The 144,179-nt window shown below is 38.5% G+C and overlaps 1 protein-coding gene across 1 annotated transcript; it reads left to right on the forward strand.

Moving 5' to 3' along the window:
* Nucleotides 1–5,995: 5,995 nt before the first annotated feature.
* Nucleotides 5,996–105,703, forward strand: LOC120093129 (vomeronasal type-2 receptor 116-like). The gene is made up of 6 exons (XM_039089912.1): nt 5,996–6,192; nt 47,514–47,805; nt 48,476–49,282; nt 66,490–66,717; nt 96,469–96,592; nt 104,784–105,703. Exons 1-6 carry the CDS (start codon nt 6,011–6,013, stop codon nt 105,701–105,703), a joined length of 2,553 nt encoding a protein of 850 aa, XP_038945840.1. The 5' UTR covers nt 5,996–6,010.
* The last annotated feature ends 38,476 nt before the right edge of the window (nt 105,704–144,179 follow it).

Consider the following 144,179-nt stretch of genomic DNA (forward strand, 5'->3'; position numbering starts at 1 on the left):
TATACTATCATATCATCTTCAAATAGTGATATTTTCACTTCTTCCTTTCCAATCTGTATCCCCTTGATCTCCTTTTGTTGTCTGATTGCTCTGGTTAGAGCTTCAAGAACTATATTGAATAAATAGGGTGAGAGTGGGCAGCCTTGTATGGTCCCTGATTTTAGTTCAATAGTTTCAAGTGTCTCTCCATTAAGTTTAATGTTAGCTACTGGTTTGCTGTATGTGGCTTTTAATACGTTTAGGTATGGACCCTGAATTCCTATTCTTTCCAGGACTTTTATCATGAAGGGGTGTTGAATTTTGTCAAATGCTTTCTCAACATCTAATGAAATGATTGTGTGGTTCTTATCTTTCAGTTTGTTTATATAATGGATTATGTTGATAGTTTTCCATATATTAAACCATCCCTGCATGCCTGAGATCAAGTCTACTTGATCATGGTGGATGATTGTTTTGATGTGCTCTTGGATTGTGTTTGCTAGAATTTTATTGCATATTTTTGTGACGATATTCATAAGGAAAATTGGTCTGAAGTTCTTATTCTTTGTTGGGTCTTTGGGTGGTTAAGGTATAAGAGTAATTGTGACTTCAGAGAAGGAATTCGGTAATGCTCCATCTGTTTCAATTCTGTGGAATAGTTTGGATAGTATTGGTATGAGGTCTTCTATGAAGGTCTGATAGAATTCTGCACTGAACCCATCTGAACCTGTGCTCTTTTTGGTTGGGAGACCTTTAATGACTGCTTTCATTGCTTTAGGAGTTATAGGGTTGTTTAAATGGTTTCTTTGTTCCTGATTTAACTTTGGTACATGGTATCTGTCTAGGAAATTGTCCATTTCCTCCAGATTTTTAAGTTTTGTTGAATATAGGCTTTTGTAGTACGATCTGATGATTTTTTTTAATTTCTTCTGGCTCTGTTTTCTGTCTCCCTTTTCATTTCTGATTTTGTTAATTTGGACACAGTCTCTGTGTCCTCTGGTTAGTCTGGCTAAGGGTTTATCTATCTTGTTGATTTTCTCAAAGAACCAGCCTTTGGTTCTGTTGATTCTTTGTATAGTCCTTTTTGTTTCTACATTGTTGATTTCAGCTGTGAGTTTGATTATTTCCTGCCTTCTACTCCTCCTGGGTGTATTTTCTTCTTTTTGTTCTAGAGCTTTTAGGTGTACTGTCAAGCTGCTGATATATGCTCTCTCCTGTTTCTTTCTGTAGGCACTCACAGCTATGAGTTTTCCTCTTAGTACAGTTTTCATCATGTCCCGTATGTTTGGGTATGTTGTACCTTCATTTTCATTAAATTCTAAGAAGTCTTTAGTTTCTTTCTTTATTTCTTCCTTGATGAGGTTATCATTGAGTAGAGCATTGTTCAACTTCCATGTATATGTGGGCGTTCTTCCATTATTGTTGTTGAAGACCAGCTTTAGCCTGTGGGGGTCTATCTTTCTGTATCTACTGAGGCCTGTTTTATGACCAAGTATATGGTCAATTTTGGAGAAAGTACCATGTGGTGGTGAGACGAAGGTATATCCTTTCCTTTTAGGATAGAATGTTCTATAAATATCTGTCAAGGCCATTTGGTTCATGACTTTTCTTAGTCAATGACTCTGTTTAATTTCTGTTTCCATGATCTGTTGGTGAGAATGAGGTGTTGAAATCTCCTACAATTATTGTGTGAGATGCAATATGTGCTTTGAGCTTTAGTAAGGTTTCTTTTATGTATGTAGGTTCCCTTCTATTTGGAGCATAGATATTTAGGATTGAGAGGTCAGCTTCGTGGATTTTTTCCTTTGATATGACATTTCCTTCCTTATCTATTTTTGTGACTTCTAGTTGAAAATCGATTTTATTCGATATTAGAATAGCTTGCTTCTTCAGACCTTTTGCTTGGAAAGTTGTTTTCTAGACTTTCACTCTGAGGTAGTGTCGGTCTTTGTCTCTGAGCTGTGTTCCCTGTTCTCAGCAGAATGCAGGGTCCTCATTGCGTATCCAGTTTGTTAATCTATGTCTTTTTATTGGGGAGTTGAGACCATTGATGTTGAGAGATATTAAGGAATAGTGATTATTCCTTCCTGTTATATTCATATTTGGATGTGAGATTATGTTTGTGTTCTTGTCTTCTCTTCGTTTTGTTGCCAAGACGATTATTTTCTTGATTTTTGTAGGGTATAGCTTGCCTCCTTAAGTTGGGCTTTACCTTTTGTTCCTTTGTAGGACTGGATTTGTAGAAAGATATTGTGCAAATTTGGTTTTGTCATAGAATATCTTGGTTTCTCCACCTATGTTAATTGAGGGTTTTGCTGCATACAGTCACCTGGGATAGCGTTGGTGTTCTCTTATGGTCTGTATGACATCTGTCCAGGATCTTCTGGCTTTCATAGACTCTGGTGAGAAGTCTGGTGTGATTCTGATAGGTCTGCCTTTATATGTTACTTGACCTTTTTCCCTTACTGCTTTTAATATTCTTTCTTTGTATTGTGCATTTGGTGTTTTGACTATCATGTGACAGGAGGAGTTTCTTTTCTGGTCCAATCTATTTGGAGTTCTGTAGGCTTCTTGTATGTTTAAGGGCATCTCTTTCTTTAGGTTAGGGAAGATTTCTTCTATGATTTTGTTGAAGATATTTACTGGTCCTTTGAGCTGGGAGTCTTCACTCTCTTCTATACTTATTATCCTTAGGTTCGATTTTCTCATAGAGTCCTGGATTTCCTGTGTGTTTTGGACTAGTAGCTTTTTCCATTTTACATTATGTTTGACCATTGTGTCAATGATTACTATGGAATCTTCTGCTCCTGAGATTCTCTCTTCTATTTCTTGTATTTGGTTGGTGATGCTTGTATCCTTGGTTCCTTGTTTCTTCCTTTGGTTTTGTATATCCAGGATTGTCTCCCTTTGTGCTTTTTTATTGCTTCTATTTCCATTTTTAATTCCTTCACCTGTTTGATTGTGTTTTCCTGGAATTCTTTCAGGGATTTTTGTAATTCCTCTCTATTGTCTTCTAATTGTTTATTTATGTTTTCCTCCATTTCTCTAAGGGAGTTCTTTGTGTCTTTCTTGAAGTCCTCCATCATCATGATCAAATATGATTTTAAATCTAGATCTTGTTTTCTGGTGTGTTTGGATATTCAGTGTTTGCTTTGGTGGGAGAATTGGGTTCAGATGATCCCATGTAGTCTTGGTTTCTGTTGCCTGGGTTCCGGTGCTTGCCTCTGGCCATCAGTCTGTCTGTCTGTTACCTTGTTCTGCTATTTCTGACAGTGGCTACACCGTCCTATAGGGCTGTGTGTCAGGAGTGCTGCAGACCTGTTTTCCTGGTTTCTTTCATCCAGTTATGGGAACAGAATGTTCTGCTTTCAGGCATGTAGTGTTTCCTATCTACTGGTCTTCAGCTCTTCATGTGGACCTGTGTCCTGAACCACCAGGCAGCTTGGAGCAGAAAATTTGGTCTTACCTGTGGTCCCATGGCTGAAGTTGCTCATGGGGGGCCTACTTTTGAACTCTCCATGACGGCAGCAACCAGGAGGGCCTTTGCCACCTTTTCCTGGGGCACACATGCACCAGGGTCCCAGATGGCGTTAGGTGTTTTCCTCTGCAGTCAGAAATGTGGGCAGAGTGCATTTTCTTCTGGCTTCCCAGGCATGTCTGCCCTCCGAAGGTTTAGCTCTCCCTCCCACAGAATTTGGATGTAGGGAGCTTTTGATCAGGTCCCTCCAGATCCAGGTGGTGTCTGGACCGCAGGGGACCTGCCGCTTGAGTGCCCCTATCTGCTGGTTCCCAGACACCATATACAGTTTCCTCTTGGGCCAGGAATGTGCGCAGGGGTGGGCAGTAATTGTGGTCTCTCCCGCTCTGCAGTCTCAGGAGTTCCCACCTCTCTGGGCAGTGAGCTCTCTCTCCCAAGGGGTTTGGGTGCAGGGGAATGTGGACCGGGATCATTGAGGTTGGGACTCCAGCTAAAAACTGGAATTGTTCAGTACCAGTGCAATTTTGCCTCTGTGTGTCCTGAGTCCACCAGGCAGGTCGCTTGGAGCAGAAAAGTTGGTGTTACCTGTGGTCCTGCGGCTGACGTTTCTCATGGGTGGCTGCTTTTGAGCTCTCTGTGAGGGCAGCAACCAGGAGGGCATGTGCCACCTTTTCCTGGGACCCCCATGCACCAGGGTCCCAGGTTTTCCTCTGGAGTCAGAAATGTGGGCAGAGTGTAGTCTCCTCTGGCTTCCCAGGCGTGTCTCCCCAATTTTTCTTTTATGTAACATTCCAATTACTCTCTATTGCCTCCTTGTGTTCTCTCTTCTATCTTTCTTTTCTGCTTTCAGGTCAAGCACACAAACAGAAGATAACAGAAGAACCTTTGGTATTTGTATTATTGAGCCTGACTTAACTTGCTAAACATAATCATTTCTGGTACCATCATTGTCCTGTTAATCTTATGATTTTAATCTTTAAGATGAAAAAAATCCCAGTTTAGATGTGTTTTACATCTCCAGCTTAGCATGTAGGAGGCACTGTATTCAATACCAAGTGCAGCAAAAGTTATAAAGTGTTAAAATAAACATTTGCACAAAAAACTTTGAAATTCATTATTCTGTACTTAAAATTCTTCTGTATTTAGGCTAGGTATTCTGTATTTATGATATGTCTCCACTTGAGAGCTGATTAAAAGTTGTTTTTATCTGAAAAGTTGTAGACTTTAGGGGCAAGGGTAATGGTTCAGTTGACCATAAAATAATGACAACTGTGTTCAGATCCCCAGTTCCCATAAAATATATGGGCATATCACATACATTTATAGTTCTAGTTCTTCCTTGGAGAGGCAGAAACTGGTTGCTCGATTACTTTAGGTAAACCAAAAAGTTCTGGTTTACTTCGAAACTTGTTTCAAAAAAGTAAGATATTGAAGAGTAAAGGAAGACATTTGATTTCAACCTGTGTCCTCCACATGATATACACACACAAACACAGATACCTATATAGAAACAAAAAAAAAACTAGTAGTCTCCATTTCAAAGCATTATTAGGATTGAAAAAATTTAAAAACAAAGGACAGTTAAGTCACATTTCTTACTCTATTCTTACTGTATCCTAGTCCTATGATTTTCTGAATTATTAATGTCTTACATGAAGTAGACTGTGGCACAGTTGATAAACTAAATTCAATGTGTAATTACTTAGTAAATGCATATATACATCACTATATGTACAGGTATATGTATATGTATATGTATACATATATACATATATATATACATATATATACATATATATAATTTGTAGTTCATTTGTATCTGTTTCAGTAGGAAAGGGGACAGATACCTCACATACTCTAAGAAAATCATGTTAAATGAGCAAAAATTAATCATGAGGATATACAAATGGATTTTAACAACATTTTTTGAGACAGTCTTTAGTACAGGTTGACTTCAAGCATTTTGTGTCTACAAAGATTATCTTGACCTCCTGATTCTTCTGTGTCTTGATCCCCAGTGCTGGGATTACAGATGTTTAAAACAATGCCCAGTTTATGTGTTTCTGGTGATTACACCCAAGACTTTGTGCATGATAGAAAAGCATACTAGTAATTGAGATACATCCCCATCCCTTATGACAATATTTTTATCTACAGCAGAAGGTAAGTTTTTTGACATCAGCTTGATCAAGTCTTCCCAAGAGGACTTCAGCTCAGGAGCCCTGTTGTCACTGAAACTGGATGAAATCATAGCACCTGGGATTGGAGATGATGAGCCCCAAACATATTTTCCATAATTTTCTTTCTGGCAAGTGAGACCTAAACTTTGGAGTTCCACGAAAGAAAATTTTTCAGACTCGCCGGGGGATATTAAAAAACTGAGTTGAAGAAGCCATGGGAATAAGAGTACCCATCATAGTCAACAGCAACATTGGAATTTATATGAACTAACACAGATTTATTGGATAGGTATACACCTCCTGCCTTTGCAAATTCAAACTGTACATGGACTTAAACATTGCAGTTACTCCTGTGATGCTTCTTCTGATTTTTATGTTACTGCTTCTGCAATATTCCAGTGATGCCTACTCCATTGACCGCTCTTACTGTGCTGCAAAGACAAAAACTAGTGTATACAAGGATGGAGATATGGTGGTTGCTGCATTTTTACCTCTTTTTACTATTACCATTGATTCTGCATCTGATAATCGAAGCAATAATAATTTCTATATTCAGTAAGTTAATAATTTTCTGTTTATTTTCTGTTAGACTTTAAAGATATGCAATGCCTAGAAATATTATGTGTGCATTCAACCCTGCTATCTACATCCAACATACTGCTATTGTATCCCAAGGACTGTCTCTAATTCATGTTTATTATTTCTGTTTACTAATTTTCCCCCAATAAGAACAAAAGTATTCTAGTTTCTTTCTGTTCTGAGACTCAATTCTCCCCTTATTACACCACTGTTCCTGCCCTCTTCTAGCCTGTTGTCAAGAATTAGTGTTGTCATGAATTATATTCAATAATATAACTAATATCACAAAGCAAGCCACTGGCATGTATTCTGTACAGTGAACATATGGAAAATTCAATTCCAAGATAGTAAAGAATTGTCATTTTTCTATGTTGTGGATATTAAACCTCAGAAAGTGTTGGCAAAGCTCTTGTTTCTCTCTGGGCTGTTTGTACAACTTGTTGACTGCTATGCAGAAGATGTTTAGTTTTATGAAGTCCCAATACTGTTCTGAGCTTTAATTCTTTGGCAAACAGAATCTTTTCCTACAACTGTATTATGGAGGGTACCATGTGTTTTTTCTAATAGTCTCAGATTTTCAGGCTTCACACTTATGATTTTGATTCATTTGCAATTAGGTTTTGTGCAAGGTGACAGATACAAGGTTAATTTTAAAGTTTTGTATGCATTTCTTGAAGATGCCTCTTTTCTTCAGCATGTGGATTTTTATCTTTTTTCTTTCTTTTTTTGGCGTCTCAGTCAAATATTAACAGGTTGAAGTAACATGTATTTATGTTTGGGATTTGATTTTTGTTCCATTAGTCTGTATGTCTGTTTGTAACAGTACCAATGTTGTTTTGTTATTATGGCTCTCTAATATATCTTAAAATATATAACTGTAATCCTTCAAGCATCATTTCCTTACTTCAGGATCCTTTGTGGTTTCATTTGAAATTGTACATGTTATTTCCTGTGAAAAGACAGATATCATTTTCACTGGGATTGCATTGAGACTTTAAATAGTGTTTGGTAGGATGCTCATTTTCACCACACTACTCCTACCAGTCTATGAACATAGAATATCATTTTATTTCCTAGTGTCTCACTCTCCCCGTTTCTTCAGAAGCTTAAAGATTTCATTGAAAAAATTATTCATTTCCTTGGTTACATTTATTCTCATACATTTTCCCTTAGGCTATTGTGAATGTGTATGTGTCTATGTTTTCTTGTTCTGTATATGGTTGTTTTTGGTGTATCAAAAAAGTTATTGATTGTGCAAGATGATTTAGAATGCTGCCACATTGCTGAATTTGGTGATCATTTCTGTTCTGGAAGAATTTCTTAATCTCCAATATATAGCATTATGTTACCTACAAATAATGATAGTTTAATTTTCATTTCCTTAATTGTGTCTTGTTAATTTCCTTGTATTGCCTTCTTGCACTAGGTAGTACTTCAAACACAATATTAAGAAGAAATGGGAGTTTTGGGTATCCCTGACTAATATACATCTCCATTTAGGTTGATGTTGCCTATAGTTGTGTGTATGCGTGTATGTGTATTGTTGTGTTGGGGTATATTGTCTTTAGCTCTACATTCTTTAAGACCTTTACCATGAAAATATGAAGAATTTTGTCAAAACCTTTTCTGCACCAATTGAAATAATCAAGTGATTTTTGTCTTAAGCCCATTTATGTTTTTTATTTCATTTATTGCCCTGAGAAATATGCTGAAACATCTATACATTTGAAAGATAAAACCAACTTGGTCATGGTTGATGGTCTTCTTTCTGTGTTTCTAAGTTATATTTACTGTTGTTTTCTTAAATTTCTTTTAGTCTATATTCATCAGGAATTTTGGCCTACAGTATCTCTACCTGGTTTCAGTAGTAGAGTGACACTGGCTTTGTAGAAGGTTGTAAGTGTTCATTCTGTTTCTTTTCTCTTTTTAATGGTTTAAAAGGAATGTTTTAAGAAGAATCTGAAGAATTAAAAATCCAGGCGAACTATGGGGTGATAATTCTGGCCCTGGACATTTTTAATTGAAGACTTTTGATTACTTATTTTAATCTCCTCATTGGTTATGGTTCTGTTTAGATTGTTAACTTCTTGGATTAAATTTTGTGAATGTGTTACACACATTCACCCAGAAGGAAAACCCATAAAAATTATATATATATATATATATATATATATATATATATATATATATATGGAAGAAATGTCCAGAAAAAGCATTGCAAAATAAACATGACAAATCATATCTTCAAACTATCTTTGGATATATTGTGTTGGCCACCTATTGCTGGGCATGAGACAGCGCTTAAGTGTCATTTGTATACCCAATGGTACTTCATTAGAAAAAACTGATTTTTTTGCAATTGGTTATCAACTTGAGATACGTTCTGGATTAAAGAGTAGGTTTTGTGTCTACTTCTCATTTCAGAACTGGGACCTCAACAGACTTAGTCAGGTGAATGCCCTATTCACGTTCCAACCATCTCATTATGACACCAAGACCCCCAAGGAAGCTGTTGACTTTGTTTTCTGCTAGCCAATGAGGGTGAGACATGGAGTAAATTCATGAAGTAGTTTATTCCTCCAGTGAGACTCCCTTAGGAAAAAAAAACCCTTTTTCATTTTCACATGCCCGTAATGTGTGTCTATACACACACTCTGCCCATGGGTTTCTGTATTTATTCCCATTTGCTACAGGAGGACGCTTCTCTCTTGATGGCTGAGTAAGGAATAAACGTTCCTAAAAGATATGACAGGAGTCATTTCATTGCTATATTCTATTAGTATTTGGTTTTCTTCAAGATTACTGGACTATCTGACCTCAGGTTCTTAGATCCACAAGCAGCGTTTCATGCCATCTCATAGTGTGGGTCTTCACTTAAATCAGATATTACTTGGTTAGTCCCACAAACGTGTCATTATTGCAGCAGCATATCTTGGACATAGGTCACAATTGTATATGAAAAGTTTGTAGCTGGGTTGATATTTAGTTTCTCCTCTAGTAACATGCAGAATATCTTCTAGTCCTATTAGTAAGTGTCCATAGATGTGAAAGCTCTAGGTAGTCACAAGATTGACTTCTACATCTTCAGTGAGTTCTGTAGGTGTTGTCTTTATCAATAGAGCCTTACTATCTGTTTGTGGAAAGAAGACTTGGCAATACCTTAAATTATTTAGGGTTTGTGATGGGAACACTTTGGCCAATAATTCAATTAGATACAACTCATCTTCATACTGAAAGTTGCTTTTGGTGACAAGAGGAACTTTTCTGTATCGTGTTATTGAGGAATTTCATTTGGAACACCTTTATATAAGTATATGTTATAGGAAGCTTCTACTGTATTAGGTTGTCTTATGACCTTTCAAATGTTCCTTAGGCCTAGCCATTCCTCCTTATATTTCTTTCTTCATCCCCTCATTCCTCTCCTGTCACTGTTTGATCCTCTAGTCTCAATTCATTCTTCTATAACAATCTATTCTATGTCTTCTTCCTAAGGAGATCTATCCCTCCTTCAATCTAATCACTTACTCTCTTGCTAATTCCTGTGATTACATTGATTGTAGCTTGCTGATGGATGAGTTAAGAGACAACATTCATATATATGGTATATACACATACCAAATTTGACTTTCTGGGATTGAATTACCTTATCTGGGATGATGTTTCTCCAGTTCAATTCATTTACATGAAAACTTCATAATTTCATTTTTAGTGGATAATGAATATTTCATTTTATAAATGTACCAGATATTTTTTAGCCATCTCTATATGCTAGGTTTTTCCAAGTTCTGTCTATTGTGACTAGAGCAGCAATGAACGTCTTTAAGCAAATGTGTCTGTTGTAGGATGAAGCTCATTTTGAGTATGTCCAAAGGTCGTATTGCTAGATACTGAAGTACACCCCAGCTTTCTGAGGATCTTGCCACACTGAAGACCAGCAATGAATGAGCTTTCTCTTTTTTCCACATTTTTTTGTCAGCATGTGTTGTCATTGTTTTGTTGATATGGGTTATTCTGAATGATATAAGATGAAATCTCAAAGTAGTTTTTACTTACATTTCCTTAATGACTAATGATGTTGAACACTTATTTGTTTCTTTTCCACTTGAGTTTCCTTTTCTTCATAATTTTTTGTTGGGTTTGAACTCCATTACTTAATTGGGTTACTTGTTTCTTTAAGCCTGGTTTGTTATTGGTATTGTTTTTTGTTTTCTTTAATTTTAGTACTTTTATATTTTAGATAGTAACCTATTAGATATGTGCGTGGTAAAAAAATCTTTTCCCATTCTGTAGGCTGCAACATTGTCCAATTATAGTGTCCTGTGATGCGCAGATGCTTCTCAGGTTAGTGAGGTCTGATTAATTAATTGTTGATCTTTACTGCCTGTGCTATCAGTGTTCTGGTGATCAAAAATATTTTTCTCATATTTATGAATCCCTGACTATTCCCTACTCTTTCTTCTGTCAGGTTCAGTGTATGTGTTTTCATGTTGAGGTTTTAAGTCTACTTTGACTTACATTTTGTGGAGGATACATATGGGTGTAATTCCATTTTTCTTCATGTAGCCATGTAATATGAACAGCACTATTTGTTGATGGTGCTGCATTTTATCCACTGTGTATTTCTGACTTCATTTTCAAAATTATCAATAGGTGTATGGACTTGTGTGGGGTCCTTCAAGTCTAGATGATTGACCAGTTTGTCTGTTTTCTTCCATACCATCCTGTTTTCATTATTATTTCTCTGTAGTACAACTTGAAATCAGTTATTGTGGTAACTCTAATAGATGCTTATTGTTCAGAGCTCTTTTAGCAATAGTGGGATTTTTGTTACCACATGAAACTGAAAATTACCCTTTCAATTTCTGTGATGAACTGTGTTATAATTTTAATAAAAATGAAGATTGCTTTTGATCGAATGACCTATTTTACTACATTAATTATTCCAATCCATGAGGATGGGAGATCAATTGATCTTCTTATATATTCTTCAATTTATTTCTTCAAAGTTTTGAAAGTTCTTCAATGTCTTAATATCATAAAAGAATTTGATTTGCTTAGTTAGATTTACCTCAAGATATTTTCATTTTGCATATATTGATTGGTTTGCATCTATTGAGTGAAACTTGTATCTTTTAGATAAAATTAATTTGTATTTTGATAGTGTATCCCTCTTAAAATTTTTAAACACATTTTAACTAAAATATAAATACTCTGATTCCTGAATGTGATTTACAAAGAATTGGTTGAGAATTTCTGCCTATAGGTTAATGAATCAAATTATTTTGTTTTCCTTTTTATATTTGGGACTTTAAAGGAAAACAAAGCTTTTTAAATTGACTTTGGTAATATTGTTTCACTTTATTGTTTGTAGAAGAAATTAAAGAGTGTTACTGTTAGCTATTCTTCTTGGATTTGGTAAAATTCACCAGTAACTATATTTAAACCTTGGAAGTGTTCTTCAAAGGGATGATATTATTACACATTTCATCCTTTTTGTTGCTGCAGTTCTTGCTATTATGGAGTTGTTAGAGCCATTCATATTATGTAACATAGGTTACATGTCTGGGGACTCATCCTTTTTATCTAGATTTGTTTATTAGAAAATAAGTTTGTGAAATATTTCCTAATATTTCTCTGGATTCTTTAGGAATTTTATATACTGTCATGTTTTTCACCTCTAATTTTATTTATTTTGGGCCACTATTTCTCTCCTTTTTTGAAATTTTAAATGTGTTTAGTTTAGTAAACTGGGCTGCATAAGGCCGTTTTCTTGCAAGTCATTAAAGTATTTCTTCATATGCCTCCACTATCAGTAAATCTCTCCATTTTCAGGCCTCTGTCTTCCAGTGTTCCTCTGGGTTCACCTAGATAGTTTTGAGTCTATTTCCATATGATTTCATGTACCTAACTAAACTGTAAAACTTAACAATGAAAGATAACATTTGGTATTTGTCTAAGACTGATGTAGTTCACGCAATATGATTACCTCCAGTTGCATCTATTATCCTAAAAATGACACAAGTTTATTCTTTATAACTGGAAATTAAATTCCACATGTATCACAGTTTTTATTCATATCTCTGGTGGTCAGCACCAAGATTAGTTTTTTTTAATTTATTTAATACTTAATAATAATTCTTTGGTTTCCAGGCAAACATCCCCCTCCCCACTCCCCTTCTTTATGGGTGTTCCCCTCCCAACCCGCCCCCCATTGACGCCCTCCCCCCAACAGTCTAGTTCACTGGGGGTTCAGTCTCAGCAGGACCCAGGGCTTCCCCTTCCACTGGTGCTCTTACTAGGATATTCATTGCTACCTATGAGGTCAGAGTCCAGGGTCAGTCCATGTATAGTCTTTAGGTAGTGGCTTAGTCCCTGGAAGCTCTGGTTGCTTGGCATTGTTGAACATATGGGGTCTCGAGCCCCTTCAAGCTCTTCCAGTTCTTTCTCTGATTCCTTCAACGGGGGTCCTATTCTCAGTTCAGTGGTTTGCTGCTAGCATTCGCCTCTGTGTTTGCTGTATTCTGGCTGTGTCTCTCAGGAGCGATCTACATCCGGCTCCTGTTGGTCTGCACTTCTTTGCTTCATCCATCTTGTCTAATTGGGTGGCTGTATATGTATGGGCCACATGTGGGGCAGGCTCTGAATGGGTGTTCCTTCAGTATCTGTTTTAATCTTTGCCTCTCTCTTCCCTGCCAAGGATATTCTTGTTCCCCTTATAGAGAAGGAGTGAAGCATTCACATTTTGATCATCCGTCTTGAGCTTCATTCGTTCTAGGCTTCTAGGGTAATTCAAGCATTTGGGATAATAGCCACTTATCAGTGAGTGCATACCATGTATGTCTTTCTGTGATTGGGTTAGCTCACTCAGGATGATATTTTCCAGTTCCAACCATTTGCCTACGAATTTCATAAAGCCGTTGTTTTTGATCATTGAGTAATAATCCATTGTGTAGATGTACCACATTTTCTGTATCCATTCCTCTGTTGAAGGGCATCTGGGTTCTTTCCAGCTTCTGAATATTATAAATAAGGCTGCGATGAACATAGTGGAGCACGTGTCTTTTTTATATGTTGGGGCATCTATTGGGTATATGCCCAAGAGAGATATAGCTGGATCCTCAGGCAGTACAATGTCCAATTTTCTGAGGAACCTCCAGACTGATTTCCAGAATGGTTGTACCAGTCTGCAATCCCACCAACAATGAAGGAGTGTTCCTCTTTCTCCGCATCCTCGCCAGCATCTGCTGTCACCTGAGTTTTTGATCTTAGCCATTCTCACTGGTGTGAGGTGAAATCTCAGGGTTGTTTTGATTTGCATTTCCCTTATGACTAAAGATGTTGAACATTTCTTTAGGTGTTTCTCAGCCGTTCGGCATTCCTCAGCTGTGAATTCTTTGTTTAGCTCTGAATCCCATTTTTTAATAGGGTTATTTGTCTCCCTGCGGTCTAACTTCTTGAGTTCTTTGTATATTTTGGATATAAGGCCTCTATCTGTTGTAGGATGGGTAAAGATCTTTTCCCAATCTGTTGGTTGCCGTTTTGTCCTAACCACAGTGTCTTTGCCTTACAGAAGCTTTGCAGTTTTATGAGATCCCATTTGTCGATTCTTGATCTTAGAGCATAAGCTATTGGTGTTTTGTTCAGGAAATTTTTTCCAGTGCCCATGTGTTCCAGATGCTTCCCTAGTTTTTCTTCTATTAGTTTGAGTGTGTCTGGTTTGATGTGGAGGTCCTTGATCCACTTGGACTTAAGGTTTGTACAGGGTGATAAGCATGGATCAATCTGCATTCTTCTACATGTTGCCCTCCAGTTGAACCAGCACCATTTGCTGAAAATGCTATCTTTTTTCCATTGGATGGTTTTGGCTCCTTTGTCAAAAATCAAGTGACCATAGGTCTGTGGGTTCATTTCTGGGTCTTCAATTCTATTCCATTGGTCTATCTGTCTGTCTCTGTACCAATACCATGCAGTTTTTATCACTATTGCTCTGTAATACTGCTTTAGTTCAGGGATAGTGATTCCCCCTGAAGTCCTTTTATTGTTGAGGATAGTTTTAGCTATCCTGAGTTTTTTGTTATTCCAGATGAATTTGCAAATTGTTCTAACTCTTTGAAGAATTGGATTGGTTTTTTGATGGGGATTGCATTGAATCTGTAGATCGCTTTTGGTAAAATGGCCATTTTTACTATATTAATCCTGCCAATCCATGAGCATGGGAGATCTTTCCATCTTCTGAGGTCTTCTTCAATTTCTTTCTTCAGTGTCTTGAAGTTCTTATTGTACAGATTTTTACTTGCTTGGTTAAAGTCACACCGAGGTACTTTATATTATTTGGGACTATTATAAAGGGTGTCATTTCCCTAATTTCTTTCTCGGCTTGTTTCTCTTTTGTGCAGAGGAAGGCTAATGATTTATTTGAGTTAATTTTATACCCAGCCACTTTGCTGAAGTTGTTTCTCAGCTTCAGTAGTTCTCTGGTGGAACTTTTGGGATCACTTAAATAAACTATCATATCATCTGCAAATAGTGATATTTTGACTTCTTCTTTTCCGATCTGTATCCCCTTGACCTCCTTTTGTTGTCTGATTGCTCTGGCTAGATCTTCAAGAACTATATTGAATAAGTAGGGAGAGAGTGGGCAGCCTTGTCTAGTCCCTGATTTTAGTGGGATTGCTTCAAGTTTCTCTCCATTTAGTTTAATGTTAGCAACTGGTTTGCTGTATATGGCTTTTACTATGTTTAGGTATGGGCCTTGAATTCCTATTCTTTCCAGGACTTTTATCATGAAGGGGTGTTGAATTTTGTCAAATGCTTTCTCAGCATCTAATGAAATGATCATGTGGTTTTGTTCTTTCAGTTTGTTTATATAATGGATCAAGTTGATCGTTTTCTGTATATTAAACCATCCCTGCATGCCTGGGATGAAGCCTACTTGATCATGGTGGATGATTGTTTTGATGTGCTCTTGGATTCGGTTTGCCAGAATTTTATTGAGTATTTTTGCGTCGATATTCATAAGGGAAATTGGTCTGAAGTTCTCTTTCTTTGTTGGGTCTTTGTGTGGTTTAGGTATAAGAGTAATTGTGGCTTCATAGAAGGAATTCCGGAGTGATCTATCTGTTTCAATTTTGTGGAATAGTTTGGATAATATTGGTATGAGGTCTTCTATGAAGGTTTGATAGAATTCTGCACTAAACCCATCTGGACCTGGGCTCTGTTTGGTTGGGAGACCTTTAATGACTGCTTCTATTTCCTTAGGAGTTATGGGGTTGTTTAACTGGTTTATCTGTTCCTGATTTAACTTCGGTACCTGGTATCTGTCTAGGAAATTGTCCATTTCCTGTAGATTTTCAAGTTTTGTTGAATATAGGCTTTTATAGTAAGATCTGATGATTTTTTGAATTTCCTCTGAATCTGTAGTTATGTCTCCCTTTTCATTTCTGATTTTGTTAATTTGGACACACTCTCTGGGTCCTCTCGTTAGTCTGGCTAAGGGTTTATTTATCTTGTTGATTTTCTCAAAGAACCAACTTTTGGTTCTGTTGATTATTTCTATGGTCCTTTTTGTTTCTACTTGGTTGATTTCAGCTCTGAGTTTGATTATTTCCTGCCTTCTACTCATCCTGGGTGTATTTGCTTCTTTTTGTTCTAGAGCTTTTAGGTGTGCTGTCAAGCTGCTGACATATGGTCTTTCCTGTTTCTTTCTGCAGGCACTCAGCGCTATGAGTTTTCCTCTTAGCACAGCTTTCATTGTTTCCCATAAGTTTGGGTATGTTCTACCTTCATTTTCATTAAATTCTAAAAAGTTTTTAATTTCTTTCTTTATTTCTTCCTTGACGAGGTTAGCATTGAGTAGAGCATTGTTCAATTTCCAAGTATATGTGGGCATTCTTCCCTTATTGTTATTGAAGATCAGTTTTAGGCCATGGTGGTCTGATAGCACGCATGGGATTATTTCTATCTTTCTGTACCTGTTGAGGCCCATTTTTTGACCAACTATATGGTCAATTTTGGAGAAAGTACCATGAGGAGCTGAGAACATGATATATCCTTTTGCTTTAGGATAGAATGTTCTATAAATATCCGTTAAATCCATTTGGCTCATGACTTCTCTTAGTCTGTCTATGTCTCTGTTTAATTTCTGTTTCCATGATCTGTCCATTGATGAGAGTGGGGTGTTGAAATCTCTCACTATTATTGTGTGAGGTGCAATGTGTGTTTTGAGCTTTAGTAAGGTTTCTTTTACGTATGTAGGTGCCCTTGTATTTGGGGCATAGATATTTAGGATTGAGAGTTCATCTTGGTGGATTTTTCCTTTGATGAATATGAAGTGTCCTTCTTTATCTTTTTTGATGACTTTTAATTGAAAATTGATTTTATTTGATATTAGAATGGCTACTCCAGCTTGCTTCTTCTGACCATTTGCTTGGAAAGTTGCTTTCCAGCCTTTCACTTTGAGGTAGTGTCTGTCTTTGTCTCTGAGGTGTGTTTCCTGTAGGCAGCAGAATGCAGGGTCCTCGTTGCGTATCCAGTTTGTTAATCTATGTCTTTTTATTGGGGAGTTGAGGCCATTGATGTTGAGAGATATTTAGGAATAGTGATTATTGCTTCCTGTTATATTCATATTTGGATGTGAGGTTATGTTTGTGTGCTTTTCTTCTCTTTGTTTTGTTGTCAAGACAATTAGTTTCTTGCTTCTTCTAGGGTATAGCTTGCCTCCTTATGTTGGGCTTTACCATTTATTATCCTTTGTAGTGCTGGATTTGTAGAAAGATATTGTGTAAATTTGGTTTTGTCATGAAATATCTTGGTTTCTCCATCTATGTTAATTGAGAGTTTTGCAGGATACAGTAACCTGGGCTGGCATTTGTGTTCTTTTAGGGTCTGTATGACATCTGTCCAGGATCTTCTGGCCTTCATAGTTTCTGGCGAGAAGTCTGGTGTGATTCTGATAGGTCTGCCTTTATATGTTACTTGACCTTTTTCCCTAACTGCTTTTAATATTCTTTCTTTATTTTGTGCGTTTCGTGTTTTGACAATTATGTGATGGGAGGTGTTTCTTTTCTAGTCCAATCTATTTGGAGTTCTGTAGGCTTCTTGTATGTCTATGGGTATCTCTTTTTTTAGGTTAGGGAAGTTTTCTTCTATGATTTTGTTGAAGATATTTACTGGTCCTTTGAGCTGGGAGTCTTCACTCTCTTCTATACCTATTATGCTTAGGTTTGATCTTCTCATTGAGTCCTGGATTTCCTGTATGTTTTGGACCAGTAGCTTTTTCTGCTTTACATTATCTTTGACAGTTGAGGCAATGATTTCTATGGAATCTTCTGCTCCCGAGATTCTCTCTTCCATCTCTTGTATTCTGTTGGTGAAGCTTGTATCTACAGCTCCTTGTCTTTTCTTTTGGTTTTCTATATCCAGCGTTGTTTCCCTGTGTTCTTTCTTGATTGCTTCTATTTCCAATTTTAATTCATTCAACTGTTTGATTGTGTTTTCCTGGAATTCTTTCAGGGATTTTTGCGATTCCTCTCTGTAGGCTTCTACTTGTTTATTAATGTTTTCCTGTGTTTCTCTAAGGGAGTTCTTCACGTCTTTCTTGAAGTCCTCCAGCATCATGATCAAATATGATTTTGAAACTAGATCTTGCTTTTCTGGTGTGTTTGGATATTCCATGTTTGTTTTGGTGAGAGAATTGGGCTCCGATGATGCCATGTAGTCTTGGTTTCTGTTGCTTGGGTCCTGCACCTGCCTCTCGCCATCAGATTATCTCTAGTGTTACTTTGTTCTGCTATTTCTGACAGTGGCTAGACTGTCCTATAAGCCTGTGTGTCAGGAGTGCTGTAGACCTGTTTTCCTGTTTTCTTTCAGCCAGTTATGGGGACAGAGTGTTCTGCTTTCGGGCGTGTAGTTTTTCCTCTCTACAGGTCTTCAGCTGTTCCTGTGGGCCTGTGTCTTGAGTTCACCAGGCAGGTCACTTGCAGCAGAAAAGTTCGTCTTACCTGTGGTCCCGAGGCTCAAGGTTGCTCGCGGGGTGCTGCCCACGAGCTCTCTGCGGCGGCAGCAACCAGGAAGTTCTGCGCCGCCCTTTCCGGGAGCCTCAGTGCACTAGGGTTCCAGATGGCGTTTGGTGTTTTCCTCTGGCGTCCAAGATGTGTGTGCAGAGTGCAGTCTCTTCTAGTTTCCCAGGCGTGTCTGCCTCTCTGAAGGTTTAGCTCTCCCTCCCACGGGGGTGCAGAGAACTGTTTATCCGGTCTGTTTCCTTCAGGTTCGGGCGGTGTCTCAGGCACAGGGGTCCTGCCACTCCTGGGCCCTCCCCTACGGGAACCCAGAGGCCTTATACAGTTTCCTCTTGGGCCAGGGATGTGGGCAGGGGTGGGCAGTGTTGGTGGTCTCCTCCAATCTGCAGCCTCAGGAGTGCTCACCTGACCAGGCAGTGAGGTCTCTCTCCCACGGGGTTTGGGAGCAGAGAGCTGCTGCAGGCCGGGATCCGCGGGTCCAAGATTAGTTTTATAACTTAACAACTGTGAATAGTGCTGGATAAGGCTCATGACGGGGGTATATCTTTCTGAAGATACTGCTGCCTTCACTTTTACAACTCATTACATGGCTGTTACCTGCATTTTCACTACAAATGGCAAAAGAAAATCCTGGAGCTTGTGTTTGGATTGCTTCTTGGTGCCCTATTTTGCTATTTTCTGCCATTCCTTCACCTTATTGGCATACACAGTGTCAAAAAAAAAAACCACATGTAAGAATAATTAACAATTTCACAATTTACAAATTCAACCCATATCAAAAAACATAAAATGAATATTCCATCACAAATAAACAATAAATTTACAGCATTTAAACATAAAGTAATGAAGAGAGTGTAAATCATTAGTTATTCCTGTGCTTCCTAGGGCATGTGCATATTTTATCTAATTTATATTTTCTCCATGTTTGATATAAACCAGGTTAAAAAAAACACATTCCCAAATAAAAGGCAATTCAGTCACTTTTTTTTCTTTTCATTTTTTCATAGCTGGGGACCAAACCCAGGGCCTTGTGCTTGCTAGACAAGCGCTCTACCACTGAGCTAAATCCCCAACCCAATTCAGTCACTTTCAAACTAAAAGTTGAAATGAAGTCACTGATAGACTTTAAGTCAATTTGAATAAGCTTAAACTTATAAGTCCAGTATGAATTGGGTCTTTACACTGTGAGACCATCCTATATGCAAGGAGTGACATAGGTCAGTACATCAGTCCAGATTCCATTGGTTGGTACCCAGTGCAGAAATTATATTATGAAGGATAAAGCCTTTAGCATCAAAACCTCTGGTGATATATAGGTTGCATCTGAACAAAATATGGCTGTCTCTGTTATGGTATAATCTGAGTTCTGTAGAATACCATGGAGGCACAGAATATCCAATTGTCTGTATGAGTTCTCTTCGTGTGTGGAAGCTTCAGTATCATAAGATGCAAAGGGTTGTGGCAGTAAATCAGTCAAGATCAATGGAAATCTGTAATGTTGTGTCACCAATGCTGCAATTTCTAGCTACTCATTTCTAGAAGGAAATGAATAATTTTTCTGCATTTTGTATCAGGTGTTTATTCCATATGTCTACTTTGCCGTAGTAGGGTAGGATCATAAACTTGGCCATGTACAACATAATCATGTTTTGCCTGTTCAGTTTTAGGTATAGCTCTAAATGATGAAATCCATATGGTCATGGTATTGTATTCCAAGATAGAGAATGCTTCTATGATGTTTTGCTATCAGGATCTGGGTCAAAGATTCAATTCTGCCAAATTATGAGATAGCATGGGTTTATTGTGGTTGATGTTGATGTCTCCTCAGTCTATTGAACTGGCTACTCATTCTTCTCCCAATTTGGATAATCATAAACATTTTCACTTTCAAATCTGGTACTTTTATTGTACTGGTAACCAAACATACATACATACATATATATATATATATATATATATATATATATATATATATGACAAAGAATGCTGAGAAGAATTTTGTGTTTGTTGATAATTCACAGTTAAATATGGAGTCTTCTCTGCCTGGCATCTCAAATATTATTATCCCCTTGTTCTTCATTATAATGTGTAAAGATGATTTAAAAGATACTTCTTTCCAGTATAAGTTGTAGGTGAATGAGGCCGCTGTGATGTTTCTCCAAATTTCTGTTAAATAGCATTTCAGTGGGTTTCTTTCATTACAAATGATGTTTTTTATTTCTTTTTGCTTATTGATGACTGTAGTTCTCATAATTGTTGCAATATGGGCATTAGCACTTCTCAATTTAACACAATATCTGTACCAAACTGTATTGATAAAATTTTCTCAATGAGCATATTTTGAGCATTGAATGCATGCCTGGTATATGTGAAGTTTGGGATATAGTGTTCATGGCTCCTGTATACTGGTAGGAGTCCATTCATGGTGCATTAATGGAAGTCACAAATATCATACTTAACTCTTGGTTTATTTGTCATGATAGCTGTTGGTATGATAGTTAATTTTTTCATTGCTCTGTTTGCTGTTGTTGTTGTTGATGATGATGATGAAGGTGATGGTGTCCTTAATTCTGATGAATTCAAAGGTATTGGTGATGGTAAGGTGAAAAATCATATTGTGAAAGGGCCTATAATTGGCTTATTTGGTAATATTAAATGTATAGAATTCAAAAGAAGAAATGCAAGGACCAATATCCTGGGTGCTTTAGCCCTGATCAATATCTTGGCATTGTTCCATCTCAAGTTCTTTCTTTTTCTGGTAAAAGTTTCTACGAGACATAGTGCATAATTTGTTATGGCTTTACCTTGGCATGTGCTGTTTCTTTGTATCTGAGAAGAAGATATAAAGTTCAATTAGTCACAGTGCTGAATAAATTAATTCTAAAATGATTACAATCCTGGTAAACTGTAGATGAAATATATAGGATTATGTCCTAGACACATTATGCTTGTAGATCATCTAGATTTCTAAGGTTCAGATTTCCCTTCTTACCTGTTTTCCAGATTGTATCACCTGTTCCAGGGAACACATATTGTCTATCTAAAGTTTGAGTATTTCTTTTATAAAGAATTATTCTCTGTTTTCCAGAATTATATGGTGGTTGTTCTAACTTTACGTGTGATTTAATACCTTAAAAAAGAGGATCTCTTTAATCTTTGTCCCATAATTAACTCAAAGAGTAAAATTTCAAAGGAATATTTTTACATTATAATAACTTGGTTATTATAATATTATAGTTCATTCCATCTTTTTATATTACTAGCTGCAGCTGCCTTTCATGCTAGATGAATGTCTCCTTGTATTTAAATAGACTGGGACCACCTCTGGTCTTTAGATCTTGGAAATTGTGTTCCTTGATCTGGCACAACAATTACTGGGCAGACATATCTGGCTATCCAACACCAGGTTGTATATATTGTTCTGCACAGGTCTGTCTAAGACAAACTTTAGCTAATCCAAGACCTGTGGCTACATATAGAAGGATGTAGACATATAGTCCAATGAAATTTTTGTGTAATCTATAACTAAATTTTTAATGAGATCATGTTACAGGTAACACTCAATGTCTTAGTCTAGTTTTAAGGGCTGGAAAAATGTGGCAGTCTCTAAAGGCTGTTTACAAGTCTGCCAAGATACCTTCAGGTTCCTGTTATCAAACCACAAGATAAAAGCATATGGTCTATATTTTCCAATATTTGATGTAACCTTAAGACTTCTTTCTTACTAATTATGCTAACATTCTCTGGTTTCTTAATTTTCCAGTATGGGTTCCTTTTAATACTTATTCTCATAGGATGGTCCTAATTTAAATAGGCACTCCATTTGCCCTCATTTTTAGTGGTATGTGTGAACTTTAAAGTTACCAAGTGTGTGAATCACACTTGTTGATTCATTCTGAATTTGTCCCCTTACAAGTTTTAATATTCTAATCTTAAATGAACATGATGTTAATTTGTTCACTATTTCAATATTTTTATACATTTTTTCTGTATTATATGTTAGGGTATCTTCCTGGGCTACACAAATTTTAAAGAATTCGCTAAGTTTTGAGATTTCCACCTCTACCTTCCTTGACCGAATATCTTTGTCTTTTATTTATTTGGTGGTTTTTCATTATGTTGGAATGATATACCATTGCAAATGCATCATGAACTAGAAAGGATATAGATTTTTCCTTTGCCTTCCTTAGATGTTTGTCTTATAGCCAAGAGTGCTGATGTTAATTCAGTGTTTGTGCTGATTTGGTGGTTCCTTCGTCAGTAATGGCCATTCCATCCCCTAGACTACAAGATAAAGCTTTCCATTTAGTTTTGATTCCATCAGTGGTTGATGAGCGATAATTAAACCATGAATTAGCCAAATGCCGTGACCATTCCATTAGTCCCAATAATCCAATAGGTGCTTCTTTTAAAGGAGGGGTGAGTGGTTTACAGATGGAGATTATAGGCAACTGAACTATTTCCTCAATGTGAGAAAGCCCAAAAGGTCACAAAGGAATTCATATCAGCACCTTTTCCAATGTAAGACTTTTCCTTCCAGACCTAAGCCTGCAAAGCACTCTTCCTTCCAGCAGATCCAATCCATCACTGGAATGGATGCTCTTATGAACATAGAGTGGCAACGGCTGAGTGTAGGACCCAGAATACCTCAAAAATGATCAGATTACATTCTCAAGAGAGAGTACTTACTCTCTGTGAAAGGGAAGTGTTTGAAATAGAACCCAAAGGGCAAATGTTGGTGGACTCCCCTTTGTTTTATGAAGAGTCCCCAATTGCCATACTCGCCAATAAGTATTATATGCACAATTTAGGTATCATAGTTCAATATGGGTCAGGGTTGCATGTTCAAATATGAGCTTACTGTCTTAAAAGCTTCCCTTTGTTCTTGTCTGCATAGTAAATTAAATGCCTTTCTAGTAACATTTTGGAGGGGTTTGATAATAATCTGTAAATATGGCATTTGATTCCTCCAGCATGCAAACATACCAATTAGGTGTGCAACTGAGTTTTTCTGTGGGACTAGCGGATAGTTAAAATATTTAAAATCTATTGCAAGTCCATCACACACCTAAAAACTTTGTTAAGGTGTCTGGGCTTTCCACCTTGTCTTTATCTTGATTAGCTCTCGTGTACCACAGTAACAGTTACTGTCTCCATATAATCATGAACAGGGTCCTTAATTGTATCCTACAATCAAAATATCATGTACATAGCTTAAAAGTATGCAATCTGATTTAGGTAGCTTTTGCAGTGATCATCTTAGTGTCACATGAACAATAATTGGGGCTATTGTTACAGCCTTGAGGTACTCTTTGAATCTGCACTGTTTATTATTCCAGGTTAAATTAGTAAGGACTCAAGAACAAACATGGAGTGGTATGCTAAATAAAATGTCTGATAAATCTATGGTGTCAAGAACATTTTGTTTGTAAATCCCAAACTTACAAATGTATACTCTGTATCTGGTAAATTTCCCGGCAATTGTGGAGAAAGCTGACCAATGTTCCTAAGAGTCTACTGTTCACCTCTATTGACTAAGTTCCTTCTTTAATAGCCAAAGAGGACTATTGAAGTAAAAGGATTGTTAGGGTTTGATAATACTTTCCTTAAATAACTTCCTTACCATATTTGTGACAGTTTCATCACTTCCCTTGATAGGTATTGTTTGCTTCTATAAAAAGAAATTGTACTTGAGTAATATTACGTTCCAAGGATTTAAGGTTTTTAATGTAAGTCCAATCAAAAAATAATTTGGGTATGATATTCACCTGCAGCACACAGTAAGGTGATAGTGTAAATATTGTGGGGGATATTTAGAGATCAATTGTAGAATAATAATTATATACATACTATTCCTGTTTTAAATGATTTTTCTGCTACTTCTTCAGTGTTTACATAATTTGGGAGGTTGGTCAGGATGAGTAGAGGTTGAAAATTGACACCTGGCTTCCTGTATTTATCATCCAGTTTATCTGTTGGACCATTTCCCTGATTTTTGCTGGGATCTGTATGAAGTATCTGCAGTTCTTATCTAATTTTGGAGTTGTCAATACAATGTATTCTTTGGTCTGCCTAGGAATCTGTTCTGGAATCCTCCCCCTGGGACTGTCTTATTGTCATCTGATCTAATCTTCAAAATGGTCTTATATTCCAGATTTTCTGAAAGAATATAGGGTTGGGTCTGGGATTAGAAACTCTTGCCTAAAACAGTCACGTTTTAGGTAAGTTTTTCACTGGTACTAGTTTGCTTTAATTTTATACGTTACACTGGAGGGATTCTAGGTTTTCATCTCTATATTTTAGTCTGATTGAAGAAATTAATAACTTCTCCATGAGTTTGGCATTAGTCAGAGTCCATGTCAATGCCATTCTCAAATGTGAAGGGTGCTCTTAATTGGAATTTTTCTCATGATGGCGAAATGCAATGACACCTGTGCTGTTGGACTGTTAGGTAACTTAAGTATACTCAACTTCCTAGCAAATTTAATTGCTTCTTTATTATTTTTCCATTGTGCCTCTGCCTCAAATTGATTTAGATCAAGTGTAGGAAAATCCTGCTTCTACACAGTTGTTACACAATCCAATAAAGGGTGGGTTTCCCTCTGGTTACATCTAAAAAATTTTCCAGGACTTTAATATGTCGAGATTTTCTAAGAGCCCTTTGACTCCCTCATCACTTCTTGAGTTTCGTGTCTTCTGTGCACCTAAGGTAATTCAAGCATTTGGGCTAATAGCCACTTAACAATGAATGCATACAATGTTTGTTTTTCTGTGATTGGGTTACTTCACTCAGGATGATATTTTCATGTTCCATACATTTGTTTGTGAATTTCATAATGTCACAGTTTTTCATAGCTGAGTAGTATTCCATTGTGTATATGTAGCACATTTTCTGTATCCATTCCTCTTTTAATGGGGCATCTGGGCTCTTTCCAGCTTCTGGATATTATAAATAAGGCTGCAATGAACATAGTGGAGCACGTGTCTTTTTCATATGTTGGGGCATCTTTTGGGTATATGCCCAAGAGAGGTATAGCTGGATCCTCAGGCAGTTCAATGTCCAATTTTCTGAGGACCCTCCAGACTGATTTCCAGAATGGTTGCACCAGTTTGCAATCCCACCAAAAATGGAGGAGTGTTTCTCTCTCCACATCCTCGCCAACATCTGCTGTCACCTGAGTTTTTGATCTTAGGCATTCGGACTGGTGGGAGGTGGAATCTCTGGGTTGTTTTGATTTGCATTTCACTTATGACTAAAGATGTTGAACACATTTTTAGGTGTTTCTCAGCATTTAGCATTCCTCAGCAGTGAATTCTTTGTTTAGTTCTGAACCCCATTTTTTAGGGTTATTTGTCTCCCTGAATTCTAGCTTCATGAGTTCTTTGTATGTTTTGGATATAAGCCCTCTATCAGTTGTAGGATTGGTAAAGATCTTTTCCTAATCTGTTGGTGGCCATTTTGTCCTAACAACAGTGTCCTTTGCCTTACAGAACCTTTGGAGTTTTATGACATCTCATTTGTCGATTCTTGATCTTAGAGCATAAGCCATTGGTGCTTTGTTCAGGAAATTTTCTCCAGTGCCCATGTATTTGAGATTCTTCTCCACTTTTTCTTCTATTGGTTTGATTGTATCTGGTTTGATGTGGAGGTCCTTGATCCACTGAAACTTAAGCTTTGTATAGGGTGATAAGAATGGAATGATCTGCAATCTTCTACTTGCTGACCTCCAGTTGAACCAGCATCATTTACTGAAAATGCTATCTTTTTTCCATTGGATGGTTTTGGCTCCTTTGTCAAAAAGCAAGTGACATTAGGTGTGTGGGTTCATTTCTGGGCCTTCATTTCTATTCCATTGATCTATCTGTCTGTCTCTGTACCAATACCATACAATTTTTATCACTATTGTTCTGTAATACTACTTGAGTTCAGGGATAGTTATTCCCCCCAGAAGTCCTTTTATTGTTGAGGATAGTTTTAGCTATCCTGGGTTTATTGTTATTCCAGACGAATTTACAAATTGTTCTGTCTAACTCTGTGAATAATTGGGGTGGAATTTTGATGGGGATTGCATTGAATCTGTAGATTACTTTTGGTAAAATGGCCATTTTTCCTATATTAATCCTGCCAATCCATGAGCATGGGAGGTCTTTCCATTTTCTGAAATCTTCAATTTCATTCCTCAGAGACTTGAAGTTCTTATCATACAGATCTTTCACTTGCTTGGTTAAAGTCACACCTAGGTTTTTATATTATTTGTGTCTATAATGAAGGATGTCATTTCTCTAATTTCTTTCTCAGCTTGTTTCTCTTTTGTCTAGAGGAAGAATACTGATTTATTTGAGTTAATTTTATACCCTGCCACTTTGCTGAAGGTGTTTATCAGGTTTAGCAGTTCTCTAGTGGAACTTCCTTGATCAGTTAACTATACAATATTATCGTCTGCAAATAGTGATATTTTATCTTCTTCTTTTCCAATATGTATCCCTTTGTTCTCCATTTGTTGTCTGATTGCTCTGGCTAGGACTTCAAGAACTATATTAAATAGTAATGAGACAGTAGGCAGCCTTGTCTAGTTCCTGATTTTAGAGGGATTGCTTCAAGTATCTCTCCATTGAGATTAATATTAGCTACTGATTTGCTGTATATGGCTTCTACTATGTTTAGGTATGGGCCTTGAATTCCTATTCTTGCCAGGACTTTTATCATGAAGGAGTGTTGAATTTTGTCAAATGCTTTCTCACTATCTAATGAAATGATCATGTGTTTTTTATCTTTCAGGTTATTTATATAGTGGATTATGTTGATGGTTTTCCATACAGTAAACCATCCCTCCATCCCTGGAATGAAGCTTACTTGATCGTGACGGATGAGTGTTTTGATGTGCTCTTGGATTCGGTTTGCAAGAATTTTATTGAGTATCTTTTCTTCGATATTCAAAAGGGAAATTGGTCTGAAGTTCTCATTCTTTGTTGGGTCTTTGTGTGGTTTAGGGATAAGAGTAATTGTGGCTTCATAGAAGGAATTTGGTAGCACTCCATCTGTTTCAATTTTGTGGAATAGTTTGGATAGAATTGGTATGAGGTCTTCTATGTAGGTCTGATAGAATTATGTACTGAATCCATCTAGACCTGGGTTCTTTTTGCTTCTGAGACATTTAGTGACTGCTTCTATTCCTTTAGGAGTTATGGGGTTGTTTAAATGGTTTATTTGTTCCTGATTAACTTTGGTACATGGTATCTGTCTAGGATATTGTCCATTTCCTCCAGATTTTCAAGTTTTGTTGAATATAGGCTTTTGTAATATGATCTGATGATTTTTTGAATTTCTTCGGAGTCTGTTGTTCTGTCTCCCTTTTCATTTCTGACTTTGTTAATTTGCACACGCTCTCTGTGTCCTCTGGTTAGTGCGGCTAAGAGTTTATGTATCTTGTTGATTTTCTCAGAGAATCAAACCTTTGGTTCTGTTGATTCTTTGTATAGTCTTTTTTGTTTCTACATTGTTGATTTCAGCTGTGAGTTTGATTATTTCCTGCCTTCTACTCCTCCTGGGTGTATTTTCTTCTTTTTGTTCTAGAGCTTTTAGGTGTGCTGTCAAGCTGCTGATATATGCTCTCTCCTGTTTCTTTCTGTAGGCACTCAGAGCTATGAGTTTTCCTCTTAGTACAGTTTTCATCATGTCTCATACGTTTGGGTATGTTGTACCTTCATTTTCATTAAATTCTAAGAAGTCTAATTTCTTGCGTTATTGCTTCCTTGACTCTGTTATCATTGAGTATAGCATTGTTCAACTTCCATGTATATCTTGGCATTCTTTCCTTATTGATATTGAAGGCGAGCTTCAGGCAGTGATGGTCTGATAGGACACATGTGATTATTTCTAGCTTTATGTGTCTGTTGAGGCCTGCTTTGTGACCAATTATATGGTCAATTTTGGAGAGTACCATATGGTGGGTATAGGTATATCTTTTTGTTTTAGGATAGAATATTATATAAATATCTGCTAATGCCATTTGGTTCATGACATCTCTTAGTGTGTCTATGTCCCTTTTTAATTTCTCTTTCCATGATCTGTCCATTGAAGAGAGTGAGGTGTTGAAATCTCCTACTAGTTTTGTGTGAGGTCCAATATGTGCTTTGAACTTTAGTGAAGTTTCTTTTATGTACATAGGTACCCCTGTATTTGGAGCATAGATATTTAGGATTGAGAGTACATCTTCATGGATTTTTCCTTTGATGAATATGAAATGTGCTTCCTAATCTTTTTTGATGAATTTTAGTTGAAATTCAATTTTATTCGATATTACAATGGCTACGCCAGCTCGCTTCTTCAGACTATTTGCTTGGAAAGTTGTTTTCCAGCCTTTTACTCTGAGGTAGTGTCTGTCTTTGTCTCTGAGGTGTGTTTCCAGTAGGCAGCAACATTTTGGGTCCTCGTTGTGTATCCAGTTGGTTAATCTCTGTCTTTTTATTGGGGAGTCGAGTCCATTAATTTTGACAGATATTAAAGAATAGTGATTGTTGCTTCCTGTTATATTTGTATTTGGATGTCAGATTATGTTTGTGTTCTTGTCTTCTCTTTGTTTTATTTCAAAACAATTAGTTTCTTGCTTTTTCTAGTGTGTAGCTTGCCTCCTTATGTTGGGCTTTACAATTTATTGTCCTTTGTAGGGCTGGATTTGTAAAAAGATATTGTGTAAATTTGGTTTTGTCATGGAATATCTTGGTTTCTCCATCTATGTTAATTGAGAGTTCTTCTGGATACTGTAACCTAGGTTGGCATTTGTATTCTCTTAGGGTCTGTATTACATCTGTCCAGGATCTTCTGGCTTTCATAGTCTCTGATGAGAAGTCTGGTGTGATTCTGATAGGTCTGCCTTTATATGTTACTTGACCTTTTTCCCTTACTGCTTTTAATATTCTTTCTTTATTTTGTGCATTGGTGTGTTGACTATTATGTGACAGGAGGAGTTTCTTTTCTTGTCTAATCTATTTGGAGTTCTGTAGGCTTCTTATATGCTTATGGGCATCACTTTCTTTAGGTTAGGGAAGTTTTCTTCTATGATTTTGTTGAAGATATTTACTGGTCCTTTGAGATGGGGGGTCTTCACTCTCATCTATACCTATTATCCTTAGGTTTGATCTTCTCATTGAGTCCTGGATTTCCTGTATGTTTCTGACCAGTAGCTTTTTCCGTTTTACATTATCTTTGATCATTGTGCCGATGATTTCTATGGAATCTTCTTTTTTTTTTCTTAACTTGAGTATTTCTTGTTTACATTTCGAATATTCTTCCCTTCCCCGGTTTCCGAGCAAACATCCCTCTAACCCCTCCCCCTCCCCCTCCATATGGGTGTTCCCCTCCCCATCCTCTGCCCATTACCGCCCCCTCCAACAACATTACGTTCACTCAGGTTTCAGTCTTGGCAGGACCAAGGGCTTCCCCTTCCACTGGTGCTCTTACTAGGCCAATCATTGCTACCTATGAGGTTAGAGCCCAGGGTCAGTCCATGTATAGTCTTTGGGTAGTGGCATAGTCCCTGGAAGCTCTGGTTGCTTGGCATTGTTGTACATATGGGGTCTTGAACCCCTTCAAGCTCTTTCAGGCCTTTCTCTGATTCCTTCAACGGGGGTCCCATTCTCAGTTCAGTGGTTTGCTGCTGGCATTCGCCTATGTATTTGCTGTATTCTGGCTGTGTCTCTCAGAAGAGATCTACATCCGGCTCCTGTCTGCCTACATTTCTTTGCTTCATCCATCTTGTCTAATTGGATGGCTGTATATGTATGGGCCACATGTGAGACAGGTCCTGAATGTGTGTTCCTTCTGCCTCTGTTTTAATCTTTGCCTCCATATTCCCTGCCAAGGGTATTCTTGTTCCCCTTCTAAAGAAGAAGTGAAGCATGTGCATTTTGATCATCTGTCTTGACTTTCATGTGTTCTGTGCATCTAGGGCAATTCAAGCATTTGGGTTACTAGCCATTTATCAATGAGTGCATACCATGTGTGTTCTTCTGTGATTGGATTACCTCAGGATGATATTTTCCAGATCCATCCATTTGACTATGAATTTCATAAAGTCATTGTTTTGATAGCTGAGTAATAGTCCATTGTGTAGATGTACCACATTTTCTGTATCCATTCCTCTGTTGAAGGGCATCTGGGTTCTTTCCAGCTTCTGAATATTATAAATAAGGTTGCTATGAACATAGTGGAGCACGTGTCTTTTTTATATGTTGAGGCATCTTTTGGGTATATGCCTAAGAGAGGTATAGCTGCGTCCTCAGGTATTTCAATGTAAAATTATCTGAGGAACCTCCAGTCTGATTTCCAGAATGGTTGTACCAGTCTGCAATCCCACCAACAATGGAGGAGTGTTCATCTTTCTCCACATCCTCGCCAGCATTTGCTGTCACCTGAGTTTTTGATCTTAGCCATTCTCACTGGTGTGAGGTGAAATCTCAGGGTTGTTTTGATTTGCATTTCCCTTATGACTAAAGATGTTGAACATTTCTTTAGGTGTTTCTCAGCCATTCGACATTCCTCGGCTGTGAATTCTTTGTTTAGCTCGGAACACCATTTTTTAATAGGGTTATTTGACTCCCTACAGTCTAACTTCTTGAGTTCTTTGTATATTTTGGATATAAGGCCGCTATCTGTTGTAGGATTGGTAAAGATCTTTTCCCAATCTGTTAGTTGCCGTTTTGTCCTAACCACAGTGTTCTTTGCTTTACAGAAGCTTTGCAGTTTTATTAGATCCCATTTGTTGATTCTTGATCTTAGAGCATAAGCCATGGGTGTTTTGTTCAGGAAATTTTCTCCAGTGCTCATGTGTTCTAGTTGCTTCTCGAATTTTTCTTCTATTAGTTTGATGTGGAGATCCTTGATCCACTTGGACTTAAGCTTTGTACAGGGTGATAAGCATGGAACCATCTGCATTCTTCTACATGTTGACCACCAGTTGAACCAGCCCATTTGCTGAAAATGATATCTTTTTTCATTGGATGGTTTGGCTCCTTTGTCAAAAATCATGTGACCATTCATGTGTGGGTTCATTTCTGGGTCTTCAATTCTATTCCATTGGTCTGTCTGTCTGTCTCTGTACCAATACCATGCAGTTTTTATCACTATTTTCTGTAATACTGCTTGAGTTCAGGAATAGTGATTCCCCCTGAAGTCCTTTTATTGTTGAGGATAGTTTTAGCTATCCTGGGTTTTTTGTTATTCCAGATGAATTTGCAAATTGTTCTAACTCTTTGAAGAATTGGATTGGTTTTTTGATGGGGATTGCATTGAATCTGTAGATCGCTTTTGGTAAAATGGCCATTTTTACTATATTATTCCTGCCAATCCATGAGCATGGGAGATCTTTCCATCTCCTGAGGTCTGCTTCAATTTCTTTGTTCAGAGGCTTGAAGTTCTTATTGTAGAGATCATTTACTTGCTTGGTTAAAGTCACACCGAGGTACTTTATATTATTTGGGACTATTATGAAGGGTGTCGTTTCCGTAATTTCTTTCTCGGCTTGTTTCTCTTTTGTGTAGAGGAAGGCAACTGATTTATTTGAGTTAATTTTATACCCAGCCACTTTGCTGAAGTTGTTTCTCAGCTTTAGTAGTTCTCTGGTGGAACTTTTGGGATCACTTAAATAAACTATCATATCATCTGCAAATAGTGATATTTTGACTTCTTCTTTTGCAATTTGTATCCCCTTGATCTCCTTTTGTTGTCTCATTACTCTGGCTAGAACTTCAAGAACTATTTTGAATAAGTAGGGAGAGAGTGGGCAGCCTTGTCTAGTCCCTGATTTTAGTGGGATTGCTTCAAGTTTTTCTCCATTTAGTTTAATGTTAGTGACTGGTTTGTAATATATGGCTTTTATTATGTTTAGGTATGGGCCTTGAATTCCTATTCTTTCCAGGACTTTTATCATGAAGGGGTGTTGAATTTTGTCAAATGCTTTCTCAGCATCTAATGAAATGATCATGTGGTTTTGTTCTTTCAGTTTGTTTATATAATGGATCATGTTGATGGTTTTCCATATATTAAACCATCCCTGCATGCCTGGGATGAAGCCTACTTGGTCATGGTGGATGACTATTTTGATGTGTTCTTGGATTAGGTTTGCCAGAATTTTATTGAGTATTTTTGCGTCGATATTCATAAGGGAAATTGGTCTGAAGTTCTCTTTGTTGGGTCTTTGTGTGGTTTAGGAATAAGAGTAATTGTGGCTTCATAGAAGGAATTCGGTAGTGTTCCATCTGTTTCAATTTTGTGGAATAGTTTGGATAGTATTGGTTTGAGGTCTTCTATGAAGGTCTGATAGAATTCTGCACTAAACCCGTCTGAACCTGGGCTCTTTTGGGTGGGAGTCCTTTAATGACTGCTTCAATTTCGTTAACAGTTATGGGGTTGTTTAAATGGTTTATCTGTTCCTGATTTAGCTTTGGTACCTGGTATCTGTCTAGGAAATTGTCCATTTCCTCCATATTTTCCAGTTTTGTTGAATGTAGGTTTTTGTAGTAGGATCTGATGATTTTTTGAATTTCCTCTGTTTCTGTAGTTATGTCTCCCTTTTCATTTCTGATTTTGTTAACTGGGACACACTCTCTGTGTCCTCACGTTAGTCTGGCTAAGGGTTTATCTATCTTGTTGATTTTCTCAAAGAACCAACTTTTGGTTCTGTTGATTATTTCTATGGTCCTTTTTGTTTCTACTTGGTTGATTTCAGCTCTGAGTTTGATTATATCCTGCCTTCTACTCCTCCTGGGTGTATGTGCTTCTTTTTGTTCTAGAGCTTTTAGGTGTGCTGTCAAGCTGCTGATATATGCTCTTTCCTGTTTCTTTCTGCAGGCACTCAGAGCTATGAGTTTTCCTCTTAGTACAGCTTTCATTGTATCCCATAAGTTTGGGTATGTTGTACCTTCATTTTCATTAAATTCTAAGAAGTCTTTAATTTGTTTCTTTATTTCTTCCTTGACCAGGTTATCGTTGAGTAGAGCATTGTTCAGCTTCCACGTATATGTGGGTGTTCTTCCCTTATTGTTATTGAAGACAAGCTTTAGGCCGTGGTGGTCTGATTGGACATATGGGATTATTTCTATCTTTCTATATTTGTTGAGGCCTGTTTTTTAACCAATTATATGGTCAATTTTGGAGAAAGTACCATGAGGTGCTGAGAAGAATGTGTATCCTTTTGCTTTAGGATAGAATGATCTATACATATCTGTTAGGTCCATTTGGTTCATGATTTCTCTTAGTCTGTCTACATCTCTGTTTAATTTCTGTTTCCATGACCTGTCCATTGATGAGAGTGGGGTGTTGAAATCCCCTGCTATTATTGTGTGAGGAGCAATGTGTGCTTTGAACTTTAGTAAGGTTTCTTTTACGTATGTAGGTGCCCTTGTATTTGGAGCATAGATATTTAGGATTGAGAGTTCATCTTGGTGGATTTTTCCTTTGATCAATATGAAGTGTCCTTCCTTATCTTTTTTGATGACTTTTAGTTGAAAATTGATTTTATTCGATATTAGAATGGCTACTCCAGCTTGCTTCTTCCGACCATTTGCTTGGAAAGTTGTTTTACAGCCTTTTAATCTGAGGTAGTGTCTGTCTTTGTCTCTGAGATGTGTGTCCTGTAGGCAGCAGAATGCAGGGTCCTCATTGCGTATCCAGTTTGTTAATCTATACCTTTTAATTGGGGAGTTGAGACCAGTGATGTTGAGAGATATTAAGGAATAGTGTTTATTGCTTCCTGTTACTTTAATATTTGGATGTGGGGCTATGTTTGTGTGCTTTTCTTCTCTTTGTTTTGTTGCCAAGACGTTTAGTTTCTTGCTTTTTCTAGGGTGTAGCTTGCCTCCTTATGTTAGGCTTTACCATTTATTATCCTTTGTAGCTCTGGATTTGTAGCAAGATATTGTGTAGATTTGGTTTTGTCATGGAATATCTTCATTTCTCCATCTATGTTAATTGAGAATTTTGCAGGATACAGTAACCTGGGCTGGCATTTGTATTCTTTTAGGTTGTGTATGACATCTGTCCAGGATCTTCTGGCTTTCACAGTCTCTGATGAGAAGTCTGGTGTGATTCTGATAGGTCTGCCTTTATATGTTACTTGACCTTTTTTCCTTACTGCTTTTAATATTCTTTCTTTATTTTGTGCATTTGGTGTTTTGACTATTATGTGACAGGAGGATTTTCTTTTCTGGTCCAATCTATTTGGAGTTCTGTAGGCTTCTTGTATGCTTATGGGCATCTCTTTCTTTAGGTTCGGGAAGTTTTCTTCTATGATTTTGTTGAAGATATTTACTGTTCCTTTGAGCTGGGGGTCTTCACTCTCTTCTATACCTATTATCCTTAGGTTTGATCTTCTCATTGAGTCTTGGATTTCATGTATGTTTTGAACCAGTAGCTTTTTCCGTTTTATATTATCTTTGACAGTTGTGTCGATGATTTCTATGGAATCTTCTGCTCCTGAGATTCTCTTTTCTATCTCTTGTATTCTGTTGGTGATGCTTGTATCTATGGCTCCTTGTCTCTTCCTTTGGTTTTCTATATCCAGGGTTGTTTCCCTGTGTTCTTTCTTGATTGCTTCTATTTCCATTTTTAATTCCTTCAATTGTTTGATTGTGTTTTCCTGGAATTCTTTCAGGGATTTTTGTGATTCCTCTCTATAGGCTATTACTTGTTTATTTATGTTTTCCTGAGTTTCTCTAAGGAAGTTCTTCATGTTTTTCTTGAAGTCCTCCAGCATCATGATCAAATATGATTTTAAATCTCGATCTTGGTTTTCTGGTGTGTTTTCATATTCAGTGTTTGCTTTTGTGGGAGAATTGGACTCCGATGATGCCATGTAGTCTTGGTTTCTGTTGCTTGGGTCCCTGAGCTTGCCCCTCGCCATCAGATTATCTCTGGTATTACTTTGTTCTGCTATTTCTGATAGTGGCTAGACTGTCCTATAAGCCTGTGTGACAGGAGTGTTGAAGACCTGTTTTCCTGTTTTCTTTCAGCCAGTTATGGGAACAGAGTGTTCTGCTTTTGGGCGTGTAGATTTTCCTGTCTACAGGTCTTCAGCTGTTCCTGTGGGCCTGCAGAGTTCCTGTGTGTTCCTGTGAGTCAGAAATGTGGGCAGAGTGTAGTCTCTTCTGGCTTCCCAGGCTTGTCTGCCTCTCTGAAGGTTTAGCTCTCCCTCCCACAGGATTTGGGTGCAGAGAGCTGTTAATCCAGTCCCTTTAGGTTCCGGTGGTGTCTCAGGCACAGGGGGTGTTCAGCTCTAGAGCACCTATCTACTGTTGCCCAGAGTCCATATACAGTTTCCGCTTGGGTCAGGGATGTGGGCAGGGGTGGGCATTTTTGGTGGTCTCTCCCACTCTGCATCTCAGGAGTGCCCACCTGTCCAGGCTGTGAGCTCTCTCTCGCATGGGGTTTGGGAGCAGTGAGCTGTGGCCAGGGCACGGGGAAGTTTGGAATCCTGCAAGAAACCAGAAGTGTCCGGTCCTAGAGGAATTTTGCCTTTGTGTGTCCTGAGACCACCAGTCAGGTCGTTTGGAGCAGAAAAGGTGGTCTTACCTGTGGTCCCGAGGCTCAAGTTTGCTCATGGGGTGTTGCTTATGAGCTCTCCACTAGGGCAGCAACCAGGAGGGCCTGCACCGCCCTTTCTGGGAGCCCCATGCACTGAGGTCCCAGATGGCATTTGGTGTTTTCCTCTGGTGTCAGAAATGTGGGCAGAATGTAGTCTCTTCTGGCTTCCCAGGCTTGTCTGCCCCTCTGAAGGTTTAGCTCTCTCCCCCACAGGATTTGGGTGCAGAGAGCTTTTAATCCAGTCTCTTTAGGTTCCAGCAGTGTCTCAGGCACAGGGGGTCTTCAGTTCCAGAGCACCTATCTACCATTTCTCTATGGGATCTTCTGTTCCTGACTTTCTCTCTTCTATCTCTTGTATTCTGTTGGTGATGCTTGTATCTATGGCTCCTTGTCTCTTCCTTTGGTTTTCTATATCCAGGGTTGTTTCCCTGTGTTCTTTCTTGATTGCTTCTATTTCCATTTTTAATTCCTTCAATTGTTTGATTGTGTTTTCCTGGAATTCTTTCAGGGATTTTTGTGATTCCTCTCTATAGGCTTCTACTTTTTTATTTATGTTTTCCTGGAATTCTTTCAGGGATTTTTGCATTTCCTCTCTATTGTCTTCTGCTTGTTTATTTGTGTATTCCTGCATTTCTCTAAGGAAGTTCTTTGTGTCTTTCTTGAAGTCCTCCATCATCATGATCAAATGTGATTTTTAAATCTAGATCTTGCTTTTCTGGTGTGTTTGACTATTCAGTGTTTGCTTTGGTGGGAGAATTGGGCTCTGATGATGCCATGTAGTCTTGGTTTCTGTTGCTTGGGTTCCTGTGCTTGCTTCTTGCCATCACATTGTCTTTGGTGTTACCGTGTTCTTCTATTTCTGACAGTGATTAGACCATCCTATAGGCCTCTGTGTCAGGAGTGTTGTAGAGCTGTTTTCCTGTTCTCTTTCAGCCAGTTATGGGAACAGAGTGTTCTACTTTCAAGCGTAAAGTTGTTCCAGCCTACTGGTCTTCAGGTGTTCCTGTGGGCGTGTATCCTGAGTCCACTAGGCAGGTCACTTGGAACAGAAAAGTTGGTCTTACCTCTTGTCTCAGGTCTGGAGTCGCTTCTCAGAGCAGGGTATCAGCTCTCCGTGAGGCCAGCAACCAGAAGGGCCTGCCCCACCTTCGCTCGGGACCCTGTGCACAGGGGGCTCAGATGGCACTAAGCGTTTTCCTCTAGAGTCAGAAATATGGGCAGAGAGTAGTCTCCTCTGGCTTCCCTGGCAGGTCTGCCACCCTGAACATCTAGCTTTCCCAACCACAGGATTTGGGTGCAGAGAGCTGTTTGACTGATTCCCTTCAGTTCAAGTAGGTATCTGGACTGCAGCATTGAATGCCCTTTTCTTCCTGTTCCCAGAGGCCCTATACAGTTTCTTCTTGGGTCAGGGATGTGGCCAAGGGTAGGCAGTACTGGATGTCTCTCCTGCCCTGCAGTCTCAGGAGTGCCCACCAGTCTGGACAGTGAGCTCTCTGTCCCACGGGGTTTGGGAGCAGGAAGCTGTGGGCCGGGATTGGTGAGGTCAGAAATATTAGTTTTATTTAAGCAGTTTTCACAACTGAATATTTATACTAAAAACTTTACCAAGTGTACAGTTTATACATAGTTCAAGCTGCTGAATAAAAGAATACGTCCTACAGATCCAAAAATACTGTACCCATTCATCCAAGGTAAAGACAGATTTACACACTGTGTAGCATGCCACATGGCAGGGAAGGCTTCAATTCTGAGTATAAACTTCAAAACACTACAAAAATAAGATTTTGATTGTAATTCAATTTTTATACATTCAATATCATTGCAAGCCTAGAACCCTTAGTAGTAATTGGTGTCTGTAGTTATTCTCCATACTACAGGGTACTCATGAATTTCAAACTATACTCAGTATATGGCAGACATAAAAGCAGAGACCATGGATAATAAATGTCAAATATAAGGTAGTTCTTTTCTTTTTGGAAAGAAGTTTATGTATTTAATAGTGTGCCAAGAGAATTTTAAATTAAAAGAAATATTCTAAGTGAGCCAAAAAATTATACTTTATAAACATAAAAATACTTTTAGTATAATACATCAATCATATCTGCAGATAAATAAACAAAACTGTGCGAAGTAGTATTTCTCACACAGCCACAAGAAGTACATATGTAGTTATTTTTCAAAAGCCCCAGAAAAACTATTTAAACCCACTAGTGCTAATTCATGACTCAGCAGGTAATACTCGAACTATGGAGTGACTCACAGACACTGAACCACACATTTTCCCCAAGAGACACTGAGTTCTTCGTGGGGACTGGATAAGAATGTGACATTAAGAAACATAGAGTCAGTGGGCAACTCAGAACAAACCCATGTCCTTGTGGGTATATTCATTTTCTTAAATCTTCTTTTGTTATTGGTCTCTGCATTTTGTCCATTTGTTTGCCACAAATTAGAGTAATTTGACTTTTCTGAAGTACCGATTTAGATTGCAGTTAGAGTAGGCCTGATTTACCAGCTTTTTGCATTTAAGATCTTCTCTTCTTGCTATTCTGCTCCAGTCCCTCCTGTAATTCTCAGTGGCCTGCTCTTGCTACCTGGTCTTATTGTAGGAGCATATGGCTGTATGAGAGTTAGCCCTGTCACAGAGGTTCCTCCTTAAGTTTCTGGTGCCTTTCTTCCTGGGACTATATCTCCATTACTCTGTCTTAAGACAGAAGGTTGTGTCTTCAAGGAGGCAAGTCCTGCAGTAAGGAATCCACCCTACTTTCTGGTCTGAGACTGGGGATGGACTTGGGATAGCAAGAAGCCACCTTAGTTTTAACTTTTGTAAAGGTCTTGCATATCCTGCCAACTACGCCAACTGTCATGAGCATCAAGGTATATACACATAGTTAGGATAATAAAAGTTTTATTTTATTATACTGAGGATCTTCACATAATGTTCATACTCTAAATTCCTAACTAAGATGTTAAACCTATCTATCTCCCAAGGCCTCTCACTTATGCAATGTATCTGCTGAAGATCAGATTCAGTCTCTAATAGAAGTCTCTGAAATGAGGATCAGGATCTTGAATAATACTCTTCAGCCAAACAGCAGAAGAAGGTGGCATCTCTCAGGAAGTGCACAGCAGAGAATTGCTCTTAATGGTGGCTTATAGACTCTCCAGTAGATGTGGGTACAGGGAGCTAAGCATAGATTGGGTCCTCTCTGGAAAGTAGCCACAAGAGAAGAGCACTGGTTTGGGGAAAGGGTCATAACTTGTTTATGCGAGAGTAAAGAGTGCTTTCAACATTTTAACCTTCTTGTCTTTGAGTTCCTCTAAGACTAGAAGAACAAACTGGTTTCAAGCAAATTATTACCCTATTGTAAAACAGTGGGGGTTTAAGTAAAGGTTCCCTATGTTCTTTTCTCTATAGGTCCTCCATGGCCCTGAGCCTTATGGCTGGGAGTTCATTTAATTCCTCCTCAGCTAGACAAAGTCACTCAGAGGGAAAACCAAACACTTTAAAAAGAGATACTAGATTTTCTTTTTTTTTCCTTTCATTTGTAATTATATTTAATGCTTTTTTATAATCCAGTCATTATCGCCCTCCCCATTTGCCATCTAACAGTTCTTCATCCAATTCCTCCTCTCCTGTCTCCACTAGGATGTCCCCATTTCACCCCAACCCACCCAACCAGACCTCCCCACTCCCGGGGGCTTCAAGTCAGTCTCTAGGATTAGGTGCCTTTTCTTTCACTGAAGCTAGAAGAGGCAGTCCTCTGCTGCATATGAGTTGAGGGCTCAGACCAGCTACTGTATGCTGCCTTGTTGGTGGCTCAATGGCTATAACATCTTGGAACTTCAGGATAGTTGAGACTAAAGGTCTTCCTATGGGTTGCCCTCCACCACAACTTCTAGCCTTTCCCTGGGATCCCCGACTTCAGTCTGTCGGTTGGATGTGAATATCTGCATCTGTCTCAGTCAGATGCTTTTTGGGTCTCTTGGAGAGCAGCCATGCAAGGCTATGTGTGTAATTACACCATAGCATCAGTAGTAGTGTCAGGCGTTGCAGCCTCCTCTTCATATTGATCTCAAGTTGGGCCAGTCACTAGAACTCCTTTTCCTCAGTTTCTTCTCCATTTTTGTCTTTGCAGTTCTTTTAGACAAGAACAATTCTGGGTTAGACTTGTTGACTTTGGGATGTTGATCTGCAGAAAATCTGTCCAAAGAGTGGGCCCAGGGATTATTATATCAATTTAATAATGACAGGAAAGCATATAAATAGCAAGAATCAATCCTGAGATGTTATCCTTCATGCCTTACCTCCAAGACCTCATTTATCACAGGTCACAATGAACCATCTAAGAAAAATCACCTGCCAGCCTTTAGCCTCAGATAGATGGCTTCCAACATATGGACTGTATAGGTATCTTGAGTAAGTGATGTCACTGAGTTCTAGTTATGAGGTGAAGCCTTGGGTGTAATGGAGAACCTAACTAAGCTGTTTGTACATGTCTAAAAGCAGTGTTGGTTTTTTTTTACTATGTTCATTGCAGAGGGCTCAGCTGTTAAGAGCATGCACTGCTCTTTCATACAATAAGTTTCATCCCCAGAATCCAGGTCAGGCTGTTCACATCTGTAATTCCAGTACCAAGTATTACAAAGCCCTCTTCTAGCTTCTTCAGATGTCCACACATACAGGGAACGCAGAGAAGGACAGCCATATACATGCACTTACACATACACATACATATACCATATGATATACCTTAAAAAATAAAACTAGATTGAGCTTTTAATTTTAAAAATTTGGAGGCACAGATCTCTGTGCGTTTGAGACCATCCCTTGTATGCTCTAGGACTGGCAGAAACCCTATGTTGAAAAATCACCTTCCCTTTTCCAAAAAAACTAAAACTTAAAAACCAAACATAAAACTATAAAATATTAAATGAAAATGCTTGAAAAAGATCTTTTTATGGTTTTAATTAAAACTGCCAATGAAGCTCTATTTCTTAAAATGCAGACAAATAAATTTTATCAATAAATATTCTTTGAAATATAATGCATTCTGAATACTTTTCCTCTGCCCTTCTACTCTCTGATCTCTTTTGTCTCTACAAGTACCCTGTCTTCCGAGAAAATTACTTTGCCACATTCATGACAATTTATGTCCTGACCCACTGAGTTTAACCTGTGACATCTGTGTGGCCATGGGCTTGGGACTATGCACTGGTAGGCTGACTGGTGGGTACACAATTAAATACACTTCTCCTTTCCCCAAAATCAATTAGTTGCCAATAGTTTAGAGGTATGTGTTAGAGCCTTGTGGTTCTTTCCCCATCTCTAGTGGATTGGCCAGTTTTGTGTACTTCCAATGCCAGTAACTGCAGTTGCTTTGTATTCATGATTCCTATGGTCTCACATGCTTAAAGGATGACACTCCACAGCTCTTCCTTTTTTGGGCATTTACTTCCTTTACATCATGCCTTTCTCAGCAATGTCTACTATTAAGACAGTATTGTAAATGTCTAAGAGTACATTTTAATACTGAAATAAAAAGCCATCCAGCAAGAAAATGAAACTCACTCCACTGATAACATGAAATGGGGTATGTAGATGACCCAGTAAGTAAAGTGCTTGCCATGCAAGCATGAGGACTAGTGTTCAGATAAACGAAACCCCACATAAAGATATGTGTACTAGCATTTGTTTTTAGTCACACCACTACTATGATGAGATGGAAAACAGAGATGAGATAATTCCAAGGTCAAGGGCAATGAACCTGTCACATGCAGTAATACATACAAATACTATTTCTCAGGCAAAATAAAAGGTGAGGAATAACATCCAAGGTTGTCTTCTAACCTCTACATGCATGTACTGGTATGCACACCAAAGGAACTTTATATCCTACTACAAAGATAATTGCATATCCATGTTCTCTACTACTTTATTCACAATATCCAAGAACTGGAATCAACCTAGATGATCATAAATTGATTAATGGGTAATGAAAATATGATACATGTTCACAATAGGATACGTCTTAATTGTAAAGAAAACATAAATCATGAAATTTTTAGGTAAATCAATCAAACAAGAAAAAAATATGCTATGTAGCATCACCTGGATCCAGAAAGACAAATGCCGTTTGTTCTTTTACACATAAAACTTCTATGTATGATGATTTGTGTGATCGATATGGAGTAAATGAGGAAACCAGAAATGGATGGCTGGTCACAGGGCTTGGGGTGCAGTGAGGTGGGAAGATGATAAAATGTCAGTCGGGAATGAGAATTATGGAGGCAGAAGTGTCCAAGTGATGGGGAACACAATGATGGGGAACGAGAGACCAAGGGAAGGCTTATCCAAAACACATGAAGAGTATATGCGGAAATCCTGTGATCATGTGATCCAAGTTCAAAACACAAGATGATCCATGTGTAGTGGTACATGTCTCTAATCCCAGAACACAGGATAGGCAAGTTTAAATAGAAATGAGGACAGGGATACAGAAAAAAGGATTGGTAGAGGTATATTAAAACTAAGGCTGTGTAGTTTCCTTTGAGCCAGAGATGTGTGCAAAGGTGGGCAAAAGAGGCAGTCTGTGCTCTGGTTTCAGGATTGTCCGCATTTCTGAGTGTTCAGCTCCCTCCTCCATAGGATTTGGGAGCAGGGAGCTGTGGGATCGGTACAGTTCAGTTCTGGGAAATCATCAATAGGTTCAGCGCTAGGGCCTATGACTTTCCTAGATTTGGCTTTTGGCTGTGCTTACAGTATCAGGAATGAATTCTCTCCCTCAGAACAGGCCTAAAACAATCAATAGTGGTTGTTTACTCCCACAAGTAGGGTTGTTACTATCTTACCATTGGATATATCTTACCTAGCAGGTTATTGTAGGGTCTATCATTAGACAAGGCCACTGATGGTTTCCAACAACTTCAGCAACAAAGATTCTATTTTTTTAGCACTACAAAAACCATCCATCAGAGAGAGTTTCTTGTTCAGATCAACTATGACAATTTTTTTTTATTTTGTAACTAAAAGTGGTGCCTACAACAAGGGGACTTAATATTTAGTTATGGTGGGCAACCAAAGGTAATGGCACCAGTTTATATTGTTTTAGGTGACTTTGGGCCTTCTCTGACTAATAAATAGTGGGGGTCATCAAAGTTTGACACTGAGATTGTCATTAAATAATCTATGACTTCTTGGAATAGCACTTTTAACTTATGTAGGATACTTCATTTCAAATCATTTTCAAGTAGCTTACACATTAGTTCAGCATGTTAAGGCTTTTTACAGCCTTAGTTTTATTTTAAATATTTATTGAATATTTCTTTATTTACATTTCAAATGTTATTCCCTTTCCTGATTTCCTCTTAATAAGCCCCCTATCTTCTCTCCCTCCCCTTCTTCAAATTCCATGGTGGAGAGGACTGAATACACAGAAATGCGGACAATTCTGAGTCTGCAGGATAGACTGCACTTCTACCCATCTTTGCCCACATTCCTGGCACAAGAGTAAACTCCACAGCCTCACTGGAACCAGTCAGTCACATATACTGATGGAACCACCAGACTGATTTCCAGAGTGGTTGTACCAGCTTGCATTCCCTGCAGCAATGTAGGAGTTTTCCTCTATTTCCACATTCTTTCCAGGATATGCTGTCACGTGAGTTCTTAAACTTAGGTATTCTGACTGGTGTGAGGTGGAATCCGAGAGTTGTTTTGATTTGCATATCCTGGATAACTAATGATGTTGAATATTTTCTTTAGGTGCTTCTCAGGCATTCAATATTCCTCACTTGAGAATTCTGTGTTTAGCTCTGTACCCTGTTGTTTAATAGGGTTATTTGATTCTCTGGAATCTAACTTCTTGTGTTCTTTATATACATTGGATATTAGCCCCCATCAGATGCAGGATTGGTAAAGATCTTTTCCCAATCTGTTGTTTGCTCTTTTGTTTTAATGAGAGTTTTGCAATTTTATGAGGTCTCATTTGTCCATTCTTGATCTTAGAGCATAAGCCTTTGGTGTTCTGATCAGTAAATTTTCCCCTGTGCAGATGTTGGAAAGACTCTTTCCAATTTTTTCTTCTGTTAGTTTGAATGCATCTGGTTTTATGTGGAGGTGCTTGAAAATCATGGACTTGAGCTTGGTACATGGTGAAAAGAATAGATTAATTTGCATTCTTCTACATGCTGACCTCCAGTTGAACCAGCACCATTTGTTGAAAATGCTGTTTTTCCCATTGGATGGTTTTAGCTCCTTTGTCAAAGATCAAGTGACCATAGGTGTGTTGGTTATTTTCTGGTTCTTCAATTCTAGTCCATTGATCTACCTGCCTGTCTCTGTATAAATACCATAGAGTTTTTTATATCACTATCAGTATAAAATACAGCTAGACATTAAGGATGGTGATTCCCGCAGTTCTTTTATTGATCAGGAGAACTTAAGCTATTCTTGGATTTTGGTTTTTCCAAATGAATTTGCAAATTGCTCTTTCTAATTCTGTTAAGGATTAACTTTGGATTTTGATGGGAATTGCATTGAATCTGTACATTGCTTTTGGAAAAATATTCATTTTTCCTATATTAATCCTGACAATCCATGAGGATGGGAGATTTTTCCCTCTTCTGAGATCTTCAATTTCTTTCTTCAGAGACTCAAAGTTCTTGTAATACAGATCTTTCATTTGCTTGCTTAGAGTCATACCAAGGTATTTTGTATTATTTGTGACTATTGTGAAGGGTGTCATCATTTCTCTAATTTATTTCTCAGCCTGTTTTCCTTTGAGTAGAGGAAGGCTACTGATTTGTTTGAGTTAATTGTATATCCAGCCACTTTGCTGAAGTTGTTTATCAGCTGTAGGACTTAACTGGTAGAATTTTGTGGGTCACTTAAGTATACTATTATATGATATGCAAATAGTGATATACTGACTTTTTATTTTCCTGCTTATACCTCTTTGACCCCTTTTATTGCCTAACTACTTTGGCTAGGACTTCAAGTACTATATTGAATAGGCTAGGAGAGAGTGGCAGCCTTGTCTAGTCCCTGATTTTAGTGGGATTACTTCAAGTTTCTCTCCATTTAGTTTGATGTTGACTACTGGTTTGCTGTACATTGCATTTACTGTGTTTAGTTATGGGACTTGAATTCCTCAATTTTCAAGACTTTTACCATGAAGGGGTGTTGAATTTTGTCAAAAGTGTTTGCAGCATCTAATGAGTTTACCATGTGAGTTTTTTCTTTCGGTTTGTTTATATAGAGGATTACATTGATAGATTTCTGTATATTGGATAATGCTGGCATCACTGGAATGAAGCCTAGTATATCATGATGGATGATCATTTTAACTATTGAGTATTTTGACATTGATATTCATAAGGGAAATTGGTCTGAAGTTTTCTTTCTTTGTTGGGTCTTTGTGTGGTTTAGGTATAAGCCTAATTGTGACTTTATAGAATTAATTTGGTAGTATTCTTTCTGTTTTTCTTTTGTGGAATTGCTTGTAGAATATTGGTGTTAGGTCTTCTATGAATGTCTCATAGAATTGAGTACTAAAGGCATCTAGTCCTGAGAATTTTGTTTGTTTGTTTGTTTGGGAGACTTTTAAATATTGCTTCTATTTCTTCAGGAGTTATGGGACAGTTTAGATGGTTTATCTGATGCTGATTTATATTTATTACCTGATATCTGTCTAGAAAATTGTCTATTTTATCCACATTTTCCAGTTTTGTTGAGTATAGGCTTTTGTACTAGGATCTGATTTTTTTAATTTTCACATTTTTTATTATATCTCTCTTATCATTTCTAATTTTGTAAACTGGATACTATCTCTGTGCCTTCTGGTTAGTCTGCCTAACGGTTTGTCTATCTTCTTGGTTTTCTCAAAGAACCAATTTCTGGTTTTGTCGATCCTTGGTATAGTTCTTTTTGTTTCTCCTTGGTTGATTTCTGCCCTGAGTTTGAGTATTTCCTGCTGTCTACTCCTCTTGGGTATATTTGCTTCTCTCTGCCCTAGAGCTTTCAGGAGTGAGATCAAGCTCCAAGTATACGCTTTCTCCAGTTTCTTTTTGAAGCCACTCAGATCTGTGAGCTTTCTTCTTAGCACGGCTTTAATTGTGTCCTTTAAATTTGGGTTATGTTGTGCCTACTTACCATTAAATTCTAAAAAAGACTTTAATTTCTCTTTTCATTTACACCAAGTTATCATTGAGTAGAGCATTGCTCAGCCTTCATGGGTCTGTGGGTCTGTTGTTACGTTGTTATTGAAGGACAGCCTTAGTTCATGGTGATCTGATAGGCGCATGAGATTATGTCTATCATCTTGTAATGTTGATGCTTATTTTGTGATCAATTATATGGTCAATTCTGGAGAAGGCACCATGAGTGCAGAGTAGAAGCTGTATTATTTAGTTTTGGGATGAAATATTCTACAGATCTCTGTCAAATCCATTTGGTTCATAACATCTATTTGTTTCAAAGTATCTATGTTTAAGTTCTGTTTCCATGATTGGTCCATTCATTACAGTGGAGTGTTGAACTCTCCTACTACTATTGTGTGTCATGCACACTGACCACCCCACCAAGACATCGCAGGAACTAAACCACCATTCCAAGGGTACATGAAGATGCATGTGGTTCCAGCCACATATGTAGCAGAGGATGGCCTTTTCAGGCATCAATTGGAGGAGAGGCCTTTGGTCCTTTCAAGGCTCAATGCCCCAGGGTAGGGAAATGTCAGGGTGGAGAGGTGGGACAGAGTGGCTTGGTTGGTAGGGTAGCACCGCCATAAAACCAGGGGGAGATAGCAGGTTTTTGGAGGGGAAATCAGCAAAGGGATAACATTTGAAACAAAAATGAAAAAATATCCAACAAAAAAAAATGTCAAAAAAAGGAGTTTGGTAACACCTACTAAAACTGGGTTAAAAAAATAGAGAGAGCTCAGGGAAAGAGACAAAACTAAAACAAAAATGTATGTACTTTACAGACTGCAGGTACTGTAATTTCTAGAAGCCTGACACCTATGCACTTAAATTTGAAATTTATTCTGAATATTCTCCCAAGGCCATGTTTCCAACCAGTTTTTCCAAGACAGCTAGTGAGTGAGTATTGCCCCTGGAATTTCATAAGAATGCTAACCTCATTCACGAAGCTCCAGTTTCATGACAAGATAACACTACCAACTTAAAAAACAGATGATAATTCCAACACAAAAGGATATAAATTTGAAAATTCTAGTAATATAAAGATATAATCATTTAATCCATGAAAGTAATTATGTTGCATACAAAATAATGGTCCTGGTTGGAATTTTTTCTCTTGCTAATATTTTTATTACTGTGAAAAATACCATAACAAAAGCAAGGTAAGGAAAAGGAGCTTATTTTGGCTTACACTTCCTGAGAGATTTTGGTCATCCTGTTAGATAAGACCACAGCAGACAGGAAAATAAGAATGGTAGGAGCTAGAAGTTGGCTGGTTACTTCATATTTTTACTCTGGAAACAAGAGATTGGATAGTAAGTAAAGTGACAATATAAAGCCCAAATGCCTTTCCCTAATGACCCAATTCCAGGAAGGCTCAACTTCTTGAAAGTTCTATACACTTCATGAATAATGTCATCAACAGAGGGCAGAGTATTAACATATGAAACTATTTGACATTCAAACAAGAGCAGCCCTACATATTCTTGTATCTTCTGCAGGTTAAATTTAAAAAACTACCAGATTGTTCTGGCAATGGTTTATGCCATTGAGGAGATCAACAGAAACCCCCATATTTTACCCAATGTGTCTCTGGGATATGATATATATAATGTCCTGTTCAATGAATGGTTTACATTGGATAGATGCATCACATGGATTTCTGGGCCAAAGAAGTATATGCCAAATTACACGTGTAGGAGAGAGATGAAGTCTATTGCAGCCCTCACAGGCATATCATGGATAATATCTTCCAATATAAGGACACTGCTAGAACTCTACAGATATCCACAGGTGAGAGTGTGTAAAGTGAAGAAAGATAAGGCCACATATAATTCAGTCCTTGTCCAAGGTACTAAAAGAGGATAAAAGAAACATGTGCTTATGCATCTGACAAGGTTTATTATCCCAAAGCGCAAGTATTCTGTGATGTAATCAGGACAAAGAAAAGGATTAGATTAGAACAGACATTGAATGCAGGGAACCCTGAGTGTAAAGGTATGATGTCAGGGTTTCTCTTCCTGCACAATACATAGTTTTGAAAAGCACCTTCGTGCCTAAAGTCATTGAGTCACAAACATGAGAACCAACCTTTGGATATCTAACATTCATATAAAACCAATTGAAGACAGTAAATTCTGTAATGTAAGTTCCGGTTAAGCAGGTCACAGATGAACCAGGGTAACCGAAACAGTGAGCTACAGGTTTACTTAGAATCCTTTGCAAAAAAGAAACAAAGAAACAAAGAAAGAAAAGAAGACTAAAAGAAAAATGAAAAAAATTAAAATAGTGAATAAGACAAAGAATTCCAATATTGACTTTGGCCTCATGTACACACAAATACAATCATGGTGCATGAATTCACATTATTTTACACGATTCTAAAAGCCTGTCATAATAGGACATGTGCTTTATGCTTACTCCTCTTAATTCTTTTATTCTCTTTATCTTCTTAAACTTTTAGCTGACCATTGGGACTTTTGACAGTAACCTGAATAATCATGAGCAGTTTCATGATATTTATCAAATAGCCTACAAGGACATGTATCTCACCCATGGCATTGTCTCCTTGTTGAATTATTTCCACTGGAACTGGGTAGGACTAGTTGTATCTGAAGGACGAAATGGTTTTCAGATAATCTCAGAAGTTAGGGCAGAAATGGACAGAAACAAAATATGTGTAGATTTTGTGGAATTGATCCGAGTTAGTGAAGTATCTTATTTACCAAGCTACCTATTGAATCCTACACATCTTGTGAAATCAACAGCAAATGTGATCATCACCTATGGTGACAGTGATTTTCTGAGGGGCTTTATGCTTTATTCAAGGAAAATTTTTGTTACAAGGAAAGTCTGGATCATGAACTCAGACTGGGATACTATCATCCAGTCACAGCATTTCATTTTACATTCATTCCATGGGAGCTTCATCTTTGCACATCACCACAAAGAAACCTCTGGTTACAGAAATTTTATCCAAACAGTTAATCCTTCCAAATACCCAGAAGATTTTTACCTTGCAAGGTTTTGGTTCTACTCTTTTAACTGCTCATTTGCTGATGATGACTGCAATACACTGGAGAACTGTCTGACTAACGCGTCCTTGCATGAAACTCCGGGGAGCCGTTTTGACATGGTCATGACTGAGTTTGCTCATAATATATACAATGCGGTGTATGCCGTGGCCCACAGCCTTCACAAGATGCTTCTTCATCAAGTAGAAGTAAGACAAGTAAGAAAGGCAGAAGACCTGACATTTTCAGCCTGGCAGGTAATGTGTCTTTAATTGGCTTACTCACAACATCAACAATGGGATTTTCTCTCTCTCTCTCTCTCTCTCTCTCTCTCTCTCTCTCTCTCTGGAGCTGGAGACCAAACCCAGGGCCTTGCCCTCACTAGGCAAGCGCTCTACCGCTGAACTAAATCCCCAACCCCAACAATGGGATTTTCTAAATGTATGCTTTTGACGTCATGCTATTTATTATGGATCTCTAAGGGTATGAAAGAAATGACTTGTAACTGATAAAGGGGTAAGTAAGTCAAAACATATACAGAGGTTTTTAAGAAGGACAAAGTTTCCATGGACGGAAGACAGTGTTCTAAATCCACATCAGTGTTTTGTGTTGCCAGGTCAAAGATTTGTATATGAAAGGTTCAGAAAGTAGCTTCTCTTGTGAGCCCAATAGAAAGCAGAGAAAGACTGTGGAAGTAAGCTGGTAATCCAGAGATGATTGAGGAAGGTAGAGTGCTTAGGCACATTGAATCAAACAACATGGAGAGAGAAGTTACACAGACATGCTGGAGGATAAAAATAACTGAGAGTGATATAGGTATATATTATAGGTAAAATATAGTATTATATTATATTAAATGTATAATTTAATAAAAATGTGAAGTCCTAGCTATGGAGAAGAGGATTAAAAAGAAAGGGAAGGGACTGAGATGATTAAAGATAAAACACTTAGTCAGAAGACTACCACAACATGCAGCAAAGCCTGAGGAGGCCAACTGGGCAATGAAGATGATTGATGATAGGGTACTCTCTTAGTCAGGGTTTCTATTCCTGCACAAAACATCTTGACCAAGAGGCAAGTTGGGGAGGAAAAGGTTTATGCAACTTATACTTCCACATTGCTGTTCATCACCAAAGGAAGACGGAAATGGAACTCAAGAAGGTCAGAAAGCAGTAACTGATGCAGAGTCCATGGAGGGATGTTACTTACTGGCTTGCTTCACCTCCCTTGCTCAGCATGCTCTCTTATAGACCCAGGACCACCAGCCCAGGTTCAGCATCACCCACAATGGGATGGGCCCTCCCCTCTTGATCACTAGTTGAGAAAATGCCTCACAGTTGGTCTCATGGAGGCATTTTCTCAACTGAAGCTGCTTTCTCTATGATAATTCCAGCTGTGTCAAGTTGACACACAAAACCAGCCAGTACAGGTACCTAGCTATATATAATTCTACAACTTGCAGTAAAGACATCAGAAGAAGTCGAGGATGGAAATGCAGGTGCATCAGGCTAGGGTGTTCAAGCAAAGTCTATTAACCTGATTTCACCAAAAGCAAGGAGTTTCCAGAAGTGTGCTGAAATTAAGGAATGCAAATTTAACACAGTCTTCCTTTACACCAGTGATGAACATATCAACAAAAAATGACAAAATAACCCCATTGACAATAGCCATAAAGAAATTAAACATCTAAGAATAAATCTGGGCAGGGCAACCAAACCAAGAAAGAGTTCTACCATGAAAACTTTAAGACAGTGAAGAAAGTAAATGAGTTGAAGAAGACACTAGAAAATAGAAAGACCTCCCAAAATAATGGGTTACAAAAATTGATGTTCTATATTGGTCATAGTTGACAGCGCAATTGACATTTAAAAGTAACTTCAATCAGTATTACACCATCATGAAATGTCAGCATGCAAAATTAAGAGCCAATATTTAGAGGGTCCTATCCCAATTTGAAGAGGACTAGTCAGCCAATGCCTGGTGAGATAAGTAGAGTAAGTTTTCTCCAGGGATGTGGTCCGGATAGGTTATCCAAACCCAAGTGGTCAGCAATAAACACATGCATATACAGACAAATTACAGTAAACAGACTCAGTATGACATGTTGAGGTGGGAGGTGAGTCATGAATTTCCAAGAAAAGTGTGGGCCATGGAAGAGAGGAGAAAAGCAGAAATGATGTGAGTAGTTTGGTTTTTTGGTTTGATTTGGTTTGGTTTGATTTAGTATAGTTTTGTTTAGTTGTGTTTGGTTTCCTCATGTATGAAATTCTCTAGAAAATAATTTTTAAAACATCACTCTCCTTCACAGGCTTATAAAAATCTTAAAATTAATGTGAAAGCACAAGAGAGCAAGAATAGATAAAGCAATCCTAAACAAAATGAATACAACTGGAGGTATCATCATACCTACTTTAAACTCATACAAGAGTCATAATAATACAAATAGTACAGTACTGCCACAAAAACAGACACATATATAACCAGTACAATGAAATATAATGGAATATAATACAAAGAATAGAATACGTGAATAGGATAGGATAGGATAGGATAGGATAGGATAGGATAGGATAATAGAGGGCCCAGACATGAACCCACACATTTACAGTGAACTCAGATTTTAAGTAATCATGCCAAATGCATACATTGAAGAAATGACCGTATTTTCAACAAATGGTACTGTGCAAACAGGATTTTAATATGTAGGGAATGAAAATAGACCCTTATTTCTCAGTGTGAATAAAACTCAACTTCGAATTGACGATGGAACTCAGTATAAGTTGTGATACCCTGTAAATGCTATAGGAAAAGGCCAAAAATGTTCTTCAAATTGTGGACACATAAAAGCATTTTGAGATAACCCTGGAGGACAAGAAACAATAAAACAGGGAAAATGAGATCTCATGAGAGTAAAATATACTGTACAGCAAAGGAAACTCTTAGTAAAATGCCAGTCCACAGAAAGGGAAAATAATTTCCAAGCTTATATCTAATTAAGAATTGGGGGAAAATACACAAAGAGTTCATAAAATTCATACATGAAGGAAACGAACAGTACAGTTTTAAATTTGGCTATAGAACTAAAGAAAAAACTCTCAAAATAAGAAATAAATATAATGGCAACCTGATGGCAAGAGATGGCTAGTAAACACTTTTAAAAGTTTTCAACATCCTTAACCATCAAGGAAATACAGACCGAAACTACATTTAGAGTTCATCTAACCTCAGAATGGTCATCATCAAGCCACCAATGACAACAAATGTTACAGATGTGGAGAGTGACAGACTCTTATACACTGTTTGGTAGAAGTAAAAAGTAGTGCAGCAACTCTGGAATCAGTCTGGAGGTTTCCTTAAAAGATGAACTGGAACATATGAACCCTCACACACACGCACCCCATACCATTTCTGGTCATACACTCATGGACTCTATATTGTAGCACAGAAATGCTTGTACACTCATATTCACTGGTGACCTACGCACAGAAGCCAGGAAATTAAATCAGCCTAAATATCCATGAGCTAATGAATGCATAATGAAAATGTGGTGCCTACAAACAAGGGACTGTTATTTACATGTAAACAAAAATAAAATCACCACATTTTCAGGAAAATGGGTGAAACTTGTCAAAAAAATCATTCCCGATGTAGGGGCAGGCCCTTCTGGATGTTGCCCTCATGGAGAGCTGAATTCCAGGCCTGAGGAGTGACTTCAGGCCTGAGGACAGAGGTAAGACCAACTATCTGCTCCAAGTGACCGTCCTGGTGGACTCAGGATACACACCCACAGGAACAGCTGAAAGGCAGTGGACAGGAGCAACTACATGCCTGAAAGCAAAACTTTGTTCCCATACCTGTATGGGAGAAAACAGGAAAATAGGTCTACAGCACTCCTGACACACAGGCATATAGGACAGTCAAACTACTGTCAGAAATAGCAGAACAAGGTAACACCAGAGACAACCTGATGGCAAGAGGCAGGTGCAGGAACCAAAGTAACAGAAAGCAAGACTACGTAGCATCATCAGAGCCCAATTCTCCCACCAAAGCAAACACTGAATAGCCAATAACACCAGAAAAGCAAGATCTAGATTTAAAATCACATTTGATCGTGATGATGGAGGATGACAATAAAGACATAAAGAACGCCCTTAGAGAAAAAAAGGAAAACACAATTAAACCAGTAGAAGCCATTAAAGAGGAAACACAAAAATACCTGAAAGAATTACAGGAAAACACAATCAAACAGGTGAAGGAAATAAACATGGAAATAGAAGCAATAAAGAAAGCACAAAGGGAGAAAACCCTGGATATAGAAAACCAAAGGAAGAGACAAGGAGCAGTAGATACGGGCATCACCAACAGAATACAAGAGATAGAAGAGAGAATCTGAGGAGCAGATGATTCCATAGAAAGTATTGACACAACTGTCAAAGATAATGTAAAACAAAAAAAAAAATACTGGCCCAAAAATACAGGAAATTAAGGACACAATGAGAAGATCAAATTAAGGATAATAGGTATAGAAGAGAGTAAAGACTCCAAACTAAAAGGACCAGTAAATATCTTCAACAAAATCATAGAAAAACCTTCCCTAACCTAAAGAAAGAGATGCCCATAAATGTACAAGAAGTCTACAGAACTCCATATAGATTGGAATAGAAAAGAAACTCCTCCTGTCACATAACGGTCAAAACATCAAATGCACAAAATATAAAAAGAATATGAAAAGCAGTAAGGGAAAAATGTCAAGTAACATATAAAGGCAGACCTATCAGAATTACTCCTGATTTCTCACCACAGAATAAAAAGCCAGAAGATCCTGGACAGATGTCATGCAGACCCTAAGAGAACACAAATACCAACTGAGGTTACTGTATCCAGCAAAGCTCTCAATTAATATAGATGGAGAAACCAAGATATTCTATGACAAAACCAAATTTACAAAATATCTTTCTACAAATCCAGCCCTACAAAGGATAATAAATGGTAAAGCCCAACTCAAGGAGTCAAGCTAGACACTAAAAAAAGCAAGAAAATAATCGTTTTGTAACAAAACAAAGAGAAGACAAGCACACAAACATAATCTAACCTCCAAATATGAAGATAACAGGAAGCAACAATCACTATTCCTTAATATCTCTCAACATCAATGGATTCAATTCCCTAATAAAAAGACACAGATTAACAAACTGTATTCGTAATGAGGACCCAGCATTTTGCTGCCTACAGGAAACACCCCTCAGAGACAAAAACAGACACTACCTCAGAGTGAAAGGCTGGAAAACAACTTTGCAAGCAAATGGTCTGAAGAAGCAAGCTAGAGTAGCCATTCTAATATCGAATAAAATCGATTTTCAACCAAAAGTCATCAAAATAGATAAGGAGGGACACTTCATATTGATCAAAGGAAAAATCCACCAGATGAACTCTCAATCCTAAATATCTATGCTCGAAATACAAGGGCACCTACATACATAAAAGAAACCTTACTAAAGCTCAAAGCACAAATTGCACCTCACACAATAATAGTAGGAGATTTCAACAACCTGCTCTCATCAATGGACAGATTATGGAAACAGAAATTAAACAGAGACATAGACAGACTAAGACAAGAAATGAACGAAATGGACTGACAAGATAATTACAGAACATCCTATCCTAAAACGAAACGATATAACTTCTTCTCACCCCCTCATGGTACTTTCTCCAATATTAACCATAAAGTCAGTCATAAAACAGGCCTCAACAGATACAGACAGAAAGAAATAATCCCATGCGTGCCATCATACCACCACAGGCAAATGCTTGTCTTCAATATCAATAAGGGAAGAATGCCCACATATACATGGAAGTTGAACAATGCTCTACTCAATGATACCCTGGACAAGGAAGAAATAAAGAAAAAAATTAAAAACTACTTAGAATTTAATGAAAATGAAGGTAAAACGTACCCAAACTTATGGGACACAATGAAAGCTGTGCTAAGAGGAAAACTCATAGCTCTGAGTGCCTGCAGAAAGAAACAGGAGAGAGCATATGTCACCAGCTTGACAGCACACCTAAAATCTCTAGAACAAAAAGAAGCGAATACACCCAGGAGAAGTAGAAGGAGGCTATAATCAAACTCAGAGCTGAAATCAACCAAGTAGAAATAAAAATGACTATACAAAGAATCAAGAGAACCAAAAGTTAGTTCTTTGAGAATATCAACAAGATACATAAACCCTTAGCCAGAATAATGAGAGGACATAGAGCATGTGTTCAAATTAACAAAATCAGAAATGAAAAGGGAGACATAACTACAGAGCCAGAAGAAATTCAAAAAGTCATCAGCTCCTACTACAAAAGCCTATATTCAACAAAATTGAAAGTCTGGAGGAAATGGACAATTTCTAAGACAGATACCAGGTACCAAAGTTTAATCAGGAACAGATAAATGATTTAAACAACCCCATAACTCCTAGATAAATGATTTAAACAACCCCATAACTCCTAAAGAAATAGAAACAGTCATTAAATGTCTCAGAAGCAAAAAGAACCCAGGTCCAGATCGATTCAGTACATAATTCTATCAGACCTACATAGAAGACCTCATACCAATTCTATCCAAACTATTCCACAAAATTGAAACAGATGGAGTGCTACCAAATTCCTTCTATGAAGCCACAATTACTCTTATACCTAAACCATACAATGACCCAACAAAGAAAGAGAACTTCAGACCAATGTCCCTTATGAATATCGACGCAAAAATACTCAATAAAGTTCTTGCAAATCAAATCCACGACCACATCAAAACAATCATCCTTCATGATCAAGTAGGCTTCATCCCAGGCATGCAGGAATGGTTTAATATATGGAAAACCATCAACCTAATCCACTATATAAACAAACTGAAATATAAAAAACGCATAATCATCTCATTAGAGGCAGAGAAAGCATTTGACAAAATTCAACACCTCTTCATGATAAAAGTCCTGGAAAGAGTAGGATTTCAAGGCCCATACCTAAACATAGTAAAAGCCATATACAACAAACCAGTAGCTAATATTAAACCAAATGTAGAGAAATCTGAAGCAATCCCACTAAAATGAGGGACTAGACAAGGTTGCCCACTGTCTCCCTATTTATTCAATATAGTTCTTAAAGTTCTAGCCAGAACAATCAGAAAACAAAAGAAGATTAAAGGGATACAGATCAGAAAATAAGAAGTCAAAGTATCACAATTTGCAGATGATATGATAGTATATTTCAGTGATCCCAAAAGTTGCACTAGAGAACTACTAAACCTGACATACTCCTTCAGCAAAGTGGCTGGGTATAAAATTAACTCAAATAAATCAGTAACCTTCCTCTACACAAAAGAGAAACAAGCTGAGAAAGAAATTAGGGAAAAGATACCCTTCATAAGAGTCCTAAATAATATAAAATGCTTCGGTGTGACTTTAACCAAGCAAGTGAAAGATCTGTATGATAAGAATTCCACGTCTCTGAAGAAAGAAATTGAAGAAGATCTCAGAAGATGGAAAGATCCCCCATGCTCATGGATTGGCAGGATTAATATGGTAAAATAGCCATTTTACCAAAAGCAATCTATAGATTCAAAGCAATCCACATCAAAATACCAAACCAATTCTTTAGAGAGTTATACAGAACAATTATCAAATTCATCTGGAATAACAAAAAACCCAGGATAGCTACAACAATCCTCAACTATAAGAGGACTTCCGGGGGAATCATTATCCCTGAACTCAAGCAGTATTACAGAGCCATAGTGATGAAAACTGAATGGTATTGGTACAGAGACAGACACATAGACCAGTGGAATAGAATTGAAGACCCAGAAATGAACCCACTTGATTTTTGACAAAGAAGCCAAAACCGTCCAATGGAAAAAAAGATAGCATTTTCAGGAAATGGTGCTGGTTCAACTGAAGATCAGCATGTAGAAGAATGCAGATCGATCCATGCTTATCACCCTGTACAAAACTTAAGACCATCTTTATCAAGGACCTCCACATCAAACCAGATATACTCAAACTAATAGAAGATAAAGTGGGGAAGAATATCAAATACAAGGGCACTGGAGAAAATTTCCTGAACAAAAGACAAATGGCTTATGCTCTAAGAAAAAGAATCAACAATTTGGATCTCATAAAACTGCAAAGCTATTTTAAGGCAAAGGACACTGTTGTTAGAACAAAATGGCAACAAACCGATTGGGAAAAGATCTTTACCAATCCTACAAAAGATAGAGGCCTTATATACAAAATATACAAAGAACTCAAGAAGTTAGACTGCAGGGAGACAAATAACCCTATTAAAAATGGGGTTCAGAGCTAAACAAAGAATTCACAGCTGAGGAATTCTGAATGGCTGAGAAACACCTAAAGAAATGTTCAACATCTTTAGTCATAAGGGAAATGCAAATCAAAACAACCCTGAGATTTCACCTCACACCAGTGAGAATGGCTAAGATCAAAAGCTCAGGTGACAGCAAATGACGGCGAGGATGTGGAGAAAGAGGAACACTCCTCCATTGTTGGTGAGATTGCAGACTGGTGCAACCATTCTGGAAATCAGTCTGGAGGGCCTTCAGAAAACTGGACATTGAATATACACAATAGAATATTACTCATCTATTAAAAAACAGTGACTTTGTGAAATTCATAGGCAAATAGATGGAACTGGAAAATATCCTAAGTGAGGTAACCCAATCACAGAAAAACACACATGGTATGCACTCATTAATAATTGGATATTAGCCAAAATGCTCAAATTACCCTAGATGCACAGAAGACATTAAACTCATGGAGGATAACCAAAATGTGAATGATTCACTCCTTCTTTAAAAGGAGGGATTAGGGAGGCAAAGTTTAGAACAGAGACAGAAGGAACACTCATTCAGTGCCTGCCCCACATGTGGCCCATAAATGTACAGCCACCAAACTAGATAAGATGGATGAAGCAAAGAAGTGCAAGCTGACAGGAATGGGATGTAGATATCTCCTTTGAGAAACAGCCATAATAGAGCAAATACATAGGCAAATGCCATCATTAAACCACTGAACTGAGAACGGAACCTCCATTGAAGGAATCAGAGAAAGGACTGAAAGAGCTTGAAGGGGCTTGAGACCCATATGAACAACAATGCCAACCAACCAGAGCTTCCAGGAACTAAGCCACTACCCAAAGACTATACATGGACTGACCCTGGGCTCCAACCTCATAGGTAGCAATGAATAGTCTAATAAGAGCACCAGTGGAAGGGGAACCCTTGATCCTGCCAAGACTGAACCCCCAGTGAACCTGATTGTTGAGGGGATGGTATTAATGGGGGGAGGATGGGGAGGGGAACACCCATAGAGAAGGGGAGGGAGAGGGGCTAGGGGGATGTTGGCCCGGAAACCGGGAAAGGGAATAACAATCAAAATGTAAGTAAGAAATACCCAAGTTAATAAAGATGAAAAGAAAAATATTTAAACTTCAGCAAAAAGAAAAGAAAAGAAAAGTTGAGGGAAGGACTAAAGGTATTCAAGGGGATGGCAACAACATAAGAAGACCAACAGTACCAACTAACCCAGACCCCTCACATCTCCCAGAGACTAAGCCATCAATCAAAGAGCATACATTTTCTGACCCAAGGCTGCAGGCACGTATGTAACAGAGGATTTGTCTAACCTCAGTGGGAGAGGATGGGCCTAATCCTATACAGACTTGATGGCCTGGGGGAAGGGGAATGGAGTGAGCACACACTCAGGGGTTAAGGGATGGTGAGATGGGTGAAGAACTCTTGGATTTGGGACTGGAAAAGGGGACAACTTTTGGAATGTAAATAAAGAAAACAATTCTTTTAAAAAAAGGGAGAACAGGAGAGATAGCTAATCATAATAAAGAATGTATAACAAAACCATTGAAAACGTACTATATGTAATTTAACTTGAAATAATATTCTTTTAAAGATATGAGGATAGAAACACTATATGGCTGGATAATTTGAGTGTTTATAGAAGCCGAGATTTACTAAACAAAAATTCTAGTAACAGGTATAGGACACCTTCTTACGACTTCTTGATCAAAGAGACCTCCAATAGTCCCCAACCAAAAATAAAAAATATAGGTTCCTGGCACTCCTTTTGGTTACAGGCCAAAAATGGTATGTAGTAACCTACTTCATCAAGGAGCTCATACCACATCAGATGCAATTACAATTGAGCTGTAAGCACCTTTGCTGGCCAAATTTCAGAGTATAAGATGCAGGTTGCTGGGCATCAGTGATTGTATTAGTCTGGGCCCTCCAGAGTGACTTGTAGGATGTGGTCAAGCTAATCAAACAATGGCTGGCTATAAAGAGAAAGTCCAAGTATCCTATTGTGGTTCAGTGAACAATGCTGGACATCTCAGCTGGTCTTTAGTATATGATGGAACCCAGTAGAAGTAGGCTACAATTCCACTGGAAAAAATTGACTTGCTAAAGAGGAGAGAGTAAGCAAGCAAAAAGCATAAGCTTCCCTCTTCCATGTTCTATGTAGGATTTCAGCAGAAGACATAGACCAGATCATATCTGGATCAAAGATCTGGGTTAAAGACCTGTCTTTTCTCAAATCTAGAGATTGGAATTAAAGGCTTCTCTTCCTACATCGAACATCTACATTAGAAGTGGATCATCCTACTTCAAATTATGCAAAACTTCCTCAAAGATGTACCCTCCATTTTGGGTATTAGTTGAGTATAGATGTAGTCAAATTGACAACCAAGAATATAAAACAAAAGCCCAACACTTGTCAACTTGAAACACAATCATAACTCATGGCCACTTAGTTTTTAAAGAAAAACAATAACCAGGTCACGATGACACATAAACATGATATAGCTGTCCCTCATACAACCACAAATGCACTATGAATTTAACATCAGAGGCAATGCCCCTTGAGAGACAATGTCTAGTGTCTCCAATATAAATATGATAACCACTGATATGCTCTTAATTGATGTTTCATTACATAATAGAGAAATTAAAGAAAAAAAGACAGATATCTGTATAAACACATTCTTAACAAATATAACAGAAACACTCATATCAATTATAATTCTCATTTCCACAACTGGTCATATGGCCTTAACTTATATTTATACTTATGTTTCTCTACTACCCATGCTGTCTTTGCTCCACCCTTGCCAAGCACCCCAGCAAGTCTTGGAGCTTTTCCTGGAGCAATGACTCATACAATCATGTCCTTTGTCATCTTGCCTGGATTAGGCCCTTGCAGTTTCCCATTGATTTAATTGACATGACAGTGCCAGGAAACTCCCTAAAGGATATTCTGAATTCAAGTCATAATCCTCCATATCTCTATTGTGGAGAAACAAGCCAATTTTCCCATGGTAATGTGGATCAGTCACCCCTCCAAACTGTCACTCCTGTTTCAGCCTGCTATAGTTGTAGGGTATTGACATGCAGGCCTGAGTATGCTTCTTATTCTCAGAATGTGGACTTTGGTATTAAAAATGCAGTTGAATGTTTTAAGCAGGGCTTAAGGGGCAATATGGACAGTGTTGCCGAGAACAATGTAAATTATAATGGCCTGACTCAAGAGGTTTCAGAGGAGAATATTAGTAAATGACAGATCATTCTTGTAATATTTGTAGGGCAAAAGTGGCTCCTTTCTTCGCTTGTCAAAAAAAATAGCCTGGGCTTTAGCCCTCAATTTATTTAAGAGTTCTTGATAAATGGCATTGGCAGATGAGATTTCAAAATAGTCTAATACTATTTCTGTGATAGTGCTTAGTGATCTTATGCAGATCTATAATGAAAAGAAACATGCTGAGCAAGGAAAAATACCAAAGGTTTGATTTGAAGGAGAAGAGAACACCAGGAAGTGTAATCAGGCTAAGTCTTTTACTTAAAAAGATGAAAAGGTTTTAAAGACTGATATTAAATGTGATAAAGGGGTGATGACCACAGGGAAAGACTCCACCAAGCTAAGCTTCCAACTTGTGAAAAGAAATTAAAGAAAAACATAAGAAGTGAAGGAAAACATCCAAGACAGAAATGAGATACAGATGTAATTGAACAAGAGGCCATATTCCAGACCTTGCAAGCAGCAGAACTTGACAGTTAAGGCCACATATTTTTGTCTTTAGAGTCAAGGATACAGGTAATGGGTTATAAAATCTCCCTCTGTGACTAAGGAAACCACTGTGGCCAGGTATATGACAGGAGTATCCCTGCATGCAGCCCATAGAAACTGCTGTGTAAAGCTATGCAGATAAATCCTGTATTTCATTGAAAACTCCAAGACATTAGAGATTCCAGAGCTCTGGGATACCTGCCAAGGAAAGCTGCGAACAAGGTATGGAACCAGTTCAAGATAGAAATGTGTGATGCAGTCAACAAACCTGAAAGGAGTTGCAGATATGAGTTTGCCCAGATGCATTTGAATCTTGCTTTGGTCCAGTATTGCCTCATAATGCTCTCCTTCTTTCCATTTAGAATGGTAATGTATATTCTGTCCCAATATATGTCACAAGTATGTGACCTGTATTTTAATTTTAAGGTCTTATAACTAAGAGGTTGCCTTCAGTCTCAGAGGAGACTTTGAACTTTGAAATTTTAAGCAATGTTGAAACTGTGATGCACTATGGGGACTTTTGAAGTTGGATTAGTTGCACATTGCATTATAACATGGAAACACGCCTAACAGGGGCAGAGGTGGGATGTGGTGGTTTGTTCATGAAAGACCACCACACGTTCATTTGCTTGAATGCTTATTCACCAAGGAATGCCACTTTTGAAAGGATTGAGAGGTGTGAACTTAATGGGGTATGTGTGGCAAGTTGGAAAAAGTGTGTTACTGAGGGTGGGCTTTGACATTTCAAAAGCTCAAGTCAGACCCAATGGCCTTCCCTTCTTCCTGCTGCCTGTGGATCCAGATATAAAACTCTCAGCTCCTTCTCTTGAACCATGTCTGACTACATTTCATCATGCTTCCCACCATGCTGACAATGAACTAAACCCCTGAAGCTGTAAGAAAGCCCCATGAAATATTTTCCTTTAGAAGAGTTGTCATTGTCATGTCTTTTTACAGCAATAGAAGATTGACTGAAACAGTGATCATACATATTGTGAGGCCTGCAAATTTTAATACCAACTTGCTAAGCCATTTGTAAAATAGTGACACTTTTGTTATGAGGGTAAACAGTCTCTAATTGCATTTGTGGCCCACTCCACAGCAAAGAATCCTTGAATATTCCTGAATTCTAGTCAAAACCATGTAGCTGAGGAAGTAAGTTGTAATGGGTAATTTATAACTGTTTAGTTAAATTTACATAGTGTGAAACTGCCTTATAAATAATTGTTTAAGGCTCTACTATATACCAGTGCTACTCTCAGCCACAATAGAAGAAGCCTGTCTTCACAGTAAGCACTGATTCAGTCACACTTGTTCCAGGTGCTGAGAATAAGTGACTGTTGTGTGTTGAGCTCTATACTAGACATTTATTTATAGCACCATTCTCTGAGGTTCAGGAATCATTCCAGAAGAGGGGTATGGAAAGAATATTGCTGAAGAACATGGAGAAGTGCTGCAAAATATCATCTTCTAAGAATGCAATCATGGCAATCTTGAACTAGAAGCTTAAGTTACTTGTGCTGGATCTGCACGACACTAGCTATATCAATGATCTATGGAAAGGGAAGGGTACCCTACTCTCGTTGTGGAGCTATTGAGTACTAAAATGTCTGAAAGATTAGACATCATCATTGTCTTCAATTTTGTACCAACTGACATTCCACTTTCAGGCTCAAGAAGTTTCAAACTATGATCAAACAGAAGACCTCAACTTCCCATAGAAAATCTTTACATGACAGGAAAAGTAAACCACCAATTTTGCCATTCCTAATATACAGATTTTTTTATCATTTCTTAAATGTATATAGAAGTATTTGATCTTTTTATCCTAATCAAACTATCTTATCCACCCCCCTAGAGTTGAAACCTTTTATCCAGCAGTCATACCTCTCATTTTAACATCATTTCTGTGTCTCACTCTGTCTAATTATTATTCTTCACATAAACATGACTGGGTTATTTACCAAAACATGGGCAATGTATTACTAGTTACAACACTGCACAGAATGGCACTTCCTCTCCTGGAACTTCTGCCTGACCATAGATCTTCAGTAAGGTATGGAGACTCTTATGTTACTCCCCCACTGAATGATGGGTCATAATGAGTAAAATTTAACATAGGTCATACATGCATAATAACAACTGCAATAAATTCATGTATGCAACAGCAGATTATCATCCAAAGTATAGTGTTTTTATACTTATCATCTATAGCTTATTTCCTATGGCCCTGTCTTCTGCAATATTCCATGAGTATTAATGCCTCCAACATTAGCTACCCAATGTTCTTCTCTGCAAGCCGCGGTTTTTATTTCTTTCTGCTCCACTTGTTCTTTCTCATTCTAGATCTCTGTAAGAGTTGTTAACAATAATGATGTCACAGATTCAGTATTGGGCTGTCTTGAAATTTCACCCACCAAGAAATCAGTTTGGTACTTGTTAAAAACCCTGGGCAGGTTTTTAGGACGATGGCAGAGGCACGTGGAATTTTACCCCCAAATGTCATAGGAATGTCCTCTTATCCAGTTGCTACTGTTTTTCCTTTCTGCAACCTCTTGATCTCTCCCCACTGTTCATATATGCTGTTCTCAACAGTGTCTTCCAGGCTCTACTAAAAGGCCCTTTAATCTCTCTTTATAACAATCAACTGCTTTTCTACTCCAAAGTTCCACAAACTCCCACATTCTTCCACAAAACAAAATGGTTTTGTTCTTCACAGCAATATGTCTTTCCGGGTTAATAACATCTGTGTTAGTTACATTTCTGTTGCTGTGAATAAGCACTGTGTACAAAGCAACTCAAAAGAACGTTGTCTTCCTCTTACAGTTCTAGAGGCTTAGAGGCCATAATTGTAAGGACAGCATGAGAGGACATGTTAGGCCTGATTAACAACCAAAGCGGGATGCTGAGAGCTCACACCCTCTAACTCAAGAATGAATCAGAGCTGGCAAACTGGGGCAGTATGAATCTTTAAACTATGAAGGTACACACCCAATGGCATACTTTCTCCAACAAGGCAGCATCTCCTAATCCTCCTCCTAACAACAGCAGCAACGAAGGAAAAACTGTTCAAATATCTGTCCCTATGAGGGACATTTTATCATTCTAACTTTTACATAAGTCAAATATACTATTTCTTAGCAATTTGACCACTTATAAACCTTTGTGTTACCCACTACTCACTCCAAGAAATTCTTCTAATTAATACAGAAAGCAAAACTAACACGCGAGTATTATCATAAGTATTTAGAAAGCAGGTGGATACCATTTCTATTTAGCAATGTAACTGTATGTTTCTTGCTAAGGTCAATGTCCTCCCCCACCACGACTGAAAGCTATGAATTCCCTCCATGTTCTGTGTTTCAAATTCATTGTTACATTCATGTTACTATCTTTCCAGTGAACGTATCTAGACAAAGAGGTCATTATCATAATCAAAGGGTTTGCAGCTGGGTACTATTAATGATTTTGCTTCCCCAAAATTATCTACGGTTTTCACCCCTAAAGGCTAGCCTAGAGAAAGGACTCTAGCCTCAGGTCTAGCTTGGTACATTTAACAATAATATGAGTGATGGACAAGCAGAAGTAGTGGCATTAGCCTGAGTTGTTTGGGCAATATCTGGATCCCCTGACAAACAATTCCTAAGAAATTAATCTATACCAAATACTGGGATTTTTGCTTCATAATCTTTGGCTTCTGTGAGAAGAAATATCCAATAATGCTAGATGCATCAATTCAAAACAAATTTTTAATTATAATTTTATTAGACAGAAAAGCCAAAAGATTTCCACAGGCCTTTTCATACTTGGTTAGTTAAATTATCTCCCCATCCTCTTCTCTATTCTTCACTCCTATTCTGGATTAAACTTTTCTACCTACAATGCTCTTCCATTCCTTAAGTGTTCTAATATGTCCTCCTCAGCACCTATTGCCACTTCTCCTTCCCTCTCTCATAAACCCATTCTAACTCCCTGGTCCCTATAAACATCCCATTTAAGATTACAAATCTAACCATTCAAAGTTATCATCTACAAATGACAAAGAAGACATTACCTTGGTCTTCCTGGTCTTGCATTGCTTCATTCAGTATGCTGATTTCCAGATACATCCATTTTCCCAAAATTACCATAATTCCATTTTTCTTTACAGATGAATAAGAGTCCATTATGTAAATGTACCACATTTTACTTATCTATTTATCAGTTTATTAACATCTACGCTGATTTAATTTCCTAAATGTTTTGAAATAGGGTAAGTGCCTTTGCAGTAAGATTTAGGGTCCTTTCAGCATATGCCTTTTTATTTACTTAAATAAAAAGGAAAGGAAAACTATTTCTTTGTTGTTCTCATTATTGCTGTTTTTGAAGAATGTAATATGCTTAGATTTCCTGGTTTCACATTTACTATCAGGCCAAGACCTACAGCAAACTTCTGATCCTCCTGACTCTACATCCTGAGTGCTGAGATAGCAGACATGTACAACTATACCCAGTCTATGCACAGCCAGGATCAAACCCAGGATTTCACTAATGCTAGGCGACTCTACCAACTGTAAGAAAACTTACTGATGTGTCTAAGTGATTTTAAGCCTACTCAAAGAATTTCATCTATCACCATTTATGTGTTTGAGGCCTCTTGTTACTCTGAGCAGTGTAATGGCTAGTCTTTTCAATTTGACACAAAGGAGAATTACATGGGAAGGGGTAAAGTCAACTGAATAATTGTATCTATCAGATTAGCCTGTGGGCAAGTCTGTGGGTCTTTTTCTTGATTAACGATTGATGATATGTTGAAGAGGCCAGCCCACTGTGGACAGTGCCATCCCTAGTCAAGTTTTCCTGAGTTGCATAAGAATGAACACTGAGTAAGCCATGGAAGCAATTCAAGGAGCACATTCCTCCACAGTCTCTGCTTTATTTCCTCCCTCCAGGTTCCTGCCTTGATTTCTTTTTTTGGCCTTCCACAGTCTTCAGGACTGTAACCTGTAAGCTCTTTATCAAAGCAACAGAAAGGAATACAAGACAGGTTAATTCTGAAAATAAATGGATGGGCTAACTTTTCTTAGACAAACTGACAATTACCTGACTTTCATTCATTTACTAAGAGTTTTGTAGATGATTCAGAACTTTCTGTAGGACTGACATTTTCAGAAATGTTACATAATTAGTCACACATATGCTGCCATTTGTCCTATGTTTTATATACCTGTTTAAATTTGCCTTATGCTTCAAAGATATACATAATAAGAGACTTTCACTAACTCTTGGGTATTTGTCTTCACCCCTGTACTAACTTAATCATAAGGTATTGCATAATCTATCCTTTTTAGCTGCACCCTTTTCTGAAGAATATGCAGTTTACTAATCCCGCTGGAGAACAAGTCAGTTTGGATGAGAAAATGAAATTGAATGCAGAGTATGATATTCTCAACTACTGGAACTTTCCAGAAGGTCTTCAACTTAAGGTGAAAGTTGGACAATTTTCCCCTTATGGTCCACTTGGTCAACAATTATCTTTATCTGAGGACACAATAGAATGGCCCACAGAAATTACAGAGGTGAGTTGGGTATAACGGTAACACTTTGTACTATATGTAATAATATCTTGTTTGCACTACCCCTAACCAAAGAAGCTATCTGCAATAGACACACTCTCATAAAGAAAAAAGTAGTTTCTTCCAGTGGAGGCTCACTTCAGGGCAGGCCCTAAACCTAGGAAACTCAGTGCTACTTATATAGATTTTTTAAAAATTAATTTTTATACATATTTCATTGTTTGGGCCCTTATTGTCGTATTGGTGTTTTGCTGGTGTGTGTGTATGTGTGTGTTTGTGTGTGTGTGTGTTTGTTTGTGTGTGTGTGTGTGTGTGTGTGTGTGTGTGTGTTGGGTATTTCTTTTCTGGTTTGTTTTCTTCTTTTTTAAACAGAAAGAAAAGTGATAGAGTTCAGTAAGTGATGAGTTGGTGGAGAATTTAATGTCTCACTTTCACCAATGAACAGGTCATCTAGTCAAAAACTACATATAGAAATACTAAAGCTAAAGTATGTTATAAACCAAGTGAACCTAACAGATATCTGTAGAACATTCCAACCAAACAGAAAAGAATATATCTTCTTTTCAAGACTTCATGACACTTTCTTCAAAAAGACATTCTCAGTCTAATAGCAAGTCTCAATAAATGGTAAAAATGAAAATAAACTCTTATATCCTACATCCTATCTACCTAAATATCAACAATAACAGAAAAAAACAGAGAACTTACAAACTCACAGAAACTGGAAATTCTCCACTGAATGAAGCAATGAGTCAAAAAGAAAGAAATTAAGGAGTTTCTAGATTGCAATGAAAATGAATACACAACATACCCAAACTTACAATGTTGGGGTTTAAATTAAACTCTTGAGAAGAGATAATGAATTTGTGGGCACAGGCATGGGAACAGCTAAGGCTGTCATTTCTCAAGAAGGAAGTGTGGAATTACAACAAATGTGAAAAGAAACACATAAATGCCTTTGGCTGTCACAAATTCCTGGAAAATAGTTAGGTTTAATGATGTTCCCAAACCTCAGATGTTTTTCAGGAGGAAAAAAACATTGTTGTGATTTACGTAACCTTGAATATGCTAGCCTATGAATAATCAGGCTTCCTTTAGTAAATGTAAATCTGTAACTTTATTATGAAGGGAAATGTAACAATAAAAAGACACTTCAAGCCAAAATTAACTGAAAGAGAAGGGTATAGTTATCAAAGGAAAAAATCCACAAAAATGATATGTCAATTCTTAACATCTATCTTTCAAACACAGGGCACCAACATTTGTAAAGTGGGAGAATTCAATGCCTAACTTTCACCAATGAACATGTCATCTTTAATTGTACAGTTTACACTCTTGTGTTCTCTAGCTTAGAATCCACTGTATTTTCCATTTCAATTGTTTAGCATGCACGCAAGAAGGAATTCGGATCAACTTTCATGTTAAACTCTTTGGAGTATATCTGTACTCCAAAGAACAAAGTAGTATATCTGAGTCAATACAGGACTTGTCTTCACTGGTCTTTGCTGGTCTATACTGGTTTTCACTGATCTTTACTGGTCTTTGCTGGTCTTCACTGATATTTGCTGGTCTTTCCTGCTCTTCACGGGTCTTTATTTCTTAGAGAGTAATGCGGCAAAGAACTTCACATGGTATTTGATTCTTGCCTTATCTGCTGATTTGGTGGAGCCTTTCAGTTTCTGCTGGATTGAGCTACTGCTACTGATTCACGTTTGTTGTTTATTATTGGGCTGGACTGCTGGTATCCTAACCTAAAAGAATGGAATCACCTCTGCAGTTGATTCTCTTCCATCTGCTCAATCATATGTCTTCTTGGCACATGTACTCTGGCAACTGTCACTGATGCCTGCTTTGACTCTGTCTCTCTTGGCTTTTACAGCCTACTACTACAAAAGTCATGCCAATGCATCAGAGAGCTCATCTCACCTTGCTAAACACCCATCAGGTGAAAAGGAATGTCTGTGCATGCCCAGCAGTAGAAAGCCAACAAAAAATACTTTGTGGCATCTTTGGAAGTTCATTGTCTCTTAATGTTGTGTCAGGACATTTTTTTAATGTTACCATATTTTTTTTGTGTTTTTATGAGAATCCTGTCTGCCATCATGAATCCTGTCTGCCATCGTGTATGTGTGTGTGTGTGTGTGTGTGGGTGTGTGTGTGTGTTGTGTGTGTGTGTGTTTCATATGCTTTATATTTGGCTTTTTTCTTCTGTTTGTGTTATTTTAAATTTTTGTTTTGTTTTATTTAATTGTGTAGTATTATTCATCATTATTATTATTCCTTAGACATCTTTTTGTTTACTAATGAAGACAGAAAGGGGATATTCAGATGGGAGAAGAAAGGAACAGGAATTAGTGAGAGCTGGACCAGGGGAAACCATAGTCAAAACACACTGAAAGAAAAAAAAATCCATAAGAAGCCCAAACGAATGGGGAAAAAACAGATTTTTTTTAAAAAGAAATATAACAAGAAACATACCAGGCAAACAAAGCACACAGGAACGAAATCAAAGTCAGAAACCATAATACATGAACAAAGACTAATGAGACAAAATAAATGGTTAAGCAAAGCAATAGAAGACAAAAGTCTGGAACAATTCTATTGTCCATCTACAGCTTGACATTGAGGCTATCATTAAATGTGGTTAATATACAGAAGGAGACTTCATTATGTAAAACTAAGTTACAGATGTCAGTTGGAGATAGGATCTTGGTCCAGTTTTTGCTCTCAGCACTGAAACTCTGTTTGGCTTGAACCTATTCAGTCCCTGAACATGCTGACACAGTGCGATTTCTTATGTTCATCAGTTCTAATTTGTCTGGAGATACTGCTCTACTTCCTCTTGCACAAAGTTCCCCAGACCTTGAGGAAAGGGATGTGATGAAGATATTCTATTTAGAACTGAGTGCTCCAAATTTTCTCACCCTTTCACATAGTCTAATCATAGGTCTCTGTGGTCCAATCCACTCGAAGTTTCTCTGATGATGATGATTAAGTGAGGCACTGATCTCTTGTATGGCACAGTGTTATTAGGAGTCATTTTATGTGTATGTTCCTTTAGAAGAAGAATACTTGATTTTCCCTAAGTCTCTAGCATATCCAGTATAGGTCTTTGAAACACATGTCATTTTCTTTCTGTAACTTTTTTCAGTAATTAATTTACATTGCATCCAGACCATCCCTACTCTCTTCCCAGTGCCTGCCTCTTCCTATCTCCCTATTCCTTACTCCTCAGAGAAGGAGAAAACTCCCACACACATCAATCTGCCTGAGCCTATCAAGTTGTAGTAGGACTAAGCACATCTTTTATTCTTAAGTCTACACAAGACAGCCGAATTAGGGGAAAGGAATTAAAAAGCAGGCAACAGAGTCAGAGACAGACTCTGATCCAGTTGTAGAAGACCCACATGAAGACAAAGCTGCACATCTGTTACATATGTGTAGGTCTCCTAGGTCTGTTCCACTTATGCTTTTTAGTTGCTGGTGCCCTTGACCTCTCTGGCTCCTTCAATCCTTTCCAATCCTTTCTTTCTCTTTTCCACAAGATCCCCTGAGCTCTAGCTAATGCTAAACTAAGGGTCTCTGCTTCTGTTTCTATCAATCAGCTGCTGGGTGAATCCTCTCACATGACAGTTATGTTAGGCTCCTGTCCATAAATATACCAGAATATCCTTAATATTGTCATGGGTGGGCCCTCCCTCATGACATGGGACCCAAGTTGTAACAATCATTGGTTGGCCATTCCCTCATATTTTGCTCCAAGTTTATCTCTGCACATCATGTAGGCAGGACAAGTTGTGGGTTGGAGGTTTTCTGGCTAGGTTGGTGCCCCATTCCTCCATTGGAAGTCTTCACTGGCTATACGGAGTAGCTATTTCATGTTCCATATCCATTACTGCTGAAAGCCTTGGCTAGGCTCATGCTCATAGATTGTTGGAGTTCCCTTTCTCCTAGGTTTTTGCTCCTTCCAGAGATGCCCCCACACTTCACTACAAATACCAGCACCCTGTCCTAGTCTTCTCTACCTCTCTTCTCCCTATAGTTGATTCCTCCTGTTACCCTCCCCTCCCTGTCTCCTACCAAGTTCCCTCAATCCACCCAATCTCCTGTTCTCAGTGTATTTCCTGTTCTCAGTGAGATTCAAGCACACCCTTCCCCTTAGGTTTCCTTGTTGTTTGGCTTTTTTGTGTTTATGGATTCCAGCATCAATATTTTGCATTTGATGGCTTATAAGTGAGTTCATACCATGGGTGCCTTTCTGCATCTGGAGTGCCTCATTGAGAATGGTCTTTTCTAGTTTCACCCATTTGTCTGCAAATTATGACATCCCTGTTTTTAATAGCAAAATTGTATTTCATTGTGTAAAGGTACTAGATTTTCTTTATTCACTCTTCAGTTGAGTGACATCTAAATTGCTTCTGATTTCTGGCTGTTACAAACAAACCTTCTATGAACATAGTTGAGAAAGTGTCCTTGTTACCAAGGAGTATCTTTTGTGTATATTCCCTGTAATGGAATAGCTAAGTCTTCAGGTAGAAGTTTACTCCAGTTTCTGAGAAGCTGCCAACAGGATTTCCAAAGTGGCTGTACAAGTTTGCACTTCCACCAGCAAAGTAGTAGTAGTATTCTCTTTACTCTACATCCTGACCAACCTTAGCTTTCACTTGAGTTTTTAAAATCAGCCATTCTGACATCTGTATGATTGACTCTGAGTTGCTCTGATTTGCATTTTCCTGATGACTAAGGATGTTGAGCATTTCATAGTGCTTCTTGGGTTTTAGAGATTAGTCTGTTGAGAGTATTCTGATTAGTTTCCGTACCCCATTTTAAATTGCTTGATTTGGTTTGGTATTCATTCTCTTCAGGTCTTCATATATTTTGTAATATCAACCCTCTGTCAGATGTAGGACTCATAAAAGTTTTTCTCCCATTCTGTAGGCTGACATCGTTCTACTGACAGCATCCTTTGCTGTAACAGAAGAATTCTTGATCTTAGTGCCTGAGCTATTGGTGTTCTGTTTAGGAAGCTGTCTCTCTTGCCAATATGTTCAAGACACACTTCTCTTCTCTTAGATTTAGTACAACTTGATTTATGTTGAGGTCCTTGACTCACTTGTGCTTGAATTCTGTGCAGGGTGATCAATATGAATCTCATTGGATTATTCTACATGCAGATATAGAATTAATCCAACATTTGTTGAAGATGCCTTCTTTTTTCCCTAGTACATCTTGGGCTTCTTTATCAAAAAATCAAGTGTCCATAGATGTATGGGTTTATTTCTAGGTCATCAATTCTACTACATTGGTCAAACTGTCTGTTTTTATGCAAATACCATGTAGTTTATTTTACTGTTTCTCTTGAAACAGTACAGCTCTAATCTGTATGGCTTGAAATCATATGTGATATCTCCAGATCTTTTATTGTACAGGATTGTTTTATCTATCTTGGGTTTTTTGTTTTGCCATATGAAATTGAGAATTTGCATTTTAAGGTCTTTAAAGAATTGTGTTGTAATTTTATGCAAATTTCATTAATTTGTAGATTACTTTTTTGTTGATGGTCATTTTTACTATGTTAATCCTACCAATGCATGAGCATGAGAGATCTTTCCATCTTCTGATATCCGGGTCAATTTCCTTCTTCTAGACGTGAAGTTCTTCTCATATACATCTTTCACTTGCTTGGTTATAAATACACCAAGATATTTTATATCATTTGTGGCTGTTGCAAAGGGTATTGTTTTCCTAATTTCTTTCTCAGCTCATTCATTGTATAAATGAGGGTATTGATTTTTTAGATATTTTTTGTGTTTAGCCATTTAGCTAAAGGTGTTGTTTAGGTATAGTAGTTCCCTAGTAAAATATTTGTGGTCATTTATGTATACTATTATAGTACATGTGAATAGTAATACTTTGACTTCTTCCTTTCCAATTTGTATACTCTTGATATCTTTTAGTTGTCTTATTCTCTAGCTAAAACTTTAAGTGCTACATAAAGAGTGTACAGCCTTGTAATGTCCCCAATTTTAATGAATCACTTAAAGTCTCTCTCCATTTAATTTTATGTTGACTATTAGCTTACTACATATTGCCTTTACTATGTTTTGGTATGCACCTTGTGTCTCTGAGATCTCCAAGCCTTTTAACATGAAGGGGAGTTTGTAGGCATAAATATTTTGCAACCTACTTTTAATAGGGGTTCAACCTCTCTTCTACCCCACCAGCTAGCAGAAGTAGAGGAAGAGAAAAGTTATTAGGATATATATGAAGTGAGCCTGTTGACCAATAGTTCATTGGGGTGAGCTTGATCTTCTTTCTCAGCATTTCAGTCCCGTAGCAGACACCAGGTAGGACTCGGCAGCTGCAGAACAGTACTCTAGGTAGGCAGTCACCAGGCACAAACCAGAAGCTGTAGTTCAATCCTGAAGAAACCATAAGACTCACCAACTGGTCATGGAAGCTGCAAGATGCTGTCTGAGTCTCGCAAGCACTTCATGTATGAGATTATCTCAATAGTTGTATTACCACAAGTTGAGCTCAACAACGCTATGTGGACCAAACCAATACACAACACAGTGCAGGGGGATATGTGGGGGGGACTAAGGGGGAATACCCGTATTGAGGAGGGGAGGGAATGGGGGCTTATGGACTGGAAAACAGGAAGTTATTCTGGTATGTTGTGTAGGGCTGAATTTGTGCATGGGTAGCATTTAAATTTAGTTTTGTCATATAATGTTATCTCCATTACGATGATTGAATCTTTTGCTGTGTATAACAGTCTGGGCTGGCATGTATGGTCTTTTAGAGATTGCAAGACATCTGTCCAGGCTCATAAGGATTTTAGAATCTCATTTGAAAACTTGGGTGTTATTCTTATAGGTGCCTTTGTATGTTACTTGGGCTTTTTCCTTGCCCCTTTTAATATTCTTTCTTCATTCTAGAGATTTAGTGTTTTGATTATTATACAATGCAAAGACATTTTTTGGTCCAATCTAATTTTTTTCTGTAAGCATCGTGTGTGTTTATAGAAATTTCTTTCTTTAGGTTGGGGAAATTTAATTCTACAATTTTGTTGAAAAAAATTCTGGAACTTGCAGCTAGGAATTTTCTCTTTCTATCCCTATCATTCTTAGATTTAGTATTTTCATAGTTTCTCAAGCTTTCTGGAAGTTTTATATCAGGAACAGTTTAGGGTTAATTTTTTAACTGATATATGGGTTTGTTCTATTGTATTTCTAAGACGGAGATTCTCTTCTTTCATTTATTATATTCATTCTGTTGATAATGCCTGTTTCTGTAGCTCCTATCCTTTTACCTCAGTTTTCCATCTCCAGGATTCACTAAGTTTGTGTTTTCTTTATTGCTTCTATTTCCGTTTTCATGTTGAACAGTTTTATTTATTTTCTTCACCTGTTTGATTGTGTTCTCCTGTATTTCTTTAAGGAATCCATTCATTTCTTCTTTAAAGGATTCCATCATTTTCATAAGATTTAATGACTCTTTCTCTCTTTAGGAATTATGGGACTGTTTGGATGTTTATCTGATCTTAATTTAACCTTGGTACCTGGTATCTGCCTAGAAAATATTCATTCATCCAGATTTTCTAGTTTTGTTGAGTATAAGCTTTTGTACTATGATGTGGTGATTTTTTTAAAAAAAATTCCTCCATTTCTGCTGTTATCTCTCCCTTTTCATTTCTGATTTTGTTAATTTGGATACTCTCTCTGTGCCTTCTGGTTAGTCTGGCTAAGGGTTTGTCTATCTTATTGATTTTCTAAAAGAACTAGTTCCTTATTTTGTTGATTATTTCTATAGTTCTTTTTGTTTCTACTTGGTTCACTTCAACTCCGAGTTTCATTATTTCCTGCTGTCTACTCTTCTTGAGTGTATTTGCTTCCTTTTATTCTAGAGCTTTCAGGTGTGCTGTCAAGCTACTAGTGTATGCTCTCTCCAGTTTCTTTTTGGAAGCTCTGATAGCGATGATTTTCCCCTTAGTACTGCTTTCATTGTGCCCCATACGTTTTGGTATGCTGTGCCTTCATTTTCTTTAAATTCTGAAAAGTCTTTGATTTCTTTATTTCTTCTTGACCAAGTTATCACTGAGTAGAGCATCGTTCTGCTTCCATGTATCTGTGGGCTTTTTGTTGTTTTCTTGTTATCGAAGACTAGCCTTAGTTCATGGTTGTCCCACGCTACGTCTTGCCAGCAAGAACAACGCAGGACACAAAGGATCCTTCTGCAGAAAAAGCTTTAATGCATCTTGAGAGCGAGAGCACAAGCTTACAATATGGAGACCCCGAGTGAGGGAAAGACCATCCCTTATATAGGAAACTATCCTCGCCTAGGATGTGTCACTCTCTGGCTGGTCGCTGCCAAACATGCCAGTTGATGTACCACAGCATACGTGTCCCCCTGAGTGAGGAATTTACCAGGCGCTTGCGTATTGCCCTTTTACTAGGTGCATCTTGCCGGATATCGGCACCATCTTACAATGGAGAATGTGGGGGCGGCCCTCCACATCTCCCCCTTTTCTGTTTATAAGCAAATAGGACACCCATAAATAGGAGGGTGAAGGCAGAGGTCATATCCTCGCGCAAAGTTGGCAAACCTGTACAAGAGAGATACCCTTAAGCTGTTGTTGAGACCCAGGGCACTCCCGACCGGTCGCACTGCCATTTTTTGAGGGAGGGAAAACTGGGGCAGATACCCTCATGTAATATGACATGCCTTCCAGGGAGCGTGTTTGGTAGAACTTCCCTGTGCGATGCTAAGCTCGTCATCCCTCATGGGCTGCTCAAGCCAGACACTCTAATCCTGTGCAACGGACCGAGGTCCTAGGAGTGCAAGAGCTGTCCAGCCGGCGACCTATTGCTTGAGCATGGTCAACCAAATATCGGCTGACGCTCCTTGTTCAAGGGCTATAAGCGCCTGGGCGATCACAATTTTGTCCCTTTTTGTTTGAAATCTCAATTTGCAAAGCAACCAGAGAAGTAACACTAATCCACAGCAGAGGACTGCTCCAATCAGTCCCACCCCCACCCATTCCTTAAAATAAGAGACTGCTGAGGTGATCCAGGATGACAATCCTTCTGTCAAAGACAGATCCAGTCGGGTAGAGTTTACTTGAATGATGGCCGCTCTCAGTTCTCTAAGCGTCTGCTCAAAATCCGAGGTCCAATTCTGTAACAAATGCTGTGAAAGGGTTTTAGACAAATTGGCAGCTTTGGTAAATTGTTCATACTGTATAGATGTGACACAAAGGCCGGGGAGCTTTTGTTCACAGCCAGGCTGGGCCAGTTGCCATAGGATGTCTAGCTGCTCTTGGACCAGAGCTATACGTTGGTTAACAAGCATGAGGCCTCCTTGTATCTGAGTATTAGCCGAGGCCTGTCTGTCCAGAGCCACAGAGACGGTAGCCGATAAATCACTGATAGTTTGGGTTGTCTGTACTGAGTTTGACAAGGCCAATGCCGAGGCAGTAACTGAAGCAGCAACTGCCGTTGTAGCAATAATGCCAACAATAATTGCAGAGATGCCAAAATCTCTCTTTCCTCTAAATAAGGTCAGGGTCCCCGGAGTCTCAACAGGGACCGGGATAAAGCGAGGCATGCGGGTAACTACCGCTACAGAATATTGGCTAGCATCCCAGCACAGGGCATAAAAACATGAACCGTCTGTAATATTCAATTTAGAAACTTTAGAGGCATTACTTATAATCCACACAAATGGCGGCCAGACACAAACCGAAGCAGGGTTAAACCCCGTGCTCCAATAAGGTTTATATTTTATGTGAGTAGCTGTCCAGACAGAGGCTGAAGGGTGGATATTCCCCGTCCAGGAAAATGATAACCGTCCGTTTTCGCCCTTTCCTCCAAGTAGCATCGCCATGGGCATAAGATCAGTGCAGCTACCATTAACGCCACAAAGCATCCATTGATCAAAGGGATTATTATTGGACCGTCTAGGATCTATGGTGGTGAAGTTCACTCTGCCTCCCAAATCAGGGGAGAAGGAGAAAAAATTCTGGACTGCCCAGGCAGAGTCCCAGGACTGGCAACCAGTCCATGGCAAAGTAAGTTTTTCATCCTGGGTCCCTCTACAAAAGGGTGCCAACTTTGGTTGACGAAGAGGGCAGGTGGAGGAGTTAATGTAAGGCCACCAACCATAGAGAACTGTGGCATTAGCCACAATGTCTTCCTCACCAGTTCCCCATGTGGCCTCCCTTAACCAAGCAGAAGATTGATTACTCAACATAATGCAAGGAAGATCAGAAGATGTTTTGTTGAATATGCCAAAACAAAGGCTGCCCTTAAGGGGAATAGTCCTATTTTCTTTTACTTGCTCTATATGGGAATCTAATGGTAAATAGGCTAGTCCCAATTCTTTGTTGGTAGTAAAGAAACGTGGAAACACTTGGGCATTATACATCACCGGCATCGGGAGGGGGAAGGTTGACATTATTCCCCACCGTAGTTCACTCTGCACTTTTATTGGCACTCCCTGGATCAGCATGAGGATCACCAGAGTTGTCATCTTCTTGGTCCTCTGTCTTGATATTCTGAGTAAGTCATCCCGGAACCCAAACTGGATTTTCATTATCCTGTGGAAAAACACAAACAGCTCCCCTGGATCTTCTCAAAACAGGATCCGGGCCCTTCCATTCGTTTGTCAATACATCCTTCCATTTAACTAATTCTTTTGTCCTTTTGGGCTCTGAGCAATGTCGCTCAGCCGCTGTTTTCCCAGTTTCATCAAGATTTAAAAAATTTAAGGTAAAAAGGGCCAAAGCAGGGGCCACTCGGGGTGTTGGGGGGAGTTCTATCATAATTCCCCCTCTTTGTTTTATTAAATATGATTTGAGCGTCCGATGAGCACGCTCTATGATTCCCTGTCCTTGAGGGTTGTAGGGCAGGCCCGTCAGATGGGTAACCTGCATCTGAGCACAAAACTGATGGAATTTTTGAGATGTATAGGCGGGGCCATTGTCAGTTTTTACACATCTTGGTTTTCCCCAAGCACTCCATGCTTCAAGGCAGTGCTGAATGACATGTGTTGTTTTTTCTCCTGTAAGTGGGGTGGCATGTAGAATGCCAGAACATGTATCTATAGATACATGCACATACTGTAATTTTCCAAAAGTAGAATTCTGAGTAACATCCATTTGCCAGATTTGCAAAGGCTGTATTCCTCTCGGGTTGACCCCGATGTGAGGAACTGGGAGGAACTGGCAGCACTGTTGGCATTGGGTGACTATATCACATGCCTCTTTTCTAGTTATAGAGAAGCGGCAGCGTAAAGTTTCCGAAGTAACATGGAAATTGCCATGAAAGGTTTTAGCGGCCTTTAGAGGAGAGGCCAGGGCCACAGCTATCACTTTTGTGGCTTTGTCAGCCAAATCATTCCCTGAACTCATTGGACCAGGGAGTCCAGAATGGGCCTGTATATGAGTAATATATACAGGGAATCTCCTATTTATTAAAATAATTTGGATTTTTTGGAAAATCTCTGCTACCTTGCTAGTTGTTTTAATTACGCCGGTGGTTTCAAGGATGTTAACAGCATTGACCACATAGGAGGAATCTGAAACAATATTTAGAGGCATCTGGAATTTTTCAAGGACCTCCATGACCACTAGGCATTCTACCACTTGGGGTGAGGTTTCAAAATATTGTCGTGAGAACACTTGGGAATTTACCACATATGCTCCCACCCCTGTTTTTGACCCATCCGTATACACTGTTATCCCTTCTTTTAATGGTCTGTGGGATGTGACGCGAGGGAAAACAACAGGTGGTGATCTAGCAAAACATAATAGGGGGTGTTTAGGATAATGATTATCTATCTGTCCAGCAAAGGAAGTAACTAACACTGCCCAAGCATTTGGGGTAGCAGCTAATGTTTGGACCTGAATGGCTGTATATGGTACTATCAAAGTTTGGGTTCTTTCCCAAAATGAGTAATAGCTGCCTTCAACCCGAGGACTGCAAGCTCAGCAACCGCATCGGGATACCAGTCAATAATCTTAGCAGGAGATGCATTGGGATGGATCCATAATAAAGGCCCATTCTGCCACAAGACAGCTGTTGGTAATTGCATAGTTTTGAAAACACACAAATCAAAAGGCTTGGTTTCATCAATGCACTGCAATTGAGCATCCTGTAAGGCCTTTTCTACAACTTGTAAGGCCTGGTTTGCGGCTGGCGTCAATGCTCTCGGAGAGGAGATATGAGAGTCCCCTTCCAAAATATCAAATAAAGGCTTCAACTCAGCAGAGGAAATCTTTAAAAATGGTCTCAGCCAATTTATATCTCCCAATAACTTTTGGAAATCATTTAAGGTATGCAAATGATCTCTGCGAATCTCTAATTTCTGGGGAACTATTTTTTCAGGATAAATGACCGATCCCAGAAATGATCCAATTTCTGCAATTTGAACCTTTTCTGCAGCGACTTGTAGTCCCCATCGTCCCAATGTTTTGATTAAGATGGGATATGAGGTCTGTAAGGTTGTTAAATCTTTATCACATATTAAAATGTCATCCATGTAATGAGCCAGAAGCAAAGATGGAAATTGCTTCCTTATAGGTTCAAGGGCTCGTTGCACATATAGTTGACAAATAGTGGGGCTATTGGCCATGCCTTGAGGCAGGACCTTCCACTGAAATCTTTTATCAGGTTCAAGATGATTAGTAGCTGGTATAGTAAATGCAAACCTCTGTCTGTCCTGTGGACACAAGGGGATGGAAAAGAAACAATCCTTAATGTCTATAATTATTATCTTCCATTGCTTAGGTAAGGTGGAGAGTAAGGGTAGGCCTCGTTGGATCGAGACAAATAAACGCATCTGTGCATTAATGGCTCTCAAATCATGGAGAAGTCTCCATTTACCTGATTTTTTCTTTATCACAAAAATAGGAGTATTCCATGGTGAAATGGACGGTTCTAAATGACCAAGCTGCAATTGTTCATTAACCAATTTAGTGGCAGCTTCTAATTTTTCAGAGGATAGATGCCATTGAGGAACCCATATTGCGTCCTCCATGAGCCAGGGTATGGGCATAGAACCCTCAATGGCATCTAGAAAAAACCCAGGCCTTGTTTATGGGGGTTTGCGACTGGTTCAATGGGCGTGAGACAGCCCTGTTCTAATCACCCTAGGCCTTTCCCTTCCTTATAGCCCATCCTTGACATCATGTGGGCCACTTGTGGGGGGTATTCGTTAGATAAGGTTAGTCCCATGGTCTGCATAACATCTCTCCCCCAAAGATTAACAGGTAGGGGAAGTACATAGGGAAAAAATTGTCCCTGTCGGCCATCGACAGTTGTCCAAGTTAGAGTGGCAGAGCTGATTTTAGGGCACGACTGGTAGCCTAAGCCTTGTAGCGAGTGAGAAGATCTTATGGTAGGCCATGATTGAGGCCACCATTTTGAGGAAATTATACTTTTATCAGCCCCAGTATCCAGAATGCCTTCAAATTTCTTTCTATTAATTTCTAAGCTCAATTTTGGGCGGTTGTTAAGATGAACCACCAAATATGCCAAATCATTACCAGTGGACCCCATGGGCCCCTTGGTATCCTGTATTGTGGTTTGGGAGCACGGAAGGAGTAATAACTGTGCTATTCTATCTCCTTCATTTATGGAAAAAACCCATCGGGACTTGAACAAAGAATCTGAATATCAAGAGAGTGCTGAGCTTCAACAAGGCCTGGATGGACTATCAGTCCTTGTAGGGCGAGAGATCCTCTCCCAAGGACAAGGCCTATGGTTCCTGGGGGCAAAGGCCCCACAGTCTGAGCAGGAATTGGCTGAATGCCCATCTGGGGCATTAGAAAGAAGTCGGAGGCGGCACACAGGTCCAATTTTGTGTCACCTCTTGGGGAGTCTCCTCTGTCAGGGTCATGGCTTTCTGAAAGCAGTTCCCATATCTTTGAGGGCTCTGGGACCGGGGGCCCAAGGATCCGTTTTTTGACATCTCATTAGGCTGAGCTTCTAAAGGAGGGAGCAGTTGCCCTTAATATCCCTCACTGAGTGGCACTGGTCAGGCCTATGGTAGCCCTTGCCACATCGGACACAGATAGTTGCAGGCCTCCTGTCTCCCTTGGTTATCCTACAGTCTCTTTTTAAATGGCCCACTTTTCCACATTGAAAACATGATCTTGTATCTGTCCCTTTAAGGGGGCGTCGCCGGGACTGGAGAATGGCGGCCGCCAAGCCTGCGTTAGTAAGGGGCCCGCCGAGTTCTCTGCAGACTCTAAGCCAATCCTGTAACCCTTTATTTTTCCTGGGGGCTATGGCTGCTCAGCATTCCTGGGTGGCTTGCTCAAAAATGAGCTGTTCTATAAGCGGCGCTGCTTGCTCCGCATCACCAAATATTCATCCTGCAGTCTCTGTCATTCTGGCTACAAAGTCTGAGAATGGTTCCTGAGGTCCCTGGATGATTCTGGTAAGTTGATTATCGGCCCCTCCTTTCTTAGTGAGTGCCTTCCAGGCCTTAATGGCTGAGCTGGAGACTTGAACATAAGCGCCCCAATGGTAATTAGCTTGGTCCGCTGCGAAGCGACCCTGTCCTGTCAAGAGTTCAAACATCCATTCTTGCTGCTCAGGCGTTAATGCCGTGGCATTAGCTCTGGCCTGTGTTTGAGCTGCCTCATACCAAAGCACCTTCCATTCCATATATTGGCCCATGTTAACGTGGGTCGCCTTTGCAATCATCTGCCAATCAGTGGGTGTCAAATAATTTAGGGCCAGCCTTTCAAGAATGGTTAGGGTGAAATTGGCTGTAACTCCATACTTTCTGACAGACTCCGCCAGCTCTTTTATTTGGTTATATTCGACTGGGGCATGAACCCGCTCACCCTCCTGTGTTTCAAAGACTGGGAACGTCATGCGCAGCTTCCTTCTCACTCTTTCGGGGACTAAAGAGAATGCGCAAGAGCGCACCTCATACGGAGGGGGCGCCGTTGGCTACTGCCGTGGCAGAAGCTTCCTATTACCTCCCTTTCGTTTCTCATGGTGATATCTCTCTTCCTCATATCTAGCTGCTTCCTCATCTAACTCGGCCTCCTCCTCTGAATCTAAGATTCCATTCTCAGAGCTATCAGAACTGTCGAGGTTCAGCGCTTCTAGCTCTTTCACAGGGTATATGCTGGCTCCCCGTCCCGGTTGCTGTGTAGAGAGGGAAGTGCCGGAATCTGAAAGCTTTAACCCTTCCTTGTCCGCGGACTTAACGGGAGGGCTCTTTTTCTTTCTCAGGACATCCTTTCTCTTGCGCGTGCCCAATCTCTCACTACGTTCAGTTTCTGACATGCTGTCCTGGACTACCTCGAGAGCGGTCTGTCCTCCTACCACTGCTGCCTTACATACTTCGTCTGCTAAGCAATTTTTGACTAGTTTCCATATGGCTTTAGTTCCTAGCCGCAGATCTTTCTCCGCCAATTTTCTGTCTAGGTCCCTTCCAAGTTTGTCCCATGAGGTGATTGTAAATGAGCCTGAACAGGCAAACCAGGGAGCCACCCTGTCCACTTCTTTCACAAAGTTTTTAAGTGTTCTTCCTCCAATTTTAATGTCCCTCTGCTTTAGCACCGTTTCCAAAGCTGTGATCACAGACTGTGAGGATCCCATGAGGGACCAAGAATGCCCGGCAGCTTATCTACGTCCGTCAGACAAGGCATGAGTAGAAACAGATACGCTGCTCTCTTATATAAAGGAGTCTTACGCGCACTTCCCGGGCGGTGCTATCATGTCCCTGCTCCCCAACAGTAAAGGGGAGCTGTGCGAAGCTCACTTATTTACGAGAGACTGAGACGCGCCTCCAGCTGCTGTCCTTTTAGCAGCAGAAACGGTGAAAACAGTACATAATAATAAGAAAGAGTAGGGTGGCTCCGAGAACAAATACCATGGCCTCGACAAATCCTTCCCAAGGCCCAGACCAAAGTCCAAGAAATGCATGCCTCTCTGAACGTATTTTTTACCTGCAGTTCTGAATCCTCCTTGTCACCAAGGGGTCTCCGAAGGTGCTGACGATGATGAGGTCTTTCTCCCGGGTTTCTGGCACCAAATGTCCCATGCTACGTCTTGCCAGCAAGAACGACGCAGGACACAAAGGATCCTTCTGCAGAAAAAGCTTTAATGCATCTTGAGAGCGAGAGCACAAGCTTACAATACAGAGACCCCAAGTGAGGGAAAGACCATCCCTTATATAGGAAACTATCCTTGCCTAGGAGGTGTCACTCTCTGGCTGGTCACTGCCAAACGTGCCAGATGATGTACCACAGCATACGTGTCCCCCTGAGTGAGGAATTTACCAGGCGCTTGCGTATTGCCCTTTTACTAGGTGCATCTTGCCGGATATCGGCGCCATCTTACAATGGAGAATGTGGGGGCGGCCCTCCACACATGGTGATCTGATAGGATGCCTGAGATTATTTCAGCCTTCTTGTATCTGTTGAGGCCTGTTTTGTGAACAATTATATGGTCAATTTGGGAGAAGATACCATGAGGTGCTGAGAAGAAGGTATATTCTTTTGTTTGAGAATGAAATGTTCTATAGATGTCTGTTAAATCCATTCCGTTCATAACTTCTGTTAGTTTTACTGTGTCTCTGTTTAGTTTCTGTTTCCTTTATCTTTTCATTAATAAGAGTGGGATGTTGAAGACTCCCACTAGGATTATGTGAGGAGAAATGTGGTCTTTGAGCTATAATAAAGATTTTTATGAATGTCGGTGCCCTTGCATTTGGAGAATAGATGTTCAGAATTGAGAATTCATCTTGGTAGACTTTTCCTTTGTTTAGGATAAAGTGTCCTTCTTTATCTTTTTGAATATCTTTTGGTTGAAAGTTAATTTTATTCGATATTAGAGTGGCTGTTTCTTGGGACTGTTTGCTTGGAAAATATTTTCTAGCAATAGTGTCTGTTTTTGTCACTGAGGTATATTTCCTATATGCAATTAAATGTTGGTTCCTGTACACATATCCAGCCTGTTAGTCTATGTCTTTTTATTGGCGAATTCAGTCCACTGATGTTCCATTTAGTCTTTTAAATGTAGGGCACTGAGCTATTTTCTGACACTTAATCTTTTTTATTATCTTTGATTTGTAGTATTGAAAAGTTCTGAGATTGTGGTGGTGTAACAATCATTAATTGTCTTACTCTTTCTGTGCTTCTTTGATGAGTGTTGTGCAATTGTTTTGTTTGTTGGTTGGTCACTGTATAGACCAGGCTGGCCTCAAATTCAGAGATCCACTTGGCTCTGCCTTACAAGGGCATAGGTTAAAGATGTGTGCTACACCACCCAACCGCACATCTGCCCTGATTGATATATTCTTCAAGTTTTAATTTTATACTTCCCCCATTCTATTCTTATCTTTTTGTGTGTATTTTATTTTATGTAAGGCTTCCTGGTGACTGTGTTCACTTAGATATGTTCTCCACTACTCTTTGTACTACATTTGACATGATAATATAAATATATTCTTCTTTGCACTTCTACCTCCAATGTTCCCATATACCTTTCATTCTCTCCTTCATATTCATGGTCTCTTATTTCATTAATAAAAACTGTATTAATGTATGTATATACAAACATATGTATATTTTTCCTATTAACGTCTCAGACCAGGTAATGCTACTTTTAAGTATTGTTTCAAAGTTCACTGTCTGATGCTGGACAACCAATTGGTGTGCTCTTCCCTGGAGAGGATAACCCCACACCCTGCTCATACAGTTCCTCAGTTGTCTGTAATTTTTTTTATTTTGTTTTGTTAATTCATTGTCAGATTCATTTATTTATGTATTTATTCATTTATTCATATTTCAAATGCTGTCCCACTTCTAATTCTACCTGACAGAGTCCCTCCCTCCATCTCCCCTCCTCATATACCCTAAGAGGATGTGGACCACCTTCAGTATCCCCACATCCTGGCCCATCAAGTATCTACATGATTAGGTACATTTTTTCTCACTGAAGCTGGACAAGGTAGTCTTGTTCGAGAATTGATACTACAGTCAGTCTATAGCTTTAAGGAGAGCCTCTGCTCCAGTTGTAGAGGGCCCACATGGACACTACTTCATATGAGCTGGGGGCATTGGACAAGTCTGTATATGGTGCACAATCAGTGGCTCAGTCTCTAAGAGCTCCACGGTGTCCATGTTTGTTGACTCTGTTGGGTTCCCTATGGAGTTTCTATCCCCTTCAGGGACTTCAATCATTCCCTTAAATCTTTCATAAGAATTCATGACATACATTCAAAATTTGGCAGTGGGTGTCTACAATAGTTTCAGTCACCTGCTGCATACAGTCGCTCAGAGTTGTAATAGGGTCCTATCTGCAAGCATAACAAAGTATCATTAATAGTGTCAGGGATTGGTGCTTGCACATGGGATGGGTTTCAAGTTGGACCAGGTACTGGTTGGTCATTCCTTCAGGCTCTGCTGTCTCTTTGTTTCCAGATAATTTTTATTTACATTTCAAATGTTATTCCCTTTCCTGGTTTCCTGGCCATAAGCCCCCTATCTCATTCCCCTCCATCCTTCTATGAGGGTATTTGCCCACTCCAACCCCCCTTGCCACCTCCTTACCCTTACATTCCCCCACACAGGGGATCCTTCACTTGGTCACATGGCAGAACCAAGGGCTTCTCCCCTTGGTGCCCGACAAGGCCATGCTCTGCTACATCTGCAGTTGAAGCTATGGGTCTGCCCATGTTTAGTCTTTGGGTAGGGATTTAGTCCCTGGGAGCTCTGATTGGTTGATATTGTTGTACTTATGGGGTTGAAAGCCCCTTCAGCTCCTTCACTCCTTTTTTAATCCTTCCAACAGGGACCCCATTCTCAGTTCAATGGTTTGCTGCTAGCATTCAAATCTTTATTTGTCACACTCTGGCTGAGCCTCTCAGGAAATGGGTATATCAGATTCCTGTCAGCATGTTTTTCTTGGCTTCATCAATATTGTCTAGTTTTGGTGGCTTTATTTATATATGGGCTGGATCCCCAGTTGGGACATGCTCAGAATGGCCATTCCTTCAATCTCTGCTCCAAACCTTGCCTCCATATCCCCTCCTATGAATATTTTTATTCCCCTTTTTAAGGAGGACTGAAGAATCTGCTCTTTGGTTGTCCTTCTTCTTGAGCTTCATGTAATCTGTGGATTGTATCTTGGGAAATTCAAGTGTTTGGGCTAATATCCACTTATCAGTGAGTACATAGCAGGTGTGTGTTTTTGTGATTGGTTTACCTTACTCAGGATGAAATTTTCTAGTTCCATCCATTTGTCCATGAATTTCATACTGTCATGGTTTTTGACAGCTGAGAATGTGGTGTAGATACACCACATTTTCTGTATCCATTCCTCTGGCAAATATATCTAGGTTCTTTCTAGCTTCTGGCTATTATAAATAAAGTTGCTATGAACATAGTGGACCATGTGTCTTTGATGTATGTTGGAATATCATTTGGGTATATGCCCAGCATTGGTTAGCAGTGTCCTCAGGTAGTGCAATGTCCAATTTTCTGAGGAACCTCCAAACTTATTCCCAGAAGTTGTACCAGCTTGCAATTCTCTTTCTCCACATCCTTGCCAACATCTGTTGTCACCTGAGTTTTGGTCTTAGCCATTCTGACTGGTGTGAAGTGAAATCTCAGGGTTGTTTTGATTTGCATTTCGCTGATGACTAAGAATGTTGAACATTTCTTTTGGTACTTCTCAGCCATTTGATATTCCTCAGCTAAGAATTCTTTGTTTGGCTCTGTACCCAATTTTTAATAGGGTTATTGGACTCACTGGACTCTACCTTCTTGAGGTCTTTGGATATATTAGATATTAGCCCTCTTTCAGATGTAGGATTGGTAAAGATCTTTCCCCAATATGTTGATTGCCATTTTGCCCTAATGACAGTGTCCTTTGCCTTAAAGATTTGCAGTTTTATAAAGTCCCATTTGTTGATTCTTGATCTTAGAGCATAAGCCACTGGTGCTTTGTTCAGAAAAATTTCCCCAGTGCCCATGTGTTCTAGGCTCTGCCCCACATTTTCTTTTATTAGTTTGAGTGTATCTGGTTTTATCTGAAGGTCCTTGATCCACTTGGACTTGAGCTTTGAACAGGTGATAAGAATTGGTCAACTTGCATTCTTCTACATGCTGTTCTACCATTTGTTGAAAATGCTATCTTTTATCCACTGGATGGTTTTTATTACATTGTCAAAGATGAAGTGACCATAGGTGTGTGGATTCAATTCTACTGGATCTTGAGTTCCATTCCATTGATCTATCTGCCTGTCTCTGTGCCAATACCATACACTTTTTATCACTGTTTCTCTGTAATACTGCTTGATGTAGGTATCAGGAATGGTGATTCCTCCAGAAGTTCTTTTATTGTTGAGGATAGTTTTCACTCTTCTGGGGTTTTTATTATTCCAAATGAACTTGCAAATTGATCTTTCCAACTCTATGAAGAATTGAGTTGGAATTTTGATGGGGAATGCATTTAATCTGTAGATTGCCTTTGGCTAAATGGCCATTTTTACTATATAAATCCTGTTATCCATGGGCATGGAAGATCTTTCCATCTTCTGATATCTTCTTCAATTTCTTTCTTCAGGGACTTAAATTTCTTGGTCTACGGATATTTCACTCACTTGGTTCGAGTCACAATGAGGTATTTTATATTATTTGTGACTATCATGAAATGTGTCCTTTCCCTAATTTTTTCTCAGTCTGTTTATCCTTTGAGTAGAGGAAGGCTGCCAATTCGTTTGAGTTAATTTCATACCCAGCCACTGTGCTGAAGTTAGGTATCAGGCTTATTACTTCTCTGGTCAAACATTTGGGGTCACTTAAGTATACTATCATTTCATCAGCACATAGTGTTAATTTGACTTTCCGTTCACGTTTGTATCTTTTTTACTTCCTTTTGTTGTCTGATTGTTCTGGCTAGGACTTTGAGTAGTATATTGAATAAATAGGGAAAGAGTGAGAAGGAGCACTAACCAATCCCTTCTATAAAAGTCAAAATTACACTTATACCTAAACCACACAATTACCCAACAAAGAGAGAACTTCAGACCAATTTCCCTTATGAATATCAACACAAAAGTACTCAATAAGATTTTCACAAACTGAATCCAAGAACACATCAAAAATGATCCTACGTCGTGATCAAATAGGTTTCATCCCAGGGATGAAGGGATGGTTCAGTATATGGAAATCCATCAACGTAATCCACTATGTAAATGAACTCTAAAAAAAAAACACATGATTATCTCATTAGATGATGAGAAATCATTTCACAAAATTCAACAGCCCTTCATTTTAAAACTCATGTAAAGACCATGAATTCAAAACTCATACCTAAATATAGAAAAAGCAATATACAGCAAACCAGTAGCCAGCATCAAACTAAATAACGAGAAACTTAAAGCAACCCCACTAAAATCAGGCACTAGACAAGGCTGTCCAGTCTCTCCCTGCTTATTCGGTCTCTGCTTTTATCTCTGCATTTCTTTTAGATAGGATGAATTTTGGGTAGAAATTTTATGGGTGGTTTTGTCTCTACTCTAGATCCTACCTTGTTACAGAAGGTGGCCTCGTCAAGTTCCATGTCCCCAGCTGTTAGGCATCTCAGCTGAAGTCACACATATTTACTCCTGGGAGGCTCCCCATCCCAGATCTCTGGAACTTCCTGCAGATTCCCACTATCCTCAAACCCCCCCAACATCTCTGGTCCTCTAGACCTCTCTCCTGTGTCTCCCCACACCTGATTCTACCCCCATCATCCTCCCCATTCACTCTCATATTCAGATCCCTCACTCACTCTGCCTCTTATGAATATTTTGTTCCCCATTTAAGTGAGATTCAAGCATTCTCTCTTGGGCCTCCTTTGTTATTAACTCCTTTGGATTTGTGGGGTATATCATGGGTATTCTGTACATTTCAGCTAATATCCACTTATCAGTGAATTCATACAATGCATGTCTTTGGGTCTGGGTTACCTCACTCAGGAGGATATTTTCTAGTTCCATTCATTGTCCTACAAAATTCACATCCTTATTCTAAATAACTGTATAGTATTTCATTGTATAAATGAACCATATTTTCTTTATCCATTCTTAGGTTGAGGGATGTCCCCATTGTTTTCACTTCCTGGCTATTATGAAGAAGTCTCCTATGAACATAGTAGAGCACATATCCTTGTAGTATGGTGGAGCAGTTTTTGAGTATATGTCCAGGAGCAGTATAGCTGGGTCTTCAGGTAGAACTATTTCCAACTTTCTAAGAAACCACAAGATTGAATTCCAGAATGTCTGTAAAAGTTTGTAATACCACCAACAATGGAGGAGTGTTCCCCCTCTTTCTAAACCATCACCACAATATGCTGTTGCATGAGCTTTTGATCATAGCCATTCTGATTCCTGTAAGGTGGAATCGTAGAGTTGTCTATATTCACATTAACTAAGGATGATGAACATTTTTAAGTGTTTCTTGGCCATAAGAAATTCCTCTGTTGAGAATCCTCTGTTTAGTTTTGTACTCCATTTTATAATTGAGCTATTTAGTTTGTTGGAGTCTAGGTTCTTAGTTCATTGTATAGTTTGGTTATTATTCCTCTGTCAGATGTATGATTAGTGACGATATTTCCCAATTTGTACACTGCCCATTTGATTTGTTGGCAGTGTCCTTTGCCTTACAGAAGTTTTTACGTTTCATGAAGTTCCATTTATTCTTTGTTGATCTTATAGTGTGAGCCATTGGTATTCTCTTCTGGAAATTGTCTCCTGTACCAATGATGTCAAGTTCTCTCTTCTATGAGATTTAGTGTATCCAGGTTTATGTTAAGGTTCTTGATCCGTTTGTACTTCAATTTTGTGCAGGATAATAATTATGGATCTATTTGCATTTGTCTACATATGCAGATATCTAGACTAGAACTATTTGTTCAAGATGTTTTTTTTTAAATTATATGTTTTGGTTTCTTTCTCAAAAATCAAGTGACCATAGGTGTGTGGGTTTATTTCAGGGACTTCAATTCCTTTCCATTGATCAACTGCCTGTTTCTGTAATGATACCATTCACTTTTATTACTATTGCTCTGTAATAGAGCTCACGGTCTGGGATAGTGATTTCTCCAGAAAGTTATTCACTGCTCAGGATTGTTTTCTAGATCCTGAAGTTGAGAATTGCTCTTTCAAGGTCTATTTAAAAATGTGTTGGAATTTTGATGGGAATCGCATTAAATCTGTAGGTTGCTTTTGGTAAGATGGCCATTTTCACTGTTAATCCTGCCAATTTATGAGCATGGGAGATAGTCCCATCTCCTGATATCTTCTTCAGTTTTGTTTTAGAGGGACTTGAAATTCTTGTCACACAGATCTTTCACTTGATTAATTAGAGTTACACCAAGATGTTTTAGATTATTTTTGGCTATTGTGTTTCCCTAATGTCTTTGTTGGCCGATTCATCAATGTATAAAGAAGGGATATTGATTTGAGTTAATTTTATATCAAGCAACTTTACTGAAATTATCAGCTGTAGAAGTTACCTGGTAGAATTTGAAGTTCACATATGTATACAATTATATAATCCGAGAATGGTAATACCTGACTCCCCTTTCCAATTTGTACCCCCTTGATCTCCTTTTGTTGTCTTATTACTCTAGCTAGAACTTCAAGTACTATGTTGAATAGATAGGGTAAGTTGACAGTCTTGTCCTGTCTCTATAGTGAAATGACTTCAAGTTCTTCTCCATTTAATGATGCTGGCTCTTCTCTTGCAGTTTATCATGTTCGGATATGTGTCTAGAATCTGTGATCTCTCCAAGCCTTTTAACATGAAGAAGTGTTGGATTTTGTTGAATGCTTTCTCAGCATCTAATGCAATGATTATGTGATTTTCCCTCCTCTGGATTTCTTTATAGAGTGGAATATGTTGATGGATTTCTGTATATTCATACTTGGGATGAAATCTACTTGATCATAGTGAATGGTGTTTTTGATGTATTCTTGGTTTCATTTTGTTAGAATTCTATTCAGTTATTTATGTTGATATTCAGAAGAAAAATTAGTCTGAAGTTCTCTTTTTTGAGTCTTTATGGTTTAGGTATCAGGATAACTGTGCCTAAAAGTATAAATGATGTAGTGTTATTCTGTTTCTAATTTTACAGCAATTTTTATTGGATGTTTTATTTATTTACATTTCAAGTGTTATCTTCATTTCTGGTTTCCCCTCTGGAAAGTCCCTATCCCATACTCCCTCCCACTCTTCTATGAGGAGCATTGAAATTAGCTCTTCTTTGAAAGTCTGGTAGAATTCTGCACTAAAACAATCTAGCCCTGGGTTTCTTTCTTTCTTTCCTTCTTTCTTTCTTTCCTTCCTTCCTTCTTTCTTTCTTGTCCATTTATTTCTTTATTTCTTTTCTTTTCTTCTCTTTTTTGTTTTGTTTGTTCTTTGCGAGACTTTTAATGGCTGTTTCTATTTCCTAAGGGTTTGAGACTGTTTAGATAATTTACCTGTTCTTGATTTACTTTGGTATGTGGTATCTGTCTAGAAAATCATCCATTTCACTTATATTTTCCAGTTTTATGGAGTAGGCTTTTTACAGTTATACCTAATGAGTTTTTTTAATTTCCTCAGTTTCTGTTGTTATGTAATTCTTTATGAAGGATTAGATCTCATGCCCTTTTCCATCCAGCGTAGCACATTTGTTGCTATCATCTTTGTTCAGCTCATTTTGGGCAGTTGCACTGGTGAGACATTATGGGTGTAGCTTCTGACATTAATAATAGCCACAATCCCACAGCGAATTCTGATCCTTTGGCTTTTATATTCTGTCTGTCCCGTCTTTCTCAATATATCTTGATCGTTATGTGTTATGGTATTTTAGGGATCCATCTGTCCATCCATTTGTACTGGCTCCACAGCTGTGCATTTTGATTGGTTGTGATTTCCTGTAGTGGTCTCCAAGTATTGCAAAAAGACATTTTCTTGATGTGGGATGAAGGCTACACTTATCTGTGGGTATATGAGCAAATGTATTATATCGTTGCTAAGGATTTTGCTAATTTATTAAATTCGTGGCTGGAGATTCTCCTACAATAAACATGACGTCCCTAGTACTGAGTAGTTAGTTATCTGTTTTCCATACCAGGCATGGTTTCCGTCTCATTTAACAAGTCTAAGTCCACTTAGGAAGCTGTTGGTTACCAAAAAAAGCTATCCAACACCATTATTACACTTTTAGAGTTATTCTGTCATGCCTGGAGTTGATGTGTTTCATAGGCATCATGGCTGGGTAGGGCTGTTGGTTTCTAACTTCCTTTGAAAGCTTGCATGCTATCCTGTGGTACTGTGAAAGCTAGTCCTCAGGGAATACAAATTCATATCAGTTCCACTTGAGGGATCTCCTTGCCATTTTTGCAGCATACAGTGTCTTTAGCAATGGTGAATGTTGGGGGACAGTTTTGTGCAGTCTATATTCAGATGCTGTTTTCCATTCACAGATATCTTGTTGTAGTCTGGACAGCAGAGTCAACCATCTCCAGTCTATGTGTTATATAAAATTGTTATATAAAATCTCTGATTGTTTTATCGACAGCTAATTGGACAATGGCCTGTGCAGAAAAGAATAGGCCAGGACTTTCCATCCAAGCAGGTTTTCCCAAAGAGACAGAAGATTAGGGAGAGAGGAGAAAAGGAAAAGGGGAAAGGACCATGTGGATGGACAGGGATGATTTTCCATGAAGTCATTGGAAGAAATGAGTCAGGTAGACACATATGGACCAGAGTGAGCCAGTACATAACCAGATGGCTAGTAATGGGGCATATGTCTGGGGAATAGCAGCTTGTCAGGTTAGGATACCTCAGAACCTGTCCAGTTTAGTGCTTGCACCTTGCTAATAAGAATACCATGTCTCTGTATCTGTTATTCAGGTGCTAAAGAAGGCTAGAACAGATGTAGAAATTCCTGGAGTTACTCAGGTACATGGGAGGCAAAGAAAACCCTCAAGAATTACTTTTACAGGGGATATACCATGTATCTCTGAGAGTGCTGCAACAAAAAGCAATAGAAATAGTCTAAACTTTGAAACTTTCTTGGACAACCCTGGCCAACAACTCAAAAGATGGCTTCTTCCATCTGATATTGTGGTTTTGTTATTCAAGATCATTAAATATGGTCTCTTCTAATTCCATCTAATTCCTTTCAAATTCATAATTTTATTTTTTACAGCTAAATAGTGTTCTATTTGTCAGATGTAGGACATTTATGTTGTCTCAATTTCATAGCTATTGTGAATGGAGCAGTAATGAGAAAGTACTTCTAGAGTAGGTCGTTAAGTCCTTTGGACACATTCCAAAGAGTGATAGAGCTGAATCATATGATAGATTCATTTTTTTTCGGAGCTGATTCATTTTTACCTTGTTGAGAGTATTCCACACTGATATTCTTAGTGGTGATACTAGTTTCCAGTCCCACAGTCAGTAGGTTTTGCCTTTTCCCCAAGAGCCCTAAAGCTTGATGCTTGTTCCATGGGGCATTTCCATTCTGAGTTGGGTTAGACAAAATCTCAAACCTATTTAATTTGCATCTCTCTAATTTCCAGAGATGTCAAACCTTTTTCAAAATATTTTAGTCACTTTTAATTTATTTGTATTTGTATGCATTGGTGTTTTATCTACATATCGGTCTGAGGATGTCAGATCTTCATGCTATGGTCAGTTGTGAGCTGCAATGTGCAAGCTGGGAATTGAACCTAGGTTCTCTGGAAGAGCAGTCAGTGCTCTCAAACACTGAGTCATCTCTTCAGCCTAAACTTAGTCAATTTATTTTTATTGTTTCATTTTTTCTTTTTCTTTTTTTCAGAGCTGGGGACCGAACCCAGGGCCTTGTGCTTCCTAGGCAAGCGCTCTACCACTGAGCTAAATACACAACCCCTCATTTTTATTTTTAATTGTATTTCATTGTATGGGGAACTCTCTATTCATGTCCCAAACCATTTTTGATGAGTCATTTGTATTTTTTTTAATTTGGGGGGAGGAAATGTTATTTATTACATTTTTTTTAGTTCTTTATATGCTGTCAATCCTAACCTTCTGCCACATGAATAGCTGACAAAGATTCTCTCCCACTCTGAAAGCTTCCTCTTCATTTAGGTGTTCACAAGGGTTTGAGATATATTAGGTCCCAGTTGTGAATCATTGGCCTTAGTTTTTGGAAAAATAAAGTCATATTTTGAAAGTCCTTTCCTATACACATGTCATATTGGCTGCTGCCTTGGATTTCTTCTAAGAGTTTGACTGTTTCAAGTTTAGTGTTTAAGACTTTGATCCATTTGAAGTTAGTTCCTGTGCAGCATGAAAGATACAGAGCTCATTTTCTTCTAAACATGGACAGGCATTTTTGCTGGCACTGTTTGTTTCTTTTCTCCAATTTTTCAATTTTTGTAAAATATTAAGTAGCTGAAGTTACATATATGCATTTTCGGGTCTTCAGCTTTGTTTAATTGGTGTACATGTCAAGTTTTGTGTCAATAACTTTTTAATTTGTTACTTTGACTCTGTAACATATCTTAAGATTTGGAATTGCAATCCTTTCAGCATGTTTTCCATTCAGGGTAATCTTTTTATCTACGACCTTTTGTGGCTTCATAGAAAATTTAGAATAGTCCTATTGCTGTGAAGAGTAAGTTGGGGACTTTAGTTGAGGTTGCATTGAAGCTGTACATAGATTAATGAAATGGTTATTTTCATGATATTAAATTTACGCATCTTTCCTCATGTGATATCTTTCCATCGGTTACTGCTTTTGATGCGGAAGAGTCAATAACAATAACAAATACAGTAATTTCATAAAAATATTGAGGTGAATTTTCACTAGAAGACACTTGCAGGTTTTTCTTGTTTCCCTACCATGGTTCAGAAACAGCATCTCTGGAGTACTGATTAGAGAAAATATCCTTCACAAATATAGCACCCATGATTAATTAGTAAAATGAGGAGTAAAGTAGGAGTGTGTTGTTGTAAAAATATAAAAATAAAAATAAAAAAAGTAACGGTGTCTTTTTACCCCACTAGGTCCGCACCTCGGTGCCCCAGATATCTGCTAGGTATCTTGGCGGAAACACATCCCAGCCGCACAGTTTCCTACACTCAAACCCCCACATAAAAGAACATACAAAACAATAATCTTAGATCCAATTGGTAAAATATAATTGCCCACTTAAACACACAAAGCCCGGTACTATCCATCCCTTGAGAACATTAATAACAACATGCAAATACACAGAGCAGAATCTTAACATCACCTGCCATGGCTTCTCTCCCTCTCCTCCGACTCGTCTCTCCTCTCCCCTAGTCTCCTCCTCTTCCTTCAAACTTCTCTCCCACCCATCCTTCCTTCTCCTCCAATGACAGGCCTCCTTCTATCCTGTACCTGCCCCTCACCAGTACTTTACAAATTCAATGGAGGTGGCTCTGGTGAACCTTGACTAGGCAGCTGTCCTTGGGGCAGTGGAATTAGCATCAAAATACAGTAACTTCAGGGCAAACCACAACAGGAATGAGAAGCATAGTACATGTTTTACAGGCATGAATAATACTAGATAAAATGTCTCACAGTAGTACACCAAGACATTGACAGGGGTGTATTCTACCCAGGCAATCATCTCCAGGATGCCCAGAAAGAATCTCAACTCCTGTGCCTCTGTTCGGCTTCCATATGCTCACTTGTTTATGTTCCAGCCATCAAGCCACCCACAGTGTGCCTGTCTGTACAATCGTTTGACACGTTTCTACCTGCTGTTCTAGATTCTGGCTAGAAGGGACAGAATCTCATTGGCTGCTACCCTTGTGCTTGACCTGGTGCAGGCCAGATGGTGAAACTTGGTGCTAACTTGCATATTCCTTTGAAAAGAAAATTGCCAATAAGCTTATTTCTTTTTTCCTTATTTATTTTATGCTAAAAATAGAGTCTATTGTTCCTTACTGGGACTCTTTCATTGAGTCTTTCAGAAGCAACTTTTAATCCACCACCATATGCAGCAATCTCATAAACCATGAATATACTTTTTAAATTTTATATTTCCAATTTATGGAAAAGAATTTTCTCATCTTCTGTATGTAACAAAAGCACATTCATTACTAATGTATAAATGCTGTGTGTTTTCATTATTGACAATATATTCAGGATGAGATTAGAAGTTTATATCAGAGACACAATTGGGTATTACTTTTGAATTTGTGGTGATGTACACTGGTGTGGTGTGGTTTGTACAAGTAAAAACAACTCACCTCATGGCATTGTAGCAATATGTCTGCCAATGACAAACCTCCAATGACTAACTTCCTTTCCTTTAAAATTATGTTTTGCTTTTCATTATTTGTATGAATACACAAATATCTACCTGTTGAGTGAAGGTGCCCAAGGAGGACAGAAGGGGCAGTTTTGAGCCATGTAATATTGGTTGTGGGAACCAAAATCAGCACCTCAGCAAGAGGTGCTCTTATACTCTTATACATGCTATTATACTGAGCAATCGTCCCAAGCCCTAGATCTCTCCTATTAAAGGCTTCACCATGTTCAAGTCACAGCACATATTAAAGCTCATCACCATTCATTGGACATGTCATGTACAATCAATAGCAACGTCCAGTTATTTATGGATAAAAGACTATGTTCATTAATGATCCAATTCCATGAGCAATATGCTTATTAGAGTAGTAGACAAAAATCAGAATATAACCTACACATATGTGATTTTCCTCAGACTCCCAGGTCTGTATGCAGTGAAAGTTGTGGTCCTGGATTTAGAAAAACCCTCCTAGAAGGAAAAAGGATCTGTTGTTTTGACTGCATTCCATGCCCAGAGAATGAAATTTCCAATGAGACAGGTAAGTGTGTGCTGTATGGAGAAATTCTCTACTTCTAACTAATAGGTCATTTTTTATGAGAACTGAGGGCATCTGAACTCAGATTCTCACATTTACTGTAAAGGCTTTACATAATGAGCCATCTCACTAGCCCAAGTTTTTTTATTAATAAGAAAATGAGTGTTAGCAAAGTTTAGTGGTGCACCTTCTTACTTCATTCAGGAGGCAGAGATAAGCAGATGTCTGAGTTTACAACCAGCATGATTTTCATAACAAATCCCAAGACAGCCAGGGCTACATAGTAAGAACTTGTTTTAAAAATAATTTTATTGCAAATAAATTGCCTTCAAAGAAATATCTTTGATTGTTATCACAGGGCTTAGTGGACTCATTAGTGTTACTCTCTGTGTCTTCTGAAGTTATGTACAATATACAAAGAATGACTAGGTGCTTTCGTACTCTCATTCACACTCTCATCCAGGTTTCAATACACAAGAGGTGATTGGCAGAAGTGATTTGACTGTGATAGTAGCTAATATTCCTCTCTCTTACACACTGGGAGTAGCTGGTGGGGGATTGGGAATGAGACAGATAAATATTATGTTGTCCTAGTGGATGTTTCTGCAGATATCTCTGGATATGGTCAAAGGTGACAGATCTTCAAATATCTCTGGTGGAAGAGGGAAGGAGGACACACATGGTATCCTCATTAGAATTCTCACACTTCCTTCCAGGCTTAAAACATAGGCAGCTCTCACATCAAAACAATCATCCACCATGATCAAGTAGGCTTCATCCCAGGCATGCAGGGATGGTTTAATATATGGAAAACCATCAACGTGATCCATTATATAAACAAACTGAAAGAACAAAACCACATGATCATTTCATTAGATGCTGAGAAAGCATTTGACAAAATTCAACACCCCTTCATGATAAAAGTCCTGGAAAGAATAGGAATTCAAGGCCCATACCTAAACATAGTAAAAGCCATAAACAGCAAACCAGTAGCTAACGTTAAACTAAATGGAGAGAAACTTGAAGCAATCCCATTAAAATCAGGAACTAGACAAGGCTGCCCACTCTCTCCCTACTTATTCAATATAATTCTCGAAGTCCTAGCCAGAGAAATCAGACAAGAGGAGAACAAAGGGATACAGATTGGAAAAGAAGAAGTCAAAATATCACTATTTGCAGATGATATGATATTATATTTAAGTGATCCCAAAAGTTCCACCAGAGAACTACTAAGCCTGATAACAAACTTCAGCAAAGTGGCAGGATACAAAATTAACTCAAACAAATTGGCAGCCTTCCTCTACACAAAAGAGAAACAAGCTGAGAGAGAAATAAGGAAATGGCACCCTTCACAATAGTCCCAAATAATATAAAATACCTCAATGTGACTTTACCCAAGCAAGTGAAAGATCTGTATGATAAGAACTTCAAGTCTCTGAAGAAAGAAATTGAAGAAGATTTCAGAAGATGGAAAGATCTCCCATACTCATAGATTGGGGGATTAATATAGTAAAGTGGCCATTTTGCCAAAAGCCATCTACAGATTCAATGCAATCCCCATCAAAATTCCAACCCAATTCTTCATAGGAGAGGCAAAACAATTTGCAAATTCATCTGGAATAACAAAAAAATAGGATAGCTAAAACTATCCTCAACAATAAAAGGACTTCCGGGGGAATCACTATCCCTGAACTCAAGCAGTATTACAGAGCAATATTGATAAAAACATGAATGGTATTGGTACAGAGACAGGCAGATAGACGAGTGGAACAGAATTGAAGACCCAGAAATGAACCCACACACCTATCGTAACTCCATTTTTGACAAAGGAGCCAAAACCATCCAATGGAAAAAAGATAGTATTTTCAGCAACTGGTTCTGGTTCAACTGAAGGTCAGCATATAGAAGAATGCAGATCAATCCATTCTTATCATGCTGTTCAAAGCTTAAGTCCAAGTGGATCAAGGACCTCCACATCAAACCAGATACAATCAAACTAATAGAATAAAAAGGTGGTGAAGAATCTTGAACACATGGGCACTGGAGAAAATTTCCTGAACAACACACCAATGGCCTATGCTTTAAGATCAAGAATTGACAAATGGGATCTCACAAAACTACAAAGCTTCTATAATGCAAAGGACACTGTTGTTAAGACAAAACGGCAACCAACAGATTGGAAAAACACCTTTACCAATACTACAGCTGATAGAGGGCTTATATCCAAAATATACAAAAAATTAACAAAGTTAGACTGTACGGAGCAAATAGCCCTATTAAAAATGTGGTTCGGAGCTAAACAAAGAATTCACAGCTGAGGAATGCTGAATGGCTGAGAAGCTAAAGAATTGTTCAACATCTTTAGTCACAAGGGAAATGGAAATCAAAACAACCCTGAGATTCCACCTCACACCAGTCATAATGGCTAAGATTAAAAACTCCAGAAACAGCAGATGCTGGTGAAGACGTGGAGAAAGAGGAACACTCCTCCATTGTTGGTGGGATTTCAGACTGGTACAATCACTCTGGAAATCAGTCTTGAGGTTCCTCAGAAAATTGGACATTGAAATACCTGAGGTCCTAGCTAAACCTCTCTTGGGCATATACCCAAAAGATGCCCCAACATATAACAAATACACATGCTCCACTATGTTTTTATTTATAATACCCAGAAGCTGGAAAGAACCCACATTCCGTCCAACAGAGGAATGGATAGAGAAAATAAATATGGTACATCTACACAATGGAATACTACACCTCTATCACAAACAATGACTTTATGAAATTCATTGAGAAATGAATGGAACTGGAAAGTATCATCCTCACCGAGGTAACCCAATCACAGAAAGCATACATGGTATGCACTCATTGATAAGTGGATATTATCCCAAATGTTCGAATTACCCTAGATGCACAGAACACATGAAATTCAAGAAGGATGACCAAATGAGGATGCTTAACTCCTTCTTTAAAATGGGAACAAGAATACCCTTAGGAGGGGATAGGGAGGCAAAATTTAGAACACAGCCTGAAGGAACGCCCATTCAGGGCCGGCCCCACACTACATATAAAGCCCCCAAACTAGATAAGATGGATGAAGCAAAGAAGTGCAGGCTGACAAGATCCAGATGTAGATCTCTCCTGGGAGACAAAACCAGAATATGGCATGAACAAAGGCGAATGTGAGCAGCAAAACACTGAACTGGAAATGGGACCCTTGTTGAAGGAATGAGAGAAAGGACTGAAAGAGCTTGAAAGGGCTAGAGACTCCATTTGAAAAACAATGCCAACGAACCAGAGCTTCCAGGGACTAAACCACTACCCATAGGCTATACATGGACTGACCCTGGGCTCCAACTGCATACGTACCAATGAATAGCCTAGTAAGGGTATCAGTGGAAGGGGACGCCCTTGGTCCTGCCAAGGCTGGATCCCTAATGATAAGGGATTCTTGGGGGGAGTTAGGTTATGGTGGGAGGATTGGGAGGGGAACATCTGTATAGAAGGGGAGAAGGAAAGGTTAGGGGAATGTTGGCCTGGAAACCAAGAACGGAAATGACTTTTGAAATGTAAATAAGAAATAGCCAATTTAATAAAGATGGAAAAAAGTGAAAATGATCTACGCTGTACAGGTGCACCATGGAATCACAACATCAGCTACGATGTTGTCTCCCCGGTTTCCCTGCCCTCTCCTTCTATCTCTTTCTCTTCCCTTTAGCTTTTTTTTCTGCCCATCCTTCCTTCTCATCCAATGACAGGCCTCATTCTATCCTGCACCAGCCCTCACCTGTATTTTACAAATTAAATGGGGAGAAGTTTCTGGTGAAGTCACTTGAGTCCTGAATACATGACTAGGCAGCTGTTCTTGGGGCAGTGGAATTAGCATCAAAATACAGGTAATTCCAGAGCAAAGCACAATATGTCTGCAATAATTTCTCACTCTTGAAATCATCCCACACATGATCAGAAGATATCCCACAACTGTGTCATTTCCAATATCTTAGGATCTCCAACGTAATCTGAACTTCACCTTCACAGCTTCACTCAGTGGTCTCTTTGGGGCTCAATCAGGGATACCCCTAAAATAATCCTGATAATTTACTTAGCTATGGAGGAAGGCTTCAGTGCTCCTTTCATGGATTCTTCACTCTAAATACAGAACAATTTGGATGTAACTGCAACCATTCCAATATTTGCTGTGACTGGATAATGGCCCCCTCATACAACTACATCTTTAATTGGCTTTCTGTTGTCAATGGTTTCTTTCACTGCTTAACTTTTCTTTCATTTCTTTCCACAATTTGGAACCTTAGCTGGGTGAGATCTTGAGGTTACCACTCCCTAGGTTTTTTTTAATATATTATCTCCTGGAACACTGGTCTTATCTCCATTACATTTTCAGGTGTTCATAATCTCCTCAAACCATACATTTTGGTTTGCTCAAATTGCTTCTTTTCATTATAGATCTTCATGAAGTTGACCACAACAACCATGCAGCATTCAATCCGAAATTGTCTTGAAATCTCTTCTACCAGTGCTATTAATCTAAATTTCTTCAATTTAGCCTTAGACAGATCATCTTTCTCTCTCTCTCTCTCTCTCTCTCTCTCTCTCTCTCTCTCTCTCTCTCTCTTTCTTTCTTTCTTTCTTTCTTTCTTTCATTTTTGGACAAAGCCAGAAAGCTGCCACATTCTTCTCCAAAATATCATGAGAACAATCTCTAGGCTAGTTCATAATATTCTTCTCCTGTGAAGGCTCTTCAGTCAAGCCATTATAATCTACATTGCTCTCTGCACTGTCTTCTGTGCTCTAACGAAGATAGCACATTAAGACCCACTTAAATCATCCAACCACTATTCTGGTCCAAAATCCAAAAGTCTTCCACATTCCTACAACAAACATGGTCAGCCCAGCCACAGCAACACCTCAGTCCTGTTATTAACTGCTTGATCATCAATCTACCGCTGTGATAATCCACACTGACTTTGACAACTCCTATAAAAGAAAGCACTTGTTAGAACTTAAATTCAAAGGTTTAGTACATTATCATCATTATAGGCTGCTAGGTGGCACAGGTAGTCATAGTGTTGAAGAAATAGCTCAGAGTTCTACATCTGGATCTGCAGACAAGAAGAGAGCCACTGGGCCTGACTTTGGCTTTTGAAAGCCTCAATGTCTATACCCCTCACCCCCAACTCCCCATAACACTCTTCCTCTGACAAGACCATGCCTTCTAATCTTTCTCAAGTCTGTCATTCACTGATGACCAAGTATCCAAATATATGAGCCAAGGGAGGTATTCTTATTCAAACCACCACAACACACATGGCACACACACGGAAAATGAGAAGACAACTGTGGGAGATCAGTTCTCTCCTTTCACATTTTTTCAAGTCCAGGAATGAAACTCAAGTTGTCAGGCCTGCAGAGCAATGCTTCCCCCAAATAAACAATCTTGCCAGAGCCTCCAACTGGATAATTTTAGTTAAAACTATGATTCCCTCACCACTGGCACCATTCAGCTTCTACCTGAGTATGCTGATGTACATTAGAATTAGATTTCAGGGCATCTTCTATGAAGGTTCAGAGTGTTTTGTGGGACCTTGCATTCTTAGTACCTGGATAGACTTTACAGATGGGAAACCCAAGTTTGCTACATTCTCAAACACAGTGGTGGTGCTGATGGTAGTAGTAGAGTGGGGTGAGGAGTAGGATGTGCATACAAACAAGTGTGTATCGCTCTCCACCTTCTTTTTTGAGACAAGATCTTTCACTGAAACTGCATGCTTGTAATCTGGCTACAATAGCTAGCTAGAAAGACCTTCCTTTCTTTGTCAAACTAGTTCTGAGATCATAGGTGCTTAGAGTTGCACTTGCACTTTTAAATGAGTGCTGGTAATTGAACTCAAGTCCCTCATACTTACATGCATACATCTAACTAAGATTTTTTTCCAGTCCCCTTGGTGGAATTAGTCTATGATCCACTCCCACTTTATCCCACTTTAATAATTTACCTTGACACAGCTGGCACCCTGTCCCTTCTCAGCATCTATTTCATACAGAACATCAGATTCCCCTCTGATGCTTTGATTCTAGGACCTGCCATTCAAAAATATTTTTAATGTGATCTTTGTAGTTTTATACATGGATCCTCCCTTTTTCACCTCTCAATTTCATGTCATCTTTAATTTTTTGTTTGTTTGATGGGTGTTCATTTTTATAACTCACTAAATCCAATCAGTGCTGCTAAAACACACATCTACTAGAAAATGGTGGACTTACCAGGAACATCACAGAAGGTAATTGACTTTCTTTCCCCTAAAACCATAACCTTCTTATAGCCTCAGCTAGAATGGGACCACATGAGCCCCTCCCTGATCCATATGAAAATGTTAGCCATCTGATCTTATACAAGTCTTCTTTAGGCAAGCGCATCTGCTCTGAGTTAATGGGTACAGTTGCCACATCACGCCCAGAAGCCTTCCTGCAATATTCCTCCTCACCGTTTTGCTCTTACACTCCTTCTAACTCCTCTTCAATGATGGTCCCTACGTTTTGTGAGGAGGGATGAGATATACATATCCCATCCAAAAGTTTGGTTTACTGGGGTTGTTTCTGGAGAATTTCCCCTTCTCTTTGGCTTTTTACTCTAGAGTGGAGGGGAAGTGACATTCTCACTTCTTTACATTTTGTTGTTGGTCTATGTTGAGCTCAGCTGAATCTTTTGTAAATCTAACATTAACTGTCTTTTAACAATTCATAGGCCAAAGAAGAGAGAACTGAAATGGGGGGATGGCGAAGTAAATTAAGTACTTACCCATGAGCCTGGGAACTTTGGTAAATTTCTAACAATTGTGAACCTCGCTTTTCACCCAGGGCTGCTGTCCATTGGCTGTCAAGGACATAGGGTGTGGGGGTGTTGTGGACAGGATCCAGAGGATGTGAGTACAGAGAGACAAAATGAATTCAGGAATCAACTTCACTCAACTTTATTTGGGGTGAACAGAGTTATACAGATATTAGAGAATGGGTTAGGAATTCAAAGGTAGATATGTATTAATGGTTGGGGTAGGAATGATTCTAGGCAGGTTCTTATAAGGAAAGTGGAAGGTGAACATATAATCTGGACATAGGATATGACCATACTCAGTTTTTTTGGAGTTACAGGCAGTAAGTTCTAATTGGAGAGCTTTTCCATACATGGTAGATTGCAACCTTAATAGTAGGATTTGCCAACAGAAAAATCACATAAAAAGCCAGGTGTGGTGGTGGACTGTGTCTATAACCCCAGTACTGGGAAGGCAGAAATACAAATCCCTGGCACTCCCTGGCCAGCCAAACTAGACTAATCAGCAATACCTGGACAGTTCACACATTACAAAGCAAATTAGATGGCTCATGAGGAATGTACCTTAAGTTGACCCCTGGGTAACACATGTAGAAATACATACAGGCTGCATAAATATTCATGCACACATATGCATCAACAAAACTAAAAATATTCACTTATTTACACAGAATATAAAGACTCCAAGATTGAAAATACCACTGCCCAATAGTGGCAAATTTCACCAAATTTGTTACTGTTCTAAATTTAGAGAAAGAGAGTCCATGTGAGTGGGAGTGCATGTACCATGTTGCACATATGGAATTGGGGAGCCAGTCATCACTTGACTCTTTTGCTTGAAACTATGTCTCTCCACAGATGCATTAGATAGGCTAGATGTCCCATGAGCTCCCAAGACAAATTCTATCTCTGTGTCTCATCTCACTATAGGGTGGCCCTGGGATTACAGATATTTGTGCTTCTATGTCCAGCCTTTACCTGGGTCCTGGACATCCAAACTCACATCATCAGGCTTGGGCAGAAAGTGAATTTACCTGGTGACCATTGGTCCCCAGCACAGGAAGTGCTAACTATGACGGCAATATTGTAACCAAAATGAGGCTGTGTAGTGTACATTCCTAAGTTTCTGGTGGTGTCAGAATCTTCGGACCAATTTATCATTGAATTAGGAGGAGAAATCATAACTTTGTCCGCGTCACAATGTTGCAGTCACATTAGTCCCTGCACAACATTTATTTGATATCGGAAGTAACAGAGGAAGGCTATCAGGTTAACCTACTCAAATAAGAGGGTCTGTGAGCAAAAGAATAATGATCATGAAATAACAAAAATGTACATTTTCACCAGATGTGGATCAGTGTATACAGTGTCTAGACCATCAATACGCCAACACAGCACAAAACCACTGCCTCCAAAAGTCTATGACCTTCCTGGATTATGAAGACCCCATAGGGATAGGTCTGTCCTGCATAGCCTTGTGCTTCTTTGCACTATCATCTCTAGTTCTTGGCATCTTTCTGAAGCAGAAGAACACTCCCATTGTGAAGGCAAATAACCGCACTCTCACCTATGTCCTGCTCATTGCCCTTAACTTCTGTTTTCTCTGCTCTTTTCTCTTCATTGGCCATCCCAACACAGCCACTTGCATCCTGCAACAGACCACATTTGCAGTGGTGTTCACTGTGGCTGTTTCCACTGTTTTGGCCAAAACGATTACTGTGGTTCTGGCCTTCAAGATCACCGCTCCAGGAAGAAGAATCAGGTGGTTGTTGGTAACACGGGCACCTAACTTCATAGTACCCATCTGTACCTTGATCCAAATTATCTTGTGTGGAGTCTGGCTGGGAAACTCCCCTCCATTCATTGACACAGATTCACGCTCTGAACATGAACATATTATCATCATGTGCAACAAGGGCTCAGTCACTGCCTTCTACTGTGTGCTGGGTTACCTGGGGGCTCTAGCCCTGGGAAGCTTCACCTTGGCTTTCTTGGCCAGGAACCTACCTGACACCTTCAATGAAGCCAAGTTCCTGACATTCAGCATGCTGGTGTTCTGCAGTGTCTGGGTCACCTTCCTCCCTGTCTACCACAGTACTAAGGGGAAGGACATGGTAGTTGTGGAGGTCTTCTCCATCTTGGTCTCCAGTGCAGGACTTCTAGGCTGTATCTTTGCCCCCAAGTGCTACATTATTTTGTTAAGACCACAAAGGAACTCTCTTCAGGGTCACAGGGACAAAATACATTATAATTATAAGACTTACTAAATTTTTATTAATTTTCAAGTCAATACATATATTTTGTTCCTACTCATCCCCCTCACAAACTAATAATCCTATCCCCTCTGTCTACCCTTGTTCCTTATCTTAAAACAATCTTTATTTCTATATTCATATATGTTTCATTGCCCTGTTCTTTCCCAGCTCCCAGACTTTCTTCCCTCTCAGTTATTTTCTACTTTCATGTTGCTGGAGAGACAGAGAGAGAGAGAGAGAGAGAGAGAGAGAGAGAGAGAGAGAGAATGAATGCCAGTTTCCAGTTTTTTCTCTTGGTTTATCACACTTTTGGATCATCAGGTGTGAGGGATACTTGGAACAATAAACTTTTATTGAACCAGAAGAGAGGCACTAGAAGAAAGAAAATCTTTTACCCAAGTTGATACACATCAATGTACATAAATTCATATACAAATTCATGAACATATAATCATATATCTTAATGCATTCTGGTTGGTGTCAACTACTTACTTATCCCATAAATATATATTTACAGACACACACACACACACACACACACACACACACACACACACATGTCTATATTTACGTATGAATAAGGAACAAAAGAACAAGAACAAGGGCTAAATTAATTAAACCCAGGGCTGTAAAAAATTGTTCTCTCTGGTAAAACTAAGCCTGTCTTGCTGTTAAAAGAAAGTCCGGTTAAGACCCCTGAGCAGGAGAAGACTGCGTACACTTTCTACACTCTCTGCAGCTTCTTCTGTATCTCTCTGTGCATTCTGTGTATTGCTCTCTTAATTTTTAAGTTCCCTTTTAAATTCCAAGTTATTCTACTGGGCTATCCTTCTCCTTCCTCCTAATTTTGCAGTCTCCTCCAGCTCTGATGTGATGCCATGCAATGTGATCATTCTTAATTTCTACCTGTTTCAAGGGAATGAATCACATGGTTAATTTTTTTAACACATCTTGGAATGTGTTCTAACTTGTAAATGCATGCTTACTGTTTCAGAAGCAATTAACTCGTGATATATACATTATGGTAACCATATTAGTTAGTAGTGGAAATCTTTCCTAAAATATAATCCCTTCAGCCTTCCCTAGAAGGACTTATCCATCATAGAATTACAATCCATGCTTTACAGATGAGAAACCATCACAGGAAAATTACCTGCTTGTTTTTAGACTTTTCTACATGTCTCCTAGCTGTAGACATTTTTGTTCTTATTTTTTGTTTTGTTTTGCTTTGCATTGCTTTGTTTTTTTTCAAAAAGGAGCACATGAATTTGGAAGTAGATGGATAATAGGCTACAAAACTGGATGACAGATAATGGGAATTAATTTGAACAAAACACATTATACACATTTATAAAATTCTGAAACAATGAAAACTGTTTAATAAAAAAAGAATATTGTTCTTAATAATGTAAAACATTAATTTTAAAAATCCTTATAAAAAATACCACATGCAGAGTTGAGCCTGTTCATGGTTTTCAAACAACACTTAGTTATTGGTAAAGATACAGCAGACATAATAAGATAAACAAAACAATCTTAACTAATACTGCATAAACAGAGTATGAAAGGCAAGGTTTGTGCTTACAACAATGTCTATTCTCTTCAGTTCTTTCACTTATGATGAATGTGGTATAGTTATTAAAATGACTATAATAAATTTAAAAATGAAATACAACAAAATCAACTGTATTCTTATCACCCAACTTGCAAAAATCTAAATTCCAAGTAGATCAAAGACGTTATCTCCAACCTGAAACTCACAAATCCAAGGAAACTTCTGAAGATAAAATTATTGAAAAGAATGATTCTGAAAGTTATATTAGCAATAACAACTCCTGGGAGAAGAAACCTTTCCTCTTCACTTCTCTATGGTCTCTTTTGTCTCCTCCAACATTCCCCAATTTTTCTTTATGTAACATTCCAATTACTCTCTATTGCCCTCTCGTGTTCTCTCTTCCATCTCTCTTTTCTGCTTTCAGGTAACCACACAAACAGAAGATAACAGAAAGAACCTTTGGTATTTGTATTTGTGAGTCTGATTTAACTTGCTAAACATAATCATTTCTACTACCATCTTTGTTCTGTTAATCTTATGATTTTAATCTTTAAGATGAAAAAATCCCAGTTCAGATGTGTTTTTCATCTTCAGCTTAGCATGTAGGAGGCACTGTGTTCAATACCCAGTGCTGCAAAAGGTATAAAGTGTTAAAATAAACATTTGCACAAAACTCTTTGAAATTCATTATTTTGTACTTAAAGTTCTTCTGTATGTATGCTAGGTACATTTAAAAAATAATGATATGTCTCCAGCTGATTAAAAGTTGTTTTTATCTGAAAAGTTGTAGACTTTAGGGGCAAGGGTAATGGTTCAGTTGACCATAAAATAATGACGACCTGTGTTCAGATCCCCAGTTCCCATAAACTATAGGGGCATATCACATACATTTATACTCCTAGTACTTCCTTGGAGAGGCAGAAAGTGGTTGCTCAATTATACTAGGTAAATCAAAAAGTTCTGGTTTTACTTAGAAACTTGTTTCAAAAAGTAAGATATTGACTAGAAAAGTAAGACATTTGATTTCAACCTGTGGCCTCCACACGATATGCACACACAAACACAGATATCTATATAAAAAATGACAAAACCCCTTAGTACTCTCCATTTCAAAGCATTGTTAAGGATTGGAAAAAGTTAATATCAAAGGACAGATAAGTCACATTTCTTACTCTATCCTAGCCATATGATTTTCCAAATTACTAATGCCTTGCATAAAGTAGAATGTGGCACACCTGATGAATTAAATTCAATGTGAAATTATTTAGTAAATTTTCACTAATGCATATATAAATCACTATATATGTACATGTATGTATACATATATGTATATATATATAATTTGTAGTTCATTTGTATCTGTTTAAGTAGGAATGAGTACAGATACCTCACATACTATAAGAAAATCATATTAAAGGTGCAAAAATTAATCCTGAGGATATACAAATGGATTTTAACAACTTTTTTGAGATAGCCTTTAGTACAGGATGATCTCAAGCATTTTGTGTCTACAAGGATTATCTTGATCTCCTGATTCTTCTGTGTCTTGATCCCCAGTGCTGGGATTACAGATGTTTAAAACAATGCCCAGTTTATGTATTTCTGGTGATTACACCCAGGACATTGTAAATGATAGAAAAGCATACTAACAATTAAGATATATTCCCAACCCTTATGACAATATTTTCATCCACAGCAGAAGGTTAAGTTTTTTAACATCAGATTGATCAGGTCTTCCCAAGAGTACTGCAGCTCAGGAGCCCTGTTGTCACTGAAACTGGATGAAATCATAGCACCTAGGATTGGAGATGATGAGCCCCAAACATATTTTCCATAATGTTTTTCTTTCTGGCAATTGCGACTTCAGATTTGGAGTCCTAAGAAAGAGGTTTTTCAGGTGCTCCAGAGGATATTCGAAAACTGAGTTGAAGAAGCCATGGGAATAAGAGTACCTGTTTTAGTCAACAACAAAATCGGAATTTACAGGAATTAATACAAATTTATTGGATATGTATACACCTCCTGTCATGGCAAATTCAAACTGTACACAGACTTAAAATTTGCGGTTACATCTATGATGTTTCTTCTGATTTTTATGTTCCTGCTTCTGCAATATTCCAGTGATGTCTACTCCTTTGACCGCTCTTCCTGTGCTGCAAAGACAAAAACTAATGTATACAAGGATGGAGATATCGTAGTTGCTGCATTTTTATCACTTTCTCCTATTACCATTGATTCTGCATCTGATAATCGAGGCAAAAATAATTTCTATATTCAGTAAGTTAATAATTTTCTGTTTATTTTCTGTCATATGTTAAATATATGCAATGCCTAAATAATTATGTGTGCATTCAACCCTGATATCAACATCCAACATACTGCTGTTATATCCCAAGAACTGTCTCTAATTTATTATTATTATTTCTGTTTATTAGTTTTTCCCCAAAAAAAAAACAAAATTATTCTAGTTTCTTTCTGTTCTGAGACTCAAATCTCCCCTTATTACTCCACTATTCTTGCCCTCTTCTAGCCTGTTGTCAAAAATTAGTTTTGTCATTAATTATATCTAATAATATAATCTAATATCACAAAGCAAGTTACTGGCATGCATTCTGTACAGTGAGCATATGGAAAATTCAATTCCAAGATAGTAAAGAATTATCATTTTTCTATGTTATGGGTATTAAACCACAGAAAGTGTTGGCAAAGCTATTGTTACTTTCTGGGCTGTTTCTACACCTTGTTGACTGTTATGCAGAAGATGTTTAATTTTATGAAATCCCAATACTCAGTTGTTAGCTTTAATTCTTGGGCAAACAGAATCTTTCACTACAACTGTATCATGGAGGATACCATGTGTTTTTTCTAATAATCTCAGAGTTTCAGGCTTCACACTTTTGCTTTTGATCCATTTGGAATTAGGTTTTGTGCAAATTGACAGATACAAGGTTAATTTTAATGTTTTGTATGCATTTCTTGAAGATGCCTCTTTTCTTCAGCATGTGGATTTCTTTCTTTTTTCTTTTTTCTTCTTTTTTTGGCATCTCAGTCAAATATTAACTGGTTGAAGTAACATGTATTCATGTTTGGGATTTCATTTTTGTTCCATTGGTCTACATTTCTGTTTTGTCACAGTACCAATGTTGTTTTGTTATTATGGCTCTCTAATATATCTTAAAATAGGGAATTGTAATCCTTCAAGCATCATTTCCTCACTTCAGGATCCTTTGTGGTTTCATTTGAAATTACACATGTTATTTCCTGTGAAAAAATAGATATCATTTTCACTGGGGTTGCATTGAGACTTTAAAGAGCTTTTGGTAGGATGCTCATTTTCACCACACTATTCCTACCAGTCTATGAACATAGAATATCATTTTACTCCTAGTGTCTCCCTCTCCCTCTTTCTTCAGAAGCTTAAAGATTTCACTGAATAAATTATTCATTTCCTTGGTTGTATTTATTCTCATATTTTCCCTTAGACTATTGTGAATGTGTATGTGTCCATGTTCTCTTGTTCTGTATGTTGATTTTTAGTGTATCATAAAAGCTACTGATTGTACAAGATGCTGCCACATTGATGAATTTGGTGATCATTTCTATTCTGGAAGAATTTCTTAATCTCAAATACATAGCATTATGTGACCTACAAATAATGATGGTTTGATTTTCATTTGCTTAATTGTGTCTTGTTAATTTCCTTGTATTGCCTCATTGCTCTAGGTAGTACTTCAAACACAATATTAAGAAGAAATTGGAGTGTTGTATACTCCTGACTAATTTACATCTCCATTTAGGTTGATGTTGCCTATATGTGTGTGTGTATGTGTGTGTCTGTATTGTTGTGTGGTGGTATATTGCCTTTAGCTCTACATTCTTTAAGACCTTTACCATGACAGTATGATGGATTTTGTCAAAACCTTTTCTGCATCAATTGAAATAATCAGGTGATTTTTGTCTTAAGCCACTTTATGTTGTTTATTTCATTTATTTCCTGGAGAAATATGCTGAGTCATCTATACATTTGAAAGATAAAACCAACTTGGTCATAGTTGATGTTCTTCTTTCTGTGTTTCTACATTATATTTACTGTTGTTTTCTTAAATTTCTTTCAATCTATGTTCATCACAAATATTAGCCTACAGTATCTCTACCTGGTTTTAGTAGTACAGTGACACTGGCTTTGTAGAAGGTTTTAAGTGCTCATTCTGTTTCTTTTCTCTTTTTTAATGGTTTAAGAAGGAATGTTTTAAGAAGAATCTGAAGAATTAAAAATCCAGGAGAATTATGGTGTGATAATTCTGGCCCTGGATATTATTAATTGAAGACTTTTGATTACTATTTTAATCTCCTCATTGGTTATGGTTCTGTTTAAATTGTTAAATTCTTGGCTTATGTTTTGTGAATGGGCTGCACACATTCACCCACAAGGAAAACCCATAAAAATTAAATCGGGAGTGTATATATACATATATATATATACATATATATATACATATATATATATATAATGTCCAGAAAAAGCATTGCAAAATAAACATGACAAATCACATTTTCAAAATATCTTTGGATATATTGTTTTGGCCATCTAGTGCTGAGCATGAGACTGCGCTTAAGTGTGTTTTGTATACCAGTGTTACTCCATTAGATAAAAACTGATTTTTTTCCAATTGTTTATCAACTGGAAATAGCTTCTGGATTAAAGAGGAGGTTTTATGTCTAATTCTCCTTTCAGAGCTGGGACCTCAACAGACTTAGACATGTGACTGCCCTATTCATATCTCAACCATCTCATTATGAGATGAAGACCCCCAAAGATGCTGTTAAGTTTATTTTCTGTTGGCCAACAAGGGTGAGACATGGAGTACACACAAAGAGTAGTTTATTCTTCCAGTGAGACTCCCTTAGAAAAAAACACTTTTTCATTTTCATATGTCTGTCAGTAGGAGACAGTCTCTGGGTTAGGGATGGTAACATGTGCCTAAACTTCATTTTTCTCTAAAACCCCATCAGGTGTAGGCCCTGCACATGCTGGCTGCATGTTTCCATGCATTCATTTGTGTACAACCCTGGTCCTGTCTAGAAGTTCTTGAACACTTAGTGTGCTCTATCAATTCTGGCTCTTACACTCTTTCTGCGTCCTCCTTCACAAAATTTTCTATGCTCTGAAGGGAAGGATTTCATGGAAATACCCCTTTTAGGACTAATGTTCAAAGGTCTCTCAGTCTATACACTCTGGCCATGGGTCTCTGTATTTATTCCGATTTGCTACAGGAGGAAGCTTCTCTCTTGATGGCTGAGTAAGGAAAAATGTTCCTAAAACAAATGTTAGGAGTCATTTCATTGCTCTATTCAATTAGTATTTGGTTTTCTTCAAGATTACTGGACTATCTGACTTCAGGTTCTTAGATGCCCAAGCAGTGTTTCATGCCATCTAATAGTGTGGGTCTTCACTCAAATAAGATATTACTTGGTTATTCCCTCAAGCTTTGTAACATTATTGCAGCAGCATATCTTGGAAGTAGGTCATAATTGTATGTGTAAAGTTTGTAGCTGGGTTGATATTTAGTATCTCAACTACTAACATGCAAAATAACTTCTAGTCCCATTAGTAAGTGTCCATAGAGGTGAAAGCTCGAGGTAGTGAGCAGATTGACTTCTACATCTTCAGTGAGTTCTGTAGGTGTTGACTTTATCAATAGAGCCTTACTATCAGTTTGTGGAAAGAAACCAATAGCCTTGGCAATAGCTTAGATTATTTAGGGTTCATGATGGGTACACTTTGGCCAATAATTCAATTAGATACAACCCATCTTCATACTGAAAGTTGCTTCTGATGAAAAGAGGAACTATTCTGTATCATGCTATTGAGGAATTTCATTTGGAACACCTTTATATAAGTACATGTTATAGGAAGCTTCTACTGTATTAGGTTGTCTTATGACCCTTCAAATGTTCCTTAGGCCTAGCCGTTCCTCCTTATATTTCTTTCTTCATCCCCTCATTCCTCTCCGTCACTGTTTGATCCTCCCATTCTTGTCTCCCTTCAAACGTCCATAACAATCCATTCTATGTCCTCTTCCTAAGGAGATCCATCCCTCTTTCAATCTAATCACTTACTCCCTTGCTGATTCCTGTGATTACATTGACTACACTTCATTGCTGATGGATGAGTTAAGAGACAATATTCACATATAAGAAAACACATACCAAATTTGACTTTCTGGGACTGAGTTACCTCACCTGGGATGATGTTTCTCTAGTTCAATCCATTTACATGAAAACTCCATGATTTCATTTTTATTGGATAGGTAATATTTTATTTTATAAATGTACCAGATATTTTTTAGCCATCTCTATATGCTAGGTTTTTCCATGTTCTGTCTATTGTGACTAGAGCAGCAATGAATGTCTTTAAGCAACTGTCTCTATTGTAGGATGAAGCTCATTTTGAGTATATGTCCAAATGTTGTATTGCTAGATCTTGAAGTACATCCCCAGCTTTCTGAGGATTTGCCATACTGAAAACCAGCAATGAATGAGCTTTTTCCTTATTCCACTTTTTTGTCAGCATGTCTTGTCACTGTTTTGTTGATATGGGTTATTCAGAATGATATAAGATGAAATCTCAAAGTAGTTTTGATTTAAATTTCCCTAATGACTAAGGATGTTGAACATTTATCTGTTTCTCTTCCATTTTCTTCACAATTTTTTGTTGGGTATGTACTCCGTTACTTAACTGGGTTATGTGTTTCTTGAAGCCCAGTTTGTTGTTGTTATGGGGTTTTTTGTTTTGTTTAACATTAGTACTTTATATATTTTGTAGATCAACCTATCAGATATCTACTTGGTAAAAAAAAAAAATAAACTTTTCCCATTCTGTAGGCTGCCACTTGGTCCAATTACAGTGTCCACTGACATGCAGATGCTTCTTAGGTTAATGAGGCTTCATTTATTAATTGTTCATCTTTAGTGACTGCTATCAGTGTGCTGGTCAAAAAATACTTTTCTCATGCTTATGAGTCCGTGACTATTCCCTACTTTTTCTTCAGTAGGGTTCAGTGTATATACTTTCACGTTAAGGTTTTCAGTCTACTTTGACTTACATTTTGTGGAGGGTATATATGGATTTAATTCCATTCTTCTGCATGCAGCCATGTAATCTGAACAACACTATGTGTTGAAGGTGCTGCATTTTATCTAGTGTGCATTTCTGGCTTCTTTTTCAAAATGTCTCAATAGCTGTATGGATTTGTGTGGGGTTCTTCAGGTCTAGAAGATTGATCTGTGTGTGTGTGTGTGTGTGTGTGTGTGTGTGTGTGCGTGTGTGTTTTCTGCCAATACTATCCTATTTTCATTACTATATCTCTGTAATACAGCTTGAAATCAGTGATGGTGATAACTCCAATAGATGTCTTATTGTTCAGACTTGTTTTAGCAATACTGTGTATTTTGTTTCCACATGAAACTGAAAATTAACCTTTGAATTTCTGTGAATGACTGTGTTATAATTTTAATAAATCTGAAGATTGCTTTTGATAGAATGACCTCTTTAACTACATTAGTTATTCCAATCCATGAGGATGGGAGATCATTTGATCTCCTGATCTCTTCTTCAACTTATTTCTTCAAAGTTTGAAAACTTCTTCAATGTCTTAATATCATAAAAGAATTTGATTTGCTTAGTTAGATTTATCTCAAGATATTTTCATTTTGCATATATTGATTGGTTTGCATCTATTGAGTGAAACTTGTATCTTTTGAATAAAATCAACTTGTATCTTGGGAGTGTATCCCTCTTAAATTTTTTTAGCACATTTTAACTAAAATATAATTACATTGATTCTTGAATGTGATTTACAAATAATTGGTTGAGAATTTTTGCCTATAGGTTAATGAATCAAATAATTTGGTTTTCCTTTTTATATTTGGGACTTTAAAGGAAAACAATAGCTTTTTAAATTGACTTTGGTAATATTGTTTCCCTTTCTTGTTTATGGAAGAAATTAAAGAGTGTTAGTGTTAGCTATTCCTCTTGGATTTGGTAAAATTCACCAGTAATTGTATCTAATCCTTGGAAGTCTTCTTTGATGGGATGATTTTATTACACATTTGATCCTTTTTGTTGCTGTAGTTCTTGATATTATGGAATTGTTTGAGACATTCATCATTTGGTTTTCATAGGTTACATGTGTCTAGGGACTCATCCTTTTTATCTATATTTCTTTCATTTAGAAAATGAGTTTGTGAAGTATTTCCTAATAATTATCTGGATTCTATAGGAATTTGATATATTGTCATGTTTTTCTCCTCTAATTTTATTTATTGGGGTCACTACTTTTCTCATTTTTTGAAATTTTAAATGTGTTTAGTTTACTAAACTGGGCTGCATGAGGCCGTTTTCTTGCAAGTCATTGAAGTATTTCTTCATATGACTCCATTGCCAGTAATTCTCTCCATTTTCAGGCCTCTATCCTCCTGTGTTCCTCTGGGTTCACCTAGACAGTTTTGTGTCTATTTCCATGTCATCTCTCTATATATGATTTTATATATCTAACTAAATTGTAACACTTAACAATAAAAGATAACATTTGGTATTTGTCTAAGACTAACATAGTTCACGCAATATGATTACCTCCAGTTACACCTATTTTCCTGCAAATGACACAGTTTATTCTTTATAACTGAAAAAAAATCCACATGTATCACAGTTTTTTATTCATATCTCTGATGATCAGCACCAAGGTTAGTTTTTCAACTTACCAACTGTGAATAGTGCTAAATAAGACTTATGGCGAGGTATACCTCTCCTGAAGGTACTGCTGCCCTTCACTTTTACAGCTTATCACATGGCTGTTACCTGCATTTTCACTACCAAGGCCAAAAGAAAATCCTGGAGTTTGTGTTTGGATTGCCTCTTGGTGCCCTATTTTGCTATTTTCTGCCATTCCTTCACCTTATTGGCATACAGAGTGTCAATAAAAACCACATATAAGAATAATTAACGAGCTCACTGCTCCCAAACCCCGTGGGAGAGAGAGCTCACCGCCAAGACAGGTGGGCACTCCTGAGACTGCAGAGCAGGAGAGACAACCAATACTGCCCACCCCTGTCCACATTCCTGGCCCAAGAGGAAACTGTATACGGCCTCTGGGTTCCCTTGGATAAGGGCACAGAAGCAGGAAATCTGCTGCGTCTGAGACACTGCCGGAACCTGAAGGGACCAAGTGGATAAACAATCCTCTTCACCCAAATCCCATGGGAGGGAGAGATAAACCTTCAGAGAGTGAGACACGCCTGGGAAACCAGAAGAGACTGCACTCTGCCCACACCTCTGACTCCAGAGGAAAACACCAAATGCCATCTGGAACCCTGGTGCACGGAAGCCCCGGAAAGGGCGGCAAAGATCTTCCTGGTTGCTGCCCCTGCAGAGAGCTCATAAGCAACACCCCACGAGCAAACTTGAGCCTTGGGACCACAGGTAAGACAAACCTTCCAGCTCCAAGTGACCTACCTGGTGCACTCAAGACACAGGCCCACAGGAACAGCTGAAGACCTGTAGAGAGGAAAAACTACACGCCCGAAAGCAGAACACTCTGTCCCCATAACTGGCTGAAAGAAAACAGGAAAACAGGTCTACAGTACTCCTGACACACAGGCTTATACGACATTCTAGCCACTGTCAGAAATAGCAGAACAAAGTAACACTAGAGATAATCTGATGGCAAGAGGCAAGCGAAGGAACCCAAGCGACAGAAACCACGACTGCATGGCATCATCAGAGCCCAATTCTCCCACGAAAGCAAACACAGAATATCCAAACACACCAGAAAAGCAAGATCTAGTTTCAAAATCATATTTGATCATGATGCTGGAGGACTTCAAGAAAGACGTGAAGAACTCCCATAGAGAAACACAGGAAAACATAAATGAACAAGTAGAAGCCTTCAGAGAGGAATCACAAAAATCCATGAAAGAATTCCAGGAAAACATAAATAAACGAGTAGAAGCCTATAGGGAGGAATCACAAAAATCCCTGAAAGAATTCCAGGAAAACACAATCAAACAGTTGAAGGAATTCAAAATGGAAATAGAAGCAACCAAGAAGGAACACATGGAAACTACCCTGGATATAGAAAACCAAAAGAAGAGACAAGGAGCCGTAGATACAAGCTTCACCAACAGAATACAAGAGATGGCAGAGAGAATCTCAGGAGCAGAAGATTCCATGGAAATCATCGACTCAACTGTCAAAGATAATGTAAAGTGGAAAAAGCTACTGGTCCAAAACATACAGGAAATCCAGGACTCAATGAGAAGATCAAACCTAAGGATAATAGGTATAGAAGAGAGTGAAGACTCCCAGCTCAAAGGACCAGTAAATATCTTCAACAAAATCATAGAAGAAAACTTCCGTAACCTAAAAAAAGAGATACCCATAGACATACAAGAAGCCTACAAAACTCCAAATAGATTGGACCAGAAAAGAAACACCGCCCGTCACATAATTGTCAAAACACCAAACGCACAAAATAAAGAAAGAATATTAAAAGCAGTAAGGGAAAAAGGTCAAGTAACATATAAAGGCAGACCTATCAGAATCACACCAGACTTTTCACCAGAGACTATGAAAGCCAGAAGATCCTGGACTGATGTCGTACAGACACTAAGAGAACACAAATGCCAGCCCAGGTTACTGTATCCTGCAAAACTCTCAATTAACATAGATGGAGAAACCAAGATATTTCATGACAAAACCAAATTTACACAATATCTTTCTACAAATCCAGTACTACAAAGGATAATAAGTGGTAAAGCCCGACATAAGGAGGCAAGCTACACCCTAGAAAAAGCAAGAAATTAATCGTCTTGGCAACAAAACGAAGAGAAGAAAAGCACACACACATAACCTCATGTCCAAATATGAATATAACAGGAAGCAATAATCACTATTCCTTAATATCTCTTAACATCAATGGCCTCAACTCCCCAATAAAAAGACATAGATTAACAAACGGGATACGCAATGAGGACCCTGTATTCTGCTGCCTACAGGAAACACACCACAGAGAGAAAGACAAACACTACCTCAGAGTGAAAGGCTGGAAAACAATTTTCCAAGCAAATGGTCAGAAGAAGCAAGCTGGAGTAGCCATTCTAATATCAAATAAAATCAATTTTCAACTAAAAGTCATCAAAAAGATAAAGAAGGACACTTCATATTCATCAAAGGAAAAATCCACCAAGATGAACTCTCAATCCTTAATATCTATGCCCCAAATACCACGGCACCTACATACGTAAAGGAAACCTTACTAAAGCTCAAAACACACATTGCACCTCACACAATAATAGTAGGAGATTTCAACACCCCACTCTCATCAATGGACAGATCATGGAAACAGAAATTAAACAGAGACGTAGACAGACTAAGAGAAGTCATGAGCCAAATGGACTTAACAGATATTTATAGAACATTCTATCCTAAAGCAAAAGGATAGACCTTCCTCTCAGCTCCTCATGGTACTTTCTCCAAAATTGACCATATAATTGGTCAAAAAACGGGCCTCAACAGGTACAGAAAGATAGAAATAATCCCATGCGTGCTATGGGCGTCCCACCACGGCCTAAAGCTGGTCTTCAATAACAATAAGGGAAGAACACCCACATATACGTAGAAATTGAACAATGCTCTACTCAACGATAACCTGGTCAAGGAAGAAATAAAGAAAGAAATTAAAGACCTCTTAGAAATTAATGAAAATGAAGGTACAACATACCCAAACTTATGGGACACAATGAAAGCTGTGCTAAGAGTAAAACTCATAGCTCTGTGTGCCTGCAGAAAGAAACAGGAAAGAGCATATGTCAGCAGCTTGACAGACACCTAAAAGCTCTAGAACAAAAAGAAGCAAATACACCCAGGAGGAGTAGAAGGCAGGAAATAATCAAACTCAGAGCTGAAATCAACCAAGTAGAAACAAAAAGGACCATACAAATAATCAACAGAACCAAAAGTTGGTTCTTTGAGAAAATCAACAAGATAGATAAACCCTTAGCGAGACTAACGAGAGGACACAGAGAGTGTTTCCAAATTAACAAAATCAGAAATGAAAAGGGAGACATGACTACAGATTCAGAGGAAATTCAAAAAATCATCAGATCTTACTATAAAAGCCTATATTCAACAAAACTTGAAAATCTGCAGGAAATGGACAACTTCCTAGACAGATACCAGGTACCGAAGTTAAATCAGGAACGGATAAACCAATTAAACAACCCCATAACTAGTAAGGAAATAGAAGCAGACATTAAAAGTCTCCCAACCGAAAAGAGCCCAGGTCCAGACGGGTTTAGTGCAGAATTCTATCAGACCTTCATAGAAGACCTCATACCAATACTATCCAAACTATTCCACAAAATTGAAACAGATCGAGCACTACCGAACTTCTTCTATGAAGCCACAATTACTCTTATACCTAAACCACACTAAGAGCCAACAATGAAAGAGAACTTCAGACCAATTTCCCTTATGAATATCAATGCAAAAATACTCAGTAAAATTCTGGCAAAGAGAATCCAAGAGCACATCAAAACAATCATCCACCATGATCAAGTAGGCTTCATCCCAGGCATGCAGGGATGGTTTAATATATGGAAAACCATCAACGTGATTCATCATATAAACAAACTAAAAGAACAAAACCACATGATCATTTCATTAGATGCTGAGAAAGCATTTGACAAAATTCAACACCCCTTCATGATAAAAGTTCTGGAAAGAATAGGAATTCAAGGCCCATACCTAAACATAGCAAAAGCCATATACAGCAAACCAGTTGCTAACATTAAACTAAATGGAGAGAAACTTGAAGCAATCCCACTAAAATCAGGGACTAAACAAGGCTGCCCACTCTCTCCCTACTTATTCAATATAGTTCTTGAAGTTCTAGCCAGAGCAATCAGACAACAAAAGGAGGCCAAGGGGATACAGATTGGAAAAGAAGAAGTCAAAATATCACTATTTGCAGATGATATGATAGTATATTTAAGTGATTCCAAAAGCTCCACCCGAGAACTACTAAAGCTGATAACCAACTTCAGCAAAGTGGCTGGGTACAAAATTAACTCAAATCAGTAGCCTTCCTCTACACAAAAGAGAAACAAGCCGAGAAAGAAATTAGGGAAACGACATGCTTCATAATAGACCCAAACAATATAAAGTACCTCGGCGTGACTTTAACCAAGCAAGTAAAAGATCTGTACAATAAGAACTTCAAGACTCTGAAAAAAGAAATTGAATAAGGCCTCAGAAGATGGAAAGATCCCCCATGCTCATGGATTGGCAGGATTAATATATTAAAAATGGCCATTTTACCAAAAGTGATCTACAGATTCAATGCAATCCCCATGAAAATACCAATTCAATTCTTAATAGAGTTAGACAGAACAATTTGCAAATTCATCTGGAATAACAAAAAATCCAGGATAGCTAAAACTATTCTCAACAATAAAAGGAATTCAGGGGGAATCACTATCCCTGAACTCAAGCAATATTACAGAGCAATAGTGATAAAAACTGCATGGTATTGGTACAGAGACAGACAGATAGACCAATGGAACAGAATCCAAGACCCAGAAATGAACCCACACACTTATGGGCACCTGGTTTTTGACAAAGGAGCCAAAACCATTCAATCAAAAAAGATAGCATTTTCAGCAAATGGTGCTGGTTCAACTGGAGGTCAACATGTAGAAGAATGCAGATCGATCCATGCTTATCACCCTGTACAAAGCTTAAGTCCACATGGATCAAGGACCTCCACATCAAACCAGATACACTCAAACTAATAGAAGAAAAACTAGGGCAGCATCTCGAACACATGGGCACTGGAAAAAATTTCCTGAACAAAACACCAATGGCTTATGCTCTAAGATCAAGAATCGACAAATGGGATCTCATAAAACTGCAAAGCTTCAGTAAGGCAAAGGACACTGTGGTTAGGACAAAACAGCAACCAACTGATTGGGAAAAGATCTTTACCAATCCTACAACAGATAGCGGCCTTATATCCAAAATATACAAGGAACTCAAGAAATTAGACCGCAGGGAGTCAAATAACCCTATTAAAAAATGGGGTTCAGAACTGAACAAAGAATTCACAGCTGAGGAATGCCGAATGGCTGAGAAACACCTAAAGAAATGTTCAACATCTTTAGTCATAAGGGAAATGCAAATTAAAACAACCCTGAGATTTCACCTCATACCAGAGAATGGCTAAGATCAAAAACTCAGGTGACAGCAAATGCTGGCGAGGATGTGGAGAAAGAGGAACACTCCTCCATTTTTGGTGAGATTGCAGGCTGGTAAAACCATTCTGGAAATCAGTCTGGAGGTTCCTCAGAAAATTGGACATTGAATTACCTGAGGATCCAGCTATACCTCTCTTGGTCATATACCCACAATGTGCCCCAACACATAAAAAAGACACATGCTGCACTATGTTCATAGCAGCCTTGTTTATAATAGCCAGAAACTGGAAAGAACCCAGATGCCCTTCAACAGAGGAATGGATACAGAAAATGTGGTACATCTACACAATGGAATATTACTCAGCTATCAAAAACAATGACTTTATGAAATTCATAGGCAAATGGTTGGAACTGGAAGATATCATCCTGAGTGAGCTAACCCAATCACAGAAAGACACACATGGTATGCACTCATTGATAAGTGGCTATTAGCCCAAATGCTTGAATTACCTAGATGCCTAGAACACATGAAACTCAAGACGGATGATCAAAATGTGAATGCTTCACTCCTTCTTTGAAAGGGGGAAACAAGAATACACTTGGCAGGGAATAGAGAAGCAAAGATTAAAACAGAGACAGAAGGAACACCCATTCAGAGCCTGCCCCACATGTGGCCCATACATAAACATCCACCCAATTAGACAAGATGGATGAAGCAAAGAAATGCAGGCAGACAGGAGCCAGATGTAGATCTCTCCTGAGAGACACAGCCAGAATACAGCAAATACAGAGGCGAATGCCAGCAGCAAACCACTGAACTGAGAATAGGACCCCCGTTGAAGGAATCAGAGAAAAAATTGGAAGAGCTTGAATGGGCTCGAGACCCCTTATGAACAACAATGCCAAGCAACTAGAGCTTCCAGGGACTAAGCCACTACCTAAAGACTATACATGGACTGACCCTGGACTCTCAACTCATAGGTAGCAATGAATATCCTAGTAAGATCACCAGTGGAAGGGGAAGGAAGCCCTTGGTCCTGCTAAGACTGAACCCCCAGTGAACGTGATTTTTTGGGGAGGGCGGCAATGGGGGGAGGGTGGGGAGGGGAACCACCCATAAAGTAGGGGAGGGGGAGGGATTAGGGGGTTGTTTGCCCGGAAACCGGGAAAGGGAATAACATTCGAAATGTAAATAAGGAATACTCAAGTTAATTTAAAAAAAAATAGAGAGACACCTGCATACCTGCAGCCCATGGGCTCTCTCACACTGAACTCACCAGCTCTCTAATCACAGGGATGAGATACTATGCTAGGTTTTCTCTAAGAATCATTACCGATAATACATCAAAAGTTTACAATAAAGAAAAAATTAAATTTTAATATTAAAAAGAATAATTAACAATTTCACAATTTACAAATTCAACCCATATCCCAAAACATAAAATGAATATTCCAATCACAAACAAAACTGCAATAAATAAATTTATAGCAATTAAACATAAAGTAATCAAAATAATATAAATCATTGGTTATTGCTGTGATTCCTAGGGCATGTGCATATTTTACCTAATTTATATTTTTTCCAAGTTTGATATAAACCAGGTTTTAAAAAAACACATTCCCAAATAAAAGGCAAGGCTTTCACTTTCAAACTAATAGTTGTAATGGAGCCATTGATAGACTTTAAGTCTATTTGAATAAGCTTACCCTTATACGTCCAGTATGAATTGGGTGTTTACATTGTGAGGCCATTCTATATGCAAGAATTGACATAGGTCAATACATTAGTCCAGATTCCATTGGATGGTACCCACTGCAGAAATTGTATTATGAAGGATAAAGCCTTTTGCATCAAAACCAGTGGTGGTATATAGGTTGCATCTGAACAAAATATGGCTGTCTCTGTTATTGTATAATCTGAGTCCTGTAGAACACCATGGAGGCACAGAATATCCAGTTGTCTGTATGAGTTACCCTCATGGGTGGAGCTTCAGTATCATAAGATGCAAAGGGTTGTGGCACTAAATCAGTCAAGATCAATGGAAATCTGTAATGTCATGTCGCCAATGCTTCAATTTCTAGATACTCATTTCTAGAAGGAAATGAATAATTTTCTGCATTTCATATCAGGTGTTTATTCCATGTGTCTATTTTCCATAGTAGGTTAGGTTCATAAACTTGGCCACATACAACACAATCATGTTTTGCCTGTTCAGTTGCGGGTATAACTCAAAATGGTGAAGTCCATATGGTCGTGGGTTTGTATTCCAAGATAGAGAATGATTCTATGATGTTTTGCTATCAGGGTCTGGGTGAAAGATTCAATTGTGCCAAATCATGAGATTGCATGGGTTTATTGTGGTTGATATTGATGTCTCCTCAGTCTACTGAACTGGCTCCTCATTCTTGTCCCAATTTGGATATATATATGGCAAAGAATGCTGAGAAGAATTTTGTGTTTGTTGAAAATTCTCAGTTAAATATGGAGTCTTCCCAGCCTGGCATCTCAAATATTATTTTCCCCTTGTTCTTCATTATAATGTGAAAGATGATTTCAGAGATATTTCTTTCCAGTAGAAGTTATAGGTGAATGATGCTGCTGTGATGTTTCTCCAAATCTCTATTAAATGGCATTTCAGTGGGTTTCTTTCATTACAAATGATGTTTTTATCTTCTTCTTGCTTATTGCTGACTATAGTTCTCATAATTGGTACAATATGGGCATTAGCACTTCTCAATTTAACACAATATCTGAACCAAAGTGTATTGATAATAGTTTCTAAATGAGCATATTTTGAGCATTGAATTCATGCCTGGTATATGTGAAATTTGGGATATACTATTCATGGTCCCTGTATTCTGGTAGGAGTCCATTCATGGTGCATTAAAGTAAGTCACCAATATGATACTTAACTCTTGGCTTATTTGTTATGATAGCTCTTGGTATGATAGTTAATTTTTCCTTGCTCCTTTTGCTGTTGTTGTTGTTGATGATGATGATGATGGTTATGGTGTCCCTCATTCTGATGAATTGAAAGGTTTTGGTGATGGTAAGGTGAAAAATCATGCGGTTAAAGGGCCTATGATTGGCTTATTCGGTAATATTAAATGTATAGAATTCAAAAGAAGGAGTCCAAGAAACAATATCCTCGATGCTTGAGCCCTGATCAATATCTTGACATTGTTCCATCTCAAGTCCTTTCTTTTTCTTGTAAAAGTTTCTGTGAGACTCAGTGTATAATTTGTTATTTCCTTACCTTGCCATGTGCAGTTTCTTTGTTTCTGAGCAGAAGATATAATGTCCAGTTAGCCACATTGTTGAATAAATTAATTCTAAAATGATTACTATTGATAAACTGTAGATCAAATATATTGGATTATGTCCTAGACACATTATGCTCATCTAAATTTCTAAGGTTCAAATTTCCCCTCTTACCTGTTTTCCAGATTATAACACCTGTTCCAGGGAACACTTATTGTCTATTTAAAGTTTGAATATTTCTGTTATAAAGAATTATTCTGTGTGTTCTAGAATTATATGGTGGTTGTTATAACTCTAAGTCTGATTTAATAACTTAAAAAGAGGCTCTCTTTAATCTTGGTCTCACAATTAACTCATAGAAAAAATTTCAAAGGAATATCTTTAAATTATAATAACTTGGATATTATAATATTATAGTTCATTCCATCTTTTTATATTACTAGATGCAGCTGCCTTTGATGCTAGATGAATGTCTCCTTGTACGTCCATAGACTGGGACCAACTCTATTCTTTAGATCTTGGAAATTGTGTTCCTTGATCTGGCTCAACAATTACTAGGCAGATTTATCAGGCTATCCAACACCAGGTTGTGTATATTGCTGTGAACAGGCCTGATCTAAGACAAACTTTAGCTAATCCAAGACCTGTGCCTACATCTAGAAGGATGTAGACATATAGTCCAATGAAATCTATTTGTAGACTATAATTAAATTGTTTATGAGATCATGTTACAGGTAACACTCAATGTCTTAATCTAGTTTTAAGTGCTGGATAAACATGGCAGTCTCTAATGGCTGTTTACAAGTCTGCCAAGATACCTGCAGGTTACTGTTATCAAACCACTGGAAAAAGGCATATGGTCTATATCCCAATATTTGATGTAACTTTAGGACTTCTTCCTTACTAATTATGCTAACATTCTCTGGTTTCTTAATTTTCCAGTCTGGATTCCTTTTGATACTTATTCACTTAGGGTTGTCCTAATTTAACTAGGCTCTCCATTTGCCCTCATTTTTAGTGATAAGTGTGAACTTTAAGGTTTACAAAGTGTATGATCTATCATCCTTGCTGATTCATTCTGAATTAGTTCCAATACAAGTTTTTATATTCTAATATTAACTGAACCTGATGTTAATTTGTTCACTATTTCACTATTTTTATAGGTTTTTTTCTGTATTATTTATGTGGGTGCCTTCCTGGGCTACATGAATTTTAAAGAACTTACTAAGTTTTGAGATTTCCATCTATGCCTTCCTTGACCAAATATCTTTGTCTTTTATTTATTTGGTGTTTTTTTCATTAGATTGGAATGATATACCATTGCAAATGCACCATGAACCATAGAAGATATAGATTTTTCTTTTTGACTTCCATAGCTGTTTTCTTATAGCCAAGAGTGCTGATGTTAATTCAGCATTTCTGCTGATTTGGTGGTTCCATCGTCAGTAATGGCCATTCCATCCCCTACACTATACGATAAAGCTTTCCACTTAGTTTTGGTTCCATCGGTGGTTGATGAGCCACAGTTAAACCATAAATTAGCCAAAGGCTGTGACCATACAATTGGTCCCAATAATCCAATAGGTGTCTTTTTTAAAAGGAGGGGTGTGTTGTCTTTTTTTTATATTAACTTGAGTATTTCTTATATACATTTCGAGTGTTATTCCCTTTCCCGGTTTCCGGGCAAACATACCCCTCCCCACTCCCCTTCCTTATGGGTGTTCCCCTCCCAAGCCTCCCCCATTGCCGCCCTCCCCCCCACAGTCTAGTTCACTGGGGGTTCAGTCTTAGCAGGACCCAGGGCTTCCCCTTCCACTGGTGCTCTTACTAGGATATTCATTGCTACCTATGAGGTCAGAGTCCAGGGTGAGTCCATGTATAGTCTTTAGGTAGTGGCTTAGTCCCTGGAAGCTCTGGTTGCTTGGCATTGTTGTACATATGGGGTCTCGAGCCCCTTCAAGCTCTTCCAGTTCTTTCTCTGATTCCTTCAACAGGGGTCCTATTCTCAGTTCAGTGGTTTGCTGCTGGCATTCGCCTCTGTATTTGCTGTATTCTGGCTGTGTCTCTCAGCAGTGATCTACATCCGGCTCCTGTCAGTCTGCACTTCTTTGGTTCATCCATCTTGTCTAATTGAGTGGCTGTATATGTATGGGCCACATGTGGGGCAGGCTCTGAATGGGTGTTCCTTCCGTCACTGTTTTAATCTTTGCCTCTCCATTCCCTGCCAAGGGTATTCTTTTTCCTCATTTAAAGAAGGAGTGAAGCATTCACATTTTGATCATACGTCTTGAGTTTCGTTTGTTCTAGGGATCTAGGGAAGTTCAAGCATTTGGGCTAATAGCCACTTATCAATGAGTGCATAACATGTATGTCTTTCTGTGATTGGGTTAGCTCACTCAGGATGATATTTTCCAGTTCCAAACATTTGCCTTCGAATTTCATAAACTCGTTGTTTTTGATAGCTGAGTAATATTCCATTGTGTAGATGTACCACATTTTCTGTATCCATTCCTCTGTTGAAGGGCATCTGGGTTCTTTCCAGTTTCTGGCTATTGTAAATAAGGCTGCGATGAACATAGTGGAGCACGTGTCTCTTTTATATGTTGAGGCATCTTTTGGGTATATGCCCAAGAGAGGTATAATGGATCCTCAGGCAGTTCAATGTCCAATTTTCTGAGGAACCTCCAGACTGATTTCCAGAATGGTTTTACCAGTCTGAAATCCCACCAACAATGGAGGAGTGTTCCTCTTTCTCATCATCCTCGCCAACATCTGCTGTCACCTGAGTTTTTGATCTTAGCCATTCTCACTGGTGTGAGGTGAAATCTCAGGGTTGTTTTGATTTGCATTTCCCTTATGACTAAAGATGTTGAACATTTCTTTAGGTGTTTCTCCGCCATTCGGCATTCCTCAGCTGTGAATTCTTTGTTTAGCTCTGTACCCCATTTTTAATAGGGTTATTTGATTCCCTGCGGTCTAACTTCTTGAGTTCTTTGTATATTTTGGATATAAGGCCTCTATCTGTTGTAGGATTGGTAAAGATCTTTTCCCAATCTGTTGGTTGCCGTTTTGTCCTAACCACAGTGTCCTTTGCCTTACAGAAGCGTTGCAGTTTTATGAGATCCCATTTGTCGATTCTTGATCTTAGAGCGTAAGCCATTGGTGTTTTGTTCAGGAAATTTTTTCCACTGCCCATGTGTTCCAGATGCTTCCCTAGTTTTTCTTCTATTGGTTTGAGTGTATCTGGTTTTATTGTGGAGGTCCTTGATCCACTTGGACTTAAGCTTTGTACAGGGTGATAAGCATGGATCGATCTGCATTCTTCTACATGTTGACCTCCAGTTGAACCAGCACCATTTGCTGAAAATGCTATCTTTTTTCCATTGGATGGTTTTGGCTCCTTTGTCAAAAATCAAGTGACCATAGGTGTGTGGGTTCATTTCTGGGTCTTCAATTCTATTCCATTGGTCTATCTGTCTGTCTCTGTACCAATACCATGCAGTTTTTATCACTATTGCTCTGTAATAATGCTTGAGTTCAGGGATAGTGATTCCCCCTGAAGTCCTTTTATTGTTGAGGATAGCTTTAGCTATCCTGGGTTTTTTGTTATTCCAGATGAATTTGCAAATTGTTCTGTCTAACTCTTTGAAGAATTGGATTGGTATTTTGATGGGGATTGCATTGAATCTGTAGATCACTTTTGGTAAAATGGCCATTTTTACTATATTAATCCTGACAATCCATGAGCATGGGAGATCTTTCCATCTTCTGAGGTCTTCTTCAATTTCTTTCCTCAGTGTCTTGAAGTTCTTATTGTACAGATCTTTTACTTGCTTGGTTAAAGTCACACCGAGGTACTTTATATTATTTGGGTCTATTATGAAGGGTGTCGTTTCCCTAATTTCTTTCTCCGCTTGTTTCTCTTTTGTATAGAGGAAGGCAATTGATTTATTTGAGTTAATTTTATACCCAGCCACTTTGCTGAAGTTGTTTATCAGCTTTAGTAGTTCTCTGGTGGAACTTTTGGGATCACTTAAATATACTATCATATCATCTGCAAATAGTGATATTTTGAATTCTTCTTTTCCGATCTGTATCCCCTTGACCTCCTTTTGTTGTCTGATTGCTCTGGCTAGAACTTCAAGAACTATATTGAATAAGTAGGGAGAGAGTGGGCAGCCTTGTCTAGTCCCTGATTTTAGTGGGATTGCTTCAAGATTCTCTCCATTTAGTTTAATGTTAGCAACTGGTTTGCTGTATATGGCTTTTACTATGTTTAGGTATGGGCCTTGAATTCCTATTCTTTCCAGGACTTTTATCATGAAGGGGTGTTGAATTTTATCAAATGCTTTCTCAGCATCTAATGAAATGATCATGTGGTTTTGTTCTTTCAGTTTGTTTATATAATGGATCACGTTGATGGTTTTCCGTATATTAAACCATCCCTGCATGCCTGGGATGAAGCCTACTTGGTCATGGTGGATGATTGTTTTGATGTGCTCTTGCATTCGGTTTGCCAGAATTTTGTTGAGTATTTTTGCGTCGATATTCATAAGGGAAATTGGTCTGAAGTTCTCTTTCTTTGTTGTGTCTTTGTGTGGTTTAGGTATAAGAGTAATTGTGGCTTCGTAGAAGGTATTCGGTAGTGCTCCATCTGTTTCAATTTTGTGGAATAGTTTGGATAATATTGGTATGAGGTCTTCTATGAAGGTCTGATAGAATTCTGCACTAAACCCATCTGGACCTGGGCTCTTTTTGGTTGGAAGACCTTTAATGACTGCTTCTATTTCCTTAGGAGTTATGGGGTTGTTTAACTGGTTTATCTGTTCCTGATTTAACTTCGGTACCTGGTATCTGTCTAGGAAATTGTCCATTTCCTGCAGATTTTCAAGTTTTGTTGAATATAGGCTTTTATAGTAAGATCTGATGATTTTTTAATTTCCTCTGAATCTGTAGTTATGTCTCCCCTTTCATTTCTGATTTTGTTAATTTGGACACACTCTCTGGGTCCTCTCATTAGTCTGGCTAAGGGTTTATCTATCTTGTTGATTTTCTCAAAGAACCAACTTTTGGTTCTGTTGATTCTTTCTATGGTCCTTTTTGTTTCTACTTGGTTGATTTCAGCTCTGAGTTTGATTATTTCCTGCCTTCTACTCCTCCTGGGTGTATTTGTTTCTTTTTGTTCTAGAGCTTTTAGGTGTGCTGTCAAGCTGCTGACATATGCTCTTTCCTGTTTCTTTCTGCAGGCACTCAGAGCTATGAGTTTTCCTCTTACCACAGCTTTCATTGTGTCCCATAAGTTTAGGTATGTTGTACCTTCATTTTCATTAAATTCTAAAAAGTTTTTAATTTCTTTCTTTATTTCTTCCTTGACCAGGTTATCATTGAGTAGAACATTGTTCAATTTCCACGTATATGTGGGCATTCTTCCCTTATTGTTATTGAAGACCAGTTTTAGCCCGTGGTGGTCCGATAGCACGCATGGGATTATTTCTATCTTTCTGTTGAGGCCCGTTCTTAGACCAATTATATGGTCAATTTTGGAGAAAGTACCATGAGGAGCTGAGAGGAAGGTATATCCTTTTGCTTTAGGATAGAATGTTCTATAAATATTGTTAAGTCCATTTGACTCATGACTTCTCTTAGTTTGTCTACATCTCTGTTTAATTTCTGTTTCCATGAAATGTCCATTGATGAGAGTGGGGTGTTGAAATCTCCCACTATTATTGTGTGAGGTGCAATGTGTGTTTTGAGCTTTAGTAAGGTTTCTTTTACGTATGTAGTTGCCCTTGTATTTGGGGCATAGATATTTAGGATTGAGAGTTCATCTTGGTGGATTTTTCCTTTGATGAATATGAAGTGTCCTTCCTTATCTTTTTTGATGACTTTTAGTTGAAAATTGATTTTATTTGATATTAGAATGGCTACTCCAGCTTGCTTCTTCTGACCATTTGCTTGGAAAGTTGTTTTCCAGCCTTTCACTCTGAGGTAGTGTCTGTCTTTGTCTCTGAGGTGTGTTTCCTGTAGGATTTAGAATTCAGGGTCCTTGTTGCGTATCCAGTTTGTTAATCTATTTCTTTTTATTGGGGAGTTGAGCCCATTGATGTTGAGAGATATTAAGGAATAGTGATTATTGCTTCCCGTTATATTCATATTTGGATGTGAGGTTATGTTTGTGTGCTTTCATTCTCTTTGTTTTGTTGCCAAGACGATTAATTTCTTGCTTCTTCTCGGGTATAGCTTGCCTCCTTATGTTGGGCTTTACCATTTATTATCCTTTGTAGTGCTGGATTTGTAGAAAGATATTGTGTAAATTTGGTTTTGTCATGGAATATCTTGGTTTCTCCATCTATGTTAATTGAGAGTTTTGCAGGATACAGTAACCTGGGCTGGCATTTGTGTTCTCTTAGGGTCTGTATGACATCAGTCCAGGATCTTCTGGCCTTCATAGTTTCTGGCGAGAAGTCTGGTGTGGTTCTGATAGGTCTGCCTTTATATGTTACTTGACCTTTTTCCCTTACTTCTTTTAATATTCTTTCTTTATTTTGTGCGTTTGGTGTTTTGACAATTATGTGACGGGAGGTGTTTCTTTTCTGGTCCAATCTATTTGGAGTTCTGTAGGCTTCTTGTATGCCTATGGGTATCTCTTTTTTTAGGTTAGGGAAGTTTTCTTCTATGATTTTGTTGAAGATATTTACTGGTCCTTTGAGCTGGGAGTCTTCACTCTCTTCTATACCTATTATCCTTAGGTTTGATCTTCTCATCGAGTCCTGGATTTCCTGTATGTTTTGGACCAGTAGCTCTTTCTGCTTTACATTATCTTTGACAGTTGAATCAATGATTTCTAGGGAATCTTCTGCTCCTGAGATTCTCTCTTCCATCTCTTGTATTCTGTTGGTGAAGCTTGTATCTACAGCTCCTTGTCTCTTCTTTTGGTTTTCTATATCCAGGGTTGTTTCCATGTGTTCTTTCTTGATTGCTTCTATTTCCATTTTTAATTCCTTCAACTGTTTGATTGTGTTTTCCTGGAATTCTTTCAGGGATTTTTGTGTCTCCTCTCTATGGGCTTCTACTTGTTTATTTATGTTTTCCTGGAATTCTTTCAGGTATTTTTGTGTCTCCTCTCTATGGGCTTCTACTTGTTTATTCATGTTTTCCTGGAATTCTTTCAGGCATTTTTGCGATTACTCTCTGTAGGCTTCTACTTGTTCTCTAAGGGAGTTCTTCACGTCTTTCTTGAAGTCCTCCAGCATCATGATCAAAAATGATTTTGAAACTAGATCTTGCTTTTCTGGTCTGTTTGGATATTCCATGTTTGTTTTGGTGGGAGAATTGGGCTCCGATCTGTTGCTTGGGTTCCTGCGCTTGCCTCTCGCCATCAGATTATCTCTAGTGTTACTTTGTTCTGCTATTTCTGACAGTGGCTAGACTGTCCTATAAGCCTGTGTGTCAGGAGTGCTGTAGACCTGTTTTCCTCTCTTTCAGTCAGTTATGGGGACAGAGTGTTCTGCTTTCGGGCGTGTAGTTTTTCCTCTCTACAGGTCTTCAGCTGTTCCTGTGGGCCTGTGTCTTGAGTTCACCAGGCAGGTCACTTGCAGCAGAAAAGTTGGTCTTACCTGTGGTCCTGAGGCTCAAGTTCACTCGCGGGGTGCTGCCCTCGGGCTCTCTGTGGCGGCAGTAACCAGGAAGATCTGCGCCACCCTTTCCGGGAGCTTCAGCGCATCAGGGTTCCAGATGGCCTTTGGTGTTTTCCTCTGGCTTCCGAGATGTATGTGCAGAGAGCAGTCTCTTCTGGTTTCCCAAGCTTGTCTCCCTCTCTGAAGGTTTGGCTCTCCCTCCCACGGGATTTGGGTGCAGAGCGTGAGTGGTTTACAGATGGAGATTTTAGGCAACTGAACTATTTCCTCAAAGTGAGAAAGCGCAAAAGGTCACAAAGGAATTCATATCACTACCATTTCCAATGTAAGACTTTTCTTTACAGACCTAAGCCTGCAAGGCACTCTTCCTTCCAGCAGATCCAATCCACCACTGGAATGGATGCCCTTATGGCCATAGAGTAGTTGGCAATGGTTGAGTGTAGGACCCAGAATACCTCAAAAATGATCAGATTAGATTCTCAAGAGAGTACTTATTCTCTGCAATAAGGGAAGTGTTTGCAATAGAACTCAATGGGCAACTGTTAGTGGACGCCCTTTTGTTTTATGAAGGGTCCCAATTGCCATACTCACCAATACATATGTTATCCACAATTTAGGTATCATTGTGGTTCAATATGGGTCAGGGTTTCATGTTCAAATATGAGCTTACTAACTATCTTAAAAGCTTCTCTTTTTTCTTTTTCCCAGATTAAATTAAATGCCTTTCTCGTAACATTATGGAGGGGGTTGATAATAATCTGTAAAAATGGTATTTGATTCCTCCAGCATGCAAACATACCAATTAGGTGTGCAACTGAATTTTTCCCTGGGACTAGGGGATAGTTAAAATATTTAAAGTCTTCTCTAAGTCCATAACACACCTAAAAACTTTGTTGAGGTTTCTGGCCTTTTCACCTTGTCTTTACCTTGTTCAGCCATCATGTACCAAAATATCAGTTACTGTCTCCATATAATTATGAACAGTATCCTTAATTGTATACTACAATCAAAATATCATGTACATAGCTTAAAAGTATGCAATCTGATTCAGGTAGCTTTTCCCATGATCATCTTAGTGTCACATGAACAATTATTGGCAATATTCGTATAGCCTTGAGGCACTCCTTTGAATCTGCACTGTTTATTGTTCCAGGTTAAATTAGTAAGGTCTCAAGAACAAACATGGAGTGGTCTGCTAAATAAAATCTCTGTTGAGTCTATGGTGTCAACAAAATTTTGGTTATAAATCCCAAATTTTACGAATGTATCTTCTGCATCAGGTAAATTTCCCGACAATTGTGGAGAAAGCTGATCAATGTTCCTAAGAGTCTAATGTTCACCTCTATGGACTTAGTTCCTTCTTTAATAGTCAAAGAGGACTATTGAAGTAAAAGGATTGTGAGGGTTTGATAATCCTTTCCTTCAATAACTTACTTACCATGTTAGTGACAGTTTCATCAGTTCCCTTGATAGGTAATGCTTGCTTCTATTAAAAGAAATTGTACTTTAGTGATATTGCATTCCAAGGGTATAAGGCTTTTAATGCAAGGCCATTCAAAAAATAATTTGAGTATGATATTTATCCACAGCACACAATAAGGTGATAGTGTAAATATTGTGGGGGATATTTAGAGATCAATTGTAGAATAATTATTACATACTTGCTATTCCTGCTATTAATGATTTTTCTGCTACTCCTTCAATGTTTATATAATTTGGGAGGGTGGTAAGGGAGAGTAGCAGTTGCAAATTGTCACCTGACATCCTGTATTTATCATCCAATTTATCTGTTGGACTTTTACCCTGATTTTTGCTGGGATTTGTATGAAGCATCTAGGGTTCTTTTCTAATTTTGGAGTTGTCAATACAATGCATTCTTTGGTCTGCCTAGCCATCTGTTCTGGAATCCTTCCCCTAGCACTGTCGTATTGGCATCTGGTCTAATTTTCCAAATGGTCTTATATTCCAGATTTTCGGAAAGAATGGAGGGTTGCATCTGGGATAAGACACTCTTGTCTCACCTTTCCTAAAAAGGTCAAGTTTTGGATGAGTGATAGTTTTATTTAATTATGTACATTAGACTAAAGGGATTCTATGTTATCTCTCTCTAGTTTTTTAGTCTGATTGAGGAAATTAATAGCTTCTCCATCAGTTTGGCCACACACACACACACACACACACACACACACACACACACACACACAGGCCAGTTAACCACAAATCTCTGAACTAGCTCAGAGGCTTGGCAGTTACAATTCTTCCAGCTGCTAGCAAACACTCCCTTCTGGTATTTCTCAGGTAAAATCGTTTAAAGTCTAAACCGTTCATCTCTGATACCCCAAACACAACTGTGGGGATGTGGCCACTATTGCCACTTTCCTTGATTCTCACATATCTGAGCTCCTTTATCTCTAGTCTTTCTTCTTCCTAGTCATGGTGATCTCAGCCTTCTTACTTCTCTCAACCAGTTGTAGCCCAAACAGAACTCTAGGTCCCACCTCAGTCTACCTGCCCAGCCATTGACTGTACAACATTTCTTTAAGGCCAATCAAATCCAGATTGAGGTGGAAACTCTGAACTTTTGGAGGTGAATTGAATGTAGACAGCATCAAAACAAATTCCTAACATGATAAGGGTGTTTTCCAGAGGGAACCAAGAGAGTGGGTTTAGGCCAAAAGGAAGGAAGCCTACCTGGTCTTCTGGCAGGGGTAGGATGGGCAGCGGGTATCTGCCTCAAGGAACAGAATAATTGAGAGTGACTATGGGCAGGTCCTGTACCTTGTCATCTATGGCCTATTTGGGTGTATGTGTATTTTATAGAGGGAAGTGAGATAGTAGGGAATGTCAAACAGCAGGTGACCTATGTCTCTTCTGGAAGGTGTGCCTGTGGTTGAGCTGTATGTATGTGCCTGAGGAACATAAGAGAGTAAGGAATAGGTCTGTGGGAAGGTCGCCTCACTGTTCTACTGGAAAGTGTGGCATGGATGAGCTGGGTTATTTATCAGAGAGAACATCAAGAATAGGGAAGCTCCACAGATACAACAAATTTAGCATTTTATTTATAAATATATGTGTGGAAAACAATTCAGACTGCCACCACTGAATGTAATGCCCTATCTCTAGCCCCTGGGACATCTAGATAAATCCCTGTGAAGATTTGGCATGATTCTGTGGATGAGAATATCTGTTATGGGTCAATCTCTGAACAAGAAATGAGGAAATATCATCCCAGGAATCATTACTGTCACCAAGAGTCCAGTTTGAGCCCTAGGAGATCCAATGTGAATGTTTTCCCACAGATATTTAGCTTCTGTGGAAACTGAGATAGAAAGGGATTTGCTGCAACTAGAAGATATCATTTCAAGAATTTGTGGCATTCATGGATATTGCTGGACACAAAAAAGGAATGGACTCTGTTAAGAGCTTTTACAAAGAAGTATTGTTACAAAATGACAGAAACAAACATTCACTGGGCATCATTCTCTGCCTTTCTACAGCCCAAATCAATTGAATGCCTGCCTAATTCCTGTATCTTATCCAGGATAGTGCTTCCTCAGGAAAAATACTTGGATTCCTAGAGCAAGAGTCTCTAAGAGATGGCTCAGAATTCAATTTTCTGTCAATGGTCCAAGAAAACTCCTTTTCAACATGTTGGTGTGGTGGGTTTGAATGAAAATGTCCACCATAGGCCCATAGAAAGTGTGGAATTGTTGGAGTAGATATGGTCTTGTTAGAGAAAATGTTCTACTGAGAATGGGCTTTGAGGTTTCAGAAGCTCAAGATAGGACCAGTGTAACTCTCTTTTCGTGCTGCCTGCTGGCCCATATGTAAAACTTTCAGCTCCTTCTCCAGCAACATGTCTTCCTACATGCATGTTGCCAATGCTTCCCACCCTGGTAATAATATACTAAACCTTTGACCATGTTAGGAATTTCCAATTAATATTTTCCTTAAAAGGAGTTGATATGATCATGGTATCTATCCACAGCCAGAAAACTCTAAGACAATGGGGAAATAGTTAATCATGTTCACCATGTTTGAATTCACAGCAAAGGAGGTCACATACATACTGACTGCCATAGTCTTCAATGATAGCTTGGTATGAGAAAATTCATACCAGAGACAACCCCTCTGAATGTGGTAAGTATTGGGAAGATTTTGTAGTGTTAATTTTGTATTTGGCCCTAGTATATCCTTAAAAGAAAATATTAAATATAATCCATTCTTTTGATTTTTCATACCCTAAACACAGCTGAGTAATTTTGTACTGGGTAAAATCCCAGGACTGAACATAGAAAAATTGTCAAGCAAATAAAATATCTTGTTGGTTCGATGGCTGATTCATATCACTCAGAAAACCTATGCACTCAACAAATGTTTTAGCACGAAAAGATATTCAACAGTACCAAATATTCATTTAATATCAATATATACTCAAGAATAATTATTTGAGTAAAATAAAAGTGACAAAATTTTCCAAAGGGCTCATCTGTCATAATCATAATATGTCAGATGAGAATCTGGATTAATGCAAATGGGAAAATCAGAATATATACACAAGATGACACTGTTAAAACACAATTGCTTAAATTTGCCAGGATACCTGAGGCTTTATCCAATAAGAAAGTAATGAAAAGAAAATTTTTCTATGTGTAAATGTTCATTTTGGTCCCAGCATTTCAGTGTAATTTCTGAAAGAAAAAGGAAGGGGACAGAAGGAAAGAAAGAAAGAAAGAAAGAAAGAAAGAAAGAAAGAAAGAAAGAAAGGAAGAAAGAAAGGAAGAAAGAAAGAAAGAAGGAAAGGAAGGAAGGAAGGAAGGAAGGAAGGAAGGAAGGAAGGAAGGAAGGAAGGAAGGACTCTACACATGTCCTAGGCCTCCACTTACTTTTTATGTTGGGTTACAAGGCAGATTTCCCATGCTTTCATGCCCTCTCCATTTGGGATATACGTTCCCTTCAACCTCTTCTCTCCATACTCCCACAGTTTTCTTTGCTTAAGCCTTTTCACACACACCCCATAACTCTAGTTAATTATTTTAATATTCCCTATAAAAACATTTCTTTTCAATGTCAAAATGTTTTTATGTGAGAGCCATAAGAGTGTGCTTTGTACAAATACCATACAGTTTTTATCACTATTGCTCTGTAATACAGCTGTATCTTAGAGATGGTGATTCCCCCAGAAGACCTATTATTGTTTTGAATAGTTTTTTGACATTCCGAATGAATTTTCAAATTGCTCTAACTCTGGGAATAATTGAGCTTGAATATTGATGGGAAATTGCATTGAATAATTAGATTGCTTTTGGCAAGATATTCATTTTCCCTATATGAAAACTGCCAATCATTGGTATGGGAGATCTTTCCATCTTATGAGATCTTCCATTTCTTGAAGTTCTTTTTTTTTTCCATTTTTTTCTTTTTTTTTTTTTATTAACTTGAGTGTTTCTTATTTACATTTCGAGTGTTATTCCCTTTCCCGGTTTCCAGGCAAACATCCCCCTAATCCCTCCCCGTCCCCTTCTTTATGGGTGTTCCCCTCCCCACCCTCCCCCCATTACTACCCTCCCCCAACAATCACGTTCACTGGGGGTTCAGTCTTAGCAGGACCAAGGGCTTCCCCTTCCACTGGTGATCTTACTAGAATATTCATTGCTACCTATGAGGTCAGAGTCCAGGGTCAGTCCATGTATAGTCTTTAGGTAGTGGCTTAGTCCCTGAAAGCTCTGGTTGATTGGCATTGTTGTTCATAAGGGGTATCGAGCTCCTTCAAGCTCTTCGAGTTCTTTCTCTGATTCCTTCAACAGGAGTCCCGTTCTCAGTTCAGTGGTTTGCTGCTGGCATTCGCCCCTGTATTTGCTGTATTCTGGCTGTGTCTCTCAGGAGCGATATACATCCGGCTCCTGTCGGCCTGCACTTCTTTGCTGCATTCATCTTGTCTAATGGATGGCTGTATATGTATGGGCCACATGTGGGGCAGGCTCTGAATGGTGTTCCTTCTGTGTCTGTTTTAATCTTTGCCTCTCTATTCCCTGCCAAGGGTATTCTTGTTCCCCTTTTAAAGAAGGAGTGAAGCATTCACATTTTGATCATCTGTCTTGACTTTCATTTGTTCTAGGCATCTAGGGTAATTCAAGCATTTGGGCTAATAGCCACTTATCAGTGAGTGCATACCATGTATGTCTTTCTGTGTTTGGGTTAGCTCACTCAGGATGATATTTTCCAGTTCCAACCATTTACCTACGAATTTCATAAAGTCGTTGTTTTTGATAGCTGAGTAATATTCCATTGTGTAGATGTACCACATTTTCTGTATCCATTCCTCTGTTGAAGGGCATCTGGGTTCTTTCCAGCTTCTGGCTATTATAAATAAGTCTGCAATGAACATAGTGGAGCACGTGTCTTTTTTATATGTTGGGGCATCTTTTGGGTATATGCCCAAGAGAGGTATAGCTGGATCCTCAGGCAGTTCAATGTCCAATTTTCTGAGGATCCTCCAGACTGATTTCCAGAATGGTTGTACAAGTTTGCAATCCCACCAACAATGGAGGAGTGTTCCTCTTTCTCCACATCCTCGCCAGCATCTGTTGTCCCCTGAGTTTTTGATCTTAGCCATTCTCACTGGTGTGAGGTGAAATCTCAGGGTTGTTTTGATTTGCATTTCCCTTATGACTAAAGATGTTGAACATTTCTTTAGGTGTTTCTCCGCCATTCGGCATTCCTCAGCTGTGAATTCTTTGTTTAGCTCTGAACCCCATTTTTTAATAGGGTTATTTGTTTCCCTGCGGTCTAACTTCTTGAGTTCTTTGTATATTTTGGATATAAGGCCTCTATCTGTTGTAGGATTGGTAAAGATCTTTTCCCAATCTGTTGGTTGCCGTTTTGTCCTAACCACAGTGTCCTTTGCCTTACAGAAGCTTTGCAGTTTTATGAGATCCCATTTGTCGATTCTTGATCTTAGAGCGTAAGCCATTGGTGTTTTGTTCAGGAAATTTTTCCACTGCCCATGTGTTCCAGATGCTTCCCTAGTTTTTCTTCTATTAGTTTGAGTGTGTCTGGTTTGATGTGGAGGTCCTTGATCCATGTGGACTTAAGCTTTGTACAGGGTGATAAGCATGGATCGATCTGCATTCTTCTACATGTTGACCTCCAGTTGAACCAGCACCATTTGCTGAAAATGCTATCTTTTTTCCATTGGATGGTTTTGGCTCCTTTGTCAAAAATCAAGTGACCATAGGTGTGTGGGTTCATTTCTGGGTCTTCAATTCTATTCCATTGGTCTATCTGTCTGTCTCTGTACCAATACCATGCAGTTTTTATCACTATTGCTCGGTAATACTGCTTGAGTTCAGGGATAGTGATTCCCCCTGAAGTCCTTTTATTGTTGAGGATAGCTTTAGCTATCCTGGGTTTTTTTGTTATTCCAGATGAATTTGCAAATTGTTCTGTCTAACTCTTTGAAGAATTGGATTGGTATTTTGATGGGGATTGCATTGAATCTGTAGATCGCTTTTGGTAAAATGGCCATTTTTACTATATTAATCCTGCCAATCCATGAGCATGGGAGATCTTTCCATCTTCTGAGGTCTTCTTCAATTTCTTTCCTCAGTGTCTTGAAGTTCTTATTGTACAGATCTTTTACTTGCTTGGTTAAAGTCACACCGAGGTACTTTATATTATTTGGGTCTATTATGAAGGGTGTCGTTTCCCTAATTTCTTTCTCGGCTTGTTTCTCTTTTGTATGGAGGAAGGCAACTGATTTATTTGAGTGAATTTTATACCCAGCCACTTTGCTGAAGTTGTTTATCAGCTTTAGTAGTTCTCTGGTGGAACTTTTGGGATCATTTAAATATACTATCATATCATCTGCAAATAGTGATATTTTGAATTCTTCTTTTCCGATCTGTATCCCCTTGACCTCCTTTTGTTGTCTGATTGCTCTGGCTAGAACTTCAAGAACTATATTGAATAAGTAGGGAGAGAGTGGGCAGCCTTGTCTAGTTCCTGATTTTAGTGGGATTGCTTCAAGTCTCTCTCCATTTAGTTTAATGTTAGCAACTGGTTTGCTGTATATGGCTTTTACTATGTTTAGGTATGGGCCTTGAATTCCTATTCTTTCCAGGACTTTTGTCATGAAGGGGTGTTGAATTTTGTCAAATGCTTTCTCAGCGTCTAATGAAATGATCATGTGGTTTTGTTCTTTCAGTTTGTTTATATAATGGATCACGTTGATGGTTTTCCGTATATTAAACCATCCCTGAATGCCTGGGATGAAGCCTACTTGGTCATGGTGGATGACTGTTTTGATGTGCTCTTGGATTCGGTTTGCCAGAATTTTGTTGAGTATTTTTGCGTCGATATTCATAAGGGAAATTGGTCTGAAATTCTCTTTCTTTGTTGTGTCTTTGTGTGGTTTGGGTATAAGAGTAATTGTGGCTTCGTAGAAGGTATTCGGTAGTGATCCATCTGTTTCAATTTTGTGGAATAGTTTGGATAATATTGGTATGAGGTCTTCTATGAAGGTTTGATAGAATTCTGCACTAAACCCGTCTGGACCTGGGCTCTTTTTGGTTGGGAGACCTTTAATGACTACTTCTATTTCCTTAGGAGTTATGAGGTTGTTTAACTGGTTTATCTGTTCCTTATTTAACTTCGGTACCTGGTATCTGTCTAGGAAATTGTCCATTTCCTGCAGATTTTCAAGTTTTGTTGAATATAGGCTTTTATAGTAAGATCTGATGATTTTTTTGAATTTCCTCTGAATCTGTTGTTATGTCTCCCTTTTCATTTCTGATTTTAATTTGGACGCACTCTCTGTGTCCTCTCATTAGTCTGGCTAAGGGTTTATCTATCTTGTTGATTTTCTCAAAGAACCAACTTTTGGTTCTGTTGATTCTTTCTATGGTCCTTTTTGTTTCTACTTGGTTGATTTCAGCTCTGAGTATGATTATTTCCTGCCTTCTACTCCTCCTGGGTGTATTTGCTTCTTTTTGTTCTAGAGCTTTTAGGTGTGCTGTCAAGCTGCTGACATATGCTCTTTCCTGTTTCTTTCTGCAGGCACTCAGCGCTATGAGTTTTCCTCTTAGCACAGCTTTCATTGTGTCCCGTAAGTTTGGGTATGTTGTACCTTCATTTTCATTAAATTCTAAAAAGTTTTTAATTTCTTTCTTTATTTCTTCCTTGACCTGGTTATCATTGAGTAGATCATTGTTCAATTTCCACGTATATGTGGACATTCTTCCTTGATTGTTATTGAAGACCAGTTTTAGGCCGTGGTGGTCCGATAGCACGCATGGGATTATTTCTATCTTTCTGTACCTGTTGAGGCCCGTTTTTTGACCAATTATATGGTCAATTTTGGAGAAAGTACCATGAGGAGCTGAGAAGAAGGTATATTCTTTTGCTTTAGGATAGAATGTTCTATAAATATCCGTTAGGACCATTTGGCTCATGACTTCTCTTAGTCTGTCTACATCTCTGTTTAATTTCTGTTTCCATGATCTGTCCATTGATGAGAGTGGGGTGTTGAAATCTCCCACTATTATTGTGTGAGGTCCAATGTGTGTTTTGAGCTTTAGTAAGGTTTCTTTTACATATGTAGGTGCCCTTGTATTTGGGGCATAGATATTTAGGATTGAGAGTTCATCTTGGTGGATTTTTCCTTTGATGAATATGAAGTGTCCTTCCTTATCTTTTTTGATGACTTTTAATTGAAAATTGATTTTATTTGATATTAGAATGGCTACTCCAGCTTGCTTCTTCTGACCATTTGCTTGGAAAGTTGTTTTCCAGCCTTTCACTCTGAGGTAGTGTCTGTCTTTGTCTCTGAGGTGTGTTTCCTGTAGGCAGCAGAATGCAGGGTCCTCATTGCATATCCAGTTTGTTAATCTATGTCTTTTTATTGGGGAGTTGAGGCCATTGATGTTGAGAGACATTAAGGAATAGTGGTTATTGTTTTATTCATATTTGGATGTGAGGTTATGTTTGTGTGCTTTCATTCTCTTTGTTTTGTTGCCAAGACGATTAGTTTCTTGCTTCTTCTAGGGTATAGCTTGCCTCCTTATGTTGGGCTTTACCATTTATTATCCTTTGTAGTGCTGGATTTGTAGAAAGATATTGTGTAAATTTGGTTTTGTCATGGAATATCTTGGTTTCTCCATCTATGTTAATTGAGAGTTTTGCAGGATACAGATAACCTGGGCTGGCATTTGTGTTCTCTTAGGGTCTGTATGACATCAGTCCAGGATCTTCTGGCCTTCACAGTTTCTGGCGAGAAGTCTGGTGTGATTCTGATAGGTCTGCCTTTATATGTTACTTGACCTTTTTCCCTTACTGCTTTTAATATTCTTTCTTTATTTTGTGCATTTGGTGTTTTGACTATTATGTGACGGGAGGTGTTTCTTTTCTGGTCCAATCTATTTGGAGTTCTGTAGGCATCTTGTATGCCTATGGGTATCTCTTTTTTTAGGTTAGGGAAGTTTTCTTCTATGATTTTGTTGAAGATATTTACTGGTCCTTTGAGCTGGGAGTCTTCACTCTCTTCTATACCTATTATCCTTAGGTTTGATCTTCTCATTGAGTCCTGGATTTCCTGTATGTTTTGGACCAGTAGCTTTTTCCGCTTTACATTATCTTTGACAGTTGTGTCAATGATTTCTATGGAATCTTCTGCTCCTGAGATTCTCTCTTCCATCTCTTGAATTCTGTTGGTGAGGCTTGTATCTACAGCTCCTTGTCTCTTCTTTTGGTTTTCTATATCCAGGGTTGTTTCCATGTCTTCTTTCTTGATTGCTTCTATTTCCATTTTTAATTCCTTCAATTTTTTGATTGTGTTTTCCTGGAATTCTTTCAGGGATTTCTGCGATTCTTTCAGGGATTTTTGTGATTCCTCTCTGAAGGCTTCTACTTGTTTATTAGTGTTTTCCTGTGTTTCCCTAAGGGAGTTCTTCACGTCTTTCTTGAAGTCCTCCAGCATCATGATCAAATATGATTTTGAAACTAGATCTTGCTTTTCTGGTGTGTTTGGATATTCCATGTTTGTTTTGGTGGGAGAATTGGGCTCCGATGATGCCATGTAGTCTTGGTTTCTGTTGCTTGGGTTCCTGCGCTTGCCTCTCGCCATCAGATTATCTCTAGTGTTACTTTGTTCTGCTATTTCTGACAGTGGCTAGACTGTCCTATAAGCCTGTGTGTCAGGAGTGCTGTAGACCTGTTTTCCTGTTTTCTTTCAGCCAGTTATGGGGACAGAGTGTTCTGCTTTCGGGCGTGTAGTTTTTCCTCTCTACAGGTCTTCAGCTGTTCCTGTGGGCCTGTGTCTTGAGTTCACCAGGCAGCTTTCTTGCAGCAGACAAGTTGGTCTTACCTGTGGTACCGAGGCTCAAGTTCGCTCGTGGGGTGCTGCCCACGGGCTCTCTGCAGCGGCAGCAACCAGGAAGACCTGTGCCGCCCCTTCCGGGAGCTTCAGTGCACCAGGGTTCCAGATGGCCTTTGGTGTTTTCCTCTGGCGTCCGAGATGTATGTACAGAGAGCAGTCTCTTCTGGTTTCCCAGGCTTGTCTGCCTCTCTGAAGGTTCAGCTCTCCCTCCGACGGGATTTGGGTGCAGAGAACTGTTTATCCGGTCTGTTTCCCTCAGGTTCCGGTGGTGTCTCAGGCAGGGGTCCTGCCGCTCCTGGGCCCTCCCCCACGGGAGCCCAGAGGCCTTATACAGTTTCCTCTTGGGCCAGGGATGTGGGCAGGAGTGGGCAGTGTTGGTGGTCTCTTCTGCTCTGCAGCCTCAGGAG

This window comes from Rattus norvegicus, chromosome 12 (assembly GCF_036323735.1).
Source record: "Rattus norvegicus strain BN/NHsdMcwi chromosome 12, GRCr8, whole genome shotgun sequence".
Lineage (NCBI taxonomy): Eukaryota > Metazoa > Chordata > Mammalia > Rodentia > Muridae > Rattus > Rattus norvegicus.

Bases quoted from the DNA above. Each gene is read 5' to 3' on its own strand.
- LOC120093129 (XM_039089912.1), top strand. From the start codon at position 6,011: ATGTTACTGCTTCTGCAATATTCCAGTGATGCCTACTCCATTGACCGC. The intron at 6,193-47,513 runs GTAAGTTAATAA...TATCTTCTGCAG, and splicing joins AATAATAATTTCTATATTCA to GTTAAATTTAAAAAACTACC. The intron at 47,806-48,475 runs GTGAGAGTGTGT...TTAAACTTTTAG, and splicing joins AACTCTACAGATATCCACAG to CTGACCATTGGGACTTTTGA.